Raw genomic sequence first — 144,179 nt, 5'->3', positions numbered from 1 at the left:
GGAAAACAACAAGGAAAGCTATAATTGGATCCATTTAGACCTCAAAATCTCTAGAATTGGGAAGATTATTTAGCAGAAATCAAAGTTTCAGTTTTTTATTTCTAATTTACTCTACATATTTGTGAATATTATGCATTAAGCGAATAATTAGCCAACATATTAACCACATATACCATAATTAATTAAAATCGTAGGATCCATCAAATGCAAATAGATAATAACAGACAGCAAGGAGGGCCCAAACGGCGTGTAATTCACGTTGTTTGCGAGATAACGATAACACTATTTATTGCTGTCCACGTGGTATACGAAGAAAAAACACGTAGACAGATAAGCTGACAAACATTTACACGGTTTGCAATACGAACTCTATAAGCAACAATAGCCAAAAATGTTAACACCTTGAATGGAGATAAGAAAAAGACGACGTCACAAATTTGGGCGCTGACTGGTCAACGAAACAATCTTAAAACAAATTGAGACTCTGATTTTTAGACATTGTACTGGAAACTACGGAAATATTTCCAACGCATTTGCTTTTTTTCAGTAGTTTCTTGATACCTTTGCTATTAGGTACGTGTTTATAATTTCAAATTACATGTGAGAACTTACAAATTTTACAATTCTGTTGTGTTCACTAATTATACAGGGTGTTCCAAAAAAAAGGATGTTAGGACCGAAGTAAAATGGGTTCTATGGACGATTTTTTAGTCAAAAATGTCCTATGGCATTTTACCCTCAGGGCCAGCTTAAACCAGTTATGATTGAAATGTTTTACTGATAACGTCTTATTTAAATTAGCAGTTTCTTATTTTTAAGGGGTCCTCCGTTAATCACTAGAATCGTACCTTGAAAACGGTGTAACTTAGGAAAATATTCTTAGAACATTTTTATTCAAATCGCCCATTGAACCCACTGACTTAGGCATTATACCACCCACTGTATATCATATAGTGCGATTTTTCCCTACATTGGACCACAATTTATATATTGTTTTCTTGGACTCTTTTCAATCTTACGGAATATGCACATGAATTTTATATAGGCCTACATAATTTTTTTTTCATATTACTGATGAAACTGACGACAAAAACAAACCAAGATAACCCTGTTCCAAGCAAAAAGACGCAAAAGGGGAGTTGCAAGTTGCCAATTGCAAGTTTGTTAATAGGCTGGGATTTCAATTCGATCTTCATTTTCTGAATGCACTTGACGCCTTCTTTGACGATATCGTTTCTTTCCCGAAAATCCATAATACCGGCTTCGTAATAGTTTCTCAAGCTGTAAAACAAAATAACGTGATTATTAACTGAAACGAATCTTTCGTTGCTTCTGACATCGTGTCAGCACATTTTCCCTGAATTCAAAAGTTGCTTAGATCATCGAAAAAATACCTACTACAGGTATTGTAACGTAAGGTTATTAACATTCGTCCACGCAAAAACGGATTAATGTAATAAGAAAGTCGGATTAGAGCTTCAGCCTCTGGTACCATCCTCGCATACTTCATTCAGAAAAAAAAGCAACAAAAACCACATACTTAAAGAAACTACTTTTCAAAGTAGCAACAATTAAATATATTCTTAACTTTCGAACTTAATTTCAATATTTCAAGAGTCATATCGCATTGTTGTCCGCCTTTTTTATCACTGGGGCAATGTCCGAACGAATTATTTAACCAGGACAATAGAAATAAGAATGCTATTTTTTCCACTATATACAAAGTTTGTGGGTGGAGCTAAATTATAAGCATACGAAGTTGCTCAACTAATTATGCGAGGATGGTACCAGGGGCTAAAAATATGATCCGACGTTCTTATTACATTAATCCGTTTTTGGTAGTATATACTTGAAGTCATCGAGACATACTAATTTTGTGTTAATTAAAAACGAACGGAACGGTATACTTAAATAATTTCCATTGGATTTTTGAAGTGATTATCAACTCCTTATGTAGGGGCGGGGACTATATCAAGCTTATCAAACAGAGTTTCACAGTTCATGCCTGAATTTGCATCAACATTAGCATTGAATATCTGCCGAATCGTTTCACGCTTACACTCACTTGACATTGTCCATTCACTAATTCAGAAAATAATAACGTTACTACTTCAAAATATAGTTTTTGGCACGCTTTTACAATACGGATTGTACATCCCTTTAACTGCGTGGCAGTTACAAGAAAAAATCTCTATGGAGGCTCAGCCGCTCAGTATGGTATTACTTTTGCTGTATAAGGCTTATTTCCCACTGGACAGTAAAAACTACATAAGGATCTCTGCTGTAAAAATGTTTCTACTGAACGGGACCGAAACAGGTTTCGGTCGGACAGAGTTTGTGTTCTATTTTGTTACGCAGAGGCTGAGGTAAAATTATTTTGATAACCAATAAAATTCGTTAAGTGATGACACTCTTTTTGACACCACAATATAGAAGTTTTTTTTATCCGACGTTTCTAGTTATTTTTTTAGTTTTGGACTCGCCAGTCACCATTGCCACATTTGGATGTTGTAAAGTTTGAGTCAGAACTCACCGGGTTTGATCACGAGTTGCGAATGCTGATTTTGCATGTTGTAAACTTCTGAGTTTGCATCTCTTTAACAGCGCCTCACTATGCGTCGCTTTACGATAATCTATGACGTTTCACCGACGCCACTTCATGACAAGGTCTCAGTAACCAGTGACTAAATTATGGAAATATATTATGAACTTATGGTTTTGGGTCGTATTTATGAACCGAACTAAAATATTGCCTACCATGGCCTGCGTAAAGGCTACTTTTTGGACGCAGCGTTAAGGTTTTCGGTCTTTATTTTTGCTCAAGTGGGAATCAACCTTGTGGTATGTACTTTTCGATTATTTGAGTAACACCACCAAGGAAAATAGTTGCGTGCATAACTCACAAATTGTAGTAGGTTTTCCTTAGCTGCGGATCAATGGCTTTTGATGTTGGACACGCCCATAAGAAACTAAACATGGTTTCATCCGACAAGTGAAAGTAGTGTTCCTTATCAAATGCGGGGCATAACATTCCAACCCAGGAGATAAGCATACTCTGACTCATTATTGTCACAAATTCTCCATGATAGATACGGGGTAAAATTTCGCTCCAATCATTTCCCGAAGTATCAACCAGTACACGCTCCCAGATCCGTCGATGAGTTGGAGTTTTTGTACCCTATTGTTATAACAAGTTGGGAAAACCAAAATATTACCTCTCCGAGTCAAGACGACTACTTACAAACTTATTTACCCAGATATGGAAATGTTTCTTAAGTTAAAATGTATGAAATATTAAAGCAGTATACAAAGCATAGCAAATATACTGTAAATCAGACGACATTTTACATCCAATAATGATATACTTGTACACATTAAAATCATCCGATGGGGGAGAAACGGGAAATGAAGAGATAAAACTTTGGAGGGATACTACCTTTACGTGTTTGTAAAGGCCCAATTTTCTACTCCTCAACTGTATGCCCTCTATGTTCAAAGCCATATTCACAACAGGGTTGCCATATAAACACTATCCTCTCGTTTCACCTCAACGATTTTCTTAGTTTGTCAACATGACTGTTAACGTTACATAACACCAAAGCTTATTTGTGGCTACACACACTGAAAGTAAATGCGTACCATAAAAAGCATGAAAACACGAAGCTATTATCCGATTACGATCAGACCTTTCACTGGTCTGGGCTGCGTTCAGCAGACCTCACCAAAAAAGACAGCGGATTTTGGAAATGTTTACCGGTGAGCTCTGTCGTCATAGCTTCTCTCCGGTCATCGGCGTTTTATAAATGACGCTAGCGCAATAAAGCGTGCAAGGTATTGTATGATAACATATTTATAGAGATAGATAACAACTTTTATAATTAAAATTAGAAACTAGCATATCTCTCAAAATTCTCGCGTGATCAACTGGTTTCACGCCAATTAAATAGCTATAGTCCCAAAGAGCTATTTGTATTAATTCATCCATGGTTTTTTCGCCAAGATGAGAACTACACGTTTTACGTCACGTTATCCAAAAAGCCGACTATTTTCTTTGAGGACCGCGCTAGCTCAGCGCTAAGCACCGTGACGTCAAAATTCTAAAACAAAATCCCGTTATGTAGGACACTGTTAACAGCGCTGGGCTCTGCTGAACGCGGCCCAGATTTCCACCATGATTATAATATCTAAGCCTAAAGTGTACTTAACTTTCGGCTCACTCTGAACCGTTAACGTCTCTGCATTACAGAAACGAAATCCAAACCCAAGCTTTGACTTTTTGGTTCACTAGGCCTATTGACAAATCAAAGTTCTTATGACCAACATAGTAGCATTGTACTTGAATTCACTTTAGAAAGGATTATGCTATAAACAGATGTAGTATAGCTTAGTAATATATAAACATCCATTTTAAATAATAATATTAAAAAACTATTTTGGAATATCAAACTGAAATAGAGCTTTAAAGCTACAAAAGTACTAAATACATCATAATTACGAAAAGTATTTCCACATATTCACTTTATATTAAGGATAAAGGGAATATTATGGTTCTGTAGGATTCCTTTACACATCAAAACAAAACGAACTTCTAACGCAGCGCACTACTGTAACAACGGACGGACACACACAGACAAAAGCATAGACTGCTTTTTAACTCTTTCCGTATTAATTTTGAATCGAGAAACAAGATTATCTTAAATATTAAAATGAATATAATTAATATTTAATATTTTCTTCGCTAGTTATTCGCCTTATTGAACGTTACATCGTTTTAAAAAAGAACAATTAAACATTCTTGAGAGACTTGACTAATATTGGCGTTTGAAATGAAGCATACGCCGGTTGCTTCGCCTTATTCAAATAGGTAGTATATAAGGGTGTCGAACTACAGTTAAAAGCAAGAAGAACCGCAATTGCGAAAACCTATCGTGGACAACCCACCCTAGGGAGGCTAGACGTTTCTCGTAACCCTAGCTGATCGCCGCGAATGTCTTAAACCAAACGATGACGATGGAGTAGAAGCCAGGTGTGCAGACTGGTGTCCATGTGGGATGGACAAAAACAAAGACCAGAAGATGGTGGTGTAGAAGCCAGGTGTACAGACTGGTGTCCATGTGGTATGGACAAAAACAAAGACCAGAAGATGGTGGTGTTAGAAGCCAGTGTGTACAGACTGGTGTCCATGTGGGATGGACAATGACCAGAAGATGGTGGTGTTAGAAGCCAGTAAGTACAGACTGGTGTCCATGTGCGATGGACAAAAACGAAGACCAGAAGATGGTGGTGTTAGAAGCCAGTGTGTACAGACTGGTGTCCATGTGGGATGGACAATGACCAGAAGATGGTGGTGTTAGAAGCCAGTGTGTACAGACTGGTGTCCATGTGGGATGGACGAAGGCCATAAGATGGTGGTGATCAGATGCCTGTAAGTACAGACTGGTGTCCGTGTGGGATGGACAAAGACCAGAAAATGGTGGTGTGAGACCTCGCCAAAGAGTAGCCATTTCCGTGACTGTGAAAGCAGTTCGGAAATGGCGAACACGTTTGCTCCGATTTGGAAACTGCGAACGCGGTCACGTGGGTGTAACAACAGACACACACACACACAAACACACAAACAAACACACAGACAGACACACACGATCGTTACAGAACCTCTCCGTGACATACGTCACTCGGAGAGGTAAAAACAAATGAAATTTTTTAGTTACTGGATTCCGACAAATTTATGTAACGCTATAACGGTTTATATTGTAAAAATTCTAGCGTTCTAGCCAACGTAAGTATATTTACTTTAGCCCATTGCTCGTTGAACGGTTGTTTTAAAGGCAACTAACTTAACTGTGACTGGTCAGATTAAAATTTTAACTATGGTCAGAGTTGTATAGAGATTTTTGAAAAGGGGTATTAACGTCTGTAACGTATTTGGAGTTTGCCTATAAAACCTTTAATAAAAACACTATTAAAATAAATTGCAGGCACACTTAAGGAACTGGTAATTAGTATAAGCATGCTACTTTAATCAAATGATAAACTGTAGAATGCACACTTAATAAATTCTTACTAATAAGGCCTGTACTAATTAAGTACCATACGTATCTTGCGGACACAAAAGGTGTTACTCTAAATTATAATAAAGCACATACGTTTTCGGCAAGGGATTGGTCAGCTTCGGCTACAGCCCATGGTCAGAATAGAAAATATTTTCTACATTCCAAGTTACAATAACAATACATACATCCTAACGACATAATAATCTACACAAATAATAAACTATAGAAGATAGTATTAGTAAACTCCATTTCAAGGTTAATGGACTGGAGGTTAAATGTGTACAAAAAAATGGTCTCTCAGGAACCCCCAGAGAAAACTGTAAACTATGCATTTGAAAAAAGAAACTATGGCTATTCTATTGGCCAGGGGAATTCCTTATGAGTTCACTTGAAGTCGAGGATAGTTCTTGGAATTTTAAAAGGAAATGGCTACTTAATTTTTACAGGTTGTTTCTTATAATTCTGAAATAATATACAGGGTGGGTCAAAGTTAGTCGTTAGTAGTCTTATCTTAAAAGGAATTGCTTTTATAATCTTGATAAGGACTTTTCTGGGTTATTAGTCATCTTTTATAATTTTCAGTTCTTTGCATTTACGATTGTAAAGCTTATAATTCTTACGACTGATTTTCTGGCTGGTTATTGTGTGTCAAAGGTGGCACGTAAATGATTATCGAATATATTTTTGCGAAGTCACTTTTTAAACAATGCCTTAAATTCAATTTCAGGATTTGTCACTACTCTCGTTGCTTAGCACAAAACTCATTTAACATAGTGTTGTTCTATAGCTTTCTAAGTTAGCTTTTCATGTTTAATTGATAGAGCTTATAAAGTTATGAATAGCCCATATAAAATATCCTCAATATTAATGAATATACTAGTAATTAAATTTCCATACCGGACCCTATGCGTTTGGCCTCTAAATTTGCGAAGAAAACGAAAAAGGACTATTAAAACCCAATTGGACAAATCCATCAGGTGGTACTAGTAATCCTATTGGAATTGATAGCACTCTTGTGTCATCTAGAAACTGAAGCCTAACTCTCAAGATCCAATAAGGAAATTTGCTTGTATTTTCTTTAATACCCCAAGTAGGTGCATGGTTCAAATTTGCAATACTCATTATTTATACGTTCTTTCAAACGCTACAGTTTATATTGAACGGGTCGAAAATAGCTGATTTGGTTTGTAACCTAGGTGTCTTGTTAAGCTTGCAGAAACTAGTGGCGTATGTTTGAGATGCATCCAATATGATTACTTGGTAATACGTGTATTCTGTTTGCGAGGTCACCATGGAGATTCTCAAGTTCTCCCGTTCGAGAAGGTCATAAATATTGTTGATAAATGCTGGTTGATTTAGAGTTGTAATTGTTGTTAGCAACATGATCGTAAACGACAACGATATGAACGAAAGCCCTAACAGACAGCAATAGCCAAATATCCATGTACGAAAATGAACGTGGCCAGCATTTGGAGAACCTAAATTGTTTCAAAATGTCTTAATTATCTATTTCGGTTTTGTGCCTTATACGAACAATCTATCACCTTGCCCTGTTACTAAAAAGATTGCGGTCAACCAGTGTATGATGCAAAATCTGCTTAACGCCAAATTAGTCGCTCCATAAATCAACAGACAAAGCAATGGATACACTAATATAAAAACTCCAATGGCCGTCCATATCTGTCAATAATATGTTCGAATAACGCGTTATTTTCTTTGTGTATTAATTGTTCTGTGTACACCAAATCAAGTACAAATATAGATAACCGAAGCTGACAGAGTTAGGAAAGAGCTGGAGACAAACGAAACAAAATATACTCCCTGCTGTTGTATCCGGCTTGCCAAAGGTCAGCGAACACTTGGAACAGTCAAGAAATATAGAAATGTGCCTTAAAGGTCAGAGAAGTTTAAGAATTTGATTAAAATTGATAAAATATCTGTGGTTCAAAAGTTCAACTTGGTGACGTTTAACTTCGTTTTAGCAACCAGGCACCGGAGTTTGCTCCGAAATGTTTTACATTTAATATTTATAAAATGCGATTTAAACGAAACACTTCTACTTAAAATAATAATAATTGGGCCTAAAAACGTCAGGAAAAGCCTGAAAAAGTCAGGGAATTTGAATCTGAAAATTTCGTAGCAATCATGAGTAAGGAAAACTCGCCAATGCGTTCTTGCGCGAGCACACAGACAATTTGAATTTCATTTTTCAGGTAATATGATAATCTCCAAGAACTGAAAATATTCTAATGCATTGCGGAATGCCTCTGAAGCCCAACTATTTCAGTCAAGGAGAGGAAAAAGGTGACGTAATATGAGAAGGGAATAATAAGAAAAGAAAGTCATATCGGTCAAGGACGGCAACTTGAGCTCGACCAACCTCAAAAATACCCTGAAATTGGCGCAATGACACGCCGTAAAACCAGCTTACACGAAAAAACAGTCCCTACATTAAGCAACCTTATCTCTACTTTGTCTGCTACAGCGGTAATTTCTTGATTCCGATTCACTTTCGTAACTTTCATTTAAAGAATGTATATTACTCTCTAACCTATTGTTTTGTTCTTTACGCGCTTCATCAAGTTATTAAACGTTAGATCGGCGACAGAAGTTTGTTAGCCAATCAGGGAAGGGAAGATAATTTGAGGCTGGTAAGAGTCTCGTTACAGTCTTAGAGCTTTATGAAGACATTAGGTATCCTATTTCTCTTATTAATCCCTTCTGGTAACGATAAAAACGAGCGCTGGATAGACCAACAAAGAAGCTAGAAATGAAGCGAGAGTTGGCACCATATCGGGAACAACGCCCACGTTCTGTTATGTCTATTTGTATTTGCAGTTTGCACCCAATAATCTCACTTTAACGTCGAATATGTCTATGATATCGAACATTCCAAATTCTCGATTGATTGGACCTCCGCTCAGTATTTTTGCTTCACCCATCAAGTTTGGACCTTCTACATTAAAGAACTTCAAATCTGATGGATCTTCCAAAATGTACATCGGTACAGCAATATCAGAATCCTTCGCGAAAGGAAAATGATAGTTTGGCAAATTTGAGCAGCTACATTATTCCAAACATTTCACCGGGCCTGTCTTAATAACATTACAATGCAAGACTAAGTCTCAAATTAGAAAAAAAATTTAAAACTACGGGGCAATCCCCTGGGCATGTGCCCATTGGACTCAATCTTTAAGGCGGTCCTGACAATACTGACATTTTCGTAAAGTGATTTGACGAATTCACGGTGTTTTCCATTCTCTTGTTTGGAAGTGAAAGAAACACCTTCTTCATTCAAAACACGCAACTGAATTTCATAACCACTACGGGACAAGAAAAATTGTGTTTATAATATATGGCGTTGTTTTATGTCGTGACGGTGATTTACTGGCCTAAGTTTTAAAAAGACTAATATGCATTTGGTTTACCAACTAAAGACGATTTTCAAGTCCATTTTTAAGATTCTAGCTAATTGCGGGGATGAATATTTTTCACTCGTTATTGTTTTTTCTGTATTAAAATTTATACCAGTGATTTTCTAATAATGATCATAATTTCGTTTGAATCGCTTAATTCGTTAATGAGCTGAATAAACCAGTGTACAAGCGTCTAAGCAGACGTTATTTCTACCGGGTTTTACAAACTTTTACAGTAACATCTCTTTTGATTTGAATTCAAATTTTAGGCCCATTGTGATTGGTGCAAAGTGCATGGCCTATATTAAGTAAATACTGGCCTCCTTTTTAAGGCCTGTATAATTGGATTAAAAACATCTCCAAGTGGGCTACCAAGTATCGCTTCCTTCTCATCATCAACTGTTAGCAAAGCTAACTGTATCGTAGCAACAAATCTGGCAATTTTTGTGATATTCATGAGGTTATCTGAAAAATAAAGAAGGGGTAACTAAGCATCTTATTTCTTGGTACATTTCATTTCACGAGAAAGCTAGAAAGCTGAGAAATTGACAGTGTTTATTACTTTATGGGACAAATGCAGTAAATAATAAAGCTAGATTCCCAATCGAACGAAAATACAATAGAACTACGGAGTGATATTGAACATATTGTGTTTGAACGATAATGGCGTCATAAACGGATCATCTTCTTCTTTGAAGGGGTACGCTCACACCAAATTATTTTGTTTCAGTTTTTAGATACGCAATTAGCTCTCCCGTGGCTTAAACAGTTCTGGGGTGATAACCAGCTATTTAGTGTAATGCACAGAAATAGGCATTAAACGCGATCTTATGGATAATTCAATCGTAAAGGGGACTAGTAAAAACGAAAAAGTGACGGCTTTGATATTTAAAAAATCGTGGCAAGAGGTTGGTTTTGAAGTTGAGTATAACGTTAGAAATTCTGAAACATATAAGATTTGTAGAAGTGTAGAATTAATTTTAAACTCATGCTGGGAATGATGACTTACGCATGGTTTTCTAGTACCTTATGATTATACTATATTGTCCCTGACCCATGGCATTTTACCCTAAATCACTGCCTAAACAAGTAAAGGTTTGACCCTTATATACTGAAAGGCAATGCTAATTTAACTATGGAGACTTCCGTTTTATACTCCAGTCATAGCTTGTTAACGGTGACCCTTGGTGAAAAATGGCATAGAACATTTTCGACTCAAAATCGTTCATAGAACTAACTGTACTTTGATCGTACCACATGGTGAGCAGCTAAATGAAGTATGTTTTAATTGTTAACTATTAATTAAACAGAAGAACTGTGCTGAGTGACTTATCAGCCCACTTTACAGGTTGCAAGTTGTTTTCCCATTTGGATATGGATGGTTATTATTTTATATATTTTTAACTCTCCGACTGACTATGACGTCATGAAGAGGTATTACACTGGAAGTGTCTGTGTGTGTGTCTGTTACAGCGTTCGCAGAAAGTAATATTAGCTTCTACTCCTTAGTCATCGTTAGGGTTAAAATTAACGCGGTGATCAGCTAGAGTTACGAGAAACGTCTAGCCTCCCAATGGCAGGGCTTCCACCAAAGTTTCACGCAATTGTGAGATTTCTTATCATTTATTGTGAATCAATCGACTTATATACTTAAATTTCTAAAAATTGTTAAAAAGACATACAAATGAATTCAATCGTCAACAATAGCTATGTTTAAAATTATATTTTGATTTTATTATTTAAGAAAGACCTCTTAATGTCGTCTCGAATCGGAGAGGTTGATTTTGGTTTCCCAACTTGTTAATTAATGCATATCTTTTTAGAAGGAGAGTTCAACATTGGAAGGCGCAAACAGAAGTTATTTCCGGGGAAATTCCTAGGCATAAAAGTAACTTTGATTTGAAGTTGATTGGGTAAAATGTTTTGAAAGCGTTTCAAGTGTTTTTCGAAGGTAATGTCCATGTTTATTTTCGGGATATAAGTTATCTCAAGATATTTAGCATTTTCTAAACGTTGATAACACTTTTATACCATGTGATAACTATAGTGTTTAATTCAATACCATGTGATAACTATAGTGTTTAATTCAATACCATGTGATAAATATAGTGTTTAATTCAATACCATGTGATAACTATAGTGTTTAATTCAATACCATGTGATAACTAAAGTGTTTAATTCAAGTCCATAAATTAGGATGACAACGCGTTTGAAAATAATTTTAAATTGACCGTTAGTTTTGCGTTGTTGATGTAAGATTTGGCAATGTTGATATTTCATCTACCCAAATTCTGTGTGTGCTAATCCATGGTTCTTTTTAAGTTTTTTCGAATATGCCTATAGAACCAGTATAATTAACAACTGAAAACATTTTTTCCACGATTTTAACACCTTAACCTAACCAGTAATACACGTCCTTTAAATGTCAAATAAACGGAATATCAACGTATTTTTGTCATGACCAACGTTTAAAAGAAGTTAATACGCGTCTATTAAATTTAACGTTAAAACATTGTGCCTACTTGATTTTATTACCTGGGTAGTCCTATTCCCCTACTAGATTATTAAATTATTATTAGTGAAAAGCAGAAACAAAATTCTACTTGCTTGCTTCTCTAGATGGTTCTACACACCCAATAAGCGTTATGATACACGATGCTCTGGAAATTATTAACCATCTGTTTTGAATCTTAATATCACGGAGTTATATTTCTGCTCTAATGATTGTGGTCATTGATCGATCGTAAAGCGGAAAAATAGCGTACGCACACAATGTTGCTTACCATTATCCAGTGAAACGTCGATTAACGTTTGAATGCGGTCCCTCCCCAATGATCCTAGCACGAGGGGCAAGCCCTGTTCACCAAATGCGGATTACGCATATTCGTTTTAGCACTGTCTTTATCGTTTTAGTACAGACAGAGGTACAGCCGTGTAAACCGATTAGTGACTTGCCCCTCGGCCTAGCCACATTGATATGATAATCGTTGAACACTGGACGCCGGAGGATAGAAAATAAATTTCACCGGCCTAATATATAAATTTTATCGAGGTTTACTACCAAGTACGTACACAGCTTAATGTGTTTGCTTACTTTCTATGAAATATTTTTATCATTATCAAAATTTTTAAAGCACCTACATAGTGAGCCGTGCACATCATAAATATAATCAAAACTGTTATTGAAAGATAGTTGACGATACTGTTGAGGATACTGTTTTTGATCATTATCATAAATAATAAAATTTTGATGCATGGTATATTTATTTTTATCGCTCTCAGTGACGATGACGTCATGGAGAGGTTTTACATTAGACATTTCTGTCTGTGTGTCTGTCACAGCGTCCGATGAGGTAAAATGTTACAGATTGTGTTCTCAATTTCCGAAGCACGTCGCAGTTCACAGTCCGCAAAAATTCGAAAATTTGTATTTCAGTACGTTATATAGCTATCCGGAACTTACGCAAGAGAAAACAGAACTTGGTATAATACTTCTGTCTCTGCGTGCTGCGTCTCGTTTGAGGGATTAGATTTCTACGATTCTAGCTTTGTGACCCCTACAGGAGAGCCTAACTACAGCTTCTATGGAGAAATAAACAGCTAAGAGGCGAGGAACGAGCAGGGCGCCCCTCTTATAATCCCTGAGCAGTGCTATTTTCCAAAAAAATATCTAACCACTAGCCTCGAGATAGGCTACCCTAAGTTTTAGGGGGTAAAAAACAAGACGACCCTCAAATGAGGTAAAATGCAGGGCTAAAGTTAAATTTTTACCCAAGTATTATACTCCTAAGACCTTTAAATAAGAAAACATTGTGGTCGAACATCAGAATCTATTTTACCCCCGACTTTTGACAAGATGTCTAATTTGAATGATTTGAAAAAGCATCTTTTAAGAATGTATCTTATTTTAAGACATCATTAATCTTAAAGCCTTTAAGCCAATGGTTTTTTGTTGTTGTTTTTAAAGGCTTCAATCAAATGAACTTGTAAGCGTGATTCTTTAAAAGGAAGAATTGGGTTATTTTGCCCCTTAAGCTTTGCCTTGTTCTTATCATTCTGGTTCTTGGGAGAGCTGGAGATTGAGTTAGGCAGCGGACTGAAAACACTGTGCCAATATTGTTGTTCTAATCTTGGAGTTAACTGATTTTGCTTTAGTTTAATTATTTTTTGGTGAAATAATTCGATTTTTATTTTCTCGAACTCTTATTTTTACCTCTCCCGAGTGACGATGACGTCACGGAGAGGTATCACACCAGACGTGTATTTCTCTGTGTCTGTGTGCGTGTCTGGCCGTGACCCTGTCCTTGTGTCCATGTTCGCAGTTTGCAAATCGGAGCAAAGGTGTTTCCAATTTCTGAACCGAGTTCACTGCTTACAGAAATTTGGTAAATTTTACATCGCACTACGTCAGTAAGCTAAGTGCAATGCATTATTACACAAAACACTTTTCTTTCATCAGCCATGTCTATCCACCTTCCCACATAGACGCCAATCTATACTTATTGGCTTCTTGCACCACCATCATCTGTTATTTGTCTACCCCACATAGATATCAATCTGTAATATTGGCTTCTACACCTTCATCATCGTTGGGGTTACGAGAAACTTCTAGCCTTCCAATGACGGGGCTTCCACCAAAGGTTCACGCAATTGCGCTGTTCTTACAATTCGCTGGGATTCGAAACCCTTATATACTAACATAGCCGAGACCATAGCCCACTCGATCTGCGCTCCCGGAGGCTGCGCTGCTCGCGCTATAGAAGCCCCTTGAAAAGGCCAAAAAGTGCATCTTTTGGATTCTTGGCGGGAAATTCGAAGTCAGCGAAAATTAACATTAAGTTCAGTGGGAGGAGATCGATTTTTTGACCACAACCTCTGTGCTATTTAACAAAATGTCCTGAAATTTTAGTGAGACGTGTATTTTTAAGTGTTTTATTATTAAAAAAAATTATTTTCAAAGCCAAAATGATAGGTTCAGTGCTAAGACTGAATATATCTTCGGATCTACGGATCCAAATATCCTGAAATTTTAGTAAGAGGTGTGTTACAAATCTGTTCTATTATATATAAGCTTCTTTAGTTGATAATTATTTTTATAAAACTTTCTTTCCATTTCCAATGTCATAATTGTAAATTAAGTACTTAATTCACAATATCTTTGTATCTAATGGCCCAAATGTTCAGAAAATTTAATTTAGAGGTGTGTTACAATTCATAACTAATTAGCTTTATAAAAAAAATTTAGAACTTTCACTCCCTTTCCAAGATTAAACGTGTTGCTTAACATTACGCTAAAAATCTTATAATTAAACAAAATTATAGGACCTAAAGCCTAAAACACACCTATTTTGGGAACATTCAGGAGAACCATTGTGTTTCTACCAAAAGAACTTTTTTACGTAAACGCAATTTTAGTTCGAATGTATTGAAAATATCACATATTTTACAAAAACAAAGAATTAAGCATAGAAAAATCATGATTAAGAAACGAACTGAAAAAGTTTGGGGAAAGTATCATAATACGAGTTGCAGTTGGTAAAAAACAAACATTTAGTGGAGTGTCTTGCCACGCCTATCGTAACATTGTTTTTACGACAGAAGATACCTCAAATACAAGTTGATTTGTAGTTTTGAATTTTAAATTTTCTTCAAGACGGTATACGACTAAAAGAACCTCCTGGTCATAATGATCCATTACTAAAACGTAATAAAACCCCCCTCCTTAGACAAAATCCCCCTGTCGTTTTCCACTATCCTAGAAAATAGTAAAATCCTACTCTCCTTCGACAAATTCCCTCGAACATTTTCCCCAAAAAAAGAATAAAAATATCCGACCATTCTCTGGACAAAATCCCCCGGTCATTACCCCACTACAGAAAGGAGTAATACAATCCCCCATTCTTTAGATAAAATCCCCCGGGGTCATTTCCCCCTTCATAGAAAAGAGTAAAAAATAGCCCATTCTCTATACGAAATTCCCCGTCTTATTGAGATTAAAATAGTCGTAAAAGTACAATATCAATATAATATAAAACTCTAAAGGCTCGTTTTCATAGAAGCTAGAAAATTCGAAAACGCTGACGCTTCACGAGGTTGAAAACGCGCTGTAATGTACTTTTTTCGAACGTTTCCGCTTTCGCTCGAAATTTTCACACAAATCGCGCCTATGAAAACGAGCCCTAAAGGCTTCACCGATCCGGTGGTGTAATGGGTTGGACAGCTGAGCGAAGGACGAAGCGTTCGAATAACATTAAAATTTAATTTAACTTTCGTCTAATTATTTCATTCGCTTTCATTCCTTTCAAGGGGAAAAGAAGGTTTATGTGAAAATAATGAGCTTCTAGCGTAAATAATTGAGAAAATTTGCGACTATTAATCAATTTTTTATATGCAATTATTAAACAATTTTTGATTTGCAAATTTTAAAAATATTTTGATTTGGAATTGTTAATTGGTGGTGTCACTGCGAGGGGTCCGACGCTCCTTCAAATCTCGTACAGTAGAAGATTTTAAATATTTAAATCTTAAAAATCTTCAAATTCTTTCAAATCCCAGAAAAATATTTAAATCTTCATAAATGTTTCAAATCATAGAAAATCTTTTAAATCCCAGAAAATCTTTCCAATCTCACAACTTCCATAAATTTTAAAAATCGAAAAAAAATAATAAATAAATCGAAACATTCCCAATCTTTCAATCTTCAAGCCATATTCTCCCATAGTCCTTCAATCCTGAAATTATTTCCAAATTTTCATTCTTCAAATCAACGTTCAAATCATTCTCAAGTTTTAAATCTACACATATAGTTTTCCCACGTGACTGCTTCATTTCTTGAAGCTTTCCCCTATCTGACTACGTAAAGTCCTATGTTCCGGGGGGATAGAAAGCGGTGATGAAGGGAGTGCTTCCCTCCCGCGAAAGGACTTTATAGACTCTTCCATTTACTAGCCTTGAGTCAAGCGTTCCATAACTTCCATTCCCACTCCCCATTTTGGTAGAGACCAAAATGACTGTTTTTAAAGGGGGTGATAACTAGTATCGCGAATCCCTATGCCTGTAGTATCGTAAGCGGCTAATAAAATGTTTGACTGTTCACGGGCATATGTTATTCGAACCCTCAATTCATCCTTCAGCTATCCAACGCATTATCTATTACACCACCGGATTACTGAAGCCTCCATTGTTTTAGATTATATTGAAATTGGATTTTATACGACTATTTTAATTTCAATATGACGGGTATTATGACCCGGGGGATTTTGTATTGAGAATTTGGGTATTTTTTACACTTTTCTAGGAAGGGAGAAACGACCGGCGGATTTTGTCTTGAGAATGGGGGATTTTTTACTCTTTTCTACGATGGGGAAAAACACCGGGGGATTTTGTATAAGCAGGGGGTTTTATTACTTTTTAATAATAAGGATTAAAACCGGGGGTTTCGGTCTTGAGGGTATTTAGTCCGTATACCGTTTAGAAGTAAATTGAAGATTCAGAACTACTAGTCAAATTGTATTTGTGGTACGTTCTGTCGTACTATCAATGTTACAATAGGCGTAGCACGACAGAAGGCCAAAGTTTCATACCAATGATCATTTGAGAATACGGTTTTCACTCGTAACCCATACTATTCGTCAGATATTGAACATCACAGTAAAAGTTAATTCAAAGATTCCTGCAATGAATAAGTAAGTGTAGCTTGGATATACCCTTACAAAAATGTTCTTAATAATTCCAAAGGCCATTCTTTGGAACCCTATGGAGTCCTTGGGATCATTTTCTAAAGGAACAATTCCCAAAGACTTTCTTTGGAATTCCTAAAGAAGTTTTGAGACAAATGTCCAAAGAATGTCTTGAGATTATTTTCCAAAGAAATTCTTTAGGAATTCTAGAGATAAATTTCCAAAGAAAGTGTAAGGTTTATTTTCCAAAGAAACTCTTTAGGAATTCTAGAGATTAATTTCCAAAGAAGGTCTAGGGTTTGTTTTCCAAAGAAATTCTTTAGAAACTCTTGAGATAAATTTCCAAAAAAAATCTAGGGGATATTTGCCAACGAAATTCTTCAGGAATTCTTGAGATCAATTTCCAAAGAACGTCTATGGAAAATTTTTCAACGACATTCTTAAGGAATTCTTGAGATCAATTTCCAAAGAAAGTCTAGAGTTAATTTTCCAAAGAAATTCGATAGGAATTATTGAGATAAATTTCCAAAGAACGTCTATGGAATATTTTCGAACGAAATTCTTAAGGAAATCTTAAGATAAATTTCCAAAGAAGGTCTGGGGGTTTATTTTCCAATGAAATTCGTTAAGAATTCTAGAGATGAGTTTCAAGGGGCCAGATATATTTGCAATTATACTTTACATATAATTATCTCAAAATATTTTTACCCAAATTGTTTAGCTAAAATTTTCCTGCATAGACATTGCCTTGATGGCTAAAAAATTAAAAACGTTTCACGAAGGCTTGTCCAGTAGCTAAGGCTCAGCTGAAATGATTTATCATATGTACCTATTTTTGTTTTTTTGCCTTTAATAATCCGTGTGGTGATTATGCAAAGGATAAAATAAATTATAAGTAAAATACGCGTAATTAAAATCGTGATGTTTAGATTTACAGGGAGTATAAGCTGGCAGTCGAAACTTTCGCTTTTGAAAAGTAAAACTGACCTAAAATTAATTCTTTTGTGACATGTTTTATCTTTATTTCGAGTCCCAAATAAATATTTTTTTTAAATATTGTAGATAAAATTAGGTTAAACGCGTTTCTGGTACTCAAAAAACTCTCAGTGAAAATAGATTATAAAACTTAACAACAACATCTGTATCTACTGCTTGGTCATTGAAGCCTCCAAAACCCACTTAGTACCCCATACATTTGCACAAGGTTAAAAGTTTCTGCCGTTTTCAGATGTATTTAAGTCGATTAAATGTGTGACTTTATAAGCAGTATCGCACTGCATGCGAGAACGTCTCGCGATATAAGGGGTGTTGTTCAGCATATAAAAACTGCATTCCCTGTATTGAGATATGGTTCTGCATGTGAGAACTATCCTCGTTTCTAGAAGGCTAAATTAATTTGCCCCATAATCTTCCCTATACTTCACGAGAAAATTCCAAAGATATTTCCCAAGAAAATTATTAACATATATCCGAAAAAATTCCAAAAATATTTCCCAAGAAAATTTCAAAGTTATTTCCCAAGAAAATTCCAAAGTTATTTCCCAAGAATATTCCAAAGTTATTTCCCGAGAAAATTCCAAAGTTATTTCCCAAGAAAATTCCAAAGATATTTCCAAAGAAAAAGAGGCCAGTATTCCCCAATTTCCCAAAGAACCCCTTAGGGATTTCTAAAGAAATTTCCCAAGGAATTTTCTAAAGAGTTCAAAAGAAGATTTTTGTAAGGGAAGGGGGCGTTTGGCTCAAATCACCTCCTGCAGACAAGAAGCAGTCAGCACCTATGCAGGGGCTCCCCCCTAAAATTTTGTTGAGTTGGCAAATTGACGCTCACTTGGCAAAATGAAGATTTGGATTTTCTGGTTTGTTGGGCAGTGGTTTTTGTAATTTGTAAAGAAACTGTTTTAAAAAGATTTTTGAATTTTCATTTTGCTGAATTCTCTCTGGCTTTTTTAAGTCGAGTGCAAGGTTCCTACTTCATGACCGTGCGGGTGTAGGCGCATTTTGGCCCTTTTCCCCATAGGAAAGTTGTCTACTGCACTAAACTGGGGGGAATAGGTTTTTTATAAACATATTTCAGACAGAAAGGCAACGTCGCACCCGTGAATCTCGCGACTCATATCAGAACTGTACACTCTGTTTTAGATTTTAGCTTTTTATATTTTTATAATTTACCCTTATTTCCAATCACATAATAGGTAGTTTCATGAAAATAGGCCTCTTTCATGCTACTGTGAAGCCTTTCCCACCCACAACTTCTGCCAAATTGCCAGGGTCAATGGACCCAATTTCTTTGATTTTCTGAACAAAATCCTTAAATTCTCTAACAATGCTCGTTAGTTGGGCGTGGTAAGCCGAATATAATTGCCTTTTCAAATGCAATATTCTAACAGCTAGCACTTGGCATTTTAGCTTGTGAGAGAGATAGACTTCGTGCGTTGTTTTTTAGTCTCACCGTTGAAAGACTCTGACGCCGCCAGTCTTTCAGTTACACGTTTGACTAGAAACCTTTTATAGCTTTCGGCTATAATTTTTTTGTTTTTCGTTTTGAAAATCCCCGCATTGAGGAGCTTTTTCGCAAAACCAAATTTATCTACTTTAGTTGGTTTATGTTTGGGTTTTAATTTTTTTGAGCAAAAAGCAACATTAGTGGTGCCACCTGGTGCCATAGCCCTTTTACAACCTTTTGCTGTACCAAGCGCAAGTTTACGCTGAACATAGTTATTTGCATTTCTTCTCTGAAAATTGTCTTGGTTTTTCAAATAACATTCCTTATTCTTAACTCGCTTAGCTTTCTTTTTTTGCAAAGCTTTACTGTTAACTAACAGTTCCAATTTATTTTGGGCTCTTTCTTTTTGCATTGCTAAGCATTTATTTTTTCTCTTTATTTTCTCCCGACAAAACATTATGAAAATTTACGAATCGCACAAGAAAGCAAATCTTATTCAACCCCTGCAGAGTTCTAGTCAGTACAAGCAGTACCGTATTTGACACAGTTTGCAATGGGTCACAAGGAAACCTTAATCCCACACTGGAACTTGCAATTTGGATACACAAAGAGATCCAATTAATGGGAACACAGAGAACCCAATTAATGGGAGCACAGAGAACCCAATTAATGAGAGCACAGAGAACCCAATTAATGAGAGCACAGAGAACCCAATTAATGAGAGCACAGAGAACCCAATTAATGAGAGCACAGAGAACCCACTTGCCAAACACAAAGAATTGGCTGAATAAAAGGTACACAGGGTACCTTTTAGGCGCACAGAAAGAACCCAGTGTCAAAAAAACTTCTGACAGAATTGCAAATTGTAAAAAGAAAAAAAATACAATATAAGTTAATGAAGATAATATAATTACGAGGGAAAGTGAAACCTATTAAGACTAAGAGTAAATAAGACAATTTCACAATCTGAAATGAGAACAAAAGTTATTGTACAATAGGAACATAAAAAAACCAAAAATACTTAAGTTTATAAATCATATAAAACCTTAAAAATTAAGATTCGTGGCAATTAATATTCTTTTACAAGTCTTCGGAATTGTAAGAGAACGGAACGACGTGGAAATTGTAACAATTCCCGCCAAAAAAGAAGCCAAGAGAATAAGCTTTTTTAATTTATTGCCCTCTGGAGTCTGGAGTCTGGAACAGTACCATGGAGCAATTATACCTGGAAACGTTTCTGTAAAATCATGCTATCACTCTAGTTTAATTGCTCTATGGTATTTCCCCTAGCCGGGGAATATTTTTGGCGGGAAAGTACTATTACTTGTTAAAGCAAGCCGTTTATCAACCTCGTAAGTATGTTTTAAACACAATTTTTAATAGTTAAAATTATTAATTAACGGGTTTTGAAGCTAAGTCATAAAATTTGAAGTTATAATGTTTAAATTTATTGTCAAACTTTAAACTAGATAGAAAGTAATTGATTGTAAACTATTCAATAAAATTTCTTGTTTGTCGGTTTGGGCTTAGTAATGGAAGGCAAAAACATTAAAGTTGTTAATGCCTACTTCTACGGCGGCGGCGGTCGCGGACGGGGCGGCCAGGGCGGCGGTCGCGGACGGGGCGGCCAGGGCGGCGGTCGCGGACGGGGCGGAGGACGAGGCGGCGGTCGCGGACGGGGCGGAGGACGAGGCGGTGGACGAGGTGGCGGTCGCGGACGGTGGCAATGGGTCCGGACTTGCTACAAGTGCAAGAAGGCCGGCCACATAATGCTGGAATGTCCGCAAAACGGAGGTACTAAATATTTTCGATTGCTTTTCCCAGGGCTACTTAAAAACTTCTATGCACTTCGTTAAAAATCTCATTTAGGGAAACTAGTTTTAAATTTAATAAAATGTTATAGAGAGCTTTCAGTTGAAGCTGAGTCTCGTGACATAATTTACGCTGCCATATTGGAGGGTTTAAAGCAGGAATGAAGCCGAGTCCACCCAATATGGCTCCCAGAAGACTTGGGTGGGTGTGACGTACTACTATCCCATCTGAAAGCTCCCTACTGAATTTAAAAAAGACAGTGAAGTTCCCGGCTATCCCTAGGTAGCCCTAATGCAAGCAATCTTAGTTAGAGCCCTTTATCGCCATGGCTTTCATAGCGTAATTTTGTTCTAATATTGGCAATGGGGTAGAAAGATATTCTATGGTATAAAAGTATCTAAAGAAAATGGGATATTAAACTGAAATTGTAAGACTGAGAAACTCTGCATGTAAGACCAAAATGAATTATTAAAAAGTATATCGCACACAAACCAGCCAAAGGTGTTAAAGGCTCAAGCATTTATATAGTTGTCTTATATACGGTTACATGATAGGTAATGCAACCACCACCACAACCACCACTACCACCACCACCCCAAACACCACCACAACCACCACCACCACCCCAACCAACAATATGGAAACCTCACTGTAAATATTTTGTAAGTATTAAACCACATTTAAAAAAGTTAACACTTTTATTATATTGGGGCACAGGAAAAGAAGTTACTATTGGGGGTTTTTTTTTCATTAATATCATGAAAGCTTAAGTTTTAAATATTTTTGCATTCTCAATTCTTTTCTTGAGTTTCAATTAAAAATTTTCATTGAAGATAATTAATATAATTTTTCTTATATTTTTTGTAGCATCATCACCATATTAATTTTCATTAAATTTCTTGTCAAAACATTTATTAATATTGAAGCATTTAACAAAATAAATTAATTTCAACCAAAATTATTGCATTCTTTTTAATTCATTTTAATGGACTAATATTCCATTCTTATTAATCCATTTTAGAAAATTTTCATTTCCTTTAAAATAATAAATGGTTACCCCAATCATTTGTTTATGCTTTGTAACGGGAGAAATGGTTTTCCAACTTAAGACACTTTTGACCCGCAATTACGTTATTCCTTGACTTAAAAATGGTTATCTCTTGAACCAAATAATTTTTTTCATCAATATTCATCTATTTAAATTTAAATTTTATCGCTTGAACTTAAGAAAATGTTTCCCAATGATTTCTTTATCCCTTGAACTTAAGAAAACGTTTCCCAGTTATTTCTTTATCCCTTGAATTGAAGACTCATTTTCCCAGCCATGTTGTTATTTTTTAAAGAATTCAATTAACTTTCCCATCATTATTCCACTCTTTTTGATCCATTTTAATAAATTAATGTTCGTTCTAATTAATCCATTTTAATAAATATTATCCCTTTAACTGAAGAAAAGGTTTACCAGTCATTTCATTACCCCTTGAACATAGGAAATGATTTCCCAACCATTTTGTTATCTTTTGAAAAAAAATCTAACTTTTCCTTCCTTATTCCATTCTTTTTGATTCAAAACCATTTAGTTTTCCAGTTATCTAAAAAATGGTTGACCCGTTTGAAGCTACAAATATATTTCATAAAAACATTTTCTTATCCCTTTAACTCCTATTAACAGAAATAAACAATTTATACTAATATGAATGTATCATTAATTGCTGTAAGCAAATATTAATAATTGAAACAATTTCTTTATCAACTCGCGTTAATCAATTTCTTCAATCTTCATAACTCAATGAAATTTTGTCGAATTTTAAAGCAAATAAATGGTGTGGTTTCAATTAAACAAACGTTACTAGATGGTCCCGTAGTCCAAGAGTGGGGTTGACAGGGTTTATTAGTTTATCAGTGTGTAAAGGGATTTAATTAGCCTCTATGCCTAATTGCTAATTAAGTCATAATTGTCCAATTTCTAATTCCAATTCAATTAGTTGCCAGTTAATTAGCACAGCTCTGGTTTTTTTGGTGACACGGTTTTGTGATCGTGCGACTTAATCAATCATTTATTCTACCAGCAATTTGACAAACAATTTATCTTCGTAGCAGTTATCATTGGCACCTGGTGAGAATTAAAAACAGGCTATTGCTTATTGTTTTCTTGGGCAATGTTAAAATAATCATTATATAAATAAACTGGTCATCGTTTAATTTTTTCTTAGGTAACTAAAAATAAGCACTAAAAAAATAATAAAAAATTTAATAGTTACCCAACAAAAATGATTGGAAGAGTTCGAATAAAAAATATTAATTGGTTTGTTGACAGGGTTTAGTGATCGTGTGATCTATCGATTAATTTACCTGCAATTTCAAGGAACAAAATGATGTACGTATTTGTTATCATTGGCCGGTGACACCAGTTTAGAAACCTGTTAACAAACCCTTATGCGTAGAGTTTGCAAAAAAACATGAAATTTAGCACTTAAACATAATTTTTCTCAAAATCCTTAAAAATGGTCCTAGAAAAAGGTTTAAATTTTCATATGCAAGGCCTAATACCGTTTTGCTTGACTGCATGTCGCCGTCAAATTCCTTTTAAAGCCTAGATCATATAGGATAGTATCCACCCTTGATTTTCATTTCGCAACACACGTTGGATTCGTAAACCTCGACGCGCACAACGATTAGAAGCATTAAAATGCAAACACAACAACACACTGAGCGCATACATTTATTATTATAGTAAATAAAATTTCTCACTACAGCTGTTTTCAACGCTGAAGCGACCGAAAGACGGCGGTAAAGAAAAATTCTCCGGCCCATTAAAGGGAGGGAACGAAATTCAAATGCAAGGCGCGTCCCATCAACAAACAACATTGAATTCGTTTTACGCAATTATACTATTGAAATTTTATACAATTAAGTAATATTTAAGAAAACAAAGCACTACTTTCAAAGTCTAAACTTAAGTACGACGATATGAGAATGCGAAGTAACGGGCAACGAGAGGTAAACATTTTTTTAAACGGCAAAAATTAACGGTAAGCCAAGGCTTAGCGCAATTTCACCGCCTTAAAAAGAGTGCCAAGTTTAGAAATAGATTGTGGGACAATAAAAAGGTGGAAAATTATGAAATTAGGCTTATATTAAAGCTTGAAACCTACTTTATATTATATTTAAAATCCATCCATGAGCAAATCCTCCAAAAATATGAAAATGGCAACGAAAAAGGACCCACTCTCAAATTTTTTTCCCCTTAAAAAAATGGCGGCCACAAACGGGGTAATTTGTCACGGCGGCAATATTAAAGCAGTCTTATCTCACTATCGATAGGCCATTTCAACCAAAAGGCATTATGAAAAAACAATCTGATTATTATGACGCAACTATACGTAAACAAAGGCCAATATTGGTCGCGCTGATATTTACCAATAAAACAGCGTATCCATGCTAAAATATCGCAGATTGGGGTAGTTTTTAAAATTTAAAATTAAACATACTTAAAATTAATTTTTCTCAAAAAGCTTAAAAATGGTCCTAGAAAAAGGTTTAAATTTTGATATAAAACCGTTCCCAAGCGTAACAAACGAATATTTCATTTCAAAAGGGTGGCCACAAAATGGCTAAATTTGAAAAAAACTCCATGTTATTTCTATGGGAAAATTTAACTTTTTCACCAAAAGGGCTGATTAATTTTATGGAAATGAAAACCACCCTTAGCAACTTTATTTTTTATACAATAAACTAATGGGTGGATCTTCTTGAAATTTTAACCACATATTGAGGGCCCGAATTGTAGTTCTGTGGAATTTTTTCAAAGCAGTTAATACGATACAAAAAAAGTTATAACCAATCAAAAAACCATCCTTATACATTAAAGTCGGTATGAAGTCTTATCTAAGAGAGCTATCGCTCTCCTAGAATACATGTTATAATACTTCTATCCCAAATTCTCTAAAACTGACTGTTTACTTCACCATTAGCACTAGTAATGGCAGCGTAAAAGAAATCTCTATTGGAATATTATAGATAAACATAAGGAATAGGTTCGGTAGGTTAGAATTGGGTGGTGGTTTTCTACCCGAGATTCAAATTTCAATCTCAAGTTTCCTAGCTAGTGGTTTTTCTTAAATATTTAATTCCATATAATTAATATTAATTATTTTCTTTGACAGTTATGTACACTAGCTTACGTTACATCATTAAAAGTCAATTCTAGGAGAGCGATAGCTCTCTTAGATAAGACCTCAAACCGACTTTAATGTATACAATTATGATATAAGGCATACATAATTAATGTGAAGGTTTGAATCCGAGCTTACGCCTTCAGTCGCTATTCAGAAAATATCCATGTATATGTGACCCTGAATTACCTTTAAACTATAACAGTATCACACCTTCCTTAACAAGGGGAAGCAAAATCTAGAGTGGTTAATCCCTTGCTTACTATGCGAACTCTCACGATCCCGCAAGCCTACGGTGCAGACACTAAAAGGCGGGATGGAAGGCAAAATTTTGCTCTCGTGTTTTTTCGTTCTTTTTTACATGAAGTCGTCTATTGCTTACCTTGCCTGAAAATGATTCAAGGCCGGGGTAATGAAGTCAAAGCTTACCAGTTTCAAATGTGCCGCGAATATTTTTGATGGCGCGAAAGTATAATTTAGACCTGTTAATTTGTGGGGTTTATTTGACACCGTATTCGGTAGCACAAAATACCTTTATTTTCGAACCTTTTTGAGTGTTAACAGGTACCCCTCTCGGTAATTACTAAATTTTAAAGTTTTAATCCTTACCTTTGTTGAGGTTTAAATGATACCCATTACGGGATCACAAAATACCTTGTAGTCCTCAAAACTACCTTCTTTAGGAGGTATTTCAGAGTACCTTTACACAACGGTATTTTGTAGTACCTTTATAGGTACAACTCGGGATGCATCGAAAAATACCTTTAAAAGTTCTAGACAGTACGGTTATTTTTTACAGTGTAAGGAAGTATATTTTTGTCAGGTCGAAAATTTATCTGTTTCAGGAAAAGAGAATTCTTTATATCTAGTTGCTAATAATATATTATAGCAGTTTATCACATCATAGTATAATAACAGTTTTAGTTCCAACGTTCTTCGCGTTCAATTGAAACAGTTTATTTATTCAATTACCTTTGTGGCTCTCATCAACTACATGCAAATATTGTATGATTTTACCCCAAAATGCGCGCTTCGAAACCTGGACGCCAGAGAGTTGCCATAAATCACGTTTGACAATTTTTAAGTTCTGATTGCTTCGGCATGTGTGTACCCCGGTTCCAAATCCCAGGTATTTCCATTTTGTAAAAGCAATTTTGAATCCAGGATAATTCCAAATCCAAACACTAGTTTAAATTGCATTTATTTGCAATCTAAAAAAAAACTGTTCAAATCACACTATCTCAAATATGTCCACCCCAAATTGGTTTCAAATGCTAGTTGTTTCAAACCCTACAATATTGTTTTCAACTTCCAAGTGTAAATCCCAAAAAGTTTCAAAACCCAGCTGTTTCCATTTTCCGTGAGATGGCATAAAGAACTGGAGCAAAACATGCCCGAAAATGAACATTTCAAATTCCAAGCGTGCAAAAATTAACATTTCAAATTGCAAGCGTGCTAAAATGAAATTTTCTAATTTCTTAAGTCCAGCTAACAGCGCTCTCGGGTTAGAGAATTCGGCAACTTCAATTGCCCCAAACGAAACATAAAATTCGGCACCGTCACAGGCCTTGATTAACGTAGGCAACGTATAAATTAACAGATTAGGTAAAGTGAAGTCAAAAAACAGTTAGGATTGTAAGACATTGAGTTTATTGGATTTAATAAACCGTTTGAATTCGGCTAAAGCAAAATTGGGTGACTTGTTACTAATAAGAGTCATTCTTTGAAGTTACGAACGGGAACTATGGTTTTGATTTTTCAGTCGGTCGGAACACTTAAAAACTTCATATCTCCCAAATTAAAATCAACGGAGTAAGAGAAAAGAACGATGACATGGCTGCAGCTTGAGGTAGGCATACGTTTCTCTCTGTACACATGTGTCTATCGGAGAAGGGTGGATTTAGCCATGGTACCTAGTGTAGGCTATGAGCCTCATTTGAAATGGGGGTTCGCATAGATTTTGGTTAGAAAGTTTTTCACAATTTAATTTTTCCTCGAATCGTAATGGTCATAGTTATTTATTTCCTACTTCTTGAAGAAGAACATTGGGGGCCCTAATTCATGCTGGGGCCCTGGGCTATGGCCCATATAGCCCATGCCTTAAGATGGCACTGCGCAAAGCAACTCGCGTCAGCGTGGGAAATAAGGCGGTGACACAGGACAAATGACCGGTATAAAAATTGCCTTGTCCTGTTCAAAAATAAAATCGGAGGGAGGTCAGTAGTCCACGAGACTACTAAGAACATACAAGTGTAACCAGAGTCCAAACAATAAAATTCTAGTATTTTAATTATCCACTTCTTTAGTTTATTACACTACGTGCTCTGGTCATTGGCCACGGACCAGTTAATTTACTCCAGGCCAGGAAGGTCGCTGGTCTAATGTCCAGTTTAAAAAAATCCTTCTTTTTCACCCAGACTCGCGCTATAGCTCCGGGCAAAAGAAATCTTCACTTCGGTTCGAAGTCCTGGAGCTCCTGAAGGCCAGACAATGACAGCCATAGATGCATGTGACAAGGATACATTTCTGATAGGCGAAAATGGCCAATTTTGTTGTGTAAGAGACAGCCTGGCAGCCCGGGATTTGTTTACTTCTAAGCTGACAAGTTAGCTTGTTTTCACCTTTAGAGGTTAATACAGGCCTTTGAAGCTAAATAATTAGAAATGAGAAATGTTATTAAATGAATGAATCTAAACGGTTTTAGTTGAGTCGAAATGAGAGCAATTAAATATGTCTTTGATATTTAGCTCTGATAATTTCAGAAATTAAATAAAAAATAGTGTTACGTATTTAACCAGAATTGATTTTAATTAAATTAACAATAAAGTGTTGTAAAATAAAAAGCCAGAGAATGGGATCCTCTTTATAACCAAAACCACGACTCATAAGCGAAAGTTTGGAAAGTATTTGGTAAAGCACACTTGCGTCTAAGAAACATTTATTCCCAATAATTTCAGAAACTTTGACTTCATTGAGAAGGCTTAGTAGCAGAACCGCTGAGCAGTGTGTTACATACTTAACATAAAAACATCATTTAATGAAACATTGTGTTGACCGAGGCTTAGCAAAAATTGCTAAATAATAAATTATTCTGGTGATTTTAATAATAAAATATTCTGGTGATTTTAATGATTAAAATAATTGTAGTAAATTTTAATGACGTTTTTGTTACGAAAATAATAAATATCAGACCTAATTATCCTCCATTTCAATTCCGATTAAAACATTTTCGATTTAACCGGGTGCTCGAACGCCATGTTTTAATTCCTTAAATCCCTCTAACGGAAACGGCGTGAAATGGTGATTAACTACAAAAATGCCGTAAGTCCCACACAATAAATTAGGCGTAAATTGCGTGTCTCTAACATTGATAAAACGTAGTAACTCCAATACCCAAAACAACGTAAGTCAGGGCATGTAATTAAAACTACGAGAAACAATACTTCATCAAAAATTTTCTTAATGAAAAAATAGGCAGCAATTATGATAATAGGGCATTCATGTAAGACCGTTTTCAAATCTATCAAACGTATAGCTATTTTTGTAAGGGTATGGACAAAATGGGCCAGTTTGGAAAATTTCCCATGTTATTTCTATGGAGATTTTCCAGTTTTTCGTCAAAATCTGTGATAAATATTATGGAAATGAAAACCACCCTTAGCAACTTTATTTTTTATAAAATTAACTATTACAAATATCTTTTTGAAGATTTAACCACACGTTAAGGGCCAGGATTTTAGTTAAGTGGCCTATTTTCAAAACCGTAAACATAATTCGAAAAAGTTACAGCCAATGAAAAAACCATCCTTATACATTAAAGGCAGTATGAAGTCTTATCTAAGAGAGCTACCGCTCTCCTAGAATACCATCAGTAGTCTAAAACCGTGACCTTAAAATATAGTCGGATGAGTCTGTTCATCTGTGTGCCAGAGTGCACAGGAATAGGGCTGTGCGAATAAGAAATAGCAATGTTTTTGGTAGAAATAGTAGGATTGCATTATTAAAAATACCATAATATATGGATTTGAAAATTTCGAAGAAAATAAATATCCTGAATTTTCACCAATTTATATTGACAAGTTTCACAGTTAAAAGTAGGATGGTGCAAGTTTTTCCAAGTTTACACTGCTAATTAAAGGTGAATAGCTTCGAAATTATTAAGTTTTATTATAAACAATATGTGCTACTCTCTTGTTTGTAGTCTGTCAAAGTGTCAAAATGATTAATTTTCCTTTTTATCTCGCTTAATAGTTAGCATTTAGCGTTTTGATACTTCCTAGTTTGCTTTAGTGTAGTACTTTGGTTGCTTTCAAACCGTTTGAAATTGGTCAACCGTATGTAATAAAATATTGCATTATTATTACGCATTTTATTATTATCTGTGCAAACCGTATGGATTTTAGTGGCCGTCCCTTTGGCGCGGACTACGTTTTGGAGCAGACGCCGCATGTACTACTACTTCCTTTTTCCCACGTGACCTAAGTTCTCTGGACTCAATTTGGCCTAGCTCCAGCGCGTCACATCCGCCGGTGTCGCACATATTTGGTTGTCCCTTTTTGGCCAAGTTGGAAATCCATAATACGTAGTATTTATATAAATCCATGCTTGGCTATGCTAAGCTTTAGTGTGATCAGAGTTAGTGATATTTAATTGTCAGAAGTACGATAGTTAACAGGAGTCTTTTAATTATCTGTTATATTATTTAAAGTTATTGAGAATGATTTTTGTATTTCAATTTTCTGGCGATGAAGTCCAATCTTGTCGTCTGGGGGATGTAACCTTCCGTAATAGTTTAGGGACCTCCGAGTTTCTACTCCAGGGGAGTAAGTTTAAATAGAGGATTAACACCCTGTGTTACCTTTCACCATTCCCTAAACATATAAGGGTCGACTGCTAATCATTATAAGTCAGTCACTATCCACTTCTGAGATGTAGTAGTTCGCTCGAGCGAAGGTCTTTGACCCTGATATTGGACTTCATCATCATTATTAGTAATTATGTTTAAACTCTTAAGTTCTTTAATTTGTAATAAATACAAGTCGGTATTTAATTATTACTTAGTTATTATAACAAGTATGAATGAAACTAAGGTACGAGAGTAGTTTAATTTTAGGATTAGGTAAGACTTTCATGGCTACGTGGGGCGAGTTTAGAAATCTCGAATGCGCGATTAGTGTTCCCTTTAAGAATATCGAAAAACAATTTCTCTTTCCCAACCTTTTGAAATCAATTGTTTTGACGCTAATGAATCTTGTTGTGACGGTTTTGGGACACAAAAACCCAAACTGAGTATAAATAGTTCAAAAATTTCAGCCAATCTATTTTTATGAACAAATGTTTGACTTTCGTGGTCAAATATATGCCAAACATCAAGAACTCAAAGTCTTCTTAGTATTTTCTTTTTCCTCTCTTTCAGAGAGTTGTATTTGATATTCCAAGTAATCATAGAGGCCATCTCGAATAGAAGTACAGCACAAGCGAGAGATAGTAGAAAGGCCCATAGTGTGAACGCCATTTCGATTCTTTCCATTTTAAGTGGATGAACACTAGTGTCAATTGTCGCATGGCGCGCTTCCACTTCGAGTCCCCAAAATCCTTCCACGTAACGGTGCCAAAGAGTAACTTGACTAGTCTCGAAAAATGAACGTAGCCTAATATGCAAATAAAAAAGGTATTAGATCGGGGTATTAGTTGGGTTTGTTTGTCTGCGCCTGTCCTGTCACTTCTAAAAATCAATTCTCATAAAAACCTTAAGCGAGCTTTACGGTTTCTTCCCAATTGTTCTAATTGCAGTCGGAAAAACTCTTCGCGATATTTCAATGATAATCCCATGATACAGAAGACTAGATGTTTCGGTTAGTGGACCATTATAGTAATTAAGTTTTTTTCGGTTTTTACACAACGAAAAGAACGCAGTACAGTAATTAAACTGTTATATGTATAAATCTCCATATTGCTTAGGACTCAATGGGTTAAGATTTTAGTCTATTCATTCCTTTTATTGTTCATACGACCCAGTAATAGAATTTTATCCTGCAGTAGCATTTTAAACACTATTGAATTACTTTTTTCCTCTCAATCGAAGTGACCAAAACAACGAAACGTCCTGCAGTGAAAAATCCACCCAAATGTCATAGACCCGCGTGACACAATTTCATATTTATATATTGTATTTAAAAGTTGTCGAGTTTTCTCATAGGATATGTTGTCAGTCTATGATATGTCAGTCGAAAGCTACTAGGATATATTTTAGTAGGTCAAAATCGCTTGAACATAGTTTGTTTTATGTGACTCGCTTGCTCTAATCGATTTGCTTTCGTGCGGTGTTAAATACAGAAAGGTTTTCTGCGATGGATTGGAATTCGTTCCAATGTACGATTCATTTTATTGGACCTTATTCCATATTTATTACCAGAGAGCTATTTCCACACGATAAAGCAAATCGGTTCCTTACCATTGAACCGAATTCCAATTCGATCGAAGCAAATCGGTTCCCTACCACTGAACCAAATTCCCATCGACCGAACTCTAGCACTTTGGGTGGTTTTCGAAAACCTGCACCTAACGATGTTCAATGTTAAATTATCTCCAATTATCATTATAAAAAATATTTAAGGGAAGCACTACCATTCACTTCTCTATATTTAGTTGGTATATCCTAACCAAACCTACAACTTTTCTTCATTTAACTGTTTATATTTTGAGTTTGAGTTAAATAACCTAAAATAGATTTACCTAGTCATCAATTACCTGACTTATTTTAGCCCAGACGACGAAAACCTAACCAGGTTTCAAGATATTGTCAGGAACAGTATTTTATAAAAGGCATCATAATTCTGCGGAAGTAACTAAAGCAAAGATATTTTAAAAAGGCGTCGAATTACTACAGTAGTATCTAATTGTAATCACCAATATTTTGGAAAAGGCATAAAATTATTCAAAAAGCAAAATAACTGAACTGTACGAAACAGTGCCGTGTTAACCAAAGTTAACCTAGCCTATCACAAGAGAGAATAATGAAATTATAATTTTGCGAAACTGAATGCCAATTATGAACGTCAATTGCGCCACCTATGTGTAAGTTTAAAGCAAAAATTTATTTCTTATTGTGAATTACTTCATTAATTACGCTAAATGGAAATTATTTTAAAACGACGTTCTATGTAAATCCCGGTGGTTTGAAACCCGTCATACCGCTAGTTTTGAATTTTATTTGGCACATTTCGGTCGAATGGGAATTCGGTCTACTGGGAATTAGGCTCATCTGAAGGATACCTGTAAATTGGCCACGTCTGTTGGTGTCGGTTGATTGGGATGCGGTCAAATGGTTCACAAGTCTCTTATTAGGCGTGGCGAATGTATTTAGTTTCCCAGTAATAAAATTGAACTTTTTAAGTCCACCATACAATATTTATTCGGCTAAACATTTCCTATAATCCCATAATCCCAAGGCACTTAGTGTGATTATTTAAAAACCTAAAATCACAGATTGATTCCATTGCGTATAAATTTTGATTAGTATGCAACTATAAACAAATTTTTAACTGGCTGTAACGTTTGTGTGACTTTCAAGAGGAGTGACATTGGGTAAATCACGAATGATCGACCCAAAAGTGGTGCTTTTGAATCGTCAACCAACTACAGGAGATGTTAAATCTCAAATGCATGCTTTAGACATTGAGGCGGAAATGCTTTGGAAAATCCATAGTAAAGTAGTGACATTTTATCCATTTGACTGCTCAGAGCAACTCGGATTGAGTGATAAAAGCGTTACTTAATAATAACAATAAACGGCTTTTTATTAGAATCAACCTTTAAGTTCTATCTTAATTACAAAGGTGTCCTGCAATGTTAATTTATTTAAAATTTAGATTTGTTTCTTTTCAATATTTTTTAAAATTCATCCAATTTGTTTTTAACTAGATTTACAGATTTTTCTAGTTTTATATCTCGGTAGGTTGTTCCAAAGTTTTGTACCCGCATGTTTATAATAATAATAAGCTAAGCTTTTGTCTATGAAGGGATTTCCACACTAAGCCTGTACCTTATTTACAGGTGGGTCCCTTTACAATGCATAGGAGGGTGGTAACTAGCCCCTATGCCATAGCTAGCATACAGCTCTCTATCCTAACTATTACCGTTAACCTCTGCAAGTTTTGATTGAAAGGAGAAACCGGGTAACGACCGCGGAGGAAAACTCCTTTTAACCAGCGGGGAGAGAACTTCCAAACTCTACGCAGAAGGATTTGTTCCCAGATTTTCACCCGGTGCCACAGTTCGGAATCGAACCCGGAATCATCTTGCTGCGAGGCGAAAGCGCTAACCGCTACGCCACCCCACGCTTTTATTTCTGAAACTGGAAAGGAAATCTGCGTAGAAATCAGTATCTGCGGATCTCGTAGCTCTGTGTCCTGTTTTCACCTGGAACCATTTTTGTACAAAATCTGGCAAGGAGTTAGCCTTTACTTTGGACATGAAAACTTCAGATTTTCGTTAAATCCCCAATCTCCTCTTGATATAACTCCGTGATATTTGCCTCGGAGGGCACAATGTACTTTACCATTAGTTTCAAGAGACGCAGGGATATACTCGTGCTATGGGTATGAAACGAGTAAAATGCATAGTGAAGTCAAAGATAAGAAATTTCGAGTAGGCCTTGGCTAAATTACCACTAAATTACGCCATTTGATTTGGTTTCTTTGGTTGGCTGAAACTTTGGCTAATAATATCGCCAGACGGTTATTCTCAATTATTCGTAAACCCTAATAAAAGACTTATGTGCCATCCATGTAGAACGAAATTAGAATCGCGTACTATGAACACTAAAACCAGAAAAAATGCGACGCAACAAGAAAAGTTTAAGACGCATTAACAATCAATGCTAACGTTTATTGCGCGATTGAGAGTATCAAATAAAACCACCTTTTGTTTACTATTTTCAAAGCTTGGCGATTTAGTTTCCGGCTGACCAAGTAAATTAATGGTTTGTCAAAGTATTTGGTTGAACTTATGTGCATTTGATGCTGGTAATTGCGTTGGTCACCGCCATTCATGCTTATATCAAGGCTTATCTGGGTTATTATCATTGATAGTTCGATGAATTCTGCTCCTTTACCAGCCCAAACATTGCACCTTTTCCCTCTTCGTTGCAACAATTCGCAAAGCTTGATCATCTCTGTGTCATTCTGGAAAAGTAAAATATGTTTAAAGTGTTAGTGCCATAATTTTCGTCATCCACAAACTTAAATTTCGAAAATGATATGTTTACTTTTTTATTTGGTTTCGTAGCAATTTATAAAATTGCAATCTAAGTATTGTGTTTGGAAAAGGCCTAGTTAAAATTTTGTTTCGTTTGATGACGTAGTATGGAGACATTTTCACTCTAAATGTCGCTTACGTGACGGCTGTTGGTGTCGCTGCGCCGCGTTAAGCCCATTTTATTCCGATTCGTGCGGCATTAGTAGACTCGGGAGTTCCGGGCGCACGCGCTTATCTTTTCCGCGAGATGCCATGCCGGGAGTGACGTAACAAGGAGAAACACCCACCAATTTTGCTTTTGCCCCCAAATTTCAAGTTTTCGAAGTGTTTTTCCTGAGTTTTCCCTCATATTTAAATATTTATTAAGCATATTTTTGGAATCAGAAGAGTTTAAACTCGCAAAAAAGTAAGGTTTTCTTTAGATTTGACATAATTTTTAAATCAGGTAGCTATTCCTTTAAGTATTAATCGCGTATTGAAAGTCACAAAGCGATTAAAATTATTTAAGGAGTTTCCGTCATTTCGAAGCTCGTTAAAGAAAATAACTTGGTAGCAAAAGTTCGCCGTGTTGTCGTTGTAAAGCTACTTTTACCATAGCCACGCGACCTCTCGATTACATGCATTTTTCTATGTTAGTCGCAGATTCAAAGAAATAGCTCTATATTCCTTCTGTATATGGTTTACCACATACTGAATAACAAAATTGGACAGACGTCATTCTGTGAGGCATAAACTTGGAAAATAATTTCAAAATTTTTTAAAGGTCAAAATAAAACTTTTCTTGTTATCTATTGTCCGCGAATTATTGTTAAATCAAGTAACGTTTAATTGAATTTTGCATCGAAAGCGTGGTGAAAACTTGTAACCTTTATAAGCCTTTTTAATTTCATTTGTTTTTATGTGGTGGGGTATTCGACTTCTTATTAGAGGGGTTAGGATACAAGACAAGATTAGTGCCTCCACCGAAATTGTAGTCACATCGAACATTTACGATGAGGTGTTTACCAAACAGATTAAAGGTTGTAATTGAGGCCCAAGTTCTAAGACTAATCGTAGGACTGTGCTTTAAAACATTTGGTTGCATTCAGGCATATTCTCAATAATTCCTTTTGTATCTTGTCACTTGAATAAAATAAAATAAGAATTCCAAACATTTATTTAATAAAAACTGTCTTTCTAGACAATGACGGGAAAGTGTAAGAGATAAGTGTAGAAAGTTAACTGAGTGAAGTACAGATATTCAATTTTCACTTTTGAACACATGATTATAAAACTTATATTATTTGAAAAAATTTTGTTTGTCATTGTTGTTTGCAAATCTACGTTGTTTTAAACCAGTTCAAAAACGGATTTATGTAAGAAGAACGTTGAAAGTAGCAAATTCCGTACCCAACCTCGACTACTTTGTATGTTTTGATGGGAGTGCCTTATAATTTCAAAACTCGCGCTCGCCATCTATCGGCCTTATTCTCTAATATTTTGGGCTTTGAATATAGATACTGCATAAGGCAAGCAAATAATAATAATAATAACTTATAATTGTACTTCAATAATAATTTTAGTACAAAGAAAGAAAAACCAGATACTTAAAGAAAATATTTAAGGAAACATCAATTATATATATATTCTTAACTTAAAAAAATTAATTCCACTAAATCGGGAGTTATGTGGCATTAATGTCCAATTTGCTTTTTTACCACTGGCACAATTTCCAAAAAAAATTAACCACGAAAATAGAGAAAAGAATGATATTTTCGACCAATAAAAGTTGCTATATAACAAATTTGTAGGTGGAGCCAAAATTAAATTTACATATATTGGAATAATTCACAAATATTAAAAACCAAATTTCGGTCGGGTGCTAAGGGCTTAGCTTGTGGGCCTTAGGTTTTCAAGGAAGGAAACTTTAACCTGGCCCCGAAATCCATACCAGTTAATTTATTTACCAGAACTATTTTGGTAAATTGTGTTTGTGATTTAGAGACAAATATTATTCTTAATAGTAAAGTTAAAATTTACCGAATGACAAACGTTGTATTCCTCCAAACTATCTGCACTAGCGCATTTATCGGTTGACCCAGCAAGATCAGCAATTGAGTCGATTGAGTTCTTCTTGATAGACGCATAACTAGCAGTCAGAATAGCGCTGAAAATAGTGATGATAACCACGATTTGCAAGAGCCAGACTCCGGTAATTATTCTTGCAGCTGGTAGCTTTGAGATGGAAAATCCTTTACGAAGAAAATAAGTTTCGTTATGGAACCAAAACTTAATATAATCAAATTAAAATGTCTTGCAAAGAACCAAGACTTAAAAAGAATCGATACAAATAGGGTTTATCACTTGACTAAATGGCCTAGACATCGAAATATTTTTGAAGGAAAAATTCAAAGATTTGCGTAAGACGGATTGGAAGGATAACCACTCTAAGTAATTACCTCCAAAGAGTCCAAATGTGGGAAAGTCTAATTTTGGTAACCTTTTGTCATCACTTCGTGTGCTTGTTCTAGCTCCCAAGACTGCACTCGCAGCTACCGCCGCGGCTTGACTTTGATTCAGAGTGCTCGTTAAATATATTTGCAAGTCTTCTAGTCTTTTCACTAACGCATTGTATTTTGCTTCGTGTAATGAAATGTCTTCGGGTGGACAAAGGCCCAATATATCATGATGTAAGTCATGGAAATCTGTCGTTAGTTTGTCAGTTTTGTCAAGATATAGTTTTAACGCGGCTTAGTAGGTAGTTTGGCTTCCAAAAATTTTTATGCCATAAAAAGTGACACTTGTGGCTATACTAGGACGTTAGTAATATAGGAAATAGTTTATACCCCTGATAACGGCGTCAAGAATATGCCTCAAATGTATCAACACTGATATCATTGCAGGCGTCCAGTCATGTAGAATCGAAAACCGTTTTCAAATTGTATATAGGTTCACCAAGTGAAAAGTTATGGCACAAAACATGACTTCTAAAACATAATTGTAATGATTACTTAAATATATCAGTATCTACTTATCTCTAAAGCTATCTTTAACGATAAGAAAAAATGAGGTGTTCAAACCCAAGTATTCTTTGTTTCAACCTTAAATATGAGAAATTAGAACTTCTGAATTGAATTCAGAATTTGGGTGTTGTACATTGATTGACAGGTGGACGAAGATTGTGAAAAGTAAATTTGCGACGATTGGGAATGGAGCTCCGAGTGCCGGTTTTTAAATGCCGAAATGATTGCTTGTGCTTAATGGCTAGCATTCAGTGCAGATGTTATCGCTAATTTTATTACAACTGCTGTGTGTGGGTGGATATTTAGGGATTAAATACTATTGCCAACGCCATGCAATTGGTCATAATGTCTACTACAGAGTTAAGTTTATATTGATACAAAGAAATAATCGTTAGGCTTATTTCACAAAGTTTTAAACGTCATGTTTGAATAATTTTTTCGTGATGTCATTATACTCCTAGTAATGCCACCGTTGCCATTTTCATAGCGAAATAATCTCCTGTAGTCAAACTATCTAGTTAATCCAATCTTGTTACTCTAGCACTAATAGAATCAAAATGGCAATCAAACTTTTGTTTGGAACTGCACATAAAACCAAAAAATCACTTTCTAAAAGATATACAGTATACTACTGCGCTGACTGCATCTTCTTTCGATTTCGAAAACATATTTGTACTGAACGTTATTAAGAAACACCTAGTATTTCATTCATTTTAAAATTTTCTGCTTCGCCTGTTAGCAGACAAAACTATTCCCATTTGTATCTTTATTAAACTTACCAATTCCCAAAATAGATCCTAAGTAATCAAACATTATATGATAGGCTTTAAAGGATTTAATTCCAACAATCCATTTTTCGAAAATCTCGACCATCATCATCAAGAAACACGCACCAACCAAGGTTATATAAATCTGAAAATCACAATAAGTTAATTGAATCCTATTGGTTAAATATATATATATATTTAACCAGCTATTCACTGTAGTTTCACCAAGTTTCAAGAATTGACAATAATTTCAGTATCTTTCAAGAATTCACTTGGATTTCAAAACCGTTTTATATCGATTTCGTGATGATTTCAAATGGGTTATGATTTCAGTAACAATTCAACAATTTCATATGATTGCAAATAATTTCACAATTTCAAGAATACAATTTGATTTCAAAATTATTTCTGGTCAAAAATTCACTTTGCTTTATTTCTAGAAATCAGTTTGATTTATTTCTAGAACTCACTTTGATTTATTTCTAGAATTCGCTTTGATTTATTTCTAGAATTCGCTTTGATTTATTTCTAGAATTCGCTTTGATTTATTTCTAGAATTCACTTTGATTTATTTCTAGAATTCAGTTTCAACTCAAAATGATTTCAAAAATTCCATTTAGTTTCAAAATAATTTCTAGAATTCAGTTTTAATTCAAAATGATTTTTAAAAATTCCATTTAGTTTTAAAATAATTTCTGCTCAAGAATTCATTTTAAAATAATTTCTGCTCAAGAATTCACTTTGATTTATTTCTAGAATTTAATATTGTTTCAAGAACTCACTTTTATTTCTAGAGTTCATTATATTTGCAAGAACTCACTTTATTTATTTCAAGAAGTCATTATTATTTCAAGAACTCACTTTTAATTCAAAATTGTTTCAAGAACTCACTTTTAATTCAAAATTGTTTCAAGAACTCACTTTTAATTCAAAATTGTTTCAAGAACTCACTTTTAATTCAAAATTGTTTCAAGAACTCACTTTTAATTCAAAATTGTTTCAAGAACTCACTTTTAATTCAAAATTGTTTCAAGAACTCACTTTGACTTCAAAATACGATTTTTAAAACTATTTGTATAATTTCTTTGATTCAAAAATCATTTCAAGAAGTCTCTTTGATTTCGTAATGATCAAAAGATTTCCTTTTAATTCCAAAATGTATGCAAAATCATGTAAGAAATCATCTTAATTTCAAAACAATTTCGTCTAGAAAGTCTAGTCGCTTGAAAATCCTCACATTAAAAGTAAAGAGGTAACATACATCACATGATATTTTTTTAATGTTACTAAATGCTCCTGGTCCATCGTCATTTAACGTGCAATTTTTCAATGTCAATAGTGTGTTGAAAGAATACATAAATGGAACTGTGCTTTCGAACATTTCGTATTCCTTTGTACCACGCGTTAATGGGTGGTCAATAGGGTATGAAAACGGGAAAAGCAAGATGTCTTGATTCTAAAATTAATTGATACTCTTATTAGTTTCTTAGAAATATGCGAGTACGAGAGTAAATATTTCATCTTGCATGCATTTATACATGTCTTTAAAAATTTATTGATCCAAGGAATCAGAATAATGGTATATCTATATAAATTAAATGCTTTCTCCTTACGATCCTACGTTTTCACTTTACACATGACTTTTTGAAGTGGTTCAAGAGCCAGGAATTCGGAAACTCGCAAACAATTGATTCGGGAAAAATGATTCACAGGAAACTAAAGGAATTTCACTTATCTATCTCACTGCGAATGACATTAATTATGAAACTCGGAAGATGGCAATGTTTTTGACTTTACTTAGCCAAACTGGCGAAAGACGCTTTTACATGGTTCCTTCAAAGTTAATTGACAAGTCGATTGGATTTACAAATCAAGATCGCTACTCTAGTTGGCATCATAAAGTCTTTAAGGATAAATTGGTCTTAACAAGAAAATACGAGGACGCAAGTGGTACCAAGAATAAAGCCTGACGTCTATAGAAACTAGATTTTATCTATCTCTACAACAGCCGGAGACACACGACATGTAAAAAAGACAAGTAAAGTCAACACTCTACTTTCAGATTCCTATTACTGCTTCAATTACGAAACACGGCAACAACTACAATCTTCATAGCAATGTTCTTCGAAAATTGGATTACTTCCTTGTAAAAAGATTTACGTCTTGAAAAACAGAAAATTGCAAAACACCTTGACCACCAATGGATTAGTTCAATGAGTCGTTGTAGGCCTATACCAATACGTTTCAATTTCTTACGGAAGCGTTAGACTAATTGAGGAGGGAAAAGTGTCTTCTTTCTATTAAAAAAGCCGGCAAACTTTAATCGTTTCCCTCGATTATTTACAGTTAGTATATAAAGCCGATATTATTACTTCAAAATCAATCTCCTATACACCGATTGATCTATGTATTAATTGCATCTTGACTAATTGCGTTTCAGTAATGAAAGTACTTTAACTAAGGTCATAATTAAAGTTTGTAACTCAAAGTTTAACATAAAACTATACGACTTTCACTATGTCCTCTAAAAGAGGCTTCAAGGGTTTTGTGTTAGATGAAAGTTAATTTCACAATGAACGGAAAATTTTCATTGCTCAACCCTAGGAACATAACCCCAATTAGATCGCCATAGTTATGTCTTCTAGAATGAGCCAAAAATAAATGGGTAGACAATAGACTTGTAGAAAAGTGGTTATTAGAGACCACTCTGAAATGACGACGTCTACGTAGAGTCTCCAGAAGAACACGTGGAACGGGGTAGCAAAAGAATATAGGATTCTTGTTTTTTCAAATCAACATAGCATTGGAGGTGAGATAGTAAGTGAAATCCGACCCGAAAGGGATGATATACCAGCGATTTGGTTAAAAAATCGTCTCTTTTTAATAGAGAGAGTAATATTTGCTAATGCTATGGCTCAAGCCGTTTAATTTTCCGAAATCTGGGTATAGTTTGAAAAATATCGGAATTTTTTAAAAGGGGTACATTATCATTTCTTTGTAATTTCGCTCATTTTGGAATAATTTTGTGTTTTAAGTAAATAATTACGTATTCCAAATTCTCCATATCGAGAGGTTGGTGGATGAACCTGTAAAAAGAAATATGGTAAACATGATATGATTTCTATTCGTGCTTATTTCTCTCAGTGCGTGAAATATTTCCGAGTTTTACCTCAGCACTGAGTGTTAGAGTGACTTTTACTACTTGTCAAATTACACAAAGAAGGATAAATCACAATTTTAAACGGAATATGGACCGATTTAGCTAATTACTTAAATCAGGTGCCCTAATTTTTCTTTACGATTATTAGCAGGAATGTGATGACTACTAGAAGTTTGGAGATAATCCAACTCCTCACTCCCGTATAAAATTTAGGGCTGCTAATAAGGTGCAAACTTGCTGTTTTTAGGATACTTTGCTGATGCTTGACAGAGCCTGGACTTCACTTGACTGCAGGCTCATTCGCAAATTATTTAGCTAAAAATCGATTTGCAATTTGACTGCTAAAGCTGTTAAAGAGCGGCATTCCAACTTCTTTTTCAGGTGGTTATCTCTAAAACTGACTGAAATCTAGCTGCAAAAGTAGTCATGTAGCTGCACATATTAAAATGCTTTAAATAGAATGTTTTTTGGGCCATTTTAGAGTTTTCGCTGTTAGATGGCTGAAAAAGCATCGCATATAAGTCAACTTGATCAACCTTCAATATGACTGGAAACAAACTGTAAGGGCAGCCAATGTGAGATGCCATAATTAGGGCTGTTCACGAGTTCCAGTCAGCTCGGGCTCTTGACAAGCCGAGCCGATAGGCATCGAGCCACTACGACTCGCGAGCCGGCTCGCGAGTTTAGTCACGGAAATATTGCTTTCCTTTTAGTTCATCTTCATGCGTTCCGTTGTATTTTTGCATGAAATAAAACTTGGGAAAATTTTCTTTCTCTCGCCTATAACCGTGAGTATATAACGATTTCGTCACTTTCTACCGAGCAGGTTTTACTAAACCACTACATTTCCAAGCACTGGATAGCATTTCTAGTCGTTCTCAAGTCTTACGTTGGTATTAGCAATTTTTTTTAACATTTACGCTAACCGCGCTGAGCTTTTAAAAAGCTCGCTTAGCTCGGCTTGTGAACAGTCCTAGCCATAATATAGCTGCACTCAAGCTACTTATCTAGCAAGGATGTTTTATGGCTCTTTCTTGGATGGAGTTGCAAATCTTATTGACTGGAATAGGACTACGAATGCATCATTATGTAGCCGTTAAAATAAAGTGCTGTATCTTAAAAACAGACTTTGTGAAGCTTATTAGCAGTGCTTGATTTTTTACGGGCTATCTGGCAACCAATTAAGCTGATCTGTATGGGGGCAAAAATTATTTAAATTACATAAAGTGTTTTCATCTACGATAATCATTATAAATTTACTTCTTTGTGATTATTGTCTTTTGCTTTAAAACAGGGCCCTGAAAGGAATAGAACCACTATAACGGGGGCTGCAATGGGGCTTCAGTTATAAGCTGTGAGTGAGTTGCAATATGGCTGTTAGTAGACTTTAGTATGCTTGGAGATACTTGTCAGTGGTGTTCAGACTCTTTGGTTTATGGCATGTTTACGAGCACTTGTACCAACGTGTATTACTTAATGTAATTCATGGTTGAGATGGAATACTGTACTGCTCCAAGCATCCTACACAAGAGTTAAGTTTTAATTACATTAATTTGTTTAAACAAACCCCAAAAAATACTTCAAACGGTTTATGAAAAAAATTTCAGGGTTTTCGTTTTTGACAAAAATGATCCCTACTCAGTAAGTGTTTCGTGTCAAATCAATATTTTATACAGTGTAGGGCTGCGATGGGTTAGGAGAGACCTGCAAGCTGGGTGCGATGGGGCACAAGGTTGTCAAATCAATTCCGTCCAAGGTTCATGTAGCTAAACGTTCTCATATTAGAACGACGCTTAAGTTCTACGCTCCGACTTGTAGTGCCCGACTAACCTTAGGAAATCGGCCGCAATAGCCAAACGGGAAAGAAAGCATAGCCTTAAATAGTGAATAGGAACAATAGTAGAATTTTTTTCTGCAATTTCTCGTTAAGCTAGATTCCTACTCGACGGAAAACACGACGGAAATCCTGCAGAAAGGGGTTCGACCGAAAAATCTTTACGCCAAGCACGACGGAATTACCGTTCAGCCGGGCGTAAGTTGTATTCTATTTTTTGGTCGTGTTCGGCGTTACGCTGGTTTCTCATCCAATAACATTAACCCACTGACTACATCATAAATTTCAAGAGCGCTCGCATACGCGAGACAGATTTATTGCCGTCACTTTTTGAGAAGAAAAAACTTCTCAATTGATGTTTTTACTAACATAAGTCAAAAAAAAAACACACAGAAGTTCGAGGTTTTTTGGGTTCCTGACGTAATAATATGAAAGTTGCTAAAAAAAATTAAGTTATTTTCTCCAATATCTTCGTACTAATAATAAGTAGAATTTAGTGCAGTATGCCTTTAAACATATTCTTCATTTTTCTTACCTCAGTTGTTTATTGTTTTCAAATACATAGAAGTTCATTCGGTCAGTTGAATCGTACGGTTCCATCCAGGGTTTTTCCTGCGAAAGTGTTCTATATTTCAGCTATCAATCATTTTTTAATTTAGTCATGCTATCTCCGTATTAGTGTTAATTGATAAATAAGTAAATTATTCTTTATAATAAATTTAAATGAATGCCTGATAAATTTAAAACCAAAAATTGAGCTGAACCTAAAAGTTGAAAAAAAGGACAATCTAAGGACATTTTGTACCAATAGGGTTTAGGCCTACCCTGTAAGAAGCAATCATAGCAATTGAAAAGTGCAGGTTTTTTTTAGAGCGGTTCAAGTTGGTCCCAGATTCCACATTTAGTCAATGTTAACTAATTCGAGAAGGATTCACGCGTAAGATTTGAAAAAACCATGGAATAACAATATACAAAAATCTTTCTTGTAGCTTCATTCATACAACATATGTAAATCTATGTTAGGCCTATTCTTAAAAAAATGTGTGAAATAACATTAAATTGGGTTAAAGCATAAGGTTTTGTGTAAAACTGTTTGTTGAATAAAAAAATCCCAGTGCTAATTTTCAATAGAGCGAGAAAGAGAGAGAGAGTGCTTTGAATAGCCTTGTTTTGAATTACTAATACGTCGCATTACGGCGACGTATATTTTGCCACGGTTGCAGCGCCATCTCTACAAGAAAACTCAGAATATCGGCCGCAATTTTCGCCACGGTGACCATGTTAGTTACTGATTTGAACACAGGCATGGATATTTAACAGAGGCTAAGCCTAAGCATCTTAAGTCATTCCTCACGTCTTTTATCGGACAATACGTAAGTTTTTCTGCACCGACTACTCATCATATTTGGAATGATAAAATAGAATGCGACCAAAGAGGGGTAACTATAATGACGACGGGGTTATTTTTGTTTAGAGGTTGTTTTTAAAATATTTGAACGGAAGATGGCGCTAAAGTATGACTTAAAAACAAGATGATAAATACTGCCGCCGAAATGACGTACAATTCAGATTGACAGCACTCTATAGACCATACGTCCAAACAAAATTATGTGTTTCATCCCGAATTATTTCCAATACCGAGCTTTCGTTCCGAAACCAACCTTGGGAATGGAGGTTATAGCGAAGCCTCTTCATCATAACCAATCGAACCTAACCTAGTCATAACTGAAACTATCATAGCATAACCGACTACCTTGATCATATCATGATCAATCTTAACCCGTTTAGCAAGGGAGCTGAAAAACAGTAAACAGAAAACTGCAAAGCAGTAAGATGAAGAACAAAAAACTGCGTAACAGTAAACTGCTGTTTCGAGTACTGCCATTTACGAACTGCTGATTCTAGAACGTCTATAAAGAGAACTTCTCAAACCGATACCGTTTAAAAGAGATCTTCCCGAACCAAATAAGGGTGATTTCTTAAAATGTTTTAAACAAGAGAGACGATTCAAACTCTCTTAGTGAGGATTGGGATCAAGACTTAACGTGTTTGAAAAATGTCCTAAATAGATTAAAAGAATCGGGTCTCGCACTTCATTTGATGAAATGTGGTTTCCCTCGGAGAAAAGCTGCCATTTTCGGTCACATTGTTAAAGAGATAAACTCCATCCAAAAATAATAAGGAAGTACAGAGATTTTTAGGGATGGCATAATATATTTATTAATCACTACTCGCAAATTGTAGCTCCTATTAATAAACTAAAACGAAAGAATTCAAAATTTATATGGGGTAACGAACAACAGATGGCGTTCGTAAAAATTAAGGAAGAAATCTCCAAGGCTCCGCCTTTAGTTTCCTTTAGAAGAGATTCCTCGTGCATTTTAACTACTGATGCAAGTGATGCAGGGTTAGTTGCCCTTTTATCCCAAATTCAAGACAACATGGAAGTCGCTATAGCTTATGCTAGCCCAGGACTCAAAGATGCCGAAACTAGGTACTCCACTATCGAGAAGGAATGTTTAGCCATATGTTTGGGCAGTTATGAAATTTAGGATTTTTCTAGAAGGTCAAAAATTTACTGTCCTTACCGACTATCAAGCTTTACAGTTGCTATTTAATACCAGGGAACCAAATTTTCGTTTAGTAAAATGGGCAATGTACCTACAAACTTTTGATTTTAAAATGAAGTGCTAGAAAGGAGTGGAGAAAATGGTAGCTGAGGCTTTATTGTTGGCCCCGATAAACGTCTTGAGTATAAACCTTAGCTCCTCCCTTTCTCAGTCTACTAGTATTCCGGATCCAACTAGTAGTACTTCAAGTTCTTACACTACCAGAAGTAGTGTGTTGACATAATGGGACCTTTTCCTCAAAGTAGACGCCACTACAAATACCTTTATCGATTATATGACAAAATTCGTGGAGATGATTCCACTAAAGATTATTACGACAAAAAATTGTGTACAAGCTTTTAAGTCCATTGTTACTAGGTGGGGAGCTCCTATAGCCATCCTCAGTGATAGAGGGGTTCAATTTACCTCAAAACTTTGGCTGCAGACGTACAGAGCTTTAAAGATTAAACCGAAGTTTACTACCCCCTACACACCTAAGGGAAATCTCACCGAACGAGTAAAGAGTAATAGGCGAGCTTATATCATTCTATGTAGGGAATCACCATGACAGATGGGATGAATCCCTTGACCTTCTTCAGTTTGCTATAAATTCTGCACTCCATGAAACTACGGGCAGATCCCCTTTCTTTTTGAATTTAGGATGGGAGCCACGTCTCCCTTGGGATTTAGAAATTGAAGAACCCGTTCAGGACCCTGATGACCCCGGTCGTACTAAAGCTTTAAAAGTTCTTAAGGAACAATTAGAATTCAGTAATTAATTAGCTAAATTAGCTAAGGCTCTAGAATTTGAAATAGGAACAATAGTATGGATAGAAAGCCATCCTCTGTCTAGTACGTCAGGACAAATCATGAGAAAACTCAGCCCTAAATTGGAAGGTCCTTTTCGAATAGTTGAAAAACATTCTCCGGTAGTCTGAGTTAGAGATTGCTTGACTTGGACAGTTATTATCGACCAGCAGATAATAAAAGATTCAGGTTTACCTCCAGAAACACAAAATAACCAATTTAACCAGGGAGCATTTCTCTTTTACCCGAGAGCCAATCTCAATAGGCCCTTGGGAATTTATCTCTCTAGCCCTTAAAGGACATGTATAAGTTTACTAATTCTTCACTGCTTAGATGGCCGAAGGACGAAGACCATCCTAATTCGAAGCGCCGAAAGAAGCAAAAATTATATTTAATACAAGGAATTCGTCATCTAATCTTGAGCGATCGAACAACTTTTGCAACTCATATGCCTCGTACTGTAAAATTCGCGGGAAAGAAGGAAATTCCCTCGACGATTGCTACATCCCGCGGTACGCGACAATTTGGTCTCGCCGATTTCGTCTTGGGACAAATGGGTCTCAGAACAATTGGTTCTTGGGAAAATTGGGTCTTGGAGCAAATGGTTCTCGGGACACTTTGGTCTCGAGACACTTTGGTCTGGAGACAAATTGGTCCCGGTACAATTGGGTCTGGAGACAAATTGGTCCCGGTACAATTGGGTCTCGGGACAAATTGTTACCGGAACAATTGGGACTCAGGACAAATTGGTCTCTGGACACAAAAGTCTCGTTTTAAAAAAATATCACCCTTTCAGCCAAATTTAACCGAACCAAACCAAACCTTGTTTGAAGGTAAGAAGGTCATTTATATGACTATTAAAAGCCCGCCTCTTAGCACGAACAATTTATTAGCAATAATAGATTTATTTGGGAAAAGGTGGCAGATAATTAGTAGGAAAATATTTTGGAAAAGTTGGCAGCTAATTAATGAAATATTTTGGAAAAGTTGGCAGCTAATTAATGAAATATTTTGGAAAAGGTGGCAGCTAATTAATAGGAGAATATTTTGGAAATGGTGGCAGCTAATTAATAGGAAATTTTTTGGAAAAGGTGGACATCATAAAAGCAGCTGAGCGTAGTGCTAGATTGACGGATACTGGAACGGGACCTTGTACGGACCAACCGAAGAGACTTTCCACGGCTACAAGGGAATCGCCAAGTCGAACAGTGTTACCCGGAACTACTGCCCAATAATGATCAGCTCCGATGAGGATTCCAAGTTCAGTTGGTGCTTTGATGCCTCGTACCTCTGGACAGTCGGTTAGCGTAATTCCCTTTTCCTTCATGGTAACTCTTATAAATTCTCCAGGCACGCTGACCAACGCTCCGCATATAGTTGGAACTTCTAAAACTTCCAGTTGCACGCTGATGCTTTCATTCAGGATACTACGAAGCGTTATTACAACTCGTCTCTGGTTACGCAGAATTCCTTCCTTGGTTCCGAATGGATTAACTACCACAGTCTCTTCGGTGACAATGGGTAACTTTAATGCTCGTGAAATGTCTTCTCGGACGAATGATTGTTGCGCTCCATTATCGAAGAGACTGTTTGCCTGTACTTGGTTAGATTTTCCCTCTGCGACACAGGAGGTAAGATTGTCATCAAATTTGCAAGATTTTTACTGGATGTAGACGACTATTCGCTTTTCACCGCTGTTAGATTTTCTTCACTATGACCTTCTTTGCATATAAATGTACTAGCTTTTAACCCGCGGCGTCGCTCGCGTGTAATAAGAACTCGGCGTTGCCCGTCAGCCCGTCGGGACAGTTTTCATTACTTTTCATACGGACATTATTCCATATAGAAGGGTTTTTAAATTTTAGGCCACCATTTAAACAGATGGCAACAAATCGAACCCGAAAGACCATTCAGCCCGTCTATAGGTTAAAGGAAACCAGCGTACTAAATATTTGTGAAATCGGTTGAAACGCGCGGACTTTATTGCAAGGAGAATATTTTCTTACATTTCTGGGCGCCATTTTAAAAGATGGCGACAAATCGAACCCGAAAGACTATTTAGCCCGTCTTAAGGTTAAAGTAAACCAGTGTATTAAATAATTGCGAAATCGCCTGAAACGCGCGTACTTTATTGCAAAGAGAATACTTTTTACATTACTGTGCGCCATTTTTTAAGATGGCGGTGGATTGGAAAAATCTTTCTTAGTACGCGCCTACTACTTATGAGTAACGTTCCTGCAAAGTTTCAGCCTTCTAGGGCAAGCGGTTTGGGCTGGGCGTTGATTATCAGTCAGTCTGTCAGTCAGTCAGTCAGGACTTTGATTTATATAGATATAGATGATGTCTTCTCTGGCAGGTTTTACATCTGACGTGGGATCGACAATACCGGGCGTTGTGACCAGTCCGAAAACAATTGAAACATCTTCGCTCGTTCGTATTGGCTTGAATCTTTGCAGCAGATTCGGCTCGCGAGTCGGCTCGGCTCGATGCCTATCGGCTCGGCTCGGCTCGACCATAAAAAAGCTCGCTCGTTAATCAATCGAGCCGCAAAAGTGTCGGCTCGGCTCGGCTCGAACTCGGCTCGCTCGTCACACGCCCGAGCTGGCTCGAGCTCGTGAACAGTCCTATACAAGCCCCTCCCCTTTCAAAGAAAATGTGATTCTAATGTGGAAAAAGATTTTTGTTCAGTTCGAGTTCGTCTTTCCTAAGACGCAGTCATTTTTGTACTAATTCAATTACGGGTTTATCCATTTAACAGTTATCTGCAGTAAATAGTTATCTGTATTTTATTGAAACTGTAAGTTGTCTTTCAGTTATTTAAATATTTTAGGGCCCTCGGGAAAGTGTTCCCTTAATCTAGAATTTATCTAAGAAAGGTTACAAAGTTTTTCTTGAATAATTGAATAAACATAATTGATATTAATTATTTTATTCTTTATTAATATAACTTAATTCGACTTAAGTACTTTTAAGAAACTTTATTCCTAAAATTATTTTAATCATAGCCATTGTTGACGGTTGAATTCCAGCGTTTGCCTTTTTAACAATTTTTGGAAATTAAGGGTATATAAGGCGATTAATTCACAGTAAATGATAATTGCGTGAACCTTTGGTCGAAGCCCTGCCATTGGCAGGCTAGACGTTTCCCGTAACCCTAGCCTATCACCGCGTACATCTGATTCCTAACGACTGTCATCTGCGAACGCTTTTCGGATATAGCATAAATGTTTGCACCGATTTGCAAACGCGGTGACAGACAGACACACACAGACACATCCATTGTAATAACTATCCGTGACGTCATCGTTACTCAGAGAGTTAAATCTGTACTTATTGGTTTCTAACACCACTATCTACTAGTCCGTGGTCAATACCACATAGACACCAATCTCCTACATTGGTTTGTACTCCATCATCGTTAGCGAGAAACTTCAAGTTTTCCATTGGTATTGCTTCCACCAAAGGTTCACGTGCTTTTTCTTATTGCTTATTGTGAATAAATAGTCTTATTTTCGAGACATTTACAAAATTTTGAAAAGATGTTCGCTAGAAGTCAAACAATAACAATAGTTTTTGTTTAAAATGATTTTAGGAATAACATTTCTTAAAACGACTTATCCAGAATTAAGATACCCAAAATTAAAATATTACAGTTATATTTATTTAATTATTTAAGAAATCCTATTTCTTTAGAATCATACCCTTGAAAGTTTATATAGAACGAGTAAGGAAGATTGCGTCTCATAGAAAAAAAGAGTTTCTGAAAGGTCTTTTTCTAGAATCCCATCTTTCCATGAAGAAAAGTGAGAGTGTTTAAAGGGGTTCTTCATTGAACCATGGGGTTTACAATAAAAAAATTTTGTTTTTATCTTAGAACTTTAGGGTTTATTGTAGGGCGTGATGGAATTCGCATTTAAACACGGGGTTCATCAAAAAACCCATCATTTATTTAACGTGTGGACACTTCTATCCCGGGTTCGACTCCTAAACACAAGTATATTTACGGGTAATGTTAACGAACATTTATCACAAAAGATATATTTAATTTTTATCGATTCTTCTACTAATTGTAAGACTATCTACCTAGTTAATCATTCAAGAAATAACTAAGAACGATTTTCAAATCCAATTATATTCCGATTCTACTGTTAAATTAATTGCAACAACTCCAATCAATCGTGTAACGCTCTTCCCTAACGCCCTTGCTACTTATTTATAAGTTACTTCCATCCAATTAATTATTTCTGAGTTATAAAATGTTTTTTTTTAAGTTTTTCAGCATGATGTCATGATTGCAAGCCATGCTTACCGTGTACATTAACTGTAAATTACCATTTCAATTATTGCAAAAGAAAAAATTGGTTTTTCTCAATAATAATTAGCAATTAAATACAGTAACAGCTGCATTAAATAGTATTCTGAATGCCAAAAATAGTATTCTGAATGCCAAAAATAGTAATATAGACGACGAAACTGATTGGCTGTTAACAGTTGTAATACACTGTTAAATTACCGGGAGTAAGCTACCTGTTTAAACATAATTTTACCATGTTTTCCTTTTGGTATATTAATTTTTCATTAATATTCTAAAAAGGAGCATAGTTCATACCTTGAGAGTTAATGCAGTCAAATTGTGAACCATTTCTGACATGATGCACCGATAATTTATCTACTTGCTTATGGAAATATATCGTAAGGGACGAAATAAATGCCCCTCTGCTTAGACATTTACGCGGAAAAATAACTCTAAATAGCTTGGCTTTTGATAGTATAGCCTTATTATTTAGGGTTTAATTATTAATCGGTCGATATTTTAATTTCCCAAAAGTGATGTAAAAATATTATAACATGAGGCTGAAAATATTAATAAGTTTTGCGCGTCGCTTTTTTCACGGTCCTTTCAATGGAAGTAGAAGATAGCGAAAAAGTTATTAACCGTAACATTTCAAAGGGTGGCTTAATTAAAACAAGATGGGGCAAAGCTATAGTCCTTTATTTTTCTGAGAACATGAGAGAAAAATTGTCTGATCCTGTTTAATTGCACGCATTTATGCACTGTTATTTCAACCAGGAATTGCTATAAGCCATGCCTTTGACTATGCCAGGCGTTTGCCTTAGAAATTATCTGAAAGCTCCATTTTTTAGCCACATCGTATATATACGATGAGGCTATTAGTTTGTCCCGCGAGCCTGTGGTGGGAGTGGGTGTGGTGGTTTTTCGCGATTTGGAATGTGGTCAGAGTTACCCAAAGAAATGGTTATGTCAGAGCTAACCGAAGAAATGGTTATTTTACGCCTTTGGCAGTATAAAATCTTTCGTTCGTCATTGAAGGGAGGGAGAGTGAATGTGAGAGAATTGTGGTGAAGTGATATTCTTCGTTCGTGTATTTTAAAAAGATGGGTATTATAATAGTAAATTTAAGCATTGCATTTAATTGTACAGGTAAGGTTAAGCTTTGTGAATTGTGGTTTACGTTTGCTCGATATATTTAAAGCGAGAGAGGATTATGGTATTGCCTTAATTTAAATTGGTGGTTTAATACTCCCTTCAAATTTCCTGTCACCCGTCAACAATAAGGGTTTCACGCTTTTCATCTCACTCCCCCTATTTCAGAATTCAAAGAAATCGAGGGGAATTTTTAAAAACAAAAGGAACTATATACCGACGTTATATTGTGCTTAATTAGCTCTAAGAGAGAGAGAGAGAGAGAGAGAGAGAGAGAGAGAGAGAGAGAGAGAGAGAGGAATTCGATGGATATAGAACCGGTCCGAGCGGGCGAGAATTCTGAAAGCCCGCTTTGGAATTTTTTTGTTTTCTTTTAGCTACAAAGCATCGATGGGACTAATAGTTTTACCTGAGTAGTAGTAGTATTAGTATTAGCAATTTAGTAACGGGCGTTGGCGATATTTGATTCTCTTTGCCAAGCAGCCATTGAAAAACTATTCCCTCTGACCGGTATACTAGGGGATATTTCACTAGAAGTATAGTTATTGTAGTAGGGATAGCAAGAGTACGTAAACGATGTGGCATAATTATGGGCTAGACCATCTTGTAATAAATACACACTGGGCTGAAAATTATTTCCCCTTCTGTCAGGATCTATTTATATTATTATTCACCATAACTCTATCGGATGAAAATTGCTTTTAAAAACTTTTACAACCCTCTGCCTTTTCATTATACATCAAATGCAAAGCTGCTAATTCGGAATAAGAATAAACCGCATTCAACGTCTTATAACGACGATGTGCTGTAATAACTAATTAATACTACGCTCTAAGACGTTGAGTAATGTTTATTCCGAATACGCGGCTATGCATCTAATGTATCGTCTGGGCTTGGAAATGGTTTGGAACGGGTTCGAAATCGACAAACATATCATTCGAAGGTTATTGTTCGAAGGTTATGCGGAGGAGGTCAATTACAAACCGTTTAAGAATCAAGAAGAACAACAAGACGTTCCAGTAGACGTTAAAGGGCATGTACACTCTTTTTCAATAGTCTTTGTCCGTTGATTTTTTTTTCAGAAAATTTTGAATGCGAGATTCGTTATCAGGGGGGTCGATTTATATTTAGAAATTGTCTTCAATTTCCTTTTATCTTTAATATTTCGCAAGATATTTCAATTTGTTTAAATTTATAAAATTGAGAACCCTCTAAGTTCCAAAAAAAGTTAAAATGAAAACCGTTTACCCCGAGGGGTCGGACATGGAGTGATTTTGTGTACGGGATTTCAAGATTTTGGGATTTTCAAAATTATTTTGGAATTTTGACCTGGATTTTAGGATTTTAGAATTTTAAGTGGGAATTTGGAACTTTGACCAGGATTTTCGAATTTTGACCTGGATTTTAGGATTTTGAGTGGAAATTTGGAACTTCGACCAGGATTTTAGAATTTTGACCTGGATTTTAGGATTTTGAGTGGGAATTTGGAACTTTGACCAGGGTTTTAGGATTTTGATTGGGAATTTGGAATTTTGACCTGGATTTTGGGATTTTAAACAGTATTTTGGGAATTTGACCCTTATTTTAGGATTTCGAACGGTATTTTGGGAATCTGACCCTTATTTTAGGATTTTGAACGGTATTTTGGGAATCTGACCCTGATTTTAGTTTTCAACTTATTAATATAGTGTTCTGAGCGCTGAATTTAATGCCAGTGTATTATCGTCGGATTTCAATCCAAAGTATATTATTTTCATTCAATTTACTATACCACCACTTAAGCCTAGTGTAAAAACCAAAATTTAAAGTAGATCACCTGTTCATCATATTTTGACACCATATTTAATGCATATCAGGGGAGTGGCGCTAGTTATGTTTACAAATAAGCCGACCGTCACAGCAAATCCGTTTTAGAACCCTTAAAATGAAATTGATTTTTATTCCTTTTAACACTCGGCTATCTACTAGTTTTCATCGTAACATATTGAAACAATTAAGAAGTAGAAACTTATCCGAGAGTTATCTGTAGAATAATAGAACAAGTTGCGAAACCAAAATAAACCTCTCCGAGGTGAGACGAGGGCTAACCACCAAATTAAGAGGTTTTTCTTAAATAACTAAATAAATATAGTTGATATGAATTATTTTAATCGTCAGAAATCTACCTCAGTTCTAGTTAAGACGTTTTAAGAAACATTACTCCAAAAGTCATTTTAAACATAGCTATTGTTGATCTTTGAATTCAAGCGTATGCCTCTTTAACAATTTTGGAAATTTAGGGATAAGCAAACCCGCAATTGCGTTAACCTTTGGTGGAAGCCGTGCCATTGGGAGGCTAGAAGTTTCTCGTAACCCTAGCCGATCGGCGCGTACTTCTTAATCCTAACGATGGAAGTAGAAGGCAAAAATTGCTTTCTGTGTACATCTTCGCTCCGATTTGCCAACTGCGGACGCGGTGACAGACTCACACACACCCCCAGATCGTACGTCCAGTGTAATGCCTTTCCGTGACGTCAACGTCACTCGGCGAGGTAAAATGCCGCAATTGCGTGATCAGTTGGTGGAAGCCCTGCCATTGAGAGGCTAGGCGTTTATCGCAACCATAGCCGATCGGCGCGTACATTTTAACCCTAACGATGATACTGGAGTACATGCTAATATTGCTCACTGTGAACTGCAAATGCTTGGGCTGTTAGCCATCAACAACAGGCGGATGGGGTGGGTTCAAAAAGGCGGAACGGTATCCGTGTAAAATTCTTGCCAGGAGCTTGATTTCCTTTTCTAACATCGTGTTCGCGCATACTCCGTCACCTCTGAGTTTTAGCAAGAAGCTATTTTAGATTTTAATACAAATTTCGTGATTTTGAAGTTTTTTTATATTGAAAGGGATTTTAGAATTTTCACAGGGATTTTAGGATTTTCATTTGGATATTAGGATTTTAACTTGGATTTTAGGATTTTAACTTGGATTTTAGGATTTTAACTTGGATTTTAGGATTTTCATTTGGATTTTCAGTGGGATTTTAGGATTTTCAAAGTGATTTCAGGGTAAGTGTACGGGATTTTGGCCGAAGTCCGACCCCTCGTAAGGAACAATAGAAAATTAAACCGTAACCTCAGAATTAGCTGAGAATTATTAAACTTAAATCTATAAGAAAATAACCAAAACAAAAAATCAACAAAACAACACGAGATTTTTCAGTCGGTTTCGTGTTCACTAAAAACCAGCACTGCTCTCCCAAATAGGAACTTAATCCGCTTTATACTATGAGGAATAATTAATGTAAAATTTTGCTTAAGATATCAAAATCTTTTAATGATGTGATCAACTATGAAAATACGAATTTTGATACCTACTGCACATACTGAAAAAGCCCCTGTAATTTCCGATGGGACCACTTTAAAGACACAGATAGAAATTATAAATTGATTGATCGCACCCCTGTTATGGATTCAAAAAAATCAAATCTCCCAGATCTGACACTAGACAAAGATAAAGCAAATGCCCTAATAACTGAAACAGGTGTTGAAGCACTCGATCATGCTGATTTTCACATAAAATCAAACTTTATCATTCAGATTAGTGGCTTTGTTGCGATGATAATTCTTTATTTTTGTGTTCAGGAAAAAATCACCTTGGGTTTACTATACAAATATCAAGAATAAGCCACTACATCCGTGCTACGAAAGCAATCCTGGGGTAGTCTCGTGGCTTTATAAGCTTATTGTAGTCAGAGACACTCAGCTGTTGAGCATGATTGGGCTCGATCGCTTTATTCTGCTTCAGACAATAAAACTGCTGTACAGAATTTGTTTTATACTCTCTGCTACGTGCTTGCCAATATTTATTTATGCCTTTTTTATGCAGAGCGGAACCTAGATGACCCGCAACTATTTCCAAGGCTGACAATTTGGAGAATTAAGGACTGTAAGCTATACTGGGGGATTCTGCTAATCTCGGATGTCTCCACAATCATCATATTCTACATCATCTTCATTTACTACAAGAGATACATCACTTTGCGTCAGCTTTATCTTGTGTCACCTGCCACCATGGCATCGATAGTAAAACTAAGAGATCTCAAAAAATCTGGGATCAAATATAGATCTCCTGAAAGATATAAAGAAACTTTCAGTGGTCAAATCGATGACCAACTGTTAATGGACCAGTCTTGCAGTGGCGTCGCTAGGCCTTAATTGGGCTGTTCAGGGTTGCCACGGAATTTTCAGAACTAAATTCCCTGACTTTTCCAGGTTTTCCCTGACCTTTTTAGGCCGAAAGCGTTAATGTTTACAGCGTGATTTAAGTGCTTATAATTAAACAAACTGATCTACATTACGTTTTCCAATGTATTTGTTGCACCAAAATGATTAAGAAACATTTTAACTATAAATAACAGCGTTAAGAGATTTTTTAAAGGCATTTACTTTACAAAAAACAATTCTAGACATCTTTAAGGATTACTTTAGACTTTTCTGTGTTAAGAGAGGATCAGGAGAAACTTTCATACCCAGAAATTTTACCCACTAAAATCAAATTTCCTGACTTTTCCCTGAATTTGCCGAAACTTTTTAAATTCCCTGACTTTTCCCTGACCTTTTCGTGCCGTTTTTAAATTCCCTGACTTTTCCAGGTTTTCCAGTATTTCCAGGTACTGTGGCAACCCCGGTGTTATAGACCCCCAAAATTCAAACTTAGCCCCCTCAAAGTAATCCGTAAACCCTACCAAAAATTACTCGTATACCCCTAAAATCCTGTAGCAATTTATATTAAAAATTAAATTGATATATTTTGTAGAAATGAGTTTCAATATCAAACAGTACAATTTTCAAGAAAAAACAAATAAATGTTGGGGGTCCATACTCTCTAACCATAGCTAGAACACGTTTTTGAAACTTATATCATTAATCCTTTTTTCCTCGTATGTGGCCCATGAAAGTCGCTAAATTGCTTTCGAGCTCTTTATCGAGTGATTCGACTTGATTCATCAAGTTCTCGACTGATACATTGATGGTTTTTTTGACGCGCAAAACAAAATTCATACTACTGTTTATCGCTTTCATCGCGCATTCTTGGTACAAATGGAACAGATACGAATAATCTCGCCTAAACATTGCATTTTCGTTCAAGAGACGAGAAAGGCGGTAGTCAGTTTCTGTTATTTTCCCAAAAGGTCTTTCGTCGCTTTTACCGAAGCGAACCTTTGAAAACAAGTGCACAAAGGTCATATACTCTAGATTTTTTTCCCAATAGCTAGCTGGTTCGGCTTCAACACGCTTCATTTGGAAAGAAGCTAACAAATCCTTCGGGGGTTGAACATTCACCGGATGGATTGTATAGTGATCGTAAAGATCTTCAACTTCATCTTTTGAAAGCTTTCTTAACAATGCTTCTGGTTGCGTTACAATTCTGTAGGCGTCGTCTCGTGAGAGATTAGACCCATCAACTACAGCGCCAACGCAGTTATTAAAAGCGTTTTGATCCGTTTCCGCCTGCTGATTATCTATGGCCGAAGCGTTCTCGCTTGAAACCACTGCATCATGACTGTCGTTCGCTAAGGCGAGGGTATCATTTCTTCTAAGCAATTCATCTGGGGTTGATAAATTCTCACGCTCATCGACAATCCCTTCGGTGCCGCAAATATAATCCTCATTGATCTGAGTGGCATCGATGAGTTTGTACAAGGGATTAATATTTTTCAGTACAGTGACGGCTTTTTTTCAACGCTTCTAGACGCACTATTCTTTGCCAAATTTTTCTGTCGCAGGTGGGGAGGCCATTAACCAATATGTGCAATTCGTGATTTTTAGGCAATGACGTCGGTATCATGTCGATATTTTTTTGAACTGGAATTGGGAGGTATATGATTTTACCTTTCCAAACTATCACCGCACCAAAGTGAATGTTGGAGTTTGATTTGGTTCCTAGCCAGACGACAGTGTGAAATGACTTCACAAGTTGGATTAGAGCTTTTTCAAACATGTTCAATCCAGCGATTTCCACTGGAGGAAAGTCAACTTCCAAACCGTTAAGGAAACACCTATTTGGAACTTTTCCTTTCCCCAATTCTTTAGAACAGTAAGGACATAAGACCATGTACATTTCTTTAAAGGTTGGATGTTTCAACAGCAATACAGCTCTTAAAATGAGATAAGCAGGGTTTTCAAAAACTGAGGTGTTTGCCAGTTTTTCTACGGACCTTAAATCAGATTTTCTTAATAATCTAGCGCAACAATCGTAAGGAGTGTCGTGAAATTCATTTGTATCTCTCTCAGCTCTAGCAAATTGTTTAGTGTAGAAAGCCAAGATTTCACTCTCGTCGAGCCTAGGCCTTACATGGTTTTCGGTGCCTTACGTCGCCTCGTTATCAGCATTCGAAATTTTTAAGCCACGGGTACCAACAATTTTTCTCAATTCTGTTATAATTTTCCTGAGAGATTCATAATCTCCATGATCACTCTCGTCGGTCAACGTCGATAAAGCGTTTTGCAACGCTCTAACAGAGTAAATTTTGCTCATAATATTCCTAATCCCCGAGAAATGCGGAGCCAATTCTCTGAAGGCTCTCAAGTAACTGTGGCATTCTTCGCTCTCGGAGCAATATGCGAAATGCCCAAGATACGGGAAGAGTTTAACCTCCAAATCTGAATCATCCGACGGCAACGCTACATTAGTTTTTTAGTAAAATTTATTTTTAAAGGAGCAAACATCAAAATCCGACCCAAAAAGGTTACTTAAAGCGCTCTCGCTCGCATTTGCTGCCATGTTGATGAAAGCTATGACGTCAAAAATGGCACGTTCTCTAACGTTGCAAATGTTGCTGCAATCCCAATACGAACATTTTCCCTTCGTTTCAATTAATCTAGATTCGTTAATGACGATGTTCGCCTTTTGACGTTTCTCTTTGGAAACGTCTTCTACTTCGTTGAAAATATTTGTGACAACGCCCAATTGATTCACTTGTAAGCAACGTTCATTGACAAAGGCACCGTCTAGTCCATTTATGTCGAGGAAGTTGCCATTTTCATCAACCCATTCATTACTTTGTTCCACACCATGGCACTTTTCTCTTAAAACCATTTTGAAAGTTCCATTTTCGTGAAATTGTAATATTTTTCCATATCGCGTTTCACTGTCATCTTTTTTCCTTATTTTGCCATGATTCCCCAAAGGAAACTACGAAGTCTCTCGATAAAACGCTTCGGTAAGACTGGGGTGAAGCCTTTTTCCGCCAATGATTTCGACAAAATTGTGACTATTTACCAATCCAATTTCTTGCAATTTCTCGGCAAAGCTTTTGAATTGTTCAATAAAGATAGCGCGCTTTGCATGGCAAGCTGAGTATATCTGCCTTTTCAAATGAAAAATTTTTCCACATAGTAATTGGCATTGGAGTTTGTGCGATGTAAATTTGGAACTTTGTTTGCCACATGCATTAGCTAAAGTTTTGGACGACATCAATCGTTCAGTTAGTCGCGTAACTAAAAAGCACTTAAAACTTTCCGCGATCATTTTTTTGTTTTTGGTTTTAATTATACCTCTATTAAAGTAAACTTTTTAAGGGGATTTTTTGCATTACGCTTGACTCTGTACGTCGAGTTTTTACTTTGTGAGCAATGCTTTTTTTTGGAATAATACCGTTTACAAGATAATTTGCTTGCTTGTGATGTTTTCACAACTTGGGCTTTTAGAGCCCTTTTGTTTCTAAATCTTAAGCGTTCTTGCTCCTTCTTTCTACGTTGTCGAGAAACCATTCTAAATTATCTAAACTCTCTCTAAGAGGCAATTAGGTCTCTCTTTGAGCCACAAAAGGTCTCTCTTTCAGCCACAACAGGTCTCTCTTTCAGCCACAACAGGTCTCACTTTCAGCCACAACAGGTCTCTCTCTTTTGAACCAAAAGATATCAGTAAGTGCCAGGAAGGCACTTAAAAATATCGAACACGCCACACACAATGAAACATATAAAATCGTGTTTACTTAATAAAATTTGCTAATAAACAGCAAGGTATAGCCTAGTCCGCTTTTAAAAAAGCGTCAAGCCCAAACTAACCGAAAATGCCGCTTAAAAACAATGCGAAAATCAAGAAAAGGTACCCAAACAGTCTTGAAAAATTGACGGATCCTGAAACAGAAATCGTCACTTCAAGAAATAATTGGGCGCAGCTAAATCTTCCACGTGTTAGTCTCGTTAAGATTCGAGCTTCGTATGTAGTTCAGTTCAGTTTTTTTGAGGCATCACTTTTCCGTGGCTAATATAATGTAGGTTCCCACGGGATGCAAGCAATCTGTTAGCATAGAGGCATTTTGGGAACTGGATGCATTCCATTTAAGGAATTTTCCCCCCTGTATAATTATTCGATCGAAAAGGTCACTGGTCAATCAGCTATATGGTCACTGGTGTTTTAGACTAAATTCTAGCGTACTCCTCCAAGCTCGTCTCTATACTCTATGGCAAGAAGACGTCACTACTTTTTCGGTCGATCGGCTGCTCCGTGTTATGCTTATAGTTTGAAGCAAAAAAAAGTCACAATAATTCCATAATTTCCATTACTACCCGATTTGAGTCTTTGAAAATCAAGGATAGTGGCGATAATACTAAAGCATTGTCGATGAGTAACCAAAGTGTTCATTAAAACAGTTTGAAGACCATGTTTACATGTGCGCAGAATTGACAACGTTAAACAACTTTGGCAATTGGAATACACAGGGTTACATTTTTGCTATATTCACGTTGGTGTGTGCTAATGCACCTAAATTGTTGTGAATACTGTCGGTATTTAATTTAATTCTTTAATTCTTGAAATTAAAGCCAAACTAGGGGACATCATCATTCGTTAAGATATTTTCCAGATTGTGTTTAAGTTACCGCAGCCATTTTGCAACGTTTCCATGTTGGCAGTTGTTTATCAGATTAAATAGGGCCGGCCATTGATTTATTTACTCAAATTGAAGCCAGCATAGTGCTTCATCATTCGTTAACATATTTTCCTTCATCAACTTAACGTTGAAGTAATTAATTTTATTTACTTGACTTTAAAACCCTTTTTCCTCTAGATTTTGGTCAGTACCAAGGGATAATAGGTGCTAAAGAATGCTTCTCACTGGATATAAACTTCTATTTCATTAATTTCGAATATGAGAAGGTGTAAAATGTAAATAAGTGTATTAATTATTCCTTTGTTTTGTCAATTACCAGTTCTTTTATTGATTTAAAAAATTATAATGAAAAGAAAGAAAAATAAATAATTATCATTGAGAAAAAAAATCACTCTTGGATATCCACCCTGCAGGAAAATCAGGATTTTATTAAAGATTGCCATAGTCTAAAGCTGAATTATCAAACAATTATGCACACTTCTGTTTGAAAATTCAGTGAATAATTCTTAAAAGGTTGTTAAAGGGAGAATGAAATGGCTACGTATCAATTTTTTATTTATATTGTTTAAATGTAATCAAAATAATCTATGCAACTTAAACCAAATTCCCGATACCGACCTTATCTTTTAGTGCCCAACAATACTTTTAAGAATTATTTTAGAATAATTTAATAACTTTTATGCCCAGCTAATACTAGTCATAAAATGTTGAGAGAATCCCTCTGGTAGAAACTGTAGTTTAAGTAACTTACGCATCCATTTCCTCCTCCAATTGATGGAGGAGCATCTCCTCTTCGGCGGCCTCCTCCGGCACCTGCGGCCCCGCGACCTCCACCACGACCTGCGGCCCCGCGACCTCCACCACGACCTGCGGCCCCGCGACCTCCACCACGACCTGCGGCCCCGCGACCTCCACCACGACCTGCGGCACCGCGGCCTCCACTGCTAGTTGGCGCCGTGGGCCTGTTATTAATAATGAAATTTTAGAGTACGTTTAACATTTGAAAATTTAAAAGTTCATGGGATATGCTCCATACGTTTGTCACTGGTTAAAGAGAGCTTGTCATTAAGTTACGTAGTAGGTGAAACGTCATAGATTCTCGTAAAGCGACACGTGGTGAGGCGATGTCAAAGGCTAAGTACAGACTAAATGGGAAGATGGACTACAAAACCGAGTGTGGTCGTTCTCGAAATTGCTCTCAGTAAGTCTATAGCATTACGAAGTATAGGTAGCGTCATACTTATGGAACATATAAACTTCTGCCTTAAGCAACGAATAAAGTACTATGCCACGTCGAGCCCAGCACTTTCGTTCAAAGTGACCGTAGCGGTTGCAGTTGTTGCACCGGCGTCTTTTCCCGATGCCGCCGCTATGGCCACGATTTTGGGCGTATCCGTTGCCCCGGGTAAGACAGCCGGCCTCACGGCCCCTTCCGGACCGCGGCCCCTACTGGGCCCATGCCCCCTTCTCGGCCCGCGTCCCCTTTCGTTCACATTCAAATTTATGGTGCAATTTGCACCAGTGACGGTGAAATATCGGTCCATTTTGAACAGAAACAAACTTTAGTTTCTTAAAAAATATTTTTCCTAATACCCTCTTCAGACGAGGTTAAAAAAGCTGGTATGCTAAACCTGGTATGAAATATAAACTATGAGGGGGAGAATAACAGTAACATAGGATATTGTCCACATAAGATTTTATAATTTGTTATTAAATTTTGAATTTAAAATCGTAGGGCTCATTAACCAAGGCTTCAGATTTATATTTTCAAAAAAACGTTTTAATCGATTTGAAAGTCGATATGTATACTATGAGTGTAAAACAGTAAAATAGGATATTCTCGACATAAAATTTTATAATTTGTTACAAAATTTTGAATTAAAAATCGTAAGTAAAGAAAATGAGAAGCTTACTTACTTCTTCTTGCTAGTCCTGATATAAAAATGATCGCGACGCGAGAGACGTTGTACTACCAAGCGGGGGGAGTGATCGAAAAGTTCACGAATTTTGCCACCACCCGTTCAGCAACGATCTACGATCACCTATCGGTTAACTACCACATTATTTTCTCACTATGGTACCGCTGACCTGCCATTTAACCACGTTTGTTTTCGATAGGTCTCGCTGAACGTAGTCCAAAAAAGCGCGATAAACGGTGAGATGCAGTAAATATTGTATATTCGCTAATAAAAATTTCCCTTCGATGTTCAAACTAACATATAAGGATACAAATGTAAGGAACCGATATATTTTTATTGCTTTTCTTGAATTACAATCTAGAAAAAACCATAAAAAGGTTTTAAAAGTGGCGGTATAACAACTTTGTCCTGTTCCTAACGACTTCTCAAGGGAAAGGTGATAAACATATATATCTTTGACAGTCGCAAATGGCAACTTAAGCCTTGGCCGAAACTAGCAACTGATAAAAAATTTAAAAAGGTATCTTAAGTAAAGAATTTCACCTTGGGCACTTAATTAAACAAAAATTAGTCCCGCCAGTAAGTTTTTATTAGAAAAAATGTTATATTAATTGAAAAACACTAAGCAAAAGTTTTAAGGCGGTGAAATGGCAAATTAGCGTCGTCTCCTGTAGAGTAATAGCAAATTAGCGTCGTCTGCTGTAGAGTTACTTTTTGAGATACTTCCATTTTTAATTTAATTAACATATTTAGACTTAATTGTGTTTGATAAAACTTTTAAAAGGCACACCTATAATAGTTGCTTGTTAATTTGAAAGTATTCCGAAAGCTAACTTCAATGTAGTTTTTAAATGAATCGATGTGCAGGAGTACCAAAAACCCCATGTTATTCCTATGGGAAAATCAGCGAAAATCAGTGAATTTTCATTTAACATTACGGGAGGGTGTGGGATCTTATCTAGAAGGGCCTCCCGGCCCTCTAGAAATAATTTCTCACTTTGGCTCGAAAACAGTGACCGTGTGCTGATCAACTATTGTGGTTAATTGATTCAGCAGTTCGTTAAAGTAGAACTCATCATTAAAATAAGCCCTCTTCTGTCCAAGTAAAATGTCGAATCCCGCTTTAATCCTAACAAAACACGTCGGATATTTAGGGTAAGTTAAGATAAAAGGTTAAGTGCTAAGAAAATAACACCTACACGGCAGCGTTGCAATTTAAAGTTTCGAGACTTTGGGCCTGAAATACGAATGGAGGAGGCGAAGGCGATGGCGCTGGCGGTGAAGGGGGATTCGATGAATCCGAGGACGAAAATACGTGCCAGGCTCTGAAAATGTATGAAGGAGGCAAAGGCACGGGAGAAGGCGAGTGCGCTGGCGGTGAATCCATCTTGGGAGAAATGGGCGTATCGACACCTTGCAAATAACTAAAGATAACCAAACCCCCACCATCCCAGCTTCAAATTACAAGAGTGTAAATAAAAAATGCCCTAGAAAGATAACTACGACTAGCTCCCGTTGACGAAATAAAAAGTGGATTAGAAGTAGCAATGCGTCAAGTAAATAAATGTAAATTTTTAGGGAGTACGCGCCAAACGCAATTGCAATGCGAAAATTCTCAATAAACCGAAAATAAATATATCTCGTCAAAGGGAATCTTATTATTTCTAATATTAATTGATACTATTTATTAAAAATTGGTAAAGAAAAAAACATCTTCGCTTACCAATCGGGGATTTTGCTCATTTATTTCTGGGGTGCTAGGACTTTTTAATTTAAGACGTTGTCTTTTGGGTTTCAGCTTCGAACTAATGGTCCGAAATGGGGGTAAAACCGTTTTTATATTTGAACAGAATTAAAAGGAAGGGGAGGGTTAACATCTTGACCACCCTTTTCGAAATAGAAGAAAGGTCGCGGATCGACAGCCCCCATTTTGCCTGCCACCGGATCGCCACCACCCATTTCGCCTGCCACCGGATCACCAACACACATTTCGCCTGCCACCGGATCACCAACACACATTTCGCCTGCCACCGGATCACCAACACCCATTTCGCCTGCCACCGGATCGTCAGCACCCATTTTGCCTGCCACCGGATCACCAACACCCATTTCGCCTGCCACCGGATCGCCAACACCGATTTGGTCTGCCACTGGATCGGCACCATCTTCTTAGCCCGCCACCGTATCGCATCGCCAACACCCGTTTCGCCTACCAGTGGATAGCCAGCACCCACTACGCCTGCCACCGGATCGCCAGCACCCACTACGCCTGCCACCGGATCGCCAGCACCTATTTCGCCGGCCACCGCATTGCCAACATCTTTTCGTCGTCACCGGAATGACAGCCCCCATTTTGCCTGCCACCGGATCGCCAACATCAATTTCGCCTGCCAACGGATCGCCAACACCCATTTCGCCTGCCACCGAATCGCCAACATCTTCATCGACTGCCACCGGATCGACAGCCCCCATTTTGCCTGCCACCGGATCGTCAGCACCCATTTGCCTGCCACCGGATCACCAACACCAATTTCGCCTGCCACCGGATCGCCAACACCCATTTCGCCTGCCACCGGATCGCCAACATCTTCATCGACTGCCACCGGATCGACAGCCCCCATTTTGCCTGCCACTGGATCGTCAGCACCCATTTGCCTGCCACCGGATCGTCAGCACCCATTTGCCTGCCACCGGATCGCCAGCACCCATTTTGCCTGCCACTGGATCGTCAGCACCCATTTGCCTGCCACCGGATCGTCAGCACCCATTTGCCTGCCACCGGATCGCCAGCACCCATTTTGCCTGCCACCGGATCGCCAGCACCCATTTTGCCTCCCACCTGATCGCCAGCACTCATTTTGCCTTTCCAACGGATCGCCAGCACCCATTTTGCCAGCCATCGGATCGCTAGGGCCTGTATCCAGCGATACTCGTGCCGATTTATCGGTGCGTGTGACTGGTAAGGCCTCGAAACGTACCGTGCGACGTCGTCTTAAACGACAGATTGCTTAGGAAAAGGCCAAATCGGGGTCTGGAACGGTCTCCACCCCCGCTGGGGGTGCGGCGGCGCGTGACACCTAATTGAAGAGGCCTAGAACGGAGGACTCGACTCCCTCACCCAGTACCTCGCAGGCGGCGGCGAAAAAGGCTAAGTCCTATAGTGACGCCGCCAGCGCAGAAAAGATGGCCATTGTTAAAAAAGGCTATCCGAAGGCGGTCATCACGGAGGAAGACGTGGGCCCAATCCAGAAGGTGATTCTAGGGGCGCTGGATGGGATACCTTTGGGGAGCCGTCTACCGCGCCTTGCTTATTTAAACCTGACGGCCGGGGCCCTGGTATACTCCTGTGAGGATACGTTCACTGGTCAATGGCTGATGGAGAACATAGCCTACTCGGTGGTGGGGGATGCGGTGCTCTCAGTAACGAGAGCTAGCGAACTCCCTAAGCCGTTTAAGGTAATGTTCCGCACCAGGGACCAGATCACTAAAGAGCCGGCGGTGCTGTTCCGGTGCCTAAAGGCCCTTAACGATGGCTTTGCAACCGAATATTGGAAATGCATTCGGACATACGTGGACAGGACCGTGCGGTACTGGGTACTGTCCATCGATGGCTCCTCGCTGGACGTCATTAAGAATGCTGGTTTGGTCGACTTCACTGGAGTGAACAAGGGTTCCTTCAAACTCCTACAGCACACGGAAACCACCAAAACCACTGCAGCCGAGTCTACGGCAAGGGGTGGGACTAGCGAGATGGGGGATCTCGCTGTGGAGCTCGCTGGTGTCGCTCTAGGCACAGAGGGGGAGGGGTGGCTCATTCGGAAGCTTGTTCTTCCATGGATGAGTCCACCCTACTGGAAGAATCGGATGGGACCCTTCGGGATCCAGCCGATGTGCGTTCTAGTGGTCCTGATGAGGGGGAGGATCTTGGGACTGGGAGCTTGCCTGTCGAGGGGGAGGTGCCATTAGCCCTCTCGGGACCGATAAGGTGTAGCTAGGTCCCTTGTGAACCCCTCTTAAGGACCATGGGGACGCTACGTGCAATTCAAATCAATCTGCACCATAGTAAGGCGGCCTCTGCGGTACTCTGCAGGAGGTTTGCTATAGAGGGTCTTGATCTGGCCCTCATACAAGAACCGTGGATTTGCCATGGCAAAATCCTCGGTCTTGACGCGGCGGGGTCACTATTTTATGACCATACTGTTGCTAGACCTAGGGCGTGTATTCTGGTTCGGAAGGATCTTTGTTGTATCTCTCTACCGCTGTACACGTCCCTGGACACGGCGGCCGTGAAGCTAGTCCTGGCCACTGGGTATGCCAAGTTGACTATCACGGCTGCCTCTGCATACTTTGCCCACGAAGCGGACTCTCTCCCGACAATTGAGGTGATCAATTTGGTCAATCAATGTGAAAAGAGAGGGCACAAACTAATCATTGTCTGTGACGCCAATGCTCATCACATCACGTGGGGCAGTTCTGGCTGCAACAGGAAAGGTGATGATTTATTAGAATATTTAGTTGGTAGTAAACTCTATATTCTTATTCAAAACAATGAACCTACTTTTGTTACTTCTAATAGAAGGGAGGTCATTGACCTCACGCTAGCCACGGAAAACCTCGTGTCCTCCGTGTCTAACTGGCATGTGTCTAATGAGCCGTCTCTGTCGGATCATAGGCACATCTGCTTCAATGTCGCGACTACCTCCAAAACGGACCAATTGGGCCGGCTATAGGGAAGACCTAATCCTACGCTACGGAGGGGGTCACACTCCTAAACATACTTCACCTAAGGATCTTGATAGGGCTGCTGGTGATTTACAGTGCTCCATCATGGAGTCGTTCTACCGGAACTGCCCACTTAAGACCGTCGACCGCTCGAGGCTTGTCTCTTGGTGGAACGCGGATCTCAGCCGGCTTCGTAAACACACGCGCAGGCTCTTTAACAAAGCCAAGCGCACGGGTGACTGGGCTGGATACAGGCAGTCCCTTAACACCTACAACAGGGCCATTAGAGCTGCTAAGAAGGACTCCTGGCGGACCTTCTGTGAGCAAGTCTCCAATGTCCCTGCTACGGCTAGGGTCATGACGATTCTAGCGCACGACAGCACACATCGACTTAATGCTATTAAGCTGCGGGAGGGTGTGTACACTAAGTCTGGGGCTGAGACTCTCAAGCACATGCTGGAGGTCCATTTTCCTGACTCTACTTTCATCAATCCAACAAACCCTGACTCTCTCTACCCTGTCCTGCACAGGGCTAAGAGGGAAGACTGGCTTGTAGCCAGACAGGTTGTCACGATTCCCAAGCTTCGGTGGGCTGTCAACTGTTTTGAGCCCTACAAGTCTCCGGGACCCGATGGGGTCTTCCCTCTGCTTTTGCAGGAGGGCTTAGACCACATCGCCTCTGCGCTATGGAAGATCTACAGACTCTGCATTGCTCTCGGTCACATACCTCGTGACTGGAAACGCTCTAGGGTCATCTTTATTCCCAAGCCCGGGAAGGCTTCCTATCTCGAGGCGAAGGCATTTAGGCCCATATGCCTGACCTCCTTCTTCCTCAGAATTCTGGAGAAGCTGGTGGACAGGTACATTAGAGACGAGGTACTTTCGGTAACTCCTCTCTCTTCTTCACAATTCGCTTACCAAAAAGGCAAATCCACTGAGACGGCCCTTCACGGCCTTACGAATTGCCTGGATAGGGCATTCGAGTTTCAGGAAATTTCACTGGCCGTCTTCCTCGATATTGAGGGGGCCTTTGACAAGGTCTCTAGCTCGGTTATTACTGAAGCTGTCAAGAGATTTGGCATCAGCGACACTCTTGGCCGCTGGATCAAGTCCATGCTGACCGACCGAGAGGTGACGGCGTCTCTCCTTGGGGACTTTCTAGGGGTGACTACCAGTAGGGGCTGTCCTCAGGGTGGAGTGCTCTCCCCCTGTTGTGGTGCCTGGTGGTGGACGAACTCTTGGAGAGGCTCGGGGGTTCTGGGGGCTGTCACTGCTTCGGGTATGAGGACGATGTGGTGAGTCTTTACCGGGAAGTTCCCGGCTACTGTCACCGCGCTTATGAGATCTGCTCTCTCTAACGTGGAGCAATGGTGTCAGGCGGTTAACCTCACTGTTAATCCTGATAAAACTGTCCTTGTTCCTTTTACGAGGAAGAATACTAAGGATCTGTTCAATGATATCTCTTTCTTTGGCCAGGTCCTGACAAAGTCCTCCGAGGTGAAATACCTGGGGGTGACCTTTGATTGCAGACTCACATGGAAGCTGCATCTTGATCGGTGTATTAAGAAGGCCAAGATGCTTTTCTGGAGGACCAGGAGCTCTGTCGGCCAGACTTGGGGCCTCAGCCCCAAGGCTGTACACTGGCTCTTTACTGGGATCATCATACTATCTTACGGGGCACTTGTCTGGTGGACAAGGGTCCTGCTTAAGACGGTGCAGGCTGCCCTGCGCAAGCTTCAAAGGCTTGCTTGCATTGGTGTTACGGGGGCCATGAGATCGACCCCAACTGCTTCCCTGGAGGTGCTCCTTGACATGCTTCCTCTTCATCTCTTCATTGAGGAGGAGGCTGTCATGGGGGCCTACAGGCTCAACATTAGTGGCTGCTGGGTTCCAAGACTTTGGGATTACAGCCATACGAAGCTCTTTCGGGAGTACGCCGCACTTGAGCCGTCGCTAACGATGTGCTCTGACAAAATCGTTACCAGTTTTGATTTCACTAAGCCATTCAGCATCCACTTCCCCAGTCGAGCAGAGTGGACTAACCTGCTGCCTCTTGGGTGAAACTATTTGGTTCACCGATGGTTCCAAGACTGATTCCGGCGCTGGCGCCGGCTATTACTGCCAAACCACAAGGGTCGGCTTTTCTGCTTGCCTGGGCACCTTTGCTAGTGTGTTCCAGGCGGAAATTGCCGCGATCTGTTATTGCGCAGATTACTGTATTAACAAAGGGTATACCGGACGGACTGAGAATTTATTCTGACAGTCAGGTCGCCCTGAACGCGCTGAACCAGTGTCACATTACCTCTCAACTGGTGCGCAGCTGCCTTGATCTGCTAGCGCGACTGGCATCCTGCAACAGGGTTCTGTTGTACTGGGTGCCAGGGCATAGCGGATATCATGGCAATGAGCAAGCCGATAGATTTGCGAAAAGGGGCGCGGAGGCCAAGCTCTTGGGGCCGGAGCCGGCCGTCCCCATCCCCTACAGGCACGTCAAACGGTGTATGCATGACAGGTTGACTGTCATACAAAACCAGCTCTGGCATAACATGGAGGGCCAGAGACAGACAAAACTGTTAGTCAATGGTCCCTGCAGGTCTCGTGCTAGAGACCTAATTTCGCTCAGCAGATGGGATATTAGGCTGGCCACCGGTCTTCTGACCGGGCACTGTCGGCTTAATAGGCACCTCTATCTGATGGGTTTTGCCGGCGACCCTCTCTGTAGGTCGTGTCAGGAGAAGGAATACTCGTTAACGGCATAGTGGGGTGTAAACGGAGGATTGGGATATGTTTGATTTCCAATTGTTAGTGCCAAGTAGCTTAAATTAAAATGATTGAATTCAAAGCTATTCAAATCTAGGGCTCCATTAAAGGCTGTTGTTCTAACTAAGCCGATAACTACGCGTGATGGTTGTCTTTCCATAAAGACATTTTCTCTTATAATGTCAGTGGAACCGCTACTGATGGAAAAGTATTTTAACACTGTTCTGTTAATTGGATAAATTACATTGTGCTTTTCGTGTGTCATCGCCTGAGCTAACATAATCTCATTATTTATTTTAATCTTTTTATAAATAATGTAACATCGTCAATTTTAATTTTAAATTTAGGATTAAGTGCTGCTGTAGATATAATTGCAAATTCATTAACTGACTTTATGAAGCGAAACCGTACATCAATATTATTAATGAGAAATCGACTCATTCGACATACATCCAAATGTAAATCACCCAACATATCAATGCGTTTCGATAGGGCAGCCCGATCTCTTCGTTTCAGCATTCCATTCTTGTCGTTGTTTGACGCGGGTAAAAACAGTTTACTAGCGTCCACAGGGTCATCTTTTTAATACATTTTTGAAGAAAGATAGGACTTTTTGGCACTTGTACCATAGTTTAAATGTGTTTCAAAAAATGCCAAATATGGGTAGGCATTCGTTGGTGTATTAACTTGCGTATCTCCAAAAAATACGTCAACTTGACTAAATAAAGATGCGTGTAATAAATTTGTCGGACCAACGTCCTTGTTTTGGGTAGTTATAAAGAAGATCCATCCTCCTTAACTAGTTTGACTCGAACTTGCAATAAGGTTTTAGACAAATCCATAAAGACGTCATTAGATCCAGGGATAAAAAATTCAATTGGTCCATCATCAGAAAGCGAAGCCAAAGCTTTATACATAGCATAATCACTATTTTCTATGTTGTAATTTGTTGGTGGCTCCGCGAACAAATCCAGTTCAGACATCATTCCGTCAACCATTGTTATTTTTAATCGAGAAAATCGGTTTTCGTTCTTTTTCTCTTTTTTGATCGCTTTTTAGGCTTCAGCTTTCTGCGAAGTCCTTGGCCCGTTTGTTGTTGAGCCAAGTGTTGGCTAGCCTTTTGTAGTAAATTTGATCCTGCTTCGCTCAAATTTGATTTCAATGATTCTCTTAGGTTTCTTCCTGCTACGAGATCCCCTGCTATTCTCGACCCCGTTCTGAGAGCTTCCCTACCCAACACTTTACCTGCTGGTCAAAATATCGGTGTAATATATCTAATTGAACTTTTGAAAACACTTCCGAGTCCGTTTCCTCTTTGAAATACAGGCCCCCGGAAGTGATTAAGAACATTTCCGGTTTGGCTTAAGTAGTAGTTTAGATATATGTTACTTCGTGACATGCTTGAGAATGAAATGAAGTTTTATGACGGACTTGTTTAATGTAACCATAATATTTTCTCCGAAATCTGTCCTCATATCAATTTCGATCATTTCAAATGATGGACATCTTAAAGGGTAATAATCAATGTTTTGAAACCTATGTACAGCTAAGCTAGAAGATTTATCATTTATTATTGGTATAACCCTCAGAAGAGGGGCATAAACTTCACCAACCACTTGTGGTAGAATTAAATTTGTATAAATATACAAACTAACCGTACCCTTGTCTATATCGGCTACACTTTTTCCAGTTTCATCCATAAGGGGTCTATCCATTTGGTCCATATGAAACCCTAATAGTCTACCTAGACAGGACTGAATTTTGTTAAAACAAATAATAGTTATTTTCACATTTTACGTTTACTTTTCCGTCGGGATTAAGCTTAATTACATAATTACTACTGTGTTCTCGAGGAATTGCGTGGCGCGTTGCTTCATTAACATTTTCAATATGGTTATACTGGCCGGGTTGAATTTGCAGAGTAATTTCCCTTTCATTCGTTGGGCCTTTTCTTTTTCTTATATGGAAAAAATTATTGGAACTATTTAGTTCTAAAGGATCGTCTTTCTTTCTTTTAATCAGTTCTTCGGGAAAAGTGTATCTCTCTTTGATCCAATCCATGAAGGGTATGCCCAAGATTTTCCCCATTTCTTCCGGTATTTGAACTTCATATCCATTTTTAGCTCTCAGAGCGCAAAAAGCCTTCTAATTATCATCACTGTAGGTGATAAACATATAAACAGACCGTCGTATTTCGGGGGGTATGGTATTATTAATAGATTTAATTAAACTCTTATTAACATCGTATTCGTCTCCACGCAAGTTTGCCGCGACAAGTTGTATCTTATACTGGTCCCAGCTGTTTTCAGTATAGTCATGTACTCCAGCATTGAAATATAAATACTCGCCGGATACATTATCCCAAGCCTGGGGTAAAAATGCTTCGGCAAGCCCCACATGCCAATTACCAACTAAGTTTAAAGGAGCTGGTAACTGAACTTTAAAATGAGATTGCGTGTTATCCGGAAAGACATTCATAGAAGCCGAACTTACGAGTGCAACATAAAATGAATCGCTCGACATGGTTAACTAGATTAAAATGAACATTTATTTATTTGCCAATAGACATATATCAGTAGACCACTTTTTGAAGTTCGCATTCGTAAAAGGCACCTCTTATTTCTTCGTCGTTGTAATCTTTAACTACGTAACAAACTGGATTTCTGTAAAGAACTTTTGATACGGTAAATATTTCGCTCGTCCAATAGCCTTTATAACCCTTTTCGAAAAGAGGTTTACTCTTTGACAGTCTGACAAAATCACCAATCTTTAATTTTGGGGGTTTAGCAGGTTTTTGATTGCCATAATAAATGTTCATTTTCAATATTAACATCTTTTGGAGCGAAACCATTACTTGAATGCGTACTAGAGTTATAGGCCTTCATGATGTTTGGCAAACTACCAATATAATTATATTTTTTGGTTCTTGTAAATAGTTTGAGTATTTTATCCTTTAACGTTCTGTTAAATCTTTCAATAACACCGCACTTTATCCTTCCAACACTTGTATAGAGTTGAATACCCTCTTTCTTCAAATATTCTTTAAACAATTTTGATAGAAATTCACTGCCTTGGTCAACATTAATACGCAAAGGCTTTCTCTCTTTGATCGCTTTCTGAAATGCGCTTAAAACTTCTCTACTAGTTTTATTCTTTAAAGGAAAACTCCAGGCATATTTTGAGAATACGCCTAACTAAGAGGGTTTTCAGAATCGTAATATACTCGGCTTAATTTTGATTCCATTGTTATTGCTAAGCTTAAATTCTATTACCCTATTCCTTTTATTTAGAATTGATTTCACTATAACAATACAACTGTATTCATACGCTATATGTTATCAAGCATTAATCATCTACGTAGATAGTAAGAATTTAACAATAGAATTTTTCCTGGAATTGAATAGTACGAAACTAGCACCGCGCGCGGAGTTAAAATGGGAGAAGGAACTCGCGGCGCGCGCGGAGTTAAAATGGGAGAAGGAACTCGCGGCGCGCGCGGGGAACCCCGCGGGGGTGAGTCTCAGGGGGGAAGGAACTCGCGGCGCGGGGAACTCGCGAAGATTCACCGCGGCGGCGGCGGCGGCGGCGAACAGTTCATACCATTGAAATATGCTAATTTTAGTTACCAAGTGGGGCCCTATACTACTTCGAGAGCTAGGGCTTTCACGGGGTTATAATACAAAGCTTCGAGAGCTAGGGCTTTCACAGGGTTATAATACAAAGCTTCGAGAGCTAGGACTTTCACGGGGTTATAATACAAAGCTTCGAGAGCTAGGGCTTTCACAGGGTAATAATACAAAGCTTCGAGAGCTAGGGCTTTCACGGGGCTATAATACAAACCTTCGAGAGCTAGGGCTTTCACGGGGTTATAATACAAACCTTCTACAGATAGGACTTTCACAGGGTTATAATACAAAGCTTCTACAGATAGGACTTTCACAGGGTTATAATACAAAGCTTCTACAGCTAGGACTTTCACAGGGTTATAATACAAAGCTTCTACAGCTAGGAAGTTCACCAACCATAACGGTATACTAAACTTCTACAGCTATTTCTTTTTAACGAAACATATTCCTTTATGATACGAATAGTGCGATTCTATGTAAGAGGCCTCGAATCTATCTTGAAAAAGTTTGTTCCCGAACACTAAATCTAACTGGCAATGATAGTCAGTTGAAATTTCTCTTCAAGACCAGGCAGAAGAGACATGTTAAAAGAATCAAAGAACATTTTCAGGGCCGTTTTACTTTTTAAAAAATTTATATTAAAATCTCCAACTACAACTGTCGGAACAGAGGCATCGTATCTAATATCGAACAAAGGATTAAAATCCTCAAAAACTGATCTCAAACTCGCTCTGGGCGATTTGTACAACAAAACAACAGTCATCGGTTCATTTTCAATGGAAACATCCAACCAACAACGTTCCACATGCGAATTTCTGAAAGGTCTATCGGTTCGCAAAACCCTATTATCCAAATTGTTAACAACATTTTCGGGTGTGTCTTTTAAATAAATGGAAGAACCAAACGCAATTCTACGTGCCGTTCTTGGCAGATAAATGCCGCCCACTTTCTTAAAGGATGGCACACTGAAATCATCGGTATCTTTCTTCCACGTTTCAACAAGGCATAATAACTGGGCATTTTTTATTACCGTGTCTGCTCAAATATCTTCCAAATGCGCCTTTAAGGACTGCACAATATGAACATAAATGTAAACCCGTTCGTTCAAAAACGGTAATACAATACTCTTCGTATCCCGTAATCTTTTAAGTTCCAATTCTACTTGATTGTTTTTAGGCGCATTTGGAACTTGAAATTTACCCTCAATAAACAAACCGAAGGCGTTTCTCGCCCTACTGCAAGCAACGTATAAATGAGTTCTCTCTAATTTCTTTCTGGGATTACAATGCACTACTACGGACGAGAATGTATCGCCTTGACTCTTGTGTATCGTAATAGCCTCAGAAATGACCAAAGGAAACTGTTTCCTAGACACCGAAACATTATTTTGCCTCTATTTTCTGCTGAATGCCTTAGTAACTTTCTCAACAGGAGTCCAAATCCTGTTAAACTTATTCTGCTCGTATAACCCGTGACTCTTTTGTCTCAACAACTTTGCAACATTAGCATCAGCAAACTCAATCCAAACCCTAAAGGGAATTTGTTCACCGAGCCTATTTGTGCAGTACTCTATTTTTCTTAACCAACCTGTTGCCCCATTTGTAAGTCCATCAGACGTATCTACATTGTTAGTCATCATATATCTCGCACCACAAGCGAGTGTTAGTTCTTTAGGAAGACCATACGTATCGGACGTTGCTAACGTTTGAACTTGGGAAAGAATGTTACTTTTAACTTTGCTACTAAGATCACCATTTACAACATCTACTGAAATTGAAATGCACTTTTCCGTACTCATTTTTAAAAGAGTCTCTTGGTTAAATTGGTTGACTTCAACATTAGTAGGAAAAAGATGTATCGCTTCTTTAGCCGGTACACGCTCTCTGTTTACTTCTAAACTTACGAATAAGTCAATATCATCCTGATTCATAGTTCCCACAGCCATTCTATTCAAAGCCTCCGCAAACCTCTTGTCAGCTTTTTGCCTCATAATTTCTTCAAGCTCACTAAATTGGAATTCCTCCCATATTGGGTTACCAATTAAAGACGCATATGGATTGTCACTATCACTTTGACTTTGAAAAGCGAAATGATCCCGGACGGGTCTAAGTTGGTTAAAATCTCCAACTAAAAGTACAGAGACACCACCAAAATAATCTGGGCAACCCATTATCTCTTTCATTCTCGAGTTAACTAGGTTAAAAACCTTCGCACCAACCATTGATATTTCGTCAATAATTAACAACTTCACTTGACCATACATCAATCTTCAATTGTGAAGAGTTTCACTTTCTAATCTGGAAATGTTTCCGGTAAATTGACTAACGGGTAGAAAAAAGGTACTATGCAAAGTCGCCCCACCTATATTAAAGGCAGCCTTGCCCGTATGTGCGCATCGCAGAACTTTAACCTCCGAGGGATTAGACCCTGGTTGCTTATGGTAAAATCTAGTAACAGATTCAAATATGGCACTTATCAAAACGCTTTTTCCAACACCAGCGCCTCCTGTAACAAATAGCCGTAAAGGCGTTTCTTTGCACTTTAAATGGTGCAGAACTTCATAAAATATTTCTCTTTGTTTCAAATTCAGCTTTCTAACAAGGGCATTGTATTCTGAATCATTAACTAACGTGACTGATGGAGTAACGGTTTTTTCCGCATTACCATCAAGAATATCTCTGTTAATATTTCCTATTGCCTCTTCCACTGTATTTATTAGAAATTCAGAATCTTCAACAATTAAAGACCTATCTATTTCATTTTGATGTTCCAATTCAGGCTGAATATTAGTAAGATCAGCTTCAATAGCTTCACTTTCGAAATCTCCCACAGCCTGTTCAATAGCTGCTTCGTCAATTTCATGATGAAATTCTTTTCTAGATTCCGTTATAGTCTCAAATCTAAGCTCATACTCAGATTTTACATCCTTTGTCAAAATATCTCTACTCTCATCACGCCAAGACGAGAATAGCATGACTTGTTCACGATAAAACTACTCGGGATCTTTCACTAAATTGAATCTAAGATACCGTATAATTTTACAATGACAACGTTTTCTAATGAACCGTAAATCATTTTTCAGTTTTAACCATTTAACCATTGAACTTCATCTTTCTTACCGTCATCAATATGACTTTGAGTTTTCGAAACTCTACGGCTTTTGGAAAATTCATACCAAGCGGCAAATTAAGCTAACGTTACTGCCTTTAAATCATCTGGCCTTTGAACATAATGGTTTGGACAATTGTTCAAGCTCAACTTTGCTTTTGAGAATATAAACACGATTTTCGGGCACATTTGTATTAACATAAATGCAAGCACGACTACACCTGGAGACTGGAATTTGTAAAGCGCTATAAGCCGCTTCCTGCGCGCTTACCTCGTGCGCGTTCAAAAACTGATTAGCAATCACCTTCAACTTTTGCTTCACCGTGCATTTATCTGACTGCGCTCGTTTAACGGCTTCACGCAGAAATATTGACGCTGAAATTTCCCTATATAAGACACGATACACATAACCAGAGCCCATGGATCAAGAACAATCTGAATTTCCATATTCGCTTGCCAAAGGCGCAAAGTGCAAGGGTTGTACGGATTAATCCTAGTATCTTTAGGGTGTCTTTTCAATAAAACCACTTTCTTTTCGCCTACAAGGGCATGGATGTCAAGCTGCGATTTTATTATGTGATTTAGGATATTAACTCCTACATCAGGTGCCTTGAAGTTATGAAGCTCTCGGTCCAATAATGTTTGGATATTTCTAACGAAATTTGTGGTGTTTAGCTTAAAGTAATTTCTTAGAGTTGTCTTCTCCTTCATTATTTTTATGCAGTGTTTTTCACGGGTTATTATAATAGTATCGTGATCAGAAATACCAGTAGGAATTACACTGACGTTTGATATTCTGTTAGGGAAATTTGTATAAACATGGTCAATTAAAATTTTGGTTTTAAGAGTAATCCTGGTTGGTAGTTATTATTATTATTACTATTAGTATTATTTATGAGTTTACATTTTAAGGATAGTGATTTGGCTAGTACGTCGCAGTTTGTATCACCGATTAAAATAATTTCTACGTTTATTCTGACAAAGACGTCTATTTGATAGCGCAGGACTTCCAGCGATTTATCAATATTATGGTGAGGAGGAATCTACATCATACCGATGTGAAGGGGGCTCGAGTTTTGATTATTCATTGTAAGCCAAATAATTTCCAAAGCCGAAATGTCATAAGTCCTTGGGAGAGTGTTAGATGTAATTTGTAGTCCAATTCTAGTGTATACGCATACTCCACCGCCTTTCTTACGAGATATATATAGCCTCCAAAATTGAATCCCTTTATTTCGCAGACAACATCGGGTATATCAGGTGTCAGACAAGTTTCAGATAATCCCAGGATATCCAGATTATCAGTATGTAAAAGATATTCTATGTTTGGTAATTTGAATTTGAGGCTTCTAACATTTAGAACAACAATTTGTGGTGCGTTATGATATGTCCCACCTTGAGGTTGTCGTCGTCAATAGCTTTGGAAGTTTCGTCAGTAAGTCAGACTTCATCTTCCCGGGGGTTCGGTCTGCGAAATCTTCTTATGGAAATCGGGTTTAGCCAGTTTTCCCGGTTAAGGATAATGTTGTCGTATTTACCTCTGCACTCGATGATAAAATCTGAGGACCAGTAGTCTTCTTGATTGTATGGGAATATATTTGGGTTAGTAATATTCAAATCGTATAGATGCTTAGTGATATCTTCGATAGAGGTGTTTGGGTCATATTGTGAAAGTATGAAGACTTATAATGGTGTTTTTGACCATCGTGTGGAGTCAGGGTTTTCATTCGTTTTCCATATTTTTGTCTGATCGCACCTTTTGGATCTATCTTTTAATAGATGTATACATGAAACCCCGTTTGGCCATATTTGAGGGTTTAGGATCTCCTCCGGAGACGAGTTAGTGCGAACCAGAAAAAACTTTGAAGTAGCAGCAGGTTGTTGGATATATAAGTTAATCTGATACCTGTTAATTTTATTTTTCTAGACGAGAGGTGGTCAAGTATGTGTTTCTCCCGTGTGTCGAGACGGCAATTTCCTATCAGAAAGTCGTTTTGTTCTTTCAGGATCTTTAGGCTGCAGGTGGCAAGTCTTTCTGGCGGCATAAGTCCATCTCTCCTTGTCGTTTCTCGTGTTATTACTGTCCTTTCGATTGGTTTAGGAATAGTTTTATTCTTCTTGCAGGAGATTTCTACCGTTGGTTCGCCCTTTCGCGTTGCTTTATTTAGAGACAGTTCTGTAGAAGATTTATTTTGGATGTTATTATTTAATTGTGACCGAGGTTATGTCTGTGGCTGGCCCGGGCGTTGGAATGACGACATTGGGTGTACAAGAGCGACAGCACCCGGATAGACAAGTGGTGGAGCATGCGTTTGAGTTTAGTTCAGTACTGGTTGAGATTGCTTTATTTTTTCCTCTATTATTGTAAAACAGTCAGAGGTAGTAGTTTGTAGTGTTTCAATTTTGTTATTTAATTCGTCAATTGTAGTTTTGTTTAATTAAATTTTATTCTGAAGAGTAGTAATCAGTACTTCATTCGCTATTCGTTGTTTCACTTCTGCTTCGAGTGTTTGCCTTAGATTGTGCAAATCTTTATTTAGAGTACTTATCGTGTTTTCGGTTTTCTTTTTGGTGTTGTTTACTAGTTTCTTGAAGTCAAGGAAATCTTGAGCCATCCGTTTGACGCTTGACAGTTCTTGTACTCAGTCGGTGCACATCCAGAGAGATCCGGCTACTACATTTTCTAGGCCTTGGCAGGTTAAGTGAAACCAAGTTTCACAGAAACCACAATAAATCATTTTTCCAAATTTCTCACCTCCGCCTTTAAATTCACAATCCTCTGTGCAGTTTTTCATTGCTTAAATCCAAAGGCTTGAACCCAGTAAAACGGCCATAAGATATGAACCCGACAGTATTAAAAATTTAAAATTTAATGTTGAAACTTAAATGAAGAGAGGAATTTTATGCGCCGAGGCTTATTGTTTCGGCTAAAAACGCGGAGCAAAAATAACTATAGAAAAAAGGTCTTACCTTACTTTCTTTATCAATATGAACAACTAGATTTACAGCTTGATTACATCTCCTATCACGAGTTCTACTACATTGGAACGCTACGTTGTAGCTCTCCCCACCATAAATACAATGAAAGGTTGGATTAAATTTTATAAGAATGTCGTTTCTCAAAACCTGAAATAAAATATGATTAATAAGGATTAAAATTTAAAAGAAAAAGTACGAGTAACCTAACATTATACCTTAAAAGAACGGCCTTTTTCTAAATATAAAAGGAAAAAATATTAAAGTTAAAATAAATGATCTCTTATTTTAAAAAAATTAGCATTAAATTAGTCTTAAAAGCGGGGACTACCGCGCCGCCATTGCTAAACCGAACCTCTCTCATCCTGTGAGGATTCAACCAATCCCTTTAGGCGTAAGTTATGACGTGACTAAGCAATGGCGGCGCAATAGTCTCGTTCTTAAGACTAATTAAACGCTAATTATTTTGTTATAAGAGATAATCTATTTCTTTTTTAATATTTTTCATTTTATATTTAGAAAAAGGTCGTTCTTTTACGGTATGTTATGTCACTTAAACGTTTCCTTTAATTAAGGTATAAAAACCAATTAACCCTCGTGAATGAAGCCATTACATACTGGTCTTGTATTATCCTCTCCCGGAGTAGCTAGCATGACTTGATCACCGACTAGCAATGATGGTCTACCTTCTGCTAAACCTGGAACGGTTAATTTAATAAATTCTCCGGAACGTGATAAACAAACCTAGAAATTAATATAAAAATTAAAATTAACTAATAACATTGAATTAATAAATAAATACTTCTTTAAATCTCTCATATCATATCTTCTAAATGTAAAAGGGCAGAAAATCTATCACTGTAATTATCCTTTGCCAGTTATTCGGCTAAAAATGGCATGTATTTAAAAAGGTCTTCATAGTCATTGTCAAGAATGATTCTCCATAGATTCTTAGGGATGAGATATAAGCCCAATTTAACAGGAACGGACCGCGACAACTTGGTCTCGCCGTTATGGTCTTGCCGATTTGGTCTCGCCGTTTTGTTCTCGGGAATAATGGGCCTTGAAACAAATGGGTCTCGGGATAAATGGGTCTCGGGACCTAACCCAACCCAACCTTGTTTGGGGTAAGAAGATTATTTGAGTATTAAAAGCCCGCCTCTTACCACGAACAATTTATTAGCAAAAATAGGGATATTTTGGAAAAGGTGTCAGATAATTAATAGAAAAATATTTTGGAAAAGGTGGCGACGAATTATTGGAACCATTGTTTTGGAAAAAGTGGCAACGAATTATTGGGACTATTGCTTTGGAAAAGGATGCAACTAATTAGGTAACGAAATAATCTCGAGACCATGACCAAATAATCACGATACCAAATAGTCCCGAGACCAAATAATCACGATACCAAATGGTCCCGAGACCAAATAATCAGGATATTAATTGTGATCTCGTCGAGTACGGTCATGCTCTTATCGCGCTCCGCGGTTTTGTCGGTTTTTCAATGTTTCGCGACGTTATGGGTTTCTTATCTTTCTTGATAAATTAGTCTAATTTAAAGTAATTTAATAAGTTTTTTCAGGTTAGATATGGCTTCCCAAAACAATTCTTTAAGTGTATGTCCCCAGTGCGGCAAGCATTTCAAGAGTCTTAACGGTCATTACAGCAAGTCTTCGACGTGTTCCAAACCTTCAACGGTCGACCCGTGTATCTTGGACCCATTGGCCGCCTCGGACCATGTAAATATAGTGTCTCTTCTCGCTAAGTCCAGCCGCCGTGTCCTTCGTCGTATCCCCAAGGGAGCCAGGAACCAAGAGGCGGTTTCCTTGTCCAATGATTTAAACAAGGTGGTACGTGAGAACACTGTTGCGTCTTGGCATGCTCTCCTTTGCTTCGCGGCAGCATGCCTGCAAATTCCCGGTAAAACGAATGGCAGGGTGGTCTCTCTGGCAACACGCGTGAAACAAAATATTTTAACATTTCAGGAGGGCCCTGTCCTCCCCACAGTCGCTTGCAGACCAAAAATTTCGAAAAAGTCTGTTTTACAAGAACACGCTTTCGCTAAGGTGGTAGAAGCTAAACTTGCAGACGGGGATATTACGGGGGCCGTCCGGGTCGTTTGCTCAGATGACTCTTTCGCCCCAAACGATGCTGCCACACTTTCGACCCTCCGAGGTAAGCATCCTTCAGGCGCAAACCATAACGACTTCTCTTCTGAAACTGAGGACATTTTATCATCGCTACCACATTTAATGGCCACCGAGGCTGAGGTTCGGGCTGCGCTGGTTTCTTTCCCTGCTGGTTCGGCGGGGGGTCTGGACTTAGTCACACCCCAGCACTTGAAGGATTTAACAGGCGCGGGCATGGGTGCGGCCGGGGAAGGTCTGTTAAAATCTCTCACGGCCCTTTGAAATTTGATGCTAGGTGGCCTTTTTCCTCAGGACATTTGCCCCGTCCTGTACGGTGCCTCTGTGCGCTCTAAATAAGAAAGACGGTGGTATCTGGCCCATAGCAGTGGGAAGCACCATCCGCCGTCTGGGTTCTAAACTGGAATGCACACGCATTGTGCCAACACTGAGCCCGCTTTTTCGACCAATTCAACTGGGCTTTGGTACTAGAGGAGGGGCCGAAGCTGCTGCCCATGCGGCTAGGAGATTTGTCAATCACCCGCATAAATGCCCTAAAATACTACTAAAAAAATAGACTTTTTAAACGCTTTCAATCTGGCTCGTAGAGATCGGTTCTTGGAATGTGTATATAAGTAGGTTCCTGAACTTTATTTATACCTGAGCCAGTGTTGCAAGACGCCGTCGCAACTCGCTTTCGGGAAAAATTTAATCACCTCTGAGCGCGGGGTCCAGCAAGGCGACCCCCTAGGCCCTGCACTCTTCTGCCTCTTGGTACATAGGATTGCGTCATGCATGGAGTCGGAATTAAACATTTGGTACTTGGATGACTCCTCGTTAGGAGGGGACCCCTGTCGGCACTGAATGATTTGATTCGGGTAAAACAACTTTCCGCGGACGTCGGGCTCGAGCTTAATCCAACGAAATGCGAATTATTGATTGTTAACCCCGCCGAACAGGACGAGGATTTTTTAGGGCCCTTTTTGAAGCGGAGGCGCCGGGTCTTTCGATAGTCCCCCGTTCGGAGTGTTTTTTATTGGGTGCACCGCTTTCGGATGAGGCCATTTTCAAAGGCCTGGATCTTAAAATCACGGCACTATAAACTATGGCCAAGAACCTTCCTCATATTTCCTCTCACTGCGGTTCTTTCTTCTTGAAAAACTCAATGGCCATCCCAAAACTGTCGTACTTGCTACGTTGTGCGCCTACCTGGCGCTGTACTGACGACCTGGCAGCCTTTGACGATGTCTTGCAACAGACTATCCAAAATGTGACCAATACGTTAATGGCGGCCCCCCAGTGGGAGGAGGTGGCCCTTCCTGTATCCAAGGGAGGTTTCGGAATTCGCCATGCATCTAAGCTGTCGTTGCCAGCTTTTCTGGCCTCCAGTTTCAGTGTAGCTGAGCTGGTAGAAGACATCTTGCCGTTAGCGTTAAAGGGCGTCAGTGACCCGTCGTGCGAGGAAGGCCTTGCCAGATGGCGTGACTTATCCCATCAGGATTTTCGCCCTGAGGACCTCCGGGGTGTACAACGTGAGTGGAAGCGTCCACTGGTCGCGAACTCACACAATTCTTTACTTGACTTACCGTTGGATGCCCTGGATAAGGCTCGGTGGACATCTATTGCCTCTAAGGAATCCGGGGCCTCGTTGAACGCGCTTCCTTCTTCTTCGCTTGGCACACTCCTCGATGATGCCTCTTTTCGTATCGCGGTTGGCCTCCGGTTAGGTGCCGAGATATGCGTCTCGTATACATGTAAGTGTGGCTCCAAGGTTGAGTCGCGCGGTACCCATGGTTTAAGCTGCAAGAGAAGCGCGGGGCGTTTGTCACGACACGGCGTTGTGAATGATCTCCTGAGACGTGCCTTGCGTTCGGCCGAGGTGCCCTCCATACTGGAACCACCGGGGTTGTCCAGGGACGACGGAAAGCGCCCGGACGGGTTGTCGTTAGTCCCCTGGTCGGGCGGGAAATCTCTCGTTTGGGATTTCACATGCACTGACCCTCTCGCGCCTTCATACCTAGCCTCCTCAGCATCAGCCTTTCTCTGGGCCGCGTCCCAGGCTGAGAGTAAGAAGAGAGCGAAATATTCGACGCTGGAGAACCGTTTTATATTTACGGCGGTGGCCACCGAAACTATGGGGTTATTTGGAAGGGAGGGACTCATGTTGGTCCATGACATCGGGCGCCGCATTCGCAACGTCTCTGGAGAAAAACGCGCTGTCGAGTTTTTAATTCATTAAATCGCGGTCGCCGTTCAACGCGGCAACGCCGCGTCTATTTTAGACACATTTCCTCCTGGTTTTTCTTTGGAGGATTATTTAGTGTTTTTACCCTCACATCGACGTGTCTTCATTGACTTTGTTTTTCGACCTTTTTCTCTTTTTGTACAAAAAAATTAATAAGTGAAATAAATTAACAATTTTGTCAATAAAACATGAAATCATAGATACTGCCTTTATGAATGAGTGAATTCTTTGCGAATATGTTGCCAAAATTTCAACTTTACTCTCAAAGTATTTCTTTGCTTAAAAATTTATCTCTTCAATTACCTTCTTCTATGTCTTGTATGTTAATTTTTTCTAGTCCAGCCTTCAAGTGGTTGACTGTAATTTTTTATTTTTTCGAATATTCGTATATTTTTTTAATTGGCTTTATACGATTCGATAAAAATTCCATTATTATTTTTGGCAGCTCCTTATAATCTGGATCACCGTTTCTAAAGAAATGTTTGGAATGGTTAATATAACATGCTTGAAGTTAGTGTAGTGTACGGTGTTCAATGAGAAAGGCGATTTCGACTGCCTGCTCTTATAATTTTTGGCCTCTGGGAATGGTTGGTTCGATATCCCGTATGTCCATTTATCTCTCTTAAATGGGCAGTCGAATAAGTATTACCCTTGTTACTTACTTTTTTATAATTTCATCTATAGAAATCATGTCAAATGATAAAATTAAAACAAAAACCAATTCAATTATATTAGCACACACAAATGAAACTCTTGACCAAGCACCCATAAATTGGATTCTTATCGAAGCGCTTCATACTTACAGAGAAAACCCTGTACAGTCTGTTTGATGAAATTAATCAAGACATTTTGACCAGGAGATGGTAAAGGCATGAGTAGAATAACTTCTCTGTGTTCAAGTTTTGTGAGGAGCGGAAGACAATACATTTTCAGGTTGGTTATGATTGAGGATTTATTTGTTCGAGCGTACTGTAAAAATTTCCACATTCTATTGTATATATATTTAAGTTTCATTTGCAACACTTGGAACATTGTCTTCCTTTTCAAACTCTATGTTCCCGACAGAGAGAATTATTCTTTTTTTTTCGGGTATTTGGCCAATCACTCTAGACAATTCTTCCAATTTTGAGCGTTTTCTGGCGTATCCAATTATTTGATTTGTAATAATTCCACGGTTGGTGTGTACAGCTTCATAAATAATAATTATATTAAAAATTTTCCATATTATCCTTTATAACTTGTTCGTTATAGTTTCCAACTTTAATTTTACAATGATAAAAACTAGTGCGGCTTCTTAGTGGTCCTTAACATGCTGGTTAATTATCTACACAATAATTTTACCTCGCGAATGACACGAACCAATTATAAGCCTGAAAGCTCTAAGCACTGCTCTCACAAAACTATCTAAATTGTGCTTGTTGCACCATCGATTTACTTTTAAATTTTCTAGGAACAAGTTCAGATTACCCGGCGCTTGTAAAAGTTCAAATAAGTATATATTCGTGTTCAAGACAATTAAAAAAAGAGAAATGTAAATTATGCTCAGGGTTAACGTTTTCATAATTTTTAAATAGCTAAAACATTAATTTGAAGTTGCAGAACAAAAATATCGATTTCATTTTGTTTATAAGTGCGTGGTAACCCGCACTTATACCACTTTCTAACATTTGGAATGCCATTGAACATTTCAGAAAAACGAAAGGGGTTCTGAAGGGGAAAAAATACCGCGATAGCAAGAGGCTGTGCTTCAAGGCCCAATATCGTGCTTATCATGCAATGCTATTACTAAAACAACAACGAGACATCATAACTGTGTCGTTTCCTTCAGCATATAGTCAAACATTATGTAAAATGTTACTTTTATTTTTTTATTTATTTCCAGAATGCTAACGGACGATTGTTACGCTATTACCCCCTTGAACTACAGCTTACTCATGCATTTTTAAATAAAGAAATGGTTTTCTACTCAAAACTATTTACTTTCTTTATAGCCCAGACACTTGAGCAATCCAAGGGATACGTAGTCTCCCACCACCACAAACCCCAGGAAATTTGGAATGTCACCTAAATAATCAAAAATGAATGCAAGCAAGTCAATATCATTGTTTAGCTCTTGCTCAAATATGTACAATTTCTCTGTTGTTTCATAACATTTTCATGGTAACGCATAAAAATTAGTTGTTAACACTATTTACACTCACACACCCAACTATTTACTATGCTTGTCTAAGGCGAATTCTCTGACAAACTCTATTTTAGTAAGAGTCACCAGATAAGCCAAATGGTATGCAGTGCTCACGTCAACTCATATCCTCAAATTTATAATTTGTAAAAAGCAAGCCTAAAGTGACAAAAAAAAAGAAATGTCCTTGACGAATACAATTTTCTCAGACATGAAACAGGTTTTCATAATTGTTCTTTACATGAATAAAGCTCTTTTAGAATCTCGAATCCGAATGCAAAAACAAACAATTCGTTTCAATCTAATTATTACGAAATAAAAACTTAAAAAATAAAATATAGAGCAAAGTTGGGTTCACTATTTTTTGGTTTTGAACAAATGTGATGTCATTATTTTTGCGTTAAAAACGTCCGGCAGCTTAGTGATAGAAATATATTACGTTGTTGTTGAGAAAACAAATAATACCAAAAAAATAAATCTATAGCGATAAATAGTAAGTACTTTCCGTGTAAGTGACTTTCACGGGAAAAAAACTAACATAAAAATCAAGGTTGGAATCGGGGTCGTGGGGTTTTACTTTTTAGTGAAAAAGTCGCACGGTATCAGCCATTCATCTCTAAATATAAAAATTAGCTTCAATGATAACAGTACATTTCTTACTGAACATGTATTTTAAAACCCACGACTCGGACATCTCCAATATCTACACAAAATCTGACATTTTTCAATGAGAGTAAATAATTTCAATCTTTCATGGTCCCATGCCCATCAAACTAAGAAGCTTTCAAGGGCAAATTACGCTTCGTTATATTAAATTTAATACATGCTGCTGCATGATGAAAAGAGACAATAATTCTTACTTGCGCTTTCCATTTCATTTTGTTCATTTTTTTTGAAACATTTCCTACAAAAATTCATAGAAATTAAATTATTAGTATAGGTCGTTTACAGACATGGAGGATTCAAAACATTTACACTTGAAGGTCGGGCTCCCTGGAGGACAATAGCAGACCGGCTTTTGTCCTCTAGTTAGCCAGGCTTCACCGTGCAAATCATATGAACACTCCATGCGAGTAAACCATCTTTTCAAAAATACATCCAACGTTACTCCTCGAAAGTATATACATAGTTTACAGGCATGTAGGATTCCTGACATTAACACAAGGCAGACGATTTTACACACTTAAGTTGCCTGGTCTCCTTGTGCAAATGGTATGAATCCTCCTTGCGTGTAAACTATGTATTAATTAAAAGTTTCAAAAATAAAATTGGAATGGCTTTAAACGAACGTCATGTCCACAGTTCCTACTATTTATTTCCATAATCATTACTCCTTGTAACTTTTTAGGCCCATATTTTTAAATCAATGTAAGACTATTTTTGAAAATAGTGACACAAAAGCCGACAGTAGGTCTTACTCTCTTACTAAGTGGTCACTGGCTTATTTTTAGTGATACATTTAAAATATAACAAACTTGAGCCCTTCTAAACTGATACATCACTAAGCAGAATTACATAACTAAACATTTTCAGACGAACTTAGGCGTTAAAGTTCAAACTTATTTAGTCTAAACGTCACTCTTCTTCCCCAAACAGATTACATGACGAACTTTAAAATAACAAATCACCTTCTCTGCATCATAAATTCAACTCCAAAATATCATGTGGATCTGTGAAACATCGTTTTAACCAATATTGTTGTAGTGTCAGTTAAAACCAACATATGCCCCAAGTCTCCAATTTTTCTACTAAGGGATATACGTACTAATACTGTGGCTCATTTATTGCGTAGATGTATTAGTGATGTGTTGCCCCTCTGCCATACCTAACCAAATGCATCATAGCACTGCAGTGTTGTAAACCTCAAATAGTATTGTATAAAAAAGATTAAACAGGTAAGACCAAAGAGAAACACTTATTTAACAAATGACGTAAGGGGATCGAATCTGAAACCCTCTTGCTTATTGGCGAAACAAATAGTCGATTATTATCTTGTTCATTGTCATATTTACACTATTAGCGCCCTTTTATTTTCATTTTAGCGTAAAAGTTGGCCACTCATTCTTTGTCGCTAGCGATACGGTATTTTTATGGGTCTAAACCCCAGTTTAAAGCAAACCACAACGGATATTACTGACACTGAAGCAAACAAATACTATAGGTAGTTTTCACACGTGGAGGATTCACACCATTTACATCGGGAGGCCGGGCTATCTGGCGGACAAAAACCCGTCCGCTTTTTTCCTCCAGATAGCCCGGCTTCCTGGTGTAAATGGTATGAATCCTCCACGTGTGAAAACTATCTATTCCTTTCATAGATTATCGTTAGAGAAAATACGTGGCAGAATACCCCAGAGATCTGGATTTACATAAAAAATATTTTAGAATAAGACGGTATCAATTAATGCGAATTAGGGCATTCGAAAGATTACTTTAATTAAAATAAATAAGCTTAATTTGACGGATAATCACTTTTGGAGGTTTGGCGACCCACGTGCTTGCAGCCCAAACCCAACCCCAACAGTCACACGATCTCAATGCAAAGGCCCAACGAAATTTTCAATGAACTCACTATTGTATTCCTACGAAGGCGAAGCATCATCACCTCTCCGAGTACTCCTTTCTCTAGAATTATCACGTCTCCTTTCTTTAGAATGTTCTCGCCTCCTCTCTTTAGAATTAGAGCGCCTCCTCTTTCTATATCTGGACGACATATTCATTAAATTTTAATTTTAATTTTAAAAATTTCGACCAAATGAAAACTAGCGTTACGAGCGTAGTTAGAACAAAGCGAACAAAGAAATGATATGAACTGCCGTGACTGCCGTCTCGAGTCAAGTTTCACAAAGTTGCGCAACAGAATGGATCTACGGGGGTTCAACAGTAGCTTAAAAACCAAAGGACGTTAGCAGAGCTGTAAATAAGTATATCCATAAGAGGCTCCATGAGGGTGCGGAATTTTATTTTGGTATTAATTACTTTCAATGAAAATTGGGTCCATAGGTCCGCGGCAAGGATGTGATTAATCAGGTTTCAGTTTGTGTGTAAGCAGGGAAGGAAAAGAGGTTTACTTGGTAGGTCACGGAAGGGGTCTGGGGGTCAAGTCACCTCCGGAGGACACGGGGCAGTCGTCACCTATCTGGGAAGGCTCGCCGACATGTGTCTAATTCCCTCAAACTTTGCCTCCTAGAAGCTTGCCTTACAACTTTCTTGGAAATAAGGATTTTTTTTAAACTAGTCCTCGGGACTAGTAACTCCCCGCGTCTACAATATTAAACTGCTCCTTGGGACCAGTGAACCTATCCCTAATTTATTTTTTACTAATCCCGATAAAACATTAAGGGAGTATTTCGCACAGTCCACTCGATCACGCTTTGGCTTCACGGGCTATATAAGCGAAATACACATTTTGAGTCAAAAATCAGAGTCAGCTTTTAGCTTGAAGGAGAGAGGAATGGAGTGGAAACCCTCATACCTATAGCGTTGCCTGTGTACCACCACCTACGGCACCGTAGTCCTCCCAGCATCCTCAGCGGTTAGGTAGGGTCGTAAGTCACTCGTACTGGATGAAATTGTAAAGGGCGCTCCGTCTATCTTAAAAATAGAAACTAGCTCTCATACAAATAAAGGGCGCTACGCAGCAGCACTAAGCAATCGCCTACCGAAGGGTAGGGGCGTGCGCGAGGTACATTGGGAGAGATACGGTGCCGCAGGTCGCCCATCATCATTTCCAAGCCATCTCAGCTCCCTTATCCCTGCTTTTAGCATGGCCGTCTATAGGAAGAACCGAGGGGACCGTCATTACGCATCCAAGCGTACGAGATTTAAAATCACTATCGATTTTGATGATTTCAATGGTTTAAGAATGATTTTTAGCCGATTTGAATGCTTTGAGAGCGATTTTCACCATTTTAGGAAGATTTCGGAGCGATTTATGTGATTTAAAGGATTTAGAATTGATTTGAATGATTTGTACGATTTGAATGACTGGTGACTTAACGAGGATTTGAATGATTTGCTAGTTATTTGAATGACTTGCTAGTGATTCGGTATTGATTTGATAGTGATTTTAACGATTTGATGATTTCTTGATTTGACTGCTTTGTATTGTGATTTCACTGATTTTTAAAGTGATTTCACTAAATTTTGCCACGATTTGAACGATTTGATTGATTTCATTGCGATTTTAGTGATTTGCTAGATTTGGGAAGTGATTTGAATGATTTGAAAACTTAGGTCTTTGAGATTCGAAGGAGTGACGGCCCCTCGGGACGAACACAGTTTTTAGGCCCTAATTTTGAAAATATTGGCTCAAATCGGTTGACATTTTAATTAGATGTGCTAAGTTGCAAATGTTTCTCTTTCATGGAATTCAAAGAATTTATTTTAAAATGAAATTCAAACAATTTTTTTTAAAATGAAATTCAAAGAATTTTTTTAAACGAAATTCAAAGAATTTTTTTTAAACGAAATTCAAAGAATTTTTTTTTAAATGAAATTCAACGAATTTTTTTTAAACGAAATTCAACGAATTTTTTTTAAAACGAAATTCAAAGAATTTTTATTAAATAAAATTGAAAGAATTTTTTTTAAATAAAATTCAAATAATTTTTTTAAACTAATTTCAATGATTTTTTCGAATTATTTTTTAAATTAGTAATTGGAAAACTCTGCCTTCCATTTCGCATTTTAGCGCCTGCGCTGTAGACGTTTTGGAGCTGTGAGTGCGCATACTTGGCACTGGAGCAACCCCCTTCTTTTCTCCCAGGGAGCACAAAAATAGAGGAGAGTCAAAGATAGAAGGGGTGAGGCAAGCTATAATGGCCGGGCACCATGGCTCTCACGCGCACCTACCTCTGCGCACAGCCAAGGAATAAGACGTCACGTGATCCTTTGAGAAGGAAATTCAAAAAGGGTAAACACGAAAATATGCAGAAATGAATATGCAGATGCAAAATTTAAAATTTTTTTTGTGTAATTTCACGTAATAAAATGATTTAACAACTTGCTAATTAATTAGTGTCAATTTTATTCAACAAAATAAATTTATTTTAAAAATTGTTGTTTCTTTTAGTATGCTCTTCAGAGTCCTGCACGGGCCGGGCTCAAGCCCGGTCCGGCCCGAGGCCCGGCCCGATCGGGTCGGGCCGAGCCGGGCTTTCCACTTTTGAAAATTGTATCGGGCCGGGCCGGGTCGGGCCTGTTCAATTCATTCAATGTGTCGGGCCGGGCCGGGCCGGGCTTGGTTAATGCATGTAAAGGGTCGGGCCGGACCGGGCCGAAAAACCAACTATGTACTCGGACTCGGGCCGGGTTTCGGGCTTATTCAAAATTCTAAAACGGGGCCGGGCTTGGGTCGGGCCTGAAAAACTCGGCCCGTGCAGGTCTCTGATGCTCTTTGAGCGTCTATAGCTGTTTTTCTTCGTGTTAGTTTTTACTTCCAGGCGAACTGGTGAAGTTTTTTACTCTGCATTCTGCAACGCCTTCCACGTTTGATGCTTGGTTTTATTTTTTGTTCTAGCTCGCGTTAATTATCTTCTTACTTTATTGTTTACTTTTAACCTTATTCCTGAAGCAATTTCAGTGGTATTTCCAGCAGGAATAAATTTTTTTGGTAATTATTCTATTCCTGCCGCCGTATTCTGCAGGCTTAGCCTTCCGCGCCCACTTGGATTCTCGTCGCTCGTTGGTCTATAGAGAACTGGATTCTGGCTTTTGATTGGCGGCTTAGGTTTCGAGACGAAATTGGATTCTGGGCTGAGATTGGATGTTCATGCAAGCAAGGCAAGATAGTGGTTCAGTTCAGTTAGCTTTTCAATTAACTCTGAACGCACGGTGTAATGTCAGCATTTTGTGTCGGTTATCGTCAAAGGTCAGTGTAATAACCTTTAACCTCTATGTTTAGGTTCTTTACGCCATCTATTTCGTGAACCTTCAAATAGCAGACTATTTTCCCCAATTCCCACATGTTTAGGGTTAGTGTACTGTATCTCGGTAACATGACTCTGGAATGCAAGTATATTCAAGTATTTAATGTGTAACGATAGTGTACTTTATGGTAGACGAAGTATAATTTTACATTTTAATAATATAACTTCACAATTTTTACTAAAATATAGCATTGTAACAGGGGTTAATTCTGGTCGTCAAAAACCTTGTAGCAGAGGTGTTATATCATTGAAAGGGGCGTGTGTAGCTGAACCATGCAAGACTATCTAAGATATATTGTGCGCAATACACTGGTTAGGCTTTGGACAGCCTATTTGTCTTCATGAAAGAGAGATTCCAATGCACAGAAATTGAAGAAATAACTGTTCTGATATACCATTCCAGTTCACAGGTAGAATGTATCATGTCACCAAGTAATAAGCTGAGAAAAACGAGCGTAATAACGCTGCTGTAGGTTGAATTAGCCTAAAACAATAGATAATTCCCGGGTTGGCATTTCTAATTTCTGTTACTCCTGGATGAGTACTAATTGTTGGTATCGAGTACCTCGATCGAACATCATTACAAGTACTTGTACCAATAATAAGTGATACATATCGTGAAGATTACCAATTACATGAATGACATTCGACATATAAATGCTCGAACGAAAGGACACCATTAAGACTTCACCCTGTTTCGATAGTGTCGCACACTCTATGGTATAACCTTGAATGAAACGTATCTTGTTGATTGCGTTGAACTTATTTTGGCTTTTCAACTAACGATTTAACTGACGTTGTAGCTTCTCCAGTTTCACATATAAAGAAGACACACTTCTATATTAGGCAAACTTACACTCTACTATCACTTAATTCTAAGATTTGCCTAAATGGTCAATAGACTAGTGGCAGCCCATGTTATTTCCCCATAGAGCTTAATACAGTCGAAGGCAGAGGACTGCCATTACCCTATTAGGCAAACGAAAAAGTCGAAACAGGAAGCTTCTTGTAATATGTCGGCTTCAATCAGTTTTATTCATGCTTTCTACCAAAATTATAATTATAATAAATTTATACAGAACGATATTTCAGAACATATAGCTTTATTTTGACCAGTTTATGAAGAAACGTTGTCGCTACTCCCATGACAAGAGAGCAAATTTTTGCCGCTGTCATATAATTGCTTATTTATAACATTTTACATCCAAATGTACCTTCAAATATTGTCTCTTATCTTTTACACAAGCAGGCTGATGTTACTTCATTTGAGGTTACATTAAGTAGCAGCAAATCCTGTATATAGATAGTTTACACAAATGGAGCATAAATGAAACTTACACCAGAAGGCCGGGCTGCATGGAGGACAAAAAGAGAAAGGTTTCTGTCCTCCTGGTGTAAATGGTATGACTCCTCCATATGTGCAAATCCTGTATTAAGATCAAAATTTTGTGTAGCCTTAAACATTTATTAAATTTTTGTAATATTTTCGAAATAAAGTGCTAAATACAAGATATTTGATGTTAATTATAACAATTTCAAGTTTGTATTATAGATTGAAACGTGGACGTCATCAATATTGACTGTAGTAGCCCATTCGCGTGACACTGTCAATTAAACCACTGTTTTATCCCAAATCTATAGCACAACAAAAACTCATTCAAATTTACATTGTTAGACACTTCAGTAACCATATTTACCATTTGAACGTACTGCAACATTTACTTTTAAACCCATCCCCATCTATCATATTTTCTTTCTTTGATTATATCACACGTACAGTCAATTATATCCCATAGGGGTAGGATTGCCTATGGGGCTGTGATACTTTGAATGTTTATACTGAATGACGTTTTTGTCTCATTACCCTTGAGTGAACCCACTTCAGCATATCAGTAGGATGTTATTATATACTATAATTAATATTCTATATTGCATTAATTATATAATTATTATGAGGATTGAATGGCTTTAATAATGGTCAGTTGGCTCATTCGATGCTGATGTTATTTACTAACGACGCAGAACGATAAATGAAGTCACATTAATGATTAAACTTACATAACACCTAAGCCTTGGTTGAAATAATTTCGATCACGAGCTGAAACGTCTTACACTATAAATGAACGTTTACTTTTTATTCAACTATATTGTCACAGATAATTTGCAATTGATAAAATAAAAGCCTACCCGTCCAATGCGACGATTTAAGTAAATCGCTCTTCTTCAAAAAGTTCAAATAGGCATCCGTTCTTATCAAAATATTAACCGTACCGGTGTATCCAAGTCGCCTCTAACAATGATGAAGTGTAGTCTGCTACGTTCAGCATCAGAAACTAAAGCAAAAGCACCGGTGAGTTAACCGGTTGATGACGCTGAACGATTTACCCATCGAAAAACCGTATTTCAAATTTGGTGGACATCCGCAATTCAATTTCGTCTTGAAAGTCGAAACCTAAGCCGCCAATAAGAAGCCAGAATCCAGTTCCTTTACGGACCAATGAGCGACGAGAATCCAAGTGGGCGCGGAAGGCTAAGCCTGCAGAATACGGCGGCCGGTGGCCAGCGGAGTGGGTGCTTGCATAAGTCTCCTTTTCGCCTCGTGCCGTTTCTCGCTGCCGCATCTCTTTCTTTGCTTGTTCAGCACTTGCTGGTAGAGTTCTTCACCTGTTAATTTATTTGTTGGGAACTCCGCGTTAGTAACGTCATTAAAGAAAATTAGCGAGCATGTAATCATTCGTCAAATAACTATTACTTATATTAGTGGGTCCTATTGAATTTGCGTCACTCGTTACTTGAAATTCTCCTTCTCAGGTCCGACCCCCGGGAAAGCTAATTACGAACTTGGACACGCAAAATATGGTTTAAATTTCAACTCTTGGTCCAAGTGGGGAGAATCTCCGAGTAATCGCGAACTATATTTATTAAATGTTCCTTTCTTTCCGTGTCCTTTTTCTATTGTTGGCTTTTAAAATATTTTCATGTTCTTTTTTTCTTTCAAAGACATCGTTCTTTCTATTCTGTCAAATTTTACTCTCAAAATCAAGCGTGAATGACTAGCAGACAAAGACAAAATAACCTCCGACCATGCGCCGACTAAACAAATGCTTTTCATTGGATAGCAAAATCCACATGACATTCCGATTAAGCGTTTGTTTATCTCGAGAAATAGGCCTTTGCACCCGCATTGAAAATGTCTTAAAAAGAAAGAAAAGAACAACGTGTAATCTCATTGCCTCATCCTTTCAAGCTAGACAAATAAATCAACATTATTCTCAAGTTTAAGTAGAGAAAACATACGCACCTTGACAAATAATATCATATAACGTTCTAAAAGGCGAAAATATAGCCTTCTTTGTTTCTATTTCTCCATATAGAATGTACTCACCAACGACGTTCCTTGATAATTTTGTGTTGTTTTTTTCTTTCCTTTTTGTTATAAATGTCGAATGTTTTTTAAAAGAAATTGTTTATTTTTGAGCAGAAGCAAACTAACGAAGGTCGAGGCCATTTTAGTTGATTACTTCCGACTAAATGGCAACTCTGCACTTCAGGGAAATGAAGCCTGTGGCTCCTATTACTCAATTTACTACGATGAGACGACGAACTCTGAAGGTTAGAAGGAACTACAAATTGCATTAAGATATTGGTCAAAATCACAAAGCGTTGTCGTCGTGAATCATCTAGAAAAGATGTTTATGGGGCACGCTAAGGCGAACAGCTATCGAATGATTTCGATTAATATTGATCAATTACCTACTAGTCTCCTAATAATGATTGGTAGTGATGTGCCTAATGTCAGTAAAACCTTATGGAGATCTTTCAACGAAATATTGGTCAAAGATTGACAACATGGAATGATTCATGTTTGGACATGCAATATTCACATTATGCATAACGCCTGTCTCAAGGGCAATCCTTCAGACTTTGTACTGTCATTGTATTACTTTTTTCATGACAAGCACACAAGATGTGAAGACTTTAAGAAGCTACTTTTTGTACTAAACATTAATAACTGAATGTTCATCATGCACGTTCCTTCTCGATTGCTGATTTTTGGCACCAGCGTGTGAGCGCGTCATTGATCTATGGCCTACCATCGAAAAGTACGCTTTGGTTTATTTACCCAAGAATCAGCCAAAGATAAATGAAAATGCTGATGAAAGCAAGCCTTTATTTTGTCATTTCATTGCGAAGATTTTTTTCAAAATTCACCCGAAGAACCACTCATTCACTTTCTTTACGATGAAATAAGGAGTTTGCTACATTAGGAAGAAAAAAGTATGAAAAGGTAAGAAATATGAAGAAATACTGGTCACTCTTGAAGCTAGCCTACTTTCGTGGTAGGAAGTCGTATGTGGAGAAAATGGCAGAGAATTTTTAACCAAAGTTTCCGAAAAATTTCAACTCCAGTTTCTAACCTGCGTTCAAAAGTGTTGCAGGAAAATATCAACAGAGTTTCTGATTGGGGTCTCTTAAACATCTTAGAACTCAACGTCAGGAAGTGTACCTTTGTGTTAACCAGACGTCGATGCACTGATCACGCCAGTTATACTTTAAATTCGTTGCCGCTAACTCAAGTTTACACCATGCGAATCTTGGGCGTAATTATATCGAGTGATCTGAAGTGGACCTCGCACAGATGAACTGTTGTCAACAAAGCTAGGCGGATCTGCGGCTTAATAAGGCGTACTACTGGGCATACGCGTGCCTCCTTGACTCTGTACCGGACTCTCTGTTTCCCATTATTGGATTACGCTTCCCCAGTTTGGAGCCCCTCCCTCAACAAAGATGTCTCTTTACTCGAATCTGTCCAAAGAGAATTTACCCGGTACTATTTTAAGTCATCACGGCCGCATTTACCTGGTCATATCCCATACGCGTCGCGTCTCCAAACTTTGAAACTCCAGCTCTTGTGTGTTCGTCGCGATGTGACGGATCTTACGACCTTTGTCCGCTTACGAAACTTAGAATACTTTCAAATTGACCGTTTTGTCACTGTCAATCCTCGACACTCTGTGCTCACATATGCTCTAAACTATACCAGGTGCACTGCACTGAAGGAGTCATTTTTCTTTCGCACTGTACGATTGTGGAACTCCCTTCCCATGGACATAAAAAATTCGGCTAACGGTGTTTCTTTTTTTGTATTTCGGTCCTCCATTTTAAAATTTATAATTGACAATTGAATGTCTATTCAAAATTAATTTTTGATTTGTGTATCTTATTTATTCTCAATGTATTGTTTTGTCCAGGTAACCACATTATATAGGCTCATGCCTCTGTGGTTGCCAGTAGCTTTGGGTTACGAAATAAATATTTTTATTATTATTATCAAAACATATAATGAAAAATATTTCAGTTTCAGTGACGGGCTAATTGTAGTTCATGAATTCAATTGTCTGGCGTCTGTTTAAATTACGTTAGGCTGTTTAAGGTCGTAGAACCTCAACTCTGTTGCCGACGCTAAACGAGATTTTAGGGCGTCATAATGTTCTTGGTGTGTTTCAGTCCATTCGAATTTTATATTGCTTTTCAGAAGTTCTCTGTAAGGAGCCGTATGTTCGGCGTACGTTGACATAAACCGGCATACGTAGTTTTCCATAGTCTTGTTTGATGTTCTAAAAACAACCGCAGTTCATACGCCTTTTCTTTCCGGAGATTTTTTAAAAAAGAGCGGCCGCCATTTTCGGAGTGGCAGGGTTGCCAGCAAGAATTTTTAGCAGCTGTACAAACGCCCAATATGGTGTGGATGAGATAAATAGTCTGTGGATAAAATTATCTGTCGTCTGCTTTTGAGTATAGCGTACTCGTAGAGTCTAGGCCTAGGGATTCAGTCTTTAGTCTTTACATGGTCTTTAGAGTATAAGTTCGCTTTCTTGCTAAATAGTCTTCTATTAATTAAATTATAATAATAAGAATCAATTTGTACTGTATCCCGAAGAGAGGAAGACCGTCCAATGATACTAGTAAAACCACTAAAAACTATTTCTACTTAAATTGTAAATCTTTTACTCGTAATGCAAATCTTAATGAGGCACAATTAAGTTCTTCCAATTTTATAAACCTTGTTTGAAGTACAGGCAGATTGACCCTACTCACGCACAGTTCGTGTGTGATAGCTGTTTAAAATCGATGAAGGGGCTTAGGTGCTGCGGTAGGCTAGACTCGTTGTATATTGTTACCAAAAACCGGTATGTTGGTTCATTGCATTTTGTTGACAACAATGGCCAACAGAAAGAAATCCTTTCCCGGTTCCGTAAATTGTTACTACACCACTTCCTAATTGAATGGTTATGACTTAATTTCAGATTTAGCAGGACCTAATGAGCGGGAAGAGTAGTAGTTGCGAACGGAAGAGGACACTGGTTGAACTGAACAACTCTGAAATTCAGAGTAATCTTGAGGTTTTACCCAAAAAGAAACATTTCTTCTCACCAAGTTTGGTAATCTTTTTCATCGCTAAACGCAATATAATACATATAAATATAGTGTCTGCAATCAACCCCTGACAGTCAATATTGAAACGGTTCGTTCAATGAAACATGGTTCTTTAACTCCAACAGAAGAAATGTTCCCTTTCGTGGCTTCAACACCAACCATCGAAGTCAACGAATCTCAAATTCCAAATGCTAGAGGAAGCTCTACAGGGTTGGCACGCTGGTATCCAGTCCGGTTTTATCCACCTGGATTAAACTGGTTTAAACCACGTTGAAAAATCCAGTGGATTTTTGAAAAATATAATAACAGATTACAGCGCAGGCACCATAAAGTGAGAAGGAAGGAAATCTTTCACCCACATGTCTTTACCTCTTTATTTCATCGAAATGGTCTATTCCCATATATTGTGGGTTATTTTGACGCACCCTCCTCCCGCTGCCCCACCTGAAGCTCATGAGACTAAATTGTTTGGTCGGACCGCGCGTTTAGAATTTTTTTATCAGACTCTACCCTATTGAAGATCACAAAAAGGCCTACCCGGGCCCGACCCTGCCCTATTGAAGATCAGAAAAAAGCCTACCCGGGCCCAACCCTGCCCTATTGAAGATCACAAAAAGCCTACCCGGGCCCGACCGTGCCCCATTGAAGATCACAAAAAAAGCCTACCCGTGCCCCATTGAAGATCACAAAAAAAGCCTACCCGGGCCCGACCGTGCCCCATTGAAGATCACAAAAAAAGCCTACCCGGGCCCGACCGTGCCCCATTGAAGATCACAAAAAAGCCTACCTGGGTCCGACCTTGCCCTATTGAAGATAATTAAAATGTCTGCCAGGGTAGACGGTATGAAAACCCTACCCGACCCGACCAGCAAAAAGTTTTAAGTAATTTTCTAACCCAAACAGACCTAGGATTTTTCGACCCGATATACGTCGGGTTGGATTGAAAAATCCCGATTAAATCAGGGGCCCTACTCATCTCTAAGAGAAATGTCTGTAATTTTATCAACTTTTATGTACAATAAAAATGATTCTCAATCAGACGGCCTAGTAGAAGACAACTATCGCACTAAATGTAAAAAGGAGTGCTTAAAATAAGCACTAGAGAGTAGTTTAAAAAAAGCTGGATAAAACCAATAAAATCCGGTTTAAACCAGCAAAAAACCATACCAGTGGCTTTTTCAAGAAAAATCCGGATTTTTGCCAACCCTGAAGCTCTAGTGTCACAACTTCAAATGCTAGCAATACAAGTAGAAAACCTTTTTCTACTGATCCAGCTGTGTTTACGGAAGAGGAATTTCTCGGAACTTCAAATCCTAAAGAAAACCACTGTGATACAGACTTTAATGAAACTATCACCAGTCTTTCCCTCGGTAGCGCAAAAACTCCTCAACGTGCATCTTTTTCATTCTCGATAAATCGTAGCAGACTTCTAAGTTCCAACGTTACAAAAAGAAAGAGTCTAAGAAAAACTAACAGAAAGAAACGATATAAGGTTTTTGGAACACAAACCAATGAAATTAAAACTAAAAACGTTAAAATTGACTGCACTCCAATAATGGCATGCAAGCTAACGCAAACAAAGTTAGGATTAGTGGAAGAAAACAAGGCGCTGAAACTGAAAATTGAAGCTTTGAATAATAAGCTTGCCAACTGTGCTTGTGGTATAAAAGGAAAAACTGCGAAGATAACAGACTTTGAGAAAAAAATTAGAATAGATTCTAAACGGTGCCTTTTTCACACTGGGTTATATATCTCTCAAATTTTGGCTATTTTGTAATTTCTCGGTCCCGCCGCGTCAAAGTTAAATTATTGGAACGGACATAAACAATATGAAAATAAACCAAAAATATTTGGAAGGTCTTCAAAGTTTAGAATAGTTCAACAAATAATTATTACTCTGCTTCGATTAAGATGTGGTTTCCTTGAACAAGATATCGCATATCGGTTTGACCTTAGTAAAAGCACCGTAAACAGTTTTGTAACAACTTGGGTCGTTTTCCTTAACAAAGAATTTCAACAGCTAAAACCACGAATGCTTCCACCACGGTCAGTTATTTAAGCACATTTGCCAACGTGTTTTCGAAACCACAAAAATGTTTGGGTAATAATTAATTGCACGGAACTCTTCAAAGAGTCACCAAGCAATTTTTCTCAACAGGGAAACATGTATTCAAACTACAAGTACAATACAACCTATAAAGTTGTGTTGCTGATATAGCCTTCATTTCAAAAGCTTTTGAGGGCGCTATCTCAGACCGAGAGATTTTATAAAATCTGGATTAAAAGACTTGTTGGACCCTCTCGACTGCGTAATGGCTGACAGAGGTTTTACAATTGCAGATTACCTTCTAGAGAAAAAAGCCACTCTTAAGCGAGGGACACACATGCGTAAAATGTCGACGGAAAAGACGAATGAAACGTAAACTGAAACGTAAACGTACAAACACTTCGACGGAAACGTACTAGAAAAAGGAGTTGAAATTGTCTCAACTTTTTCCGTCGCAAAACATTTTACGTTTTTCATTAGCCAATCAGATGCTCGGTCTGGGTCAAGGTTTTTTTATATAATCAAAGATGGCGGAGAAGAAAGGTTTTAGAGCGGAGAGACGCGCTGATTTAGAACAATTTATCGAGAAAGTACGAAATTATCGATGTCTTTTCGATAAAAAAGACAAAAACTACAAAGATACGGTGTTTAAACAAACCATTTGGCATGCGATTGGGGCATCACATAACTTATCAGGTTCGTAGCAATTATTTAAACCTCTATCCCTCGGTCTCCACTGGATTCATTATCATGAACCTCGCAATTGGTGTTTATTAGCAAAGGATGCTGAAAAATGGTGGAAAACCCAGCGTGACCAGTATCGCAGGGATAAACGCCGGATCAAGGACACTGCGGTTAGTGGCAGTGGGAGCATAGAAGTGTCCAAATCAAATTGGAAACTCTTCGAAGTTATGGACAATATTCTTAGTGGCATTGATGCTCAAGAAGAAAGGTATACTAAATAATTATATTTTGAAGCGTGTGAAGTACTAATGAAGGATTGCATTATAAAGTACAATAACAAATGACAACAACATTGACCTTTGTGAAGCGAGTGTGGTGGAAGACCTCCACGTCAAACCCCTACCTACACCTACAACTGAGATTGAGAACGAGGAGGAAAGTAGCCGAACCTCTCTGGAAGAGTAATTTCGCATGAATTTATGTGCTGTGATATACACGGGAAACGTTAATGAAACGATGTTATTTTAGCCTTAGCAGGCTGAGTACAAGCTTTAGTAGGTCCAGTTTTGATTCTGGTAGGCCCCAAGGACAGCCACCGAAGAAGAGAGCAAAAAGGTCAGATGTTGATATTGCGTTTAGTGAGTCTTTGCAGTAATTTTCGGATACTTCAAGCAGAATTGCTGGTGCTATAACTTCAAATAGCGAGACCCAGCAAGCAGATAAAATTAAACTGTATTGTGACTTGTTGCAAAACATACTGAGAGCCTTCAATGCTAGAGATCAATTTGAAGTGATGAAAAAGATGGAGTTGATTATGTTAGACAAAGAAGAACAATATTTGTCATAATTATCAAAATAAAGCATTTTATTCTTTCACACGTCTTGGAATTCTTTTATTAACTACCATAACAATTAAACAGCTAATGAGGGAGACCACGATAAACCATATCATTTTGCCATGGAACTTGCCCTTCTTCAGTTAAGCATTTGGCTAATTTGTCCCTTAACATTTTGGCATCCTGACTATACATGTTGGAGCCCAAACGGTCATTTAAATGAGGGAGGTCTGTTTCGTTTCGCCACTGACCTGGAATAAGTTGATGGTTCGAGTCTTCTCTATCAGCGAAACCACTTGGACAGTACATGTTAGAAGATAGTTATGAAGAACTAAAGCTGCTGACACCATAAAAGGTATTGCGGTTTCACCATAGTTCAGGGGTCGTCTAAAAATTCCGAATCTTGCGGAAAGAATTCCAAATGCATTTTCCACCACTCGGCGAGCTCTACTCAACCTGTAATTGTAGAACCGTTCGTTGTGATTAAAATTAGATTTCCTGGGATAAGGGCGCATTAAATTAGCCTTCAGTGGAAATGCCTCGTCTCCAACGAAATAGTACGGATAACGGATATTTGAGTTTGGTAAAAGAGTAGCCGGTGGAAGATTAATTGTGTTCGATAACACTCGTTTTCCAAACATGCACTTTCTGAAGATACCACCATCGCTCTCTGACCCATAATGGCGAAAATCCACAATGAGAAATTTGTAATTTCCTGGATCATGATTTTTTAATTGTGGTATCAACGTGTTACGGAATCCATATTGGTCCCTTAATTGAAATATCTTCCTCATCCATATTTTTTTCTTTTTACCTCTCCGAGTGACGTATGTCACGGAGAGGTTCTAATTTCGACGTGTCTGTGTGTCTGTCTGTCTGTTGTTACACCCACGTGACCGCGTTCGCAGTTTGCAAATCGGAGCAAACGTGTTCTCAATTTCCGGAAATTTCGGAAATTGTATTACACTTACAGGCTATTACTCCATTGCCTGTCTGACATCACCAGCCTCTGGTCTTTGTCCATCCCACATGGACAGCAACCTGTACACACTGGCTTCTAATCACAATCATCTGCTGCTCTTTGTCCATCCCACATGGACACCAGTCTGTACACACTGGCTTCTAATCACCACCCTCTTGTGGTCTTTGTACATCCCACATTTACACCAGTCTGTACACACTGGCTTCTAATCACCACCATCTTCTGGTCTTTGTCCATCCCACATGGCCACCAGTCTGTACACCTGGCTTCTAATGAGATCCCCACCATCTTCTAGTCTTTGTCCATCCCACATGGACACCAGTCTGTACACACTGGTTTCTACACACCACCATCTACTGGTCATTGTTTTTGTCCATCCCACATGGACACCAGTCTGCACACCTGGCTTCTACTCCATCATCATCCTTAAGGTTAAGACATACGCGGCGATCGGCCAGGGTTACGAGAAACGTCCGGCCTCCCTAAGGTGGGGCTTCCACCAAAGGTTCACGCAATTGCGCTGTTCTTATCTATAGCTGCGATTCGAAACCCTTATATACTACCTATTTTAGTGAGGCGAAGCAACCGGCGTATGCTTCATTTCAAACGCCAATATTAGTCAAGTCTCTCAAGAATGTTTAATTGTTCTTTTTTAAAACGATGTAACGTTCAATAAGGCGAATAACTAACGAAGAAAATATTAAATATTAATTATATTTATTTTAATATTTAAGATAATCTTGTTTTTATATTTAAGATAATCTCTTTTCTCAATTCAAAATTAACACGGAAAGAGTTATAAAGCAGTCTATTTTTTTGTCTGTGTGTGTCTGTTCGTTGTCACACTAGTGCGCCGAGTTAGCAGTTCGCTTTGTTTTGATGTGTTAAGAAATCCTACAGAACCTTGATATTCACTTTTTCCATAATATAAAGTGAATATGTGGAAATCCTTTTCGTAATTACGATGCATTTTGTACTTTTGTAGCTTTAAAGCTCTGTTTCATTTTGATATTCCAAGGATGTTTTTTAATATTATTATTTGAAATGGCTGTTTATATATTACTTAAGCTATACTACATCTGTATATAGAATAATCCTTGTTTTAGTTATTTCAAGCAGAAAGCTAAGGCCTGGATTCTGTCGGGTAAATCAAGTTTGATCCGCAATAGGCTTAGTAAACCAAAGAGTAAATAATTGAGACCTGAGGTGGAGTAAACTTTGGGTTTTGATTATCGTGTCTGTAATGAAGGGACATTAACGGTTCAGAGTGAGCCGAAAGTTAAATACACGTTTAAATAATCAGATATAGATTTTATAATAGAAGAAAGCATCATGGTAGCATTAGATCAGTGAAAGGGCTAATCGTTATCGGGTTAGTGGTAAGCATCAGAGAATAAAATTTAACATAGAACTTATATATTCTTTGTAAATAATGATTTGAAACCTAGGATTAGCGGATGATTATATATTTTACAATGTAGAGAAAACTATTCAATGACTTAAGCCTCGTTAGACAAAACAAAGGGAAAAAATGTTGCTCTAGTATTTCGATATTGAGTCGTATACTAGTCTTTTCCCCGACTCGGAGAGGTAATATTTTGGTTTTCCCAACTTGTTTTTTATCTTTTACTTTTGCATATATCGCGATTAATACCATAAGCTGACCTGAATATAAATGCCAAAGAGCCGCTAATCTGTTTTTACACGCCATTTGCAATGTTTTGCTTTTTGTTTTCGACACTGCAATCAAATTTCGACACCGCAAAAGACGTTTACGTTTTCGTTTAGGTAGTCAAGTACGCTTCGGAACTAGAAACGTAAACGTAAACGGAATAGAAAAATAAATTCTGTTTACGATTTTTTTATTATTTTCCGTGAATTTTTACGCATGTGTGTCCCTCGCTTTAAAACATACCGCCTTTCTTGTATGGAAGAGATGATCTCACTCCCCAAGAGGAACTTCAAACGAAAGAAATTGCCAAACTAAGAATATTTGTAGAACATCCGATTGGTCGAGTGAAACTGGAGAATTTTGAAAAGAAAAATTCCATTAACAATGCAAGGAATCTTTAACGAAATTATATTTGTTATTGCGTGGCTTGTAAATTTCCAAACACCGATTGTTAAGTGTTAACAATATTACTAATTAGTAATTAAAAATTGTAAATTTTGGCTTTAGGATCATTTTTTTTAATAAAAAAAAGTATAATTAGAATTACAATAGTATGCTTACAACCATTTATAACATAATGATTAGGTACATAGGGTTAAAATTTAACTTTAAATATCATGTACATGGGGTTAAAATTTTGGTGTAAATCATTAGCTGACAAGTTTATGAAGCTGACCATTCGCAACATATTTCCTTAGGTTAGAAGGCATGAGCTTCCTTGGTATACGTTGCTCGAAATATTCCGGAATCAGGAAGCCTCTATGAAATTCTATCAATTTTGGGTAAATTGTTAGCCAAAGTGTTTCATCAAATTTAATACGTTAAGTTGAAAGTCCTTTTGGTGTCCAAACAACAAAATCACACCATTTCCTCTCTGTAACGGCCATTTGCATTTATATTTGTGCAAAATATTTGTGATTCGGCTTTAAAGATAGGCAGCCATCTTTCAACTTACAGCAGAAACTATTTCTTTGGGTTGGTTTTATTTTTTCAATTTCTTCAGGTTTGAAACATTCCATGACTTTTGGGCATTTTATTTCCACTAAACCCTCGGGTGCATTAGCTGTTCGGTCAATATCCAGGCCATCAGGTGAAGGCAAGCCCAGGATATTTTGGGTTAACCCACAGACCAGTATTTTCAACACTAACCAGTTTTATCTTTTCATAATATTTTAGAGCAATGAGTTCATTTTTGTTCCATACGCCATCGCTTTCGTTTGAAAAAATTTCCCTTCCCAGAGAATGTTTTTCACTAGATTAAAAAAAAAGCTTCATATTACTTCCAGTTTTTAGCATATGGATATAAACATCCCATAAGTTTTGAAGCTGCTGTGACTAAAAGACACTTCGGAAACTTCTCCAAGTTTCAGATTCACCTTGTGTCATTGTACCTTGAACCATATATGGACAACCATCAACATTTACAAGATTTTGGACAAAGATATTAACTTTCTCAACAAACACCGAAAGATGGACTTCAGTCAACTAACTCATAGTCATCATAACGAATTTCTAAAATTTGTTCCCATATGAAGGAGAATTTCATGTTTTCCATGAGAGTCGTACGTTCTTTCAAACAATAAAAGTTGCTGTGGTTGCTTACATTCCTGTCTTTCAAGTTTTTACATTCCCTGACGTAAAATATGAACGTCCTTTCTTTAAAGGCTTTGAGGTGTGGATATCACTTCCCACAGGTTCTTCGTCACTGTCACGCAAATTTTCTCCATCCTTAAGCATAAGATTAACAGCACTAGCAACAAGGTGGTCATAAATATGATCCTAGCAATCGTTCATTATTTACCGTGTTACTAATTGTGGAATTGACAAGTTTAATAACTATCTTCGACCTAAAAATTAAGTATTTTATAAATATACCTGTTCAAAAGTTGCGCTTTTCCCCCAACCCACGATAAAACAGTGGGAACTGGTAAAAGCTTAGAGGAAGGGCCAAGGCTTAAATTTTCACTAACCTTTCCATAAGATCTTCTTCCTTTCCTTTTACTGGCAAACCCCTACATTGTAGCCAACGTTTTAACTGAATAACGCTGTAGCTACCAATATCCTCGTAAATAAAAACTGCGCTAGGTATATCGTTTTCATTTAAGTCTACAACCGCATAAGGCAAAGATGCCGCCATTTCTTTTCTATCACTGATAAATACGGAGAGCAGCGTTGCCAGTTTTTATTTTCCTAAAATCCACCCCGAAAATGGCGGACACTCACGTACTGAAATTCCCTTAGAGAGAGACATATGGCGGGGGGGAGATAAAATCGAACGAGACTATTCATGGTGCACATCTAAATTTTTGGACATCTTATTTTGTAAAAAAAATGTTTGTATTTAGGCTCAGTTTTTTTAAAAACGTTATTTTTTTTCTCGTGCATTTTAAAATTTCATTATCTTTTCGGTCATTACGTAATGCATACAATACATTACGTAATGCATACAATACATTACGTAATTAAAATATTTTTTCCGTATTTGTGATTGGCTAAAACTTCAAATGCTCACATCTCGAAAAGTATTGGTCCTAGCAGTTTTTTGGCAAGTATCGATCCCCCCTTTTCAAACCCCACGGGGAATGGCGTCTTTCCATTATTTCGAACAATTTTCAATGAAGCATCTTATTTTTAGATTGGGATCGTGAATATGTAAATTTCTGATGTGACCTAATAATTTGGCCAAGGTAACCCTTTGCACACAACAAATTGAACACTGGTACATCGTTACTACCAACGACTGGATGGCAGCACTGCGATTCTAGAAAAATATATTCTTAGATGTTAAACTTGTTTTGTGTGATTAATTAAAGCTTCTCCCTTAAATCATGCCAAAAAGATGGCCCAAAGTCTGGGCCTTAATACTAATTTTACACGGCTCACGTGGATCCCCATATAGTTGATTACCGTTGCCCCCTATTTAACGAAGCCTAACCTAATATATCCGGACCTTATATTCTAGAATAATTTACTTATCACAAGTTTTTATGTTGTTTCCTTCTCTCAAAAAGACCGCGAAATTTAAATTCTACTTCTTACCCCTCTCTCTCTGTTCTCTCCAAGCACGATTCCCCCCTCTCTCTAGCAGACGTCACACCTCCCTTGACCAATCATTTCCGAGGCCTTCACGTCCATTGCACGTGTGTTCCTAAGTTTTTATAAGCCTCATCGTACAGTTTGACCAGAGCTGTAGTTGTTGTAGGTACTAGTTGTAGTAGTACCTCAACCCACCCATAGGGGTAGCTGAGCTCGCTTAGAGATTTTATTTTAATTAAATTTTATTTTTCGTTGCAGCCGGGATCGGATACTTGTGTATTTTTTATCGTTTAGTTTTATCTCTAAAATGTCGGGGTGATGTGGGGTCGGATACTTTTGAATTTTTATCTGTGGGGTCGGATACTTTTGAATTTTTATCTGTGGGGTCGGATACTTTTGAATTTTTATCTGTGGGGTCGGATACTTTTGAATTTTTATCTGTGGGGTCGGATACTTTTGAATTTTTATCTGTGGGGTCGGATACTTTTGAATTTTTATCTGTGGGGTCGGATACTTTTGAATTTTTATCTGTGGGGTCGGATACTTTTGAATTTTTATCTGTGGGGTCGAATACTTTTGAATTTTTATCTGTGGGGTCGAATACTTTTGAATTATTATCTGTGGGGTCGAATACTTTTGAATTATTATCTGTGGGGTCGGATACTTTTGAATTTTTATCTGTGGGGTCGGATACTTTTGAATTTTTTTCTGAGGGGTCGGATACTTTTGAATTTTTATCTGTGGGGTTGGATACTTTTGAATTTTTATCTGTGGGGTCGGATACTTTTGAATTTTTATCTGTGGGGTCGGATACTTTTGAATTTTTATCTGTGGGGTCGGATACTTTTGATTTTTTATCTGTGGGGTCGAATACTTTTGAATTATTATCTGTGGGGTCGAATACTTTTGAATTATTATCTGTGGGGTCGGATACTTTTGAATTTTTATCTGTGGGGTCGGATACTTTTGAATTTTTTTCTGTGGGGTCGGATACTTTTGAATTATTATCTGTGGGGTCGGATACTTTTGAATTTTTTTCTGTGGGGTCGGATACTTTTGAATTATTATCTGTGGGGTCGGATACTTTTGAATTTTTTTCTGTGGGGTCGGATACTTTTGAATTTTTATCTGTGGGGTTGTATGCTTTTGAATTTTTATCTGTGGGGTCGGATACTTTTGAATTTTATCTGTGGGGTCGGATACTTTTGAATTTTTATCTGTGGGGTCGGATACTTCTGATTTTTTATCTGTGGGGTCGAATACTTTTGAATTATTATCTGTGGGGTCGAATACTTTTGAATTATTATCTGTGGGGTCGGATACTTTTGAATTTTTTTCTGTGGGGTCGGATACTTATGAATTATTATCTGTGGGGTCGGATACTTTTGAATTTTTTTCTGTGGGGTCGGATACTTTTGAATTTTTATCTGTGGGGTTGGATACTTTTGAATTTTTATCTGTGGGGTCGGATACTTTTGAATTTTTATCTGTGGGGTCGGATACTTTTGAATTTTTATCTGTGGGGTCGGATACTTTTGAATTTTTATCTGTGGGGTCGGATACTTTTGAATTATTATCTGTGGGGTCGGATACTTTTGAATTTTTATCTGTGGGGTCGGATACTTTTGAATTTTTATCTGTGGGGTCGGATACTTTTGAATTTTTATCTGTGGGGTCGGATACTTTTGATTTTTTATCTGTGGGGTCGAATACTTTTGAATTATTATCTGTGGGGTCGAATACTTTTGAATTATTATCTGTGGGGTCGGATACTTTTGAATTTTTATCTGTGGGGTCGGATACTTTTGAATTTTTATCTGTGGGGTCGGATACTTTTGAATTTTTTTCCTATTCCGGTCTTGGTCTAGACGCGAGCTCTGAGATAACGCTCCCAAGCGGTTGAGAATCAAACTAAATAGGCGGGGAGGCGAGAGAGGAATGACTAAGGGGAAAAAATGAGTAAGAGAATTTCCAGAACCCCCCAGCTTAGTAAAAATCACGAAGAGCTTTCGTGAGAAATCTTTGAAGGAGAGAAAAATGTTCAATGCCGGGTTACTCTGCAGCGAATGCGCTCGGCCTCTGTTTAGGCTATATAATTGAGATGAGACGGATGGCTGACCAAATCGGACATACATACATTTCAACAGTAACATAGAATCTTGGGCCCTTAGAGAGAGATGATGTCCTTATGATAATACTGAAAGGGAAAATATTCGTCATTTATTTCCTTTTAAAACTATTAGTCTCTTCCATTTTTTACTTTAAAAAAAGTGTTAATGGAAGAAAATTAATTCTGCTCAATTCGGGGCCCCAAGCTGCCGCTTAGTCCGCTTACCGTTAAACCCGCCACTGGATTCCATTGATAACAATACAACTGTTTCGACCACGTCCCCTTTTAAGGTCCAAAACCACTTGGTGCGTGGCCAATAAAGGACAATAAAAAAAGCATCAGTCAATCCACCCCCTCAGGCTAAATATCAACCCCGCTATCAAGAAAATCTCGCAATAAAGATCATTCGGTTGTAACCTTTTAAGTTGTAAAGACCCGTAGCAAGAATGTCCACCAATGTCGGAGATCGTGATTACCGCGTGAACGCCCGTGTTAGACTAGGGGATGAATGCGACTCCGTTTTCGGGGTGAATGGATACGAGTCAAGCCTACTTTTGAAAAAAAAAGGACGGAACTATTCTCACCATCTCGGAAAACTAGGGCTCGGGGATCGGTTAACTATTATTCAAACATAATAACATACCAAAATTTGTAAAACGAAGATTATATGTAAGTATTTCGTCTCGTTTTGATTTGGAAAAAGGTAGATTGATGCAATTATTAATCGTAAGTACTTTTTCCGAAAAACTAAAATTTTCAGCATAATCAGAAGAATTTTACTCAAAATGTTTGATTGCGATACGTTGTATTCGATTTCGAATAAAAAATTATGAGCCATACATTTTTTAATACAAATGTGGTTTTGGTTTCTTTTATCGATTAGTATTTGGACGAGTAATCGCCACTATAATTTTGCTACGTTAAACTTTGATAATTTTTAAATTTTTTAAGGTCTAAATTAACGAAAAAACGCAAAGTTTTAATCATTGACAAGTAATAGTATTTAAAAACCTGATAATGGTATAAACTATCAATAAAAACATTGTGATTGTCAATATTATCAGCAGTATATAATACTTATCTTCGAGCGAAGTGTACCACAAAGCGTGGTAACATGAGAACATTAAAAACAAGGTTACTAAATCGAATCACATACACGATAAATAGTACTCTCATCATTACTCTATTAGCACTTGAATATTTCCCAAGGCGTGTACTACTAAAAAATGTTGTCCAAAATTTTATGTAAATGGATCCAAACGGCTGACAGTTTTTAATCTATTTTTTGGATAACGTAACTAGTGTCCAAAAAAGGATTCTCGAGTGATAAGCCAGATTTGGAGTCTCATCCAAAGTTGGATTTAGAATCATCTATTAAGGGATCAGTTATTACCCAGAAATGGTCAGGATATTATTCACACATCAATCAAGCCCACATTGGACAAATTTCTAACCGATATAGGACTAAAATCAAACCCTCATTTGGGCAAATTTCTAACCGATATATTGGACTCATATGGAAGCCAATATAGAGGCTAGATTTTTTATTTCACTGAGTGATGATTGTTTTTGAAACGTTCTGTTCTCGACGTAACCATCTGTCTGTGTTTTTACCTCTCCGAGTGACGTATGTCACGGAGAGGTTCTAATTTCGACGTGTCTGTCTGTCTGTGTGTCTGTCTGTGTGTCTGTCTGTCTGTGTGTCTGTGTGTGTGTCTGTCTGTTGTTATTGACTTACACCCCAGGGGACCGCGTTCGCAGTTTTCAAATCGGAGCAAACGTTTTCCCAAATTCCGGACCGCATTTACAGTTCCCGGAAATTTGGAAAATTGTATTCCACTTACCATAGCTATTATCCATTACCTATCTAACACCACCATCCTCTGGTCAATTGTCCATCTCATATGGACACCAGTCTTTACCCACTGGCTTCTATAGTCCACCATCATTTTGGCTCATTTTCCATGCCACATGGACACCAGTCTTTACCCACTGGCTTCTATAGTCCACCATCATTTTGGCTCATTTTCCATGCCACATGGACACCAGTCTGTACACACTGGCTCCTACACACCACCATCTTCTGGTCTTTGTCCATCCCACATGGAACACCAGTCTGTAAACACTGGCTTCTAATCCCCACCATCTTCTAGTCTTTGTCCATCCCACATGGACACCAGTCTGCACACCTGGCTTCTACTCCATCAGCATCCTTAAGGTTAAGACATACGCGGCGATCGGCCAGGGTTACGAGAAACGTCCGGCCTCCCTAAGGTGGGGCTTCCACCAAAGGTTCACGCAATTGCGCTGTTCTTATCCATAGCTGCGATTCGAAACCCTTATATACTACCTATTTTAGTAAGGCGAAGCAACCGGCGTATGCTTCATTTCAAACGCCAATATTAGTCAAGTCTCTCAAGAATGTTTAATTGTTCTTTTTTAAAACGATGTAACGTTCAATAAGGCGAATAACTAACGAAGAAAATATTAAATATTAATTATATTTATTTTAATATTTAAGATAATCTTGTTTCTCAATTCAAAATTAATACGGAAAGAGTTAAAAAGCAGTCTATGTTATTGTCTGTGTGTGTCCGTCCGTTATTACACTAGTGCCGCAGTGCGCTGCGTTAGAAGTTCGTTTTGTTTTGATGTGTAAAGAAATCCTACAGAACCATAATATTCCCTTTATCCTTAATATAAAGTGAATATGATGAAATATTTTTCGTAATTATGATGCATTTAGTGCTTTTGTAGCTTTAAAGCTCTGTTTCATTTTGATATTCCAAAGATTTTTTTTAATATTATTATTTGAAATGGCTGTTTATATATTACTTAAACTATACTACATCTGTATATAGAATAATCCTTGGTTTAGTAATTTCATGAAGAAAGCTAAGATCTAGACTCCTGCGGGTATATCTAGTATTACTTGCAATAAGCTTAGTGAAATATAGAGTAAATAATTGAGGCCTGAGGTGAAGTAAACTTTGGGTTTTGATTTTCGTGTCTGAAATGAAGAGACATCAACGGTTCAGAGTGAGCCGAAAGTTAAATACACTCTTAAATAATCAGGTTAAGATTTTATAATAGAAGAAAAGATCATGGTGGCAATTAGATTAGTAGGGCTAAGCTACAGAGTTTTATTCTCTTTAAGGTGCGCATTGACTATCAGTGCGTCTAGCTACAATTTAGCTTTGGTATTATTTAACGTTAACACTTATGTTGGCAAACTAAGAATATTGTTGAGGTGAGACGAGACGATAGTGTTTACACTGCTAATCAGTTGCGAATGTAGCTATCAGAATATAGGGTAAACAGCTGAAGCGTAGACTTCATTTCCTGTTCTTTTTGCCATTAACTGATTTCCATGTGTCCAAGATTTATCCTTATTGGATGTAAAATGTCGTCTGCTTTACTGTATATTCGCTATGCTTGGAATACTGCTTCAATATTTCGTAAATTTTTACTTCAAAAAATAGAAATAATTCCATATCTCGGTAAATAACTTTGTAGTAGTAGACCTCTTGACTCGGAGAGGTAATATTTTGGTTTTCCCAACTTGTTGTTGGTCTGTCTGAATGTTGTTACACCCCAGGGAATCGCGTTCGCAGTTTCCTAATCTGAACCAAAGGGTTCTCAATTTCCGGATCGTATTCACAGTTGACGGATATCTAAAAAACTGTACTAATCACTATTCTATTAACTGTCATCACCAATCTAACTTTACAATTTTAAGGTCTTTTAGACAGTCGCGAAAGAGGCATACCTAGAAGAATAACAAGCTACTTCAGATAAAATTAATTAATATCATATAGTTTTTTATAAATTATTTGAGAAAAACCTCTCTTAACTGAAAAATCTGTAGTCAAAGTTTATAAAGGACGAGTAACGAAGATTGGATATGAAGTCGAGACTCGAAAGACTGGATACATTTAATAGTTTGTATAAAGCGAGGTATTGAGACTTTACCCCACTGTACCATGAAACCCTTTCCAAAGTTAATAAAGGATGAGTATTGATATCATTAGTTAATAAAAACGGAATAGAGAAGTCTTTTAGAAGTGAATGATCAAAAGATGTTTCAAGTCTGTGACTCTCTGAAATATCACTGCCTTCTCTAATACTAGGCCTTAAAATGTACAACAGAAGCATTTTTATGTGACATTTTGAATTTGCGCTTAGTAACCGTTAGATGGCTCTTTTCTGAGGCGAACTTTCGCGAAGACGAAAGTAAATTCGTACTGCGCAGTCTCGCATGACGTCACGTCTTTCGCTTATGGCGGACCAAGAAGGGAAATAAGGATTATTTAAACAGGACTAATTAACCTGGTCCATGACCATTGACCAGGGCACATCGTCTGCTAAACTAGAGAAGTGGATAATTAAAATATTGGAGGTAATGTCTGTGTCCGAATTCAGCTGCCAAAGAAATCTCCTCCTATCTCTCCTAAGCTCGCTCATTGGGCAATCCAAATCAAACTTAAGGTATTTCATTGGCAGTGGCAGTTTTTGGAAAAAACTTAAGGGCTGTGATGGGTTGAAATTTCCATGCAGACGCCATTGACACGTGGCAAAACATACATCAAATTTAAACTAGTATTTTTCGAACTCGGAAACCGTTCAGCATCATGAACCGGTTTATTGACCGGTTTTTTGCTTTCTTTTTCGAGAAGAACTTAGCAGATTACACTTAGTCGTAGCTAACAATTTCCCATAGTTTTAAATTTGCCGCCAGTTTGAAACGTCAGTAAAGCGACATCTAGTGCCATTTGTGAAATCCTAACTTCCACCAACCCCTTTTATTCCCATCGCAAGGCCTAGCATTAGAGAAGGCAGTGGAAATATAGTAGGCGGTAGGGACGAGTGCATTTTTACTTCTCCTGAGAGACAGGCTATAGAGAATAGTTTTGTTGGTGATCCTCAAATATTGTTTCACTTCCCATTTTTACCTTGACCCTTTTATATTACACTAACCCCTCTTTAATCGAGTCTCGGACGTTTTTTCTAGATAATATGGATGGGTTTCGCAACAAGAATCGAAGGCATCCATTTTCGAATTAAAAAGATAGCATTATCTATTATTCCCTTCTGATGTTACACCTCAGATTAATAACCCCTGGATATGAAAGGAAATAGGGAGGCATTCTTGAATAGGGCATCGGCATCTCTAGCGCCCTATGGTCAAAACTTGGAAACAAGTTACCCCAAACAAACTCAGTAAGCGCGTGACCGCGTCTGCTACTCCATGCTTTTTTAAGCCTCGGCTACTTTTCATCCGCGGTTCCCGTTTCTTTTTTTCTTCTGAGTCTTCTCATCCCGGTACCTGGTCCGGAGGTTTTGTTCACTAAATTTGGTAGGTTTTTTGTTTTTTATTTATATAAAAATTAGATTAAACTATAAATTTGATAACTCAAATAATGGATGATTCAGATAGTGATTCAAGTGCAATATTGGTTCCAGAATTATCGTTTTGGGAAAAGGTGGAAGGTAAATTTTATAATTAATTTGTAAATGGTTACATTTAAGTGTAATCCTAACAGGCCAATTATTATTTACAGGTGTTATTTCAAATAACTTTGAAATTATATGCAAGCAAGCATTTAATAATATGATTACTACCTCCGACCAAGGCATGGACTGTGATTTAGCTAAATCTATTAAGATATGTGCAAAAGAATTGGTTTCCTTCTACGCACTCAAGGAAATTTACCTTGATAAGTTTTCTCTTATGGCAAACCTAACGAGGGAAAATTACGTTGAGGAATGCCAAAAGCTATTTCGGAACTGTGATAATTAATATTGTCGAGTTTAGTAAATATTGAAATATTTGTCTGTTGGTTGTGAGAAGAAATCACTTATAAGTTTATACTTTAGGACAATTTTCCCATTTAAACGTCCATGTACGATATACGGTACATATCACATACCATCATGGTAGAAATGTTTGATGAAATTTTGAATGAATCTGTTACCATTACAAAACCCGAAGAGAGAAATGTTCCGGTAGCCACAGGCGAAGAAAATTACTTGGAAAACTTCAAGTTACTACAGTTTGAAACAGCTGAAAACCATGATCTTGAAGCTGTATATTATGTTGGAGGTTCTGTCATCAGATCTATTAAGAGAAAAGTTCCTACTGATTTGTTTACCTTTATTATGGAAAGGTTGTCTTTGGGCGAGCAGGACAGAATGTCAGAACCTAGTAATTGGACAGTTAAAAAGGACAGGGGGAAATTGATTCACATTAACGACAGCACTAAAGAATTGTTTGTGATAATTATTGCAATAGCCAAGAAATATTATTCCCCAGCTCAACGATACCCAAGAGAACTTCGATTGAAAGCTGAATTTGATATTTTAGCTTGTAAAATTGTAAGATCTAAATGGTCTGAAATCTGGTTTGAAGAGAGATACTGTGATAAAAAAGATTCAGTTTTAAAAGCTATAGTTAATATTTTTCTAACTATTTACGGTTCAAGGTTTAAAAACATTCCTTTCACAAAAGCACCAAATTGCAAACAAAAGAAATTTCAAAGAAAAGAGGCTAAGGAAGCAGCTCTTAGAAAGTAGTAACTCAAATCAGAGTTAGTCATCTAATGTTCAAATTAAGTTTATAGTATTAATTTGAGTTTTATGAATTAAAAATGGTAAAAAATTCCTATTTTGAAAAAAGTGATAAAAAATTACAAAACACCAAAGTTAATTTCTGATTGTTATTCACTTTATTTTTAAAACCTTACAAGTTTTTAATTTTAGGAAAATCCCTAAATAATTTTAATTTAGAACTCGTGGGTTCCAAATTTCAAGATTTATCAAAAAAATTAAAGTCCTAACTTTATTAATTAACGCTACTCTAAAATAAGGCCGCTATTTCCATTTTTTGGAGCCTTAACAAATGACCGAATTATTTGCGTTTTTTCATTACTCTCTCCGTAACCTTTAGCGTTTGGGTTGTGATTAGCACCAAGCAAACTTCGTACTTTTCCAAAATGTTGCTCAAGACAGTCTTGATTCAAATGCGTCGTGAGAATGTATTTTGCACCTTTATTTAATAAGAAGCGGATAATTTGAATAATGGAATTAGTTGAAATACGGATGCTCTCTAGAGTTTCTTGACTTAATTATTGCATCACCTTTGTCTCAGCTTTAGAAAAAGTGGGAAACTTCTCTTTTATTTCTTTTTCCCAATCATCACAATATAAAAGAAACTGTCTGCAAATAATTTAATCGCTCATCTTCCACACTTTCAAAATGACGTGTGTTTTCATTTTTTCTGCCGCTTTCTTGTAGTGTAATTCGATACATTCATGAAATCCAAAAATGTATCCATTAAACTAATGAATTTGACAGTTCCGCTTGCTTTTTCCCCCAAAATGTCCTCCGTGGCCAATGCTACATTCTCACTTAGAACCTGTGTCGCCAACTTAACTCTCATGCGAGAATAAGAATCCAGATATATGTGCTCAAATTTTAGTTTAGGAAGTTTTCAAATAATATTAGACGAGTCAATTTTGTATAGCTCCTCAAGATGCGACCGTAAGATTTACCTGTTGTTTTTGATCATTCTTCTGGTAGGAAGCTCAGCCTTTCATTAGTTTTCTTTTTTCCTTTAGATATTTTCTTTTTTGTGAACTTTGGCAAATCACTTTTAGAAATACAATTTCTTGCAGTCTTCATAATGTGGGGAATGTCATGTACGAAAAAAATGGCCTATATTCAGATCTAGCAAATCCGTTTTCACAAAAATGATCAGTTCCATAGTTCATTTGGAAAAACTTTCGGTTTGAGGATGCTCCATCTCCGATCACACATAAAACCCTACAGCCTATTCCTTCTAATCTTCTAATAGTATTCCACACTAAGTGGTTTAATGTTTCTGCGTTTAATGACGCCGTTGGATAAAACGATAAAGGGTATTTTAAGGAAGTAGTTATCCCACGAACCATGATTTGCATGGCATGAGTGGCTAATTCCAAGGGTTCGTCTTGGGATTTAGATCTTTCTTCAATGCTTCGAAGTTTTTCAAGCGCATCATCTAACTCTACAAATCCGGATATTTCTCCAGTACTTTTATGATATATGATATCCTGTTGAACCTTCATTTCATCAATGCTAAAACAAACATATTTTTCATGTTCCTTTTTTCAGACTTTGTTGAACTCTTCTTGGAAATACAATAGAGTTTCTTTGGAGAGACCTGGTTTTTGTAGCATATTCTTTGAATAATTATGAAGGGTTTTTTCAGTTGGAAGCTGCAACGCTCGTGATTCTTGTAAAGCTCGATAAGCAGAGGGCGATTTTGAACGCATATAAATACACCATTTAATTATGTTTGGATGCCATTTCCGGGGTTTTGGGTTTTTGTCAAGCATTTTTATTTGTTCCATCAAAAATTCCCTAGCAAACTCATTTTCATCATCGTTAACGTGATTCTTCAATATTTTCGCGAATCCTTCGCTAGATAGCTTATCAATTTTTTTCCCTTTTTCTTCAATGTATGATTTTAATTTTTCATCTCGGCGTGAAAGCTTACGCTCATAAGAACGTTCTATCTTTTTTGCTGCTTTAACCTTTTTGATTAAGTCATCTTTCTTCATAGTTTTGTATTTTCTTTTACATTTAGTCACTACATCAAAATTCCTCCTTTTGTATTTGAATATTGTACTTCTCAGTTGAGGACGAAATAAAACACAAGCCATACATCTTTTGCTTCTTTGATATGTTGGTTTGAAAATGATAGAGCATTTAGTTGCTCTTATTGCCTGAGTGTTTTTACAAATATATCCACTTTTGCGCTTTATAGATAGGTAACATTTTTTAAATGTTTCTTCGTCATTTCCGCAACAAAGAGACCAAGTATCTATGACTTTCAAGACTTGAAGAAGGGACTCAGGGCCATCAACTACTTGTGGTATTTCTTGAAAAATATAATGAGTCTTTTCTATGACGTCATTCCAAATGTATAGAGAAATGGAGTTATCTTCATTAACAAGAAGTTTTAAAATAACAGAATCATGAAGGATTTTAAAAACTTCAAGTGCATCATATCTTTCGGTTTTAATGGTTTTAAACCATCCGTCTGGAGCAGAGAAAGCTTCCCAAACATTTCTAAACAGCAATTCTGAATTAACTGGTTCCAAAAAATGTTCACTGCATAAGTTGGGGTGAACAGCTACTGATAGGTTTTCCCCGCTATCATTTAAACTCATCCTATCTATGAAAAATCTTTCTGCAATCTCAACTATAACGAATTTGTTCTCATTAGTCTTAAGTTGCATGCATTTACAGAAATAACTGTTACCGGAATTGTTTCCCAGTTCCATTATCGTTTCAATAGCTTTGTCCTCTTTAACTGCCTCACAGCTGTGGTCTATATTTATAACTGATGCATTTTCCATGCCATCATTGAAACTAATTCCATCTATTTCTGCAATCTCAAATATATTGAATTTGTTCTAATTAGTCTTATGCTACATGCATTTACAGAAGTGACTGTTACCTGAAATGTTTCCAAGCGCCATTAACATTTCAGCAGCTTCATCCTCTTTCGTCGCCTCACACCTACGGCCCATCTTTTTTACTACCAGCTTGGTACTATTAATTGGGTTAGGATTCTGTTTCGTTGGTTCATTCTCAACGAAATGTTTTGAGCAAATCCAGTACGTTTTTAATTTGTTATTTTTGTCCCTCTCTAACAAGTTTTTTATGCTAAAGTCTGCGCGACCACAAGCCTTAACCCATTCTTTACTACGATCAAAATGAATCCTTGAACTTGGAAATTTAAAGAGCCTCACGTTCTCTATGTTTGGTTTATCACTATACCTATAGTCACTCTTACAATTTGCGTAAGAACAGCGTTTGCTAGGCATTTTTTTTTAAATATTTAATGTCTTTAACTTAATATCGAAGTAGACACAAAAAAAAGCGTTTTCGTTTACTAGGCCTTGCCGGTACAACAGTACAATTCAAACTGCGTCGTCTGCATGGGGTAACAAAGTTCTACGTTTTGCCGTCTGAGGGCGCCACATGGCGATACTATTTGAAAACGCCCGGTTTTGCTTGCCTTTCATATCCAGGGGTTATTAATCTGAGGTAAAATGCATGATTGACTCTGCTATAACTAGGAATCGATGGCATAAAGAGGAATCGATTACAGACATCATTATCTCTGCAGAAGTAATTAATGGCCGGCATTTTAAATTTTAGAATAACGATTCTGCGTATTCAGCTTTGTCGAAAAAAGGAGTGGAATCATTTCAATTCCTTAATGATCCGAACGTCATAAAACGATTGGCGTATGGCAGAGCTGCTATTATTGAACAAACACAAATGTTTTGGGACTCAGGACATGGACATTTGATTCAACTAAAAAAACAACTGGATGACCAACAAAGACGTATTTATGAGGGAAAGAAAACCTACGAGCCTACATTCGCCCATATGTTTTTCAACAAAAATATTCCTCGAGAAATCTTGGAAAATATAGACTACACGTAAATACATATCTATCCTTACAGAAATAATGTATTGCACGAGAATTTACTTCAAAGTAGTTCATATAAGTTCATAGTAGTTCATATAAGTTCATAGTAGTTCATATAAGTTAATAGTAGTTCATGTAAGTTCATAGTAGTTCATTTTAGTTCATAGTTATTTAACATGGATACGCTCCTTTTAGCCCGTTGCATTTCGGAACCTTGTTTTGAAAACTACTTAAGCTCCCATCATACACATTCGTCAACGTCTTAATATTTTAACTTACTGAGGCTTGTATTTAATATAGACACAACCGTAATATTAAAATAGTTCGATTCACGGTATATATGCTCATTATTGGCTTGCGTATTCCATTCATGAGTTAATCAATCTATGATGTAACTTTCACGGCTCAATTGTGAGCCTAAGTAGCACAGAACTATAGTGCAACGAGAATTTTAGATTTTAATTGTGAGAAGTTAATAATTTGAGGTGGATACTTTTAAAATTTGGAGTATCCTAAAATTACACGTTACACATTAAAGAGGCGAAGATCAGCTTATCTAGTATTCTTCGTAGAGTAATTTTGCGTATCTCATTCCCTTAATCAAGCGTCGATATTTTCATTATTTAATCTTTGTTTTGCCCACAGTGTCGCAAGAATATTTGAAACTAGTCTAGTTTCCACACATTTCTTTAATGAAAAATTTAAAGCTCAGAATTACCTGCACGAGCTTGACAGTTTGATATTGGACGAACCCATGGACTTGATCTTTCTCTGTTCCGTGTTTCGAGTCTTTGTTGTTGGAAACACTTTGGCTTTCATCTTTGAAGTGGTACTGTATGTAGTGAAATTTTGCACGACCGATCTAAAATAGGTACATAAACATTTAAGTCTTATTTAAACTTACAATGGGAATAAATACAGCAATTTCTTTTTCAACTACAGGGTCATAAGAAATTTTACGTAAAATCGTCCTTATCAATCTTTGAAAGATTTTTATGATCTTCAAGATCGACTCACATTTATCTAAATGATATTCAGCTTTGATAGAATTAAAGAAATTGCGTTCAACTATCGAAAATTATGCTCTTGTATTAATGGTAACGTAAGCCCATTAATTTTCGACAACATAATGCCGCTCCTGAATTTCGGGTTGCAACTAGCGCAACCAAGCAATTTTTTACAATTTAATATAGCGTAAAATGTTAATTTACTTATTCATTCATTATAAACCACTATAGATATAATTGGCCCATTATGTAATATTGTATAACTCCGTGACCATTTTTTTACTGCCACCGCGAAAAGGTGTTTTATACTCGTTAATGACGAACGAAGACGTGAGCCTGATGTAATACTGTTTTTTTAATTGCCGTGAATAACATACGAAGTCGTTTCCAATAAGAATGTAAATTTTCTATTGAGTAAAACCAAATTACAATGTCTTTTCAGAAATGTTTTTTCTATTAACGATTGAAAAATTGTCTTACCTAAATTAACGTATGAAGATACTAAGTTTTCGGCCATCACGCTTTCTACACACACTCTATAGTTTGAAATTTTGTGATGTATTTGTAATAGATGAATGTAAGATATTATTCGAAAAATCTAAAAATTTCTACTAGTAAAATTTTAACATTGAAATGTCACGTTAGAATAAATTTTGCAGCCGATTTTCCTTACAAATTATGATATAGGTCATAATGACGGTCGAAATCCAAATTCCTATACTCCAAGTAACGTGAATGAATTCATGATAAAATTAGAAGAGGTTGTGTTAATTATTATTGCATATCTATACAGATGTGTTCACCCACATTGGCATAATGCTCACTCATTTTCACGAATTTTAACTCAATTTTCTTTATCGGTTAAATCACTTCTAAATTAGCAACATATATTAAACCGTTGCAATTGGTAATATTTCTTATTAGTCGGTAAAGTTGAAGAACACAATACTTATTTATTATCACAAATAGACGGAATGGAATATCGAATTTAAAATAACTTTTACATATGTATCTTTAAATATAATCTCACGTATAACTTCATTTTGCACCCAAGAAAACGTCCATATTTTAACAAGAAACGTTTTTTAAACTTAATCGAAAAGTGTCAATTCAAGATGATTTTTGGGGCAGATAGTTCTTTAATCGTAATTGTTATTTGGTTACAAATTGTGCCCATTTCTACTTAATAATATAATAAATAACACGTAGCTATTTATAAAATAAATTTCAGTTTCAAAAGTGTACAAGAATATTTTTTGAACATTTATAATTTTTTTCTCGGTCGAATTTTTACTCTCGGAGTGACGATGACTTCACGGAGAGGGATTATACTGAACGTTCTATCTGTGTGTCTGTCACTATGTTCCCAATTGGCAAATCGGAGCAATTTTATTAGCAATATCCGGACCGCGTTCGCGGTTGACAGAAAGCAATATTAACTCCTCCTCCATTATCATCATTAGGGTTAGGATGTACGCTGCGAGGGCATGCACGAATGACGTACAAAAGCTTGTTAAAACCTCTAATGATTACTTGAATGCTGGTTCAAAACTGGTTGATGTTGCTTTACTTGACCATTAGATTGCTGCTGCCAAAACATTTAGGGATATTCTTCCATCTGACGCAAATGCTTTCGTCCTTGACAACTGAGGGGAAAACAACTGAAAAAGTTGGTGTAATTGCAATTGAGTTGTTTGACATGTTGAGCAAGATGATTTTACAACTATAGCGTAGGCCCAGATAGCATCGATTACAACTAAATATTAAATTAACTGCGATGAGTTTAACAGTTAAAATTAAATACCTCTAGAATATTTGTAATCCTGGGTTAGTTTAGGGTAAAGATATCCGTACTTAAGAGAGGATAATGAACAACCCGTCCACTTCAATAGCAAGCAATAACGTGACATCCAAAATACAACCCTTGAGGGTGCCTCTTCGTGGAAAAATACCACGAAGGGAAATTATAGATAAACAGGACCCCAATTCTTAGGAATTTTTCGATGGGTCCCGTGCACGTGTTTTCAGTAAGACTGGGCTTGGTGAGTGAAGGGGTTAGAAATACATGTATGTAGGAGGGAATTAAGGATAGAGATTCATGTATCGAGATTGAAACGCCCGTTACACAACAAGGAAATCAAGTAAATGGAGGAGGACAGGCTACTCAATATGCTTCAACACGAATGATGTCTGAAGAAACTGATGAAGATCAAATGCTGGAGTATAATATCCCAAAATAGACAAAAAGATCAGTTTTAGTGCTGCAAAGTTTAATCCAAATTCAAATCAATGGGAACTTGAACCAAACTCTGTATTGGCTATTACTCTCAACTGCTGATGCTGAAGGAAAACAATTGAGTAATCATTCAGGTATGTTCCCATTTTCCCCAATCCCATGATTCCCAAAAAGAATATTTCGCCCAAAACCTTTTATTCCCCTTTCGCTCTAGCCCGGGGATGTACTGGCGATGTCTGGTCGGCGATTGTAAAAAAACGAGTAATAGAGGTCATGAAGGAGCGAGGAGGCCTTTGGACTCTGTTGGTAAAGGGAGCACGCATTACATAACTAAGTTAGGTTTGGTTTGGTTGGGTAAGGTTATTTTAGCTTTGGTTGGGTTAGGTTAGGTTGGTTAGGTTTGGGTTGGGTTGGGTTAGGTTAGTAAAGGTTAGGTTAGGTTAGTAAAGGTTAGGTTAGGTTAGGTTTGGTTGGGTTTGGAAAGGTTAGGTTAGGTTTGGAAGTGGTAGGATCACTGATTTTCAAAAATATTTTTATTTTCTTTGAGGTTCTTGCATAATAAAAGCGGGCCTTTTTTTAAGATTCGGGAAAAATAAACGCTACATTTATTAAGGTTCATGAACAATAAATATATACCTGTTCCAAAATATTGATTGTTTTGAGAAAGGGGAATTGGGGAAACTGTTTTGGGGGAAAATGGGGGAGAATCATAATTCAATGCTGGAAAAATGTTCAACATCATTCAACGTTTGCAAATTAAGCTTGCTTTGGAGTGGGAACCAATAGGCTTGCAGAGATAATGAAAGTTTAGCCCGAGAGGGAGTTACAAAATACCATCAGGATAGAAGAGAATTTCACTTTCGACAAGACGAAGCTATGAAAAATCACAAGCTCTTGCACCCAAACGCTTTTGAACTTCTCTCCAGAGGATTCCGAATTCTTGCATTCTGAATTTCTGATGTTTAACTCTAAAATCAATCAGATTATTTGAAGTACCGAACAGGGAAGTACCTACAGTATGGGACAGTTTAATGCGAACATCATTGGTTGGGAATCACATAAAAGCAACATTGATGAACTCTTATGGACCGATTTTATTTGCCTTGCTGTTCAGAGATTAAAGATAAATGAAACGTATCGATTACAATGGGCAACGGACAACAAATTCGTGGCAAGGCAAAATACATATCTGTATTGATTAAAAATTCCAAATGCTACAAGATTGCAAGTAAATTTTTGGCAGCACTGAAGTATATTTGCCACATTTATGGATTTTAAACAGACATAGACTGCAGGATATAATTGGCTTTTTTTAGTCCATTTGGTTGTATCAATGTCATTTGTACGTTAAAAAAACCTACCATATCCTGGAGTCACATCAACAATTTCAGAAGTGGAGAAAATTATGCAGTCTATGTTAAGGAAGAAATTAAAATATTGAAGGCAAAGCCTTAAGTGAAGGACGTCATGATCCGCAAGAAACCACCCTAAATTTTGAATGGAGGTTTTTTCATCTTCAAATGTATTGTGCCAATTGCGTTTAGATGTAAAAATTACAAGACTAAAGTTTCGAACCCATCCGGCAAAGGTAGTTAAAAGGTATTAGCATCATCGTAGCAGTTACATGATATGATGTGGCTAAGAACTGGTCACATTGTCTATGTGTCTCACTTATAACAAACAGTATTCGTAAACTTATGGTTAAAAGTGTTTAACAGTTTCTGAAAATATTTATATAGCTTGTCCGAATTGAAATTGTTTCTTTTAATGATGCGAATAAATATTGAAAATACTCATTTAAAATATGAAAACACAAGTAGGATGTCAAAACAAAACAAACCAAGTAATGAAGTTTGGCAATAGTTTCTAAAAGTCCATTATCTTTTGTTTGATGTTTGTTTTAATATTTCCTTCTGCTTAGCTAAGCTATATTTGTTTCAAAATATATTTTAGGATTGGATAAAGTGATATCTACACGCATGAATATAGTTAAACATGCTTGAATCTGATATCCATGTTCACCAGGACATGGACATAATCCATCTTGCTCCATAACTATTATGAATTTTTCAATTTGGATAATCTGAAGGAATAAACGACAAACGTTCTCGTAACCCAATTTTTTATTTCTAGCAGTTCTTCGCGACTAAAAGTAACTTGATAAATTAGTCTACTATGTATTTAGCGAATGAAACGTTTGTGAATTCTGAGTACTTCCAGTATGCGGTTATTTGCATCTTGCTAGATGTATATCATGTCAACCTGCCTTGAACGCACCCTACTGATAGTTTACTACCCCCTTTTTTTCTGTCGTAAAGGTCACGAAAGGACAGATATAACAATATTTAAAGGCAAGGGCGATATCAGTGGCGTCCCTTGATGATTACTTTTCTTCCGCCAATCCCTGTAAGGCATCCGTTTTAGCTCCACCCTCCTCGGACAATTTAATTGGTTCCTGCTGTTGGCAGGGTCAGATATGTGTGTGGGTGACTGGCCGGAATGCCGAGGACTCCAACCAGCCGCCTCTTGTTCTAATAACTACTTTTGACAAAGCAGAGGGGTTTAATATATCATGTTCCTTTGTTTATCGTTTCATTGGCATAGAGTAGGAAATGACTTTCCACATTTAAAATAGAAATGTTATGCCTTATAGTAATAAGTGCGAAGAATAGCGTAATTAGCAGCTACCAGTCAATTTTAGTTCTGAAACGGCGAAATTTCTGAATCCGACTTGAGTTTATTCCATAGAAGTGGCGCGAGAATTTTAAAATTTTCCGATTTTCGTTGCTTTTTGGTCCCTTCGGGAAAAGCGTCTAAAAGAGAAAAATAATTTTTCCCTAAAAAACCCAATGGAAGAAATATTTAACTCAAGCAATCGCTACAACTTGACTTTAACATTTTCGGAAGAGGTAAACATTAACCACTCCGTCTGAAAAATTAGCTTTAGCATTTATTACAATATTACATATTTATAATTTCATTACGTTTTATTTAGCCAACATTTTTACCTCTCCGAGTGACGTATGTTCTGTAACGATCGTGTGTGTCTGTTTGTGTGTGTGCGTTTACATTACTATACTTATGAGGACCGCGACGAGAAAACACATCCTGTGGGGACCGTAGTCACTTATGGGGACGCACACCCCGGTCCCCATTAAACCCAAAAAAAACATATGCTCAAATTAATTGTTTTTTGATTTTAATTGCTTAAAATTAGTTTTTAAAGTGGTCCCAACAAAGGCGGTAAATTACACATTGCCGATTTTGTGTCACACACGGACTGATAATAGCGCCCCCTTATCGGTCCTCGCAAGAACTAAAAAGCACACACTACTACTTCCGGTATGAGTGAAGGCCCCATAAAAGCGGTATTTTAACAATGATCATAAAAACTAAACACAAACGCACCGTTTTCTTTATTTTGAGAAGATAAGCACATGAATACTTGCTATCTTAACTAGCTCTTATATAAAACGACTAAACAATATTAGATACGACAACTTACGAAGTTTACTATTATTCATTTATATGAAAAATAATAATTCAAGGTTAAGAAAAGGGTCCCCATAGCGGATGTAGTAATTCAAATTTAAACACAAAATGTGATTTATTTCAAATTTCAATTTAACAGAAAGACATCAAAAACACGAAGATATTTCTACTTCTTTATACGATATCTAGATAAATCGCTTTATTTTCACCAAAAGCAAAAAAATTGAAAAACCGTTGGCTCAAAGGTCCCCGTAAAGGGTTTAAAAATCCAAAATTAGACACAAAATGGTGTAAATTATAAATTTCAAGAAAAAGGTTTTTTTAAAATAAATTTATACACGACAACCTTCGAAGTTAACTTTTATTCATCTCTTTGAAAGATAATAAAAAAACGTTGGGAATGGGGTCCCCATAGCGGATTTAGTAATTCAAATTTAAACACAAAATGTGATTTATTACAAATTTCAATTTAACAGTAAAACATCAAAAACACGAAGATATTTCTACTTCGTTATACGATATCTAGATAAATCGAATTTTTTCACTAAAAGCAAAAAACATGAAAAACCGTTGGCTCAAAGGTCCCCGTAAAGGATTTAAAAATCCAAAATTAGACACAAAATGGTGTAAATTATAAATTTCAAGTAAAAGTTTTTTTTAAATAAACACGAAAACCTTCAAAGTTAACTTTTATTGATCCATATGAATGATAATAAAAAAATGTTGGGAATGGGGTCCCCATAACTTATGTATTAATTCAAACTTCAACACAAAATGTGATTTACTACAGATTTCAATTTAACAGAAAGAAATCAATAACACGAAGATATTTCTACTTCGTTATACGATATGTAATTAAATCGCATTATTTTCACCAAAAGCAAAAAACATGAAAAACCGTTGGCTCAAAGGTCCCCGTAAAGGGTTTAAAAGTCCAAAATTAGACACAGAATGGTGTAAATTATAAATTTCAAGTAAAAGGTTTTTTTTAAATAATAATATACACGACAACCTTCGAAGTTAACTTTTATTCATCCATATGATAGATAATAAAACAACATTGGGAATGGGGTCCCCATAGCGGATGTAGTAAATCAAATTTAAACACAAAATGTGATTTACTACAAATTTCAATTTAAAAGAAAGACATCAAAAACACGAAGATTTTTCTATTTGGTTAATCGCATTATTTTCACCAAAAGCAAAAAACATGAAAAACCGTTGCCTCAAAGGTCCACGTAAAGGATTTAAAAATACAAAATTAGACGGAAAATGGTGTGAGTTATAAATTTCAATTACAAAGGTTTTTTAAATAATTTCAGACACGACAACCTTCGAAGTTTACTATTATTCATCCATATGAAAGATTATAAAAAAACGTCGGAAAAAGGATCCTCATAGCAGATGTGGTTAGTGAAATTTAAACACTAACTGGAAATTATTACGAATCGGCAATCTAGCTTAATTACCCGCCATCGGTAATCTAGCTTGATTTTCTGCAATCGGTAATCTAGCTTAATTTTCTGCAATCGGTAATCTAGCTTAACTTCCTTTAATCAGTAATCTAGTTTAATGATAATAATAATAATATTAATAATAATAATAATAATAATAGGCTTTTATTTAGGATATACCTTTAAGAATTTTCTTGTTTACAAAAGTGTCCTGCTTTTAAGTTAAGATTTTAAAATTAAAGAGAGAAAAGCTCTAATTTTTCTGCTATTAGTCAAGACAGAAATTAATTACTTCTTATCCTGGATAAGAAGTCATAAACTTCTGCTTAATACTAGTAAGATTGTTCAAATAATTGTTTATCTTATCTATAACAAGTTTATAAGATTGTTTTGTTTGATGTCCATTGGGAGTCTGTTCCCGAGCTCTATACCCTTATGCTTCAAGCTTTTATTTCTATATCTGGAGATGTTTTCCGTATAGAAGTTATTTGTTGTGCCACGAGTTTTTACGTTATTATTTGTTGTTTGAAACCATCCTTCAATAAAGTCAGGGTAATAACTATTTGTTATTCTGTACATGAATTTCAGCACTTCTAGGTGGTAATTATGTTGCAGAGATGTAATATTAGCTTTTGCGCTGGCAGCTGTAAGTGAGTCAAATTTTTGCGCTTTAGCTATTATCTTGATACACTCTTCATGTTTAGCAGTTCCCCTGCTATGTTCACAAAGCATTCGTTAAGCATGTTTGCTACAGTTTCTGGATCTTTGTTTTTATTGGCCTTGTATTCCATCTCCGTTATAAGTTTGGTATTCTTTTGCTTGAGGTATGGCTTAATGGTTTTCCAAATATTGGTCGTTTCATTACTGCCGATTCCAATATTAATTTTGAAGTATCTTGTCTTCTCTTTATGGATAAGAGCGTTGACCAAGTTTGTCAGTTTCCTGTACATATTTTGGTACTTTTCCTTAAGAGCATGGTTTACTGTTCTTGTCTTTGTCTTGAATTTGTCTCTTATGTGAATTTGATGTTTTATATTTGAGGTTAGCCACGGGGCGCTTTTAGTAGATACATGTTTTTCTCTTAGCGGAGCATGCTTGTCCAGGTGGTCAATTATTTCATTTTGTAACATCTGTAGGCCCCTTTCTGGTCTGTCAATGGATTCCTTAGCCTTGTTTAATTTTGTATGGAGTTCTTGAACGAATTTCGAGGTAATTTTCTTATGCAGTTTTATACTCATTTTCTTCCTTATGATCCATGTTAGGTCATGGTCAGATGCTCCACATGCCTTTACTATGATCTCTGTGATTCGTTCCGGGCGATTTACATAAATATGATCAGTCAAACTTGTTGAGTTTAGGGTAATTCTGGTCGGGGATGTTATCATTTGTATGAAATTCCCCAGTAGTCTAGCCTTTGCCGATAGCGTGGTGGCTTTTAGGTTACAGTTCGTGTCCCCTATGATCAGAATTTCGTTGTTTGTCTTAAACAGTAAGAAATCAATGTTACTCCTTAGTTTAATGCCATAGACTTGTGCAGAGCTGTATTCTTAAAGAAAATTAATTAGATTTCAACCGAGGTTATCGACTCGCGAACAGACAGCGCTTGGATTCAAGCTTACTTAACTTTCTATAGAGTATTTCATCCATAAAACTTTAGATAGAATTACTCAAATTTGTTTTCAACCACTAAACGCTAAAAAATGCGAGTTTCGAACGTGCTGTCAATTTCTAATAAAACAGGGCATCATTGATAAAATCGTAAATCGAGGTATTTTTGAAAAATTAAAACTAAATATACTTAACATAAAAGTTTCTGAATGAAAAGTAGAAAAAGACCTAATATAAAGATCTTATGTTTATTTAAAAATGTTTTGAATCCTAAGGAATTTATAATTTTTGGAATATACGGTCCAGAATTTGGCTTTTTTTAAATAAAAAATCCCATGATATTTCAATGGGAAGTTTCGAGTTTTTTCCCAAAAAGGCTGATTAATTTTATGTTAATGAAAACCACCCTTAGCAAATTGACTTATTATATAATAAACTATTAGATGGATCTCTTCGAAATTTTAACCACATATTGTGAGTCCGGGTTGTTGTTCTATAGATTTTTTTCAAAACAGTAAAAATAATTCGAAAAAGGTTAAAACCAATCAAAAAACACCTCATTAATCATTAAAGGCTGTATGAAGTCTTATGTAAGAGAGGTATCACTCTCCTCGCATTTTAAAAATTTTCAGATAATTTAATGACAATCAAAAACAGCATAAAGCCAATGCTAGGGTACTTAACAATTATAGACCGATATCAAAAGGGGCGTCAAAGGGGCAGCTATCCTCAGTAGACTGATAGAGAGATAGATCCGGTGAGAAAGGGGGTACTACGTCAGCGGGAACGAGTACGCTCTGCCTGCTCAACCCCCCTTTTAAATCGGTCTGCGGAACATATTTTTAAAACGTCGCGCTTAGGCCGAGAGAAACATAAACGAGCTTCAGTCTCAACTCAGAAGGTCGGGACAGGGGGGCGGAAGGGCTATAAACTCGTCTTGTTTGCTCACCGCTGGAGAAAAAATGAATTATGGAAGCTAAAAATTGGGAATTTTTCTCATCCAAAGAGAAATATCATTCCAGCCTGAATCCCTTTTCACTCCCGCATTAATATTTTGAAGTTTTTTATAGCCAAAAATGTCCAAATTAGGCAACTCACAGCATTTTTCTGGATATTATATAATATAGCTTAATGGGTTGAGAGGAAATAATTCGGTTCGATATTTTAATCAAGAATTAAATCTTTCCAGAACAATTATTTAAAAGAAAGGTTTTTTCAATAAAATAGGTTCTAGCAGCACGTAGTAAAAGTATTTGAATATTTTCTATTTATACTGCATTCGAAATCGTTATGTTAATCTCTATGGAGCTTAACATTACGAGGTGGATAATAGTTTGCGAGTTAGACGTTTTTGTTTTAAAATTTCGAATCATAGCAAATGTTTGAACTCCCCAATTAAAACCAAATTTCTCGTATTGATAAAACTGAAATTCAAATTGTAATTCATGTAATAGTTTCCAATTTCTGGGCCTTTGTGAGTTTAAAAAACTGTGGCCAATGATTGTCTATATGTGAAGTTTTTTAAGCACTGCGAAGAAAAACTCGTTTTTGTATAATATACTGTATTTCAATCTTTAGAGTCTAATACACTCTATAGAATGACAAAGGTTAAAAGGATATTTTTACGAATGGCATCGTCAATTAAACTTAGCATAGGGTTTTTAATAACTTCCTCTTTTATCAAAATATTTGTAATAACTTCCTCTTTTATCAAAATATTTGTAATAACTTCCTCTTTAATCAAAATATTTTTAATAACTTCCTCTTTTATCAAAATATTTTCAATGCTCATTTTTTACTGCAAAGTGTTCCAATGGTTTTTCATTTTTTTATTTTTGCACTTAAAAAATAATCATTAATTTGATAAATACCTGTTTAGTTGATATTGAAAGTAAATTCTATTTTGTGTTTGATTTGACTTATTACATCTATAATACTTTTATACCAACAATTTCTCACTTTCTTTGCTTTAAAGGAAAATTTGAAGAATTTATGATTCATCTTGAGTTTAACTGTGAAATTTTCATACCCGAGATGGCGAATTTTCGCCTTTTTTCTTTTAATGAATATTAAAAAACTTCCCCAACCAAACGCACGAAAAATGATTACAATTTTTGATATAAACCTGTTTAAATAAAATGTTAATAAAATCCCATATTATGTCTAATTGTGACTATTTACACTTGTTATACGGACCCTTCTTCCAATGGGTTTTTATGTTTTTGCTTTAGTTAAAACTGGATAATTTCCGAAGGTATCGCATAACACACTAGCTGCTATTCCCGCGGCGTCGCTCGCGTGTAATAAGAACTTCCATTAAAATGATATAAAGAATGCGTAGATTTTACTGATTCGACTAATATTTTCGTAAAACCCTAGGAGCGAAGGCACTCGGCGTTGCCCGTCAGCCCGTCAGAACATTTTTTATTACTTTTCAAGCGGACATTATTCCATAAAGAAGGGTTTTTAAATTTCTGGCCGCCATTTAAAACATTGCAATTAATGGAACCCAAAAGACCATTCAGCCCGTCTATAGGTTAATGGAAACCAGTGTACTAAATATTTGCAAAATCGGTTGAAACGCGCGGATTTGTTGCATAGAGAAGATTTTTTTATATTTCTGTTCGCAGTTTATTAATATGGCGGCGGATAGGAAAAATCTTTCTTAGTACGCGCTAACTGCTTATGAGTAGCGTTTCTGCAAATTTTCAGCCTTCTAGGGCAAGCGGTTTGGGCTGGGCGTTGATTATCAGTCAGTCAGTCAGTCAGGACTTTGATTTATATAGATATAGATATAGAATAAAAGGGCCTCGAACATTTGATATCTACCTGTCCTGTTTCATTGAAATGCATAATACATTTCATTTTTTTTTAATTTTGAACTCTTATATCCACTATGGGGAGCCTTTTTCAAACGGTTTTTCATTATGTTTCTAGTTAGTAGTCTTCGTAAGTAAATAAAATCATTTTTCGATATATTCCTGTTGAATTGTTATTTTAATATCACCCATTTTACACTATTTTACAGGTGAATAGTAAATTTCGTAAGGTGTCGTATCTAAAATTTTTAATATATACTTTTTTAATTGAAATTTATAATTTTCACCAATTTGTGTCTAATTTTGGATTTTCACATCCTTTGTGGGGACCCTTGCCCCAACGGTTTTTCATGTTTTTTGCTTTAGGTGGAAATAATACCATTCCTTAAGGTTTCGTATAACGCAGTAGCAATAGCTTTGTATTTTTGATGTCTACCTGTTTAATTTAAATTTGTGATAAATAAAATTTGAATTTAAATTTGACTTACTACATCCGCTGTGGGGACCCTTTTTCCAACGGTTCTTTATTATTTTGCTTGTGGATGAGTAATAGTAAACTTCGTAAGGTATGGTGTCTAAAAGTTTTGATATATACCTTTTTAACTGAATGTTATAATTTACACCATTTTGTGTCTAATTTTGGATTTTTACCTCTCCGAGTGACGTATGTCACGGAGAGGTTCTGTAACGATCGTGTGTGTCTGGGTGTCTGTGTGTGTGTCTGTTGTTACACCCACGTGACCGCGTTCGCAGTTTCCATATCGGAGCAAACGTGTTCGCCATTTCCGAACTGCATTCACAGTCACGGAAATGGCTCCTCTACTTGAGTTCTCACACCACCATCTTCTGGTCTTGATCCATCCCACACGGACACCAGTCTATACTTACTGGCTTCTAATCACCACCATCATTTGGTCTTCGTCCATCCCACATGGACACCAGTCTGTACATACTGGCTTCTAATCACCATCATCTTCTCGTCTTTGTCCATCCTACTTGGACACCAGTCTGTAAACACTGGCTTCTAATCACCACCATCTTCTGGTCTTTGTCCATCCCACTTGGACACCAGTCTGCACATACTGGCTTCTACACCACCATCTTCTAGTCTTTGTCTTTGTCCATCCCACATGGACACCAGTCTGTACACCTGGCTTCTACACCGCCATCTTCTGGTCTTTGTTTTTGTCAATCCCACATGGACACCAGTCTGCACACCTGGCTTCTACTCCATCGTCATCGTTTGGTTTAAGACATTCGCGGCGATCAGCTAGGGTTACGAGAAACGTCTAGCCTACCTAAGGTGAGATCGGCCACCAAAGGTTTTCGCAATTGCGGTTGTTCTTGCTTTTAACTGTAGTTCGACACCCTTATATACTACCTATTTGAGTAAGGCGAAGCAACCGGCGTATGCTTCATTTCAAACGCCAATATTAGTCAAGTCTCTCAAGAATGTTTAATTGTTTATTTTTAAAACGATGAAACGTTCAATAAGGCGGATATCTAACGAAGAAAATATTAAATATTAATTATATTTATTTTAATATTTAAGATAATCTTGTTTCTCAATTCAAAATTAATACGGAAAGAGTTAAAAAGCAGTCTATGTTTTTGTCTGTGTGTCCGTCCGTTGTTACCCTAGTGCGCTGTGTTAGAAGTTCGTTTTGATTTGATGTGTAAAGAAATCCTACTGAACCATAATATTCCCTTTATCCATAATATAAAGTGAATATGTGGAAATATTTTTCGTAATTATGATGCATTTAATACTTTTGTAGCTTTAAAGCTCTGATTCATTTTGATATTCCAAAGATTTTTTTAATATTTGTATTTGAAATGGCTGTTTATATATTACTTAATCTATACTACATCGGTATATAGAATAATCCTTGGTTTAGTGATTTCATGAAAAAAGCTAAGATCTAGACTCCGGCGGGTATACCTAGTATTACCCGCAATAGGCTTAAGGAAATAAAGAGTAAATAATTGAGGCATGAGGTGAAGTAAACTTTGGGTTTTGATTTTCGTGTCTGAAATGAAGAGACATCAACGGTTCAGAGTGAGCCGAAAGTTAAATACACTCTTTAATAATCAGGTTAAGATTTTACAATAGAAGAAAAGATCATGGTGGCAATTAGATTAGATTAGTAGGGCTAAGCTACAGAGTTTTTATTCTCTTTATGGTGCGCATTGACTATCAGTGCGTCTAGCTACAATTAAGCTTTGGTATTATTTAACGTTAACACTCATGTTGGCAAACTAAGTATATTGTTGAGGTGAGGTGAGGTGAGGCGAGACGATAGTGTTTACACTGCAAACCAGTTGTGAATGTAGCAATCAGAATATAGGGTAAACAGCTGAAGCGTAGACTTCATTTCCTGTTCTTTTTGCCATTGACTGATTTCCATGTGTCCAAGATTTATCCTTATTGGATGTAAAATGTCGTCTGCTTTACTGTATATTCGCTATGCTTGGAATACTGCTTCAATATTTCGTAAATTTTTACTTCAAAAAAGATAAATAATTCCATATCTAGGTAAATAACTTTGTAGTAGTAGACCTCTTGACTCTGAGAGGTAATATTTTGGTTTTCCCAACTTGTTATGATTGAAATGTACCGGAGGAAGTAAAATATGGGCCAATAACGTAAATCCCAGAAGTTAAATCTCTCCATAAATATTGTAGGATATAATGAGTAGGAGAAGGTGCTTGTGGTGTTGAATCCTTATATATATCAGTTAATTCAGGCCAGTCATTTTGATCCATAGCAAATCCAACAAACTCGTGGGTTTTGCTATTCCACATTATCTTGTCAATTACTTTGACTTCATCAAATATAAGAACTCCAACACCAGTTATTAACTTTTCAGCTTTAAATTTCTTATATTTAATTTGTTCTTCGAAGAGGTATTGTTCATTAACACCAGGTTTGTGGTTAAGTTTCTTGGTATTTTCTCTCAGTGTGGAAATACTCGGAAGATTTAAAATTTTGAAGCTTCTTAAACTGGAAACTGCTAATGCTATCCTTCAAGTGATAGCATTCCACTTACGAACGTGAGGAGATATTAGAGATTTTTCTTGTTGTGAAAAAAAAAATCTCTTTGGTCGTTCAAATGTTTTTGAACTGAATCTCTTTCCCATGATGCCTTTAGAATCTCCTTAGTTTGGTCTGTAGGGTGGCTCAGAGTTTCATCAAGTGTTGAACGGGATTTTTCATTGATAGTTTGAACTATCTTCGACATTTCTTTGGAGCTCTCATAATTTAAAGTCATTTCTCTAAGCTCCAATTGGTCTTTTAGCTTCGATACTGTTTGTTTTATGAAAGACCGATTGTTCCGTATGCGGGATAAGCGAACTCTCTTGCTTATTGGAGTTAGTTGAGAGATAGGAAAGTTGCTTGATAACCTTTGTCATTTGCACCTTCGGTATGGTGATTCCATAGCTTTACGGTTTTTATTCTTGGCGATGCAGTTTCCTACATACCAGCAATGTTTACACTGAATCTTTTTTCTTTTTCTAAAGCCTATATCTTTGGTTGACCCATAGACCTCGCAGTTCGCGGATTGGTAACGAGTAAATGGATAATCTATGCTAATTAAGGTCTTTGGTAATGTGCAAATTGCGTTTTCAACCATCGACACATTAATTCCGGAACAAAAGACATGGCCCATTTGACCGCTGATGACTCTAAGGGTACTTATTAGGGTGTCAACATCTATATTTCGGTCTTTGATGATAATAAACTTAAATGGGCGTTTAAAAACAATATTAAGAACACACTAGCCATCCGCTCGAATGAGTAGAGTTATAGGTTCCTCGCCAAATTCCCCAGATAAGAGACACTGTTTTTAATAGTTATTTGCATAATTGAAAAACTATCATGGTCTTCCTTCATCTAAAAATTATTTGTTATAAAATCGCTCAATCAATATCAAAGAGACTAAAATAGAAAACATACCTGATAATACAGTTCCGTTGAAAACTGAAGATCAATTGTTTTGGTCACTTGCTCAAATAAGGGTGGCCAACTAAGAATCCAAGTTTGAGTGGTAGCAGTTTTTGTCGAAACACTTTTCTCCCGTTTCTCATCACTGTGATAAGTAGCAGTAAATTTAACTACAGTTTCTACCTGTTTAGAAAATTTAACGGCAAAAAAAGCACCGAGTTGCAACATGAGCAGATTTGATCAAAGGCTTAGCCGGAACTTCAAATTCCTTTGGGTTGTCACCTTTAATCAAGTTGCAAACCACCGACTTGTGCATAACTTTCGGCTTATTCAATAAAAACATATTAAATTGTGTATAAGCTTCTTTTTTTTGACATTTTGAGGGAAAAAAAATCTAATTTCACTTGCTACTCCCTACACGCACGCTAAAAAGACTGCCATTATTACAATGACTAAAGAGATACTTTCTCTCAGTATCATTTTTAGGCTGTGTATAAACAAAGCTTCCCACAGCAACCACTACGTGGCGAATTCAGAACTCCTGCTCGAAATCAGAGATGTATCTATTTCGAAGGGGGGATTACAAACGGCGTCTACGAAAAGGGGAGCACAGAGAACTTGACTCTTATTTTAGGGAGATATATCTCCCGTAATTTCGGTCCACGTATTTCTGGTATAGGGGGATAGAAGAAACACGAGGCATGGATGAGAGATTAACCTTTGGAATATTACGTTAGGTATATACTCCCTTTAACATGTACTATGGATTTTAGTATTATTAAGGTACAGTTTTCAAAGAAGATATACTGAATTTCTATAAGCTATATTTTTTAAAAACTAATTATTATATAATGGGTGATGTTACTTATTTAATTTCATTCCTAATTCGTATCTGGTTTTGAACACATCTTAGAAAAGAACAAAAAATGTAAGCGATTATCGTATTAAAGTTTTTCTGAGGCAGTCGTTACAAATGTGTGTTATAAAATTAAGGTTGGAGAGAAACTCCTGCATAGTTTAAACACACTTTATGAGAGCCAACAACGAATACGTCCTTAAAGAATTGGCGTTTCTCGTTACTAAAACGGGTGAAAGTGGTGTTTACACATTTAGGTCAACTTTCCCCTATAACGAGTTAAACGTGAAAGAGATGGCTATAAAAATCCTGGATCTCCAGACATATTTGCGGGATGCTATGGGACGAGGGTGAATACGAATTGGACGAATTATCTGGAATCGTCGCGTCCATATCGAAGAAAGCACCAATCCTTTACTCTAAGGGGCTAGAAAAACAAGTATATCTTTCTGAACTTTTTGGAAAAACAATAATAAACGTCGAAGACTTAGGGAGCCCCAAGTACAAAGACTTGTCGAATCTCCGTTCAATAGAGTGTAAATATCACTCTGATAATAAAAACTGCGCATTATTCAAAGCGCACCAAATAAAACTATGGAATGTGTAATATTTATCTTGCGAATAAAAGTATATTGATTTAAACCAAATATGTTTTTCATATATCACAACATGGACTTTCTAGATAGGAATTAATACGTAAACATATTGTCGGAATGGAAGTAGGGGGATTCCTTTCTATGCGCAACGACAGAATCTTGTTGTTCGCGATTTTTACCATTAGCTCTATGGCCAGTTTCATACTTTCCCCCCCGAAGGGGGGTTATTATGAACTCCTGTTAGAATTATCAAACATTTTTGAAATTTTTGCGCTCTGGGAGTGAAACCAAGTGTACTAGCCTTAAAATAGTGGTTCACACATCCTTATATTTTTAGTTACTTAAGTAGTGTTTACTTGAAAGCCGGACCAAGTAGTCACACGCACATGCTAGTGCCCTTTTATTTGGTTGAAGGGCTCATAACGTGCTAAATTTCATTTTATATTTAAGTGATCAACTAGTACTGTATTTATTTCCAAATGGACTCGCCAGGCGCCAACCAGCACTACAAATCGATAGTTAAAGATCGGATTAGAAAGGCACGGCTGTCGACTTGATAACAAGTGCCACAAAATCATGTAAAGAACCTTATTAGTGCTCACAATTCAACGTTGTTTAAATCTGGGAGCACGGCAGCCAAGTGGATCACTGACATCCTTTTTTCGAAGCAACTCAAGGCACTTTTAAGTCCACTGTAACTCCGTGATGGGTATAGGTAAACGTCTGAAATTTTGCTTGCCGCGAGGACTGTCAAGTCTAGCTACAGTTTGGATTTTTCAAGTTCCTACCGTATATACCTTTCGAAATATCGCAGGTGAAGTTTACCTTATTTTGTCACTCACTCACTCACCGATCATCAAAATTCTAAGGTACTTCTAGAGGAGATAGAAACTTTAAATTCATGATTTAGTTTTCATCTATTTTATAAAGCACAGAAAAATTAAAACATCCCGAAATTTTTATAAAATTGCTCTTTAGTTCTTGATATTAAAACTAGATGGCGCTGTCGTCTTTTCAACAGAAATAATGTGAGTTCTTGATGAAAGGACGTAACGGTCCAAAGTTAACCGAAAGTTAAATGCATATTAAAGCTAATAGCAGTAGTAGTTTAAAAGAAATGTGTCGTAACTGATGCTACATTCCTATATTAGGATATAACGTACAATCACTTCAGCATATTCTCTGGGGGTCGAAAATTGTAAATCAGCGTAAATATGGACAAACGTTAGGAATTATATTGGCAAACGAAGTATAACGAGACGGTTTTGTTTTAATTTAACTACCGATGTATAACGAGAGGGTCTACAAAACGTAGTGAGATCCTATCAAAAACATTAACATGTACAAAAATGGGCCAAGCCTCGCCTCGTGCCCTCTCCGCCGTAAAACGTTCTGAGATCCCATGTAGAGCCAAGTCTGTCATTTTCTTCTCATTCAATCGCCAATTGAACAATTATGTTTTAAATTAAGGCCTTTTCCTAATTAATAAACAATATTCTTTGACTCTTTCATTATTATACATCTTTGTTCGTATCAAAAATATCGTGACTTGGCCATCGCAGGTAATTACTTTATGAACGTGTAAATAGGGTTATGCATAACTCACCATATAAACTTGTTTGTACATAGCGTTATGCATGACGTTTCTTATTTGTACATATCCCCTCGACCATAAACGATTTAGTGAACATCCCTTCGATTATTTTAAAATCGGCGACGATTTATTGAATATCCCCTCGATTCCCTTTTAATATTACTTACCTGCGACTGCCAAGTCACGATATTTTTGATACGAACAAACATGTATAATAATGATAGAGTCAAAGAATATTGGTTATTAATTAGGAAAAGGACATAATTAATAACATAATTGTTCAATTGGTGATTGAACAATTAATAACATAATTGTTCAATTGGTGATTGAATAAGAACAAAAAGGCAGACTTGGCTCTACATGGGATCTCAGGTTTTACGGCGGAAAGGGCACGAGGCGAGGCCCATTTTTGTACATGTTAATGTTTTTCATATGATATGTCATTTCTTCAATTAACTTGGAGGGAATTAATCGATTAGCGGTTAAATCAGTTGATTGAATTAAATGATGAATAAGGATTAAACTAAAATAAATAAGGAAAAATTTCGATATCGGAACTTCAATCAATTGATAAACGTCAATCTCATGATTTGTTTTTTCTGTCTTGGTCCAAACCAAGGGTGCGATTCAGCAGGCATGCGTTATGGCTTTAACGCAAGAAAACTTGCGTTATGATATCACTTTGCGTTAAATTTTAAAAAATGCGATTCACGTGTCGGCGTTACGATATCACGCGTTATGATAACGCCAAATGTCGGTGATATCGTATCGCCATCCGTTTGCTAGTGTTATAGGTTTATCACGAACGTTATAAAAAGTTTTCCCGATGTTTTACCGGCAAAAATTCAAAATGGCTTCCCCCGTGATGCTTGTTCATTTATTTCGCGCTGATTAAATTGAGGAAAGAACAAATTTAAATAGAGAAAGAGTTTATACCCAAGCGTTTGAACTGCCGGAAAAAATATTTTCGGTTAACTACCACTGACCATAGTTTAATTGAGGCTCTGCCGCCTCTGCGAGAGTCTTACTGGGGCAAGGCCAACAATTATTTCAATCGATAGTAAAGTAAGCATTTGTTTTCTGCTTTTGTTGAAGTGTAAGTTCAATACTTATAATCGATTTAAAATGTTGCTATTTTATTATAACAAGCTATTTATTATAGTATTGAATAATAATTGTAATATGAAAATTCAAACTACCAGGGGCAAGCCCCCACACTGGATAATTATTCTCACGCCTAGAGACACCGCTAGAGTTGGCTAGCCTCTCACACGCGGTGAGCTTGGGCAGCCTCTAGTGGTGTCTCGTGGCGTTAGGAATATTATACAGCATGAAGGTGTGTCCTTGAAAGTTTTTTTCTGCATGTAATATTAGTATTGATCAATAGCTTACTTTCTTTCCACTTCTGCAGTGTGCACTGGTCTTTGTTTTTGTTCAAGTTTTATCAACTGAATAAATTTCCCCCTTTCCAATGTATTACTAAATTGGATATGTTTTTACCCCTTAATGACTCGCTACCTTTTCCAAATTAATGCTAATTAGCTCATTTATTGCAACACTTTCACCAATATTGCTATTTTAGTTCCTTTTTACCCTAAAAAGAGGCGCACTTTTAGCCACTCGCGTTGCGACAAGTAGCTGATCTCATTTTAAATCATAATTAATCTTCGTGAATTTAAAAGCTCGATCCTCTTACGTCTTTATTTTCTTCCCTAAAACTTAGCAACATATTCAGTTGCTCTTCATAAACCTTTTTCCCACGTTTTCTAGGTATTTTTGACATTTTAAATGTCGTTATTCCCTCAATATTTCTTGAAATTTACGCGAGAAGACGATAAAATTCCAATTTTTTGGCGCCAAAGATTATTTTCTTTGTTAACGCTTTAAGTTATCCCCGCTAGATAGCGCAAATGCCGATGAATCGCATTTCAGAGTGATATTTAAAATTTGCGTTATGAGATTTGCGTTACAAGCGTAACGCTGAAAAATCATAACGCGTGATACAAAAAATTTATCACTGTGCACGTGAATCGCACCCCAAGACCTTTTTTAATAAATACGTAGTGAAAGTAGGCGCCTTGGGAGTAGTGGCTTAAATGGAGAGCCGCGATATATAATATATAGACTGTTAGATCTGAAAGAGTGATTTTAAACACGTTTAAAACTAGGTTTTTTGTGTTATTTTTTCCTGTTTTTTCTACTTGTTTATAAAACAGTTTAGAACAACAAATCGTGTAAACAGTAAAAAACACAACTTTTTTTTCTAAAAACTAAATTTTTGCCAACCCTGTTAAAATCATTGCAAAGAGTACAAAAGTTGCGCGTCAAACAAATACCGACGTTCCCTATGGGTGGAAAATCCGACAATGTTTTTAGATTGTACTGAAACCCACCTCCTAAAACAGTAGTACATATATAATTTAGTTGTCCAAGGGCAGGTACATCTTTTTGCGGACCGTCACAGTGAGGGCAATGGAGCTGCTTCAAGGTCGACGGAAAACTCACGATACAGGCCCTAAGTTATTTACCGCAAAATTTTGTAACAAAATACATACGAATATTATTATATCAAAAGAAATAATACTTACATTTTGAATGAAGTATTTCACTACAACTGTATACGTCAGATAATCAAGAAACTACTATTTGTACTATTTAAAGTCGAGATTAAAGCGATGCTTTCTTGAGGCCAAACCCAAGCCTTATATATACTAGAGCAACTATCGCGCTAGCAAGGATTATGAGGGGAGGAGGATGCGAAATCTGAGATAAATAGGCTCGCAAATTGCGGAAAGGCTCAGGTTTGGTTGGACGTCAAAAACATGAATAATTGGTTCGGTTGGCTCTTTTTGGTTTTTGTTTTGTAGTCTTTAGGCCTGCGAAACGAATTGATCTGACCATTGTTGTTTGTCCACTTAATTTTGTGTTTATCTACTCGAGAAGTAAATTCCCCTCCAAATAGATACTGAAGAGGTCAATCGAAGACAATTTTTAATTTCGAATTTTTTTCTTAATATTTAAGTGCATCAGTAAATGCGAAACTTAATTAATCAAATAGTTAAGATAAGAAACGTTTGACATTAGGAAGGTATAAAGTGCCATAAAATTTCTTCAAATATACCTTGTTCTTAATATACGGCGTTTATATAGATATTTCTCTTCAGATCATAAAATGGACATTATTAAGCTTCACTTCCATTGCGCCGAATCCCAATCAACCGTACCCAATCCCATTCGACCGAAAAACCCGCACTTCGGGTTTTTCCCGATAGAATTTAAATAAATAAAATCCCTGGAACGCAAAGATTTTATCTTTGCTGGCAAAAATTAAATTAACTGAAAACAA

General features: G+C 37.1%; 1 protein-coding gene across 1 annotated transcript; it reads right to left on the bottom strand.

Annotated features, from left to right (window-relative positions):
* Window positions 1-103,023: 103,023 nt before the first annotated feature.
* LOC149645032 (uncharacterized) lies at window positions 103,024-103,733 on the bottom strand. Its single transcript, XM_089850402.1, has 2 exons — window positions 103,191-103,733; window positions 103,024-103,122 (listed from the first exon to the last, which is right to left on the bottom strand). The coding sequence occupies exons 1-2, from the start codon at window positions 103,731-103,733 to the stop codon at window positions 103,024-103,026; spliced, it is 642 nt and encodes a 213-aa protein (XP_089706528.1).
* Window positions 103,734-144,179: the final 40,446 nt, after the last annotated feature.

The sequence above is a fragment of the Phalangium opilio genome, unplaced genomic scaffold (assembly GCF_054372755.1).
Source record: "Phalangium opilio isolate 3A_F unplaced genomic scaffold, DU_Popi_V2 ptg000090l_1, whole genome shotgun sequence".
In the NCBI taxonomy this organism is placed as follows: Eukaryota; Metazoa; Arthropoda; class Arachnida; order Opiliones; family Phalangiidae; genus Phalangium; species Phalangium opilio.
This window is presented reverse-complemented; position numbering and strand designations above follow the sequence as displayed.

Coding starts and splice junctions, on each gene's coding strand:
- LOC149645032 (XM_089850402.1), bottom strand. CDS start 103,733: ATGAGGAAGATATTTCAATTAAGGGACCAATATGGATTCCGTAACACG. Junction 103,123..103,190: donor GAACCATCAACTTATTCCAG/GTCAGTGGCGAA, acceptor ATGTATAGTCAG/GATGCCAAAATGTTAAGGGA.